The sequence below is a fragment of the Labrus mixtus genome, chromosome 4 (genome assembly GCF_963584025.1).
Source record: "Labrus mixtus chromosome 4, fLabMix1.1, whole genome shotgun sequence".
NCBI lineage: Eukaryota > Metazoa > Chordata > Actinopteri > Labriformes > Labridae > Labrus > Labrus mixtus.
Genome location: NC_083615.1, coordinates 21295760 through 21438514, shown reverse-complemented (window position 1 = coordinate 21438514; position 142755 = coordinate 21295760). Strand labels below are relative to the sequence as shown.

The window sequence follows — 142755 nt, the reverse complement described above, 5'->3', positions numbered from 1 at the left end:
CACCTGTTGAACAAACTCTGATTTGTTTTCATTGTCAAACATGCAAGACAATGGTGTCATTGTGGGAGTCTTACACCAAAAGAAGTCATGAAACAAACATCGGTATCAGCTATCGGCTAACTTGTTATTTCAAACATCGGCATCGACAACGTCCCTGATTTTCCCATTCGGTGCAACAGACATTTGTTGTATTCATAATAGTTACTAAATGAAACATACGTTTGATTTTAAAACCTAATCTGGCACATTTCTTTAGTGTGCAGAGGTGTCTGTGTGTTGATTTTAAATGTTACCACAGTGAAACAAACAGAAAGTAACCTCTCATTTCTCTGAATCACCCCACTCTCTCTATTCACTCTCTAGCCCTCTTAGTCACCGTGCTCTTTCCCTGTCTCCCTTTGCATCTACAGGCTAAAATTCAGACATACATAAAACCATTCTCATAGTTAGGGTTAGGTCAAATTTGTGTTTATGAAAAAAGTCAAATAATGTAGCTTTAAAACATGTGGCAATGCAAGTGGTGGTTTAACATAGACCATTCATCCTTGTATGTACTGTGCCGTCTGTGCTGGTGTGTGCGGTAGTGTGTGTGTGTATGCGGTCGTGGTGATGTGAGGGAATGTGTGACTATATGCTGGTTCCCAACTGTGACTGAAAACCACAGACCTATAACATGCTTTTCATTAACACTCACTTTCTCCTTTACACACACAAACACAGCACCTTCTTATATGTACAACACTCACACCGGAGGCATGACAGGCGTAAACATGGTGCATATTTACACACATATATATGTCCTGCTATCTAAAGTAAAGCAAACAGGTAATCTCTCACTGACTCACACTCTCTCTCTTTCTCTTATCTTGTGCGCACACACATACAACCACACAACCACACACACACACACACACACACAGACACACACACACAGACACACAGACACACAGACACACACACACACACACACACTGCTTTTTTGTGGCTATGAATGGGCGTCTTGTGAGCAGACCCGATGGACATACAGAAAAATAAACAGTGGTCTTGAGGAGAAACCATTGTGTCATAGCCTGCTCCCCGAGTTCATCACCCCCTCCTTCCTAATGGCAAAGGTCTAATTACTGGTTTTGCACGCGTGCGTGCGTGCGTGCGTGCGTGTAGGTACATGTGAGTGTGCAAGTAGATGTGTCAAATACCATCTGCATTTAGTGACCATCTTGAGTAAAAATAAAGACCTTAGATCTTCAATTTACAATCATGTAAAACAAATAGCAGCTAAATAAATGTTAGCAGAGGGTGAAGACAAGAAAAACCTTGACCTTGTTTGCTGTGAAAATGAACACAATTGTTTTGTTGGGAGTTTGTTGGGAGAATATTTCAGTTAAAAAAGGAACTCAAGTGTTAATAAATCTAAACATGTTAACACATGCTACAGGTTATAAGATAAAATACCATTCCTTTAATTTTTGACCATCAAATCTAATCTTTTTCGTCCTAAACTCAAAGTGGACATTTGTACCACCAACCCTACAGAAGTGGCTCAAGGGTTTATTACACAGTCTTGCCTGAGAAAAACTCCCTATGACAATTGAGGGAAATACTCTAAGTTTAAGAAAATGAGTGTTCTTTTATTGCATTTCTAATAGGGGAACAGTGTGTATGCCTGTTTGCCTTGATTAGTTGATATCATTTATATACTGTTGTCCTTAAGGAATTAACTTGTATATCATATTTGTTTGATGAATTGCCCTTTCAAAGCCTGGTATAGGACCTTGTTGTGAATGTTCTTATGTGCACCTTTATTGTTGGTTTGTCTGGATATCTGTGTATTTTTGTTATCCTGAAAGTGTAATATTGAAAATCTCAATAAACACTTGTTTTACTTTTCTTTTTTTTTTTTCTTTTTTCCTAACTTTAAAGATAATTCCTCAAGGAGAAATATTTTGGTCACATGAATGGGACAGACAGGCAGATGAATGGATGACCTGAAAGCACAGTGCTTCCAGCCACGGCTTTTAGAGGAATAAAACAAAACAAGTAATCCTACAAAAACACTCTCTTTACGGTCACAGCATAACGATTCTGTGGACCATACAGCATGGTAATGTAAAGACTCTTGCTTGATGTGTCCTGGATGATGAGGGTTAGTCAGAGTGTGTGTGATGTGGTGCGGATGGGAACCCGTGTATTTGAGAGGCATCCACCTCAACAAAGTGTGCCAATATTCCCAGTTTAAATCTTTCTGCTCTGGCTTCTTTTTTCTCCACAGCTTTCAATACAAGGGTTTGTCTATGAAGCTCACTAATGTGTGTGTCTGTGTTTGTAAATGTGTGTGTGTGTGTGGGAGTGAGTGTGTGAATGTGCATGTGTCAGAAAGTCTGCCAGGGGAAATGAGTAAAACCTCCAAACTAACAGAGGTGCCTTCAGAGCGAGAACACAGAGCGCCTTAACACCAGCAGAAAGCAGCACACTTCCACCTTTATACACTTTATATATTCAGGCAACCTACATATGCTTACACACACACACACACGCACACGCACACACACACACACACACACACACACACACACACACACACACACACACACACACACACACACACACACACACACACACACACGCACACACACGCACACACACACACACACACACACACTGCAGAAAGTAAAACACATGTACTACCATGCATACTCACAAGCTACAAAACACAAGCGTGCATTTACACTTATGAGGCCTGAAAACACACATACAAACTAAAGTGCCTCTCTATGAATCCCAGGTTTGAGGGCACACTTCATCCTTCTGTTCACCAGCCACTCCTCCCCCCAAAAAACACACATATACACACACATATGACCTCTGTCATCCCTGCCCTTGTAAACCAGGAGAGGAAACCCCCCCTCCTCCGCCACCATGCACACAGCTCTGGATCACAGGAGGCGATTGTACTGCTGAGCTGCAAGCAATGAGGCTCAATTACACAATTCTCAGAAACAAATTAGACAAAAGCACTCCTGATGTCAGTGATTATATATGTTTGGTTGTGTGTATGTTTGTGCGTGAGTGTGAGTGTGTGTGTGTGTGTATGTGTGTAAGTTTGCCCAGAGTTGAAAGAGAACCAAAAACCCAGCTATACAAAGACAACTAGGGGGGAGCACTTTATTCATTTAATGTTAACCTTTGACCTGCACACACGCTACCATTACAGACCCTGTTTTGTTTAACTGCATTGTGAGGATCTAAATTCATTCCTCCATGTCCAAAATGATTGATACCATTGGCTGGAACCAGCAGCGTTTTGTTATTCATTTTGTTGTTCAAAATGAATAACAATACTGGTCGGGCTCTGTCCAAAGCAGAATGTGTGTAAGTGGATGAGCCACACTGACTTTATGCATTGGTTAAAGTTAACTACAGATAAGCTCACCTTAAAGCATAGTCTACTTCAATTGTCAATTTCAGTAATTTAGGCCATCATTTACCAAATGAACAACATGCTGTATTGTAGATTACTTTAGCAATTAAGACCACAAACTCATTAGGCAATCGATCAGAGGTTATAAATAATGTTAGAGCGAGGGTCATTTTTAGTTACGGTAATTTTACATGCAATACAATTCTAATGAATACACATTTCTGAAAATGTGTCGGCTCATTTGTATTCTACACAGAAGGTCGCTGCAGCTTGCCTAGAAAAAGAAAACTAAGTAAAATCTTTGGCTTTGGAGGCCCCTTTAAAAAAAGCATTCACAGGCCACACCCATCAATGACATTAATGGTCAACAAGATGAAACTACAACAGATGAGGGCTGGGGGATACTGACCAAAACTCACATCTTGATATTGTTTAGCGATACTCCATATATATCAATACGTCTTAACAGATATCAGAGATAAGTCTTTTAAACCTGTTTTTCTTAATTGAGGCACAAACCACTCACACACACAATCCAGTATATCCTGGATTTATTGGATAAAAAAGTTGCACATTCTGCCTTTAATGTTCATGATCTGAACTATTGTAGCAAAAGCCGATGCAGTTGCCCTTAAACCTCTGCAAACACAAAACAGCTTCAGCCCCTGTAGTAACACCAACTGGACAACTTATCTGTTCATTTGGTTGCGTTTTTGTTGCTTTTGGGCTTTAAGAAGTGTAAAATCAATTACTCTTTCTGCGCACATAATTAGCTCCATGTTCCGATTAAAGTATGTGGGCGAAACCAAAGTTCAGGAAGGTTGTGTTAAGGGCGACAAATGCCAACAACTTAAGAGGCTTGATGGCCTGTTAATCCAGTGCTTAAAAGTCTTGGCGTCTGTCTCTGACTGGTTGCCTTTATGAGTGAGGACATGACCCTCCCCTCTTAATAGAATCTTCTCTTTTTGCTGTTCTTGTGTGCAAAACAACAGAATGCACATAAACAAAAAAACACCTACAACACACCTTCTCTTAACTCCTTGAAAAATCTGGACAGTCACAAAGAGACACATTTATACAGGCCGTGCTGTGGCAGGTCCTGGCAATTTACTGCTGGCCCTGTGTTCATTCAGCCAAAGACACTGTGGACTCTGTGCGGTGCTCCATGAAAAGCCTTTTTTGTGAGCGTGTGTGTTTGTGAGTGTGACACAGAGAGGAGACGGATGCATGAACGTGGCTATGGTTTTAAGAGCAGCATATAACTGTGTTTGTTAAAAGACAGCGTATTCCAAACTTTAAATGTAATGAGAATGAGGTAAAATGTTAGTGCCGTGCCTGGAAGCTGGAATATTGTTGACCAAGAGTCAATAAAGCTGTGGAGGGTTTGAAATCCCTCCTCTGAGGGCTCTGAAATGATTTTATATTGGTTTGGGACCAGTAACACACGCACATGGACATAAAGTGTTCTTTTATGTCAGTGTTAAAGTTCAGTGAATACATGTCGATGGAGGCTGATGTGGTGTAGCCTAAGTGCGGCTGTACATTCTGCTCTGGTATTAAGTTACCGTACATTAAATGTAACAATATTTTTTACATGTTATTCTTGGCAGAGCAGAAATATTCTGATGTCCATTCAAACATGTCCAAACTTTTCACTGAAAACCAGACTTTGCTAAATTAAATACACATACGGGCTAACCCTTACTCACTTTTGAAAAACTTGGTTCTATTGTTATCGTGTTTGACAGAACCTGCCGAGGCAGATGTCCATCCACCCAGTAGTCCTGTTAAACAATAGCTTTCTCTTTCCACTGTCACCAAGTGCTTTCTGAGTGATGTCTTTTTTTGCCTCTGTAATACTGTAAATAAATGAGAATAAATGAAAGTGGATAAAACACCATAGTGTAGGGGTTAAAATAGTTAATTGAGAGTCATCAGACAGTAATGGCAGCAGAAACAAAGATGCCACATCCACACTTTTTTCAACAGACTTTTTTATATTTTGAAATGCATTATCTGTTGCTACATTTTAACCTCGAGTCCACACTACTCTGCATTTTTTAAGACCAGTAAAAACTCTACAGACCCTGTTGGGTTTGATAACTGAGGATTGTTTTTAACTGTGAATGGGCAGAAAGTGAGACAAGTGGAAGTGATGACAAAGACAGCCACACTCACTTGTTAAATTGGTCTCATAAATCACAACATGTCTCTCTCTGTTTTCACAAGTAAACCCTTTTCTGTAAGAAAACAAACATGAGCTTGGTCTTAAAGCGATGGACTCAACATTAACACAGGTCCTGCTGACCTTGTTGTCTGTGCTTACAGCTGTTGTGCAAAGACATTCTGCATTTGATGATAATGCTGTGAGTTTGATATTGCTACTCCTTCCTACATGCACAGAGGGAAAGCTATTGTTCAAAAGTCACTCCCGTGTCATGCTTGTTATAAGCCATGGAGTATGCTTTGCTGTTTTGGATGAGAGAAAACCGATGCACATGCATGCTCATTATTTGTGAAAGGTCATGTGAGATTTATTTTGTGGCATGGCAGTATTGACAGAGATTAGTTCTGAAGCAAAGTTAGGAAAGCTTATTTTAATATGCTATTCTGACATTAATATAGCAGTGTGTGGACATGGACTAAGGGCATGAATCATCTCAGTGTTCTGTAGCCCACATATTGCATCGAAAACCAATCCAGATTTGTATTCCTTACTTTTGGCCAGCTCTGATGGTTATCTTAGTATTTCTACTTCACTCAGTTCTAGTTGGTAGACGGAGCACTTAGGGAATGCTACTTTCAAAATCATGCTAGTTGAAAATGACCTCCACTGCCTTTAATCACTGAAGGGGTTGCACAATTCATTTTGAACAAGGGGCATTGTTAAAAATGACTACGACTGTACAGTCATGCATACATGTTTGTGTCCAGTTAAGTTCGATTTGACTGAAATACAAACAGTTCAGATTGTGAGGTGCATGCAGCCTTTTACAGGGTTTTACTTTTACCACAGTGTTGGTCAGTCTGTGGGCTTGACTCTCATTGTGTAGAGAAAAAAACTAAAATGAGAGGAATAGACTGAGAATTGTTTTTTATTTGACAAAACAGTTCTTGATTTCGTTTCATTTTGTGCACATATGTAGTTAAAATCTTTAATTTGCAATATACTGTATTGAAATTCTCAGCATGTCAAAAAATATCGAATCGTGACTCAAGTATGGGGATAATATCGTATCGTGGGGCCTCTGGTGATTCCCACCTCTAAAATATTAATTTTTAAATAAAACATAACCATACTCCAACAGTAACCATCATTTTGTATACCATGAGAACTATTTTATACGCAACTGAAAAACAACGGCACAAATCCCTCACCTCACAATTACAAACAAACAAACACTGTTTACTGTAAACTATGTGGGTGAGAAGTGGCTTTGAATTGTCGCCACGCACACAACATAAAACTCCAGCTTTTTTCCAAATGGGGGAAAGCGCACTTACTGGAGTTGTGCGACAGACAAGCATCCTACTGTACAAACAGATGCAAGCACATGTGTGTATATGCGGTTGTTGGCAATGTTAACAAACATTTTAAAGACGGAAAAGGAAAGAATGAGAAAAAGGAGAACTGGTTTGAATATTGTGGTGGATGATGTACTAATAAGCTGTCTGGATTTCTGTGGGAAAACTGTATGTGCATGTTCACTTTAATATTTCCCCGTGTGAAAGTGAAACAAAACTTACGTTTCCCTCAACTTGAACAAACTGAGAAACTATGGTTTTATGTCCATGTGCTTACTTAAAAAATCGATTACATTTTTTGTATGTTTATTATGTATAACAGTTACTCTGATACAAGTTAGTTAATATTGTTTTTATATGATAAAATTACACTCAAGTCAAATGATTGGGATTGTTTTGGGCTGCCCCCTAAAAGCCAACCAACCCCAGTTTAATAGAAATTGTAATTTATTGACCACTGATGTTTGACACCCCCATTTGAAGTATTTTTGTTTTATGTTATTTTCTGCAGTGTCTTTTTCCAAAATTCCCCCCACGGATGATTGACCCTTTTATTACTTCATTAAGGGGGAGGGTCTTTCCTCCATTAAACATCTATAAATGGCCTAAAGAGTAAATGCCCCTCGTGCTTCATTGTAAATTTCCCTGTTACTACCTCCACCTCTGTGTGTATGTGTGTGTGTGTGTGTGTGTGTGTGTGTGTGTGTGTGTGTGTGTGTGTGTGTGTGTGTGTGTGTGTGTGTGTGTGTGTGTGTGTGTGTGTGTGTGTGTGGTAAGGTGGGACTCACTGTCTGCTGCTGTGCTGCCATTGGGCAGCGTGCCCAGATCAACAACCATGCCGTCCAAACAGACGTTGAGCTCTCCTCCCGCTACAACCGAGCCTTTGTTCTCCGTCTGCAGCACCAGACTCAACTGGACGTTCTCCACTAGAGAGGGAGGAGGGACGACACAGAGGATGAGTGGTTGAGGTAGACGAGGAAAGGTGGTGGGGGAGTGGGGAGAAAGTTTGAGTCACAGTAAGGAAATCAGACATCCTCAGTTAGAGCTCCACTATGAGAAAAAAGTGTCAAAACACAGCGTTTTATCTTCCACAGTGACATCATTACAGAGCCACCCAGCTGGGACATTTATCACAAGAGGAGGAACAGAACAAGTCAAATCATATCTTAGATTTATTAATAACGCTGTTGTGGTTTACTTACGTCAGTGTTTTCAGAAACACACGTCAAAGTTGTCATAGTTCATCTGATGGATAATGATTTTTCTAAGAACTCAGATTTCTTAAGAGATAAAATCAATCAGTTCAGATTTGATTCACATCATTAGAGTTAGTTATAGTATTTAGAGTATTCACTCATGTTTTATTTTCTTCTCCATTCCTTCAACTCAATGTATATACACTTTCAATGATGATGGCTCCTGGCAGATTCAAGTAGAGGAATCTGCCAGGTGCTGCGAGATGACACTGAATGTTTTTGGTAGATTGAATTGATTTTATGATCAAACATCACAAGATTTAAATATTGTATCTGCATTTTATTTTAGTAGCAAATAGTTTTAAACTGTCATTTTCAGGGCATCGATAGTGTAGTGGTTAGCGTGCGCACCTCATATACAGAGGCTACAGACCTAAAAGCGGGCGGCCCAGGTTCGAATCCGGCCTGTGGCTTCTTTTGTTTCCGCATGTCAATCCCTTCTCTCTCTCCATGATTTCCGACTCTATCCACTGTCCTATCTCTCCAATAAAGGCCAAAAATTAATCTTAAAAAAAGAAAAAATGAATTTTCCCTAATGGTCATCTTTTACAGTGCATGGACTATGATGGAAAAATACATTTTGGCAGGTTTAAGCAGTAGCCCTCTTTGGACATTGCTTCATATTGCTCAATCTCCTCCAAAACAGGATTAGACAAGCTTCCAATAAGGCACTGACACTAATTCCAGCACTAGTTTTCACTTCTTTAGAAGAACCAATAAGGCGTATTCGAGAGTGAAGGGAGTTTGCACTGAGAATTTCTGACAGCTTTACGACAACTCGTCCAATTGATTTTTATATATTTATGCCACAACAAAAATACAAACTTAAATGAGCTGGGTCAATGGGCCGACACAATATTCCACCCAAAAATATCATCAGGTCTTTCATTACTCCAAAGGGTGGGGGGCCAAGATATGCTTACCATGATACGCTTATATAATAAAGTGGGCCGTCACTTTCATGTTATCAGAGCTAAAGGCTTTTCTGAAAGGGAGTCAGGTGTTTACTTCACTGTTGTGATATGGATATCTAACACATTTATGACAGCTGTCCAGCATGAGTTCCTGTGAAAACTTCACAACTTTTACTTTAAACTTAAGCATTTTGTGGACACCTTGGTGATACATTTATATATACATATGATTTTCTTTTATCATATTAACACATCCTTAGTTTTCCGTCTCTGTCAGACTCATATAGTGACAGATCTTGTGTGATCTACAGACCAACAGAAGCCCGACAGGACACGTTTGTTTTTCCCTCTGTCATGTTTCCTTCCACATCGATATGCTTTTCATATTCTGGACAATTTTAATCAAATAAGATGTCAAGTAAATTCATACCTGACTATGATCCTGGTCTCATTTTTATTATACTGTTAATATCTAAAAAAAAAAAATATATATATATACACGTATGTGCGTCTGTGTCCTTACTCTTGCCGTCATGTGTGCGCAGTGTGTCCAGCAGGTCTATGGTGGCGCAGCCCAGAAGCTCCTTCCTCAGGGTGTGGCAGCTCCACAGCTTCAGATCCAGACGACTCTGAGGCGTCACATTTCTGGCAAACACAAGGTGCCATAAGCTCACACACATTTTCAACTAATGTTTGATAACAATGTAACACTAGGTCACTATTTTCTCAGTTGACTAAACGGACCATTTTTCAATCTCACTGATGAATCCCTCAGTGCTTGTGAAACAGAAAAAAAGAGAAATATCATGCAACAGTTTTTAAAGGTCTTGTTTTGTCCGGTAAAAACAAACTATTTGCTTTATAAGAAAAATAATAAATAAAACAGAAATTCACACACATGAAATGTTTAAAGAGATTTCATTAAATGCTGTCATGAAAAGTGTTTTTCCTAAAATTATTATTTCTCAAAAATGTTTCTGTTCATCATCTAAGTAATTTGTTGACAATTTCTAGCAGCTTTAACAAACAATCATTAATGATAAAAAAAAAACCACATTTAAATTTACTGTTTCAAACCTATTTCAAAACACTCAAATTCAGGACTGTGAAGAAGAGACAATGTGTGTGTGTTTGTGGGCTCTTACAGGGTGAGGTCTTCATTCCACTGCAGCTCGAGGTGCCCGCTGCGTTTGCCTGTTTTTTTGGTTTCACTGGTCAGGCCGTCGGCCGTCACCTCCACAAAGGAGTTGAGCCGAGAGTGACGGTTAGGCAGCTTGGGAGACTGAGGCTTCGCTGACACCACTGAGCACACAGACACACAAACAGAATAATGAAGAGAGTTCAAACTGAATACAAAAATTAATTATTTATGTCTTTTAAAAGACAAAACACATGTTAAATGAGGGTCAGGTCAACACAGTTCAACAACAACGGTGATTTCCCCCCCCCCCCAATTTTATTATTAAATACAGATTCTGTTTTCAAATGTTCATGTTGTCTGTGAAGCATTCCTGTTTGACTAAAACCAATCCAGTCAAATCTCTTCAGTTGTCATGCGGCAGACAGACAATGGACCTAAAATGCAATCCATGTTTGTGTCTCTGACTCTGAGTGTGTGTGTGATTTTCACAGCTGTTGTGTGTGCAGGCTTCTTCTTTTTTTACCTTTGGCTTGGTTTATATCATTAGGCACATTACATTTTAATTTAAATTACAGTTAATAAGATACGCTGAAGTTAATGCCCCATGTACAGTAAAAAATGTATCTTGGGTGTCTTAAATATATATATATAAAAATAATTAACAGGGAATGGCTATTATAGCAACCCTATTACATACAATTCTTCTCAAGGCATAATATAATTTTCCAATAATCACATCAAAAATATCTCCTGAACATACTAAAGATAAAAAGTTTAGTGTCACTAAAGCCGAGTCAACCTACAGTATAAGGTTTAAAACCTGCAAAGTATTTTTATCACGGCATTATGTTTTTTTTGTAATAAGCTACATTTATTGATTATTTGTTTATTTATGTTTTGTTTAATAGGGACAGATACAATATGCAAAGACAACTTAAAACAGCCATTTTAGACAGATGCTAATTTACAACTCCTGCTTTTGTTTAAATAAAAGATTAAAACAGTTCAAAAGGAAAAAGAGAGTAAACTGAGGACAATACACATTTACTGGTAGCTGTGATAAAGCAACATCACAGTTGTTTTTGTATTCTCTGGTGTTTCAATGTCTAAAGACTATCAAGTATGGACTTTAAAATGTAACTGCCTGTTAAACGTAACAGAGACAACAATATTTCTCCAAATGTATTTTTTCAATTCTTATAAATGATTGCCAACATTAGTATGTTTTCTGACTGCTTTAAGAGTACCTCATTCAGACACTTATCAAGTATTAACCCTAACTGGTTCCACCAAAACCAGCAGGTGTTAACTGGCTTTGTGACACAATCAGTGTGATGGTTGATGGAGAAGTAAACAGACCAATATAAACACTTCCCTCTAGTGGAAGAAAAAAACAAAACATGTGCAGTAGAAGCTTCATTCATTTTCTTGGGACTGGCCACTAGGAAAATCCTTAAATGGTCACAATGAGGCCACAGGATTTAAAAAAAAGATCAGCTGAGAAGCTGGAGTGGGGGCACACTGGAGGGAAGTGTTCACACTGAAGAAACCTTTCAAGACTTTTCAATGACTTTCAATACATCAGATCACTTCTGCAGCCTTAATATTACTTTGTTGTCTGTTTGTTTCTGCGATCAAGTCTCCCTCCCAGCTGGACTTCAACGATCTAGTTTAATAAGTGCATGAAATGACTGCTGTGTTATAACTGTGTACAATGAACATTTTCCTTTTCCCCAAATGAACTACTCCTGGATTTGTTGCAAAGAAGTTATGAAACTGTGGATATTCTGCTCTACATCTCACAGTATTTGACTGAAACTCTGTGACTGTGGTTAAAGTCTACAGCTTAGACAGACTTAGTGGCTTTGAATTCTTGCGAGCCTGCTGAGAATCTTGTTTCAGCATGTGTCAGTCATATGAGAGCTGATTCGTTCGTCCTCGATCACTTTTGGATTGCAAACTGCAGAGAACTCTACGGTGGCCCCAAGAGCTCAATACACAGCAGTTAAAGAAAACCATTGCAAATCTAGCCCTCATTAGAAGGTCTATGTTTAACTGTAAATGCATGGATCGAGGTGTGACCTGTACTGTTTAATATAAATCTCCTTATAAGTGGAGTCGATGTCATTATGTACTACCTGGGCTAAAGTTTGTTTTCATATGATATGTTACGAACAACTTGTCTCCACATGGTTCACCTGCTGTTGTAGAAAGTGAACCGACTAATGTGTGAGTGTTTCGGTGCGTGCATGTGTAAAAAAGCAGGAAGGTTAGCAGATAAAGGTAATTATAAAAACTGTATTGAAGCAGTTTAAAAGTGCAATCAAAGTGGTGAAATAGGAAAAATAATCAACTACATATAGGGATGAGATTTATGCACGGCAACAAAAATGTGTGCCAGAATAGAGAGGAAACAAAAATGACGTATTTATATATAGCTGGCGACAGATCATCTCTACTTCTGTGTTTTACGCCGTCTGATTAATGTGCTGCTCCTTTTAGAGGAATCCTCCAGTAACGCGCGTTGTACATAGGCGAGTATGTGAGCATTCACGTTCATGACGCAGCAGGTTGTCTAAGCATACGCGTATTTCAAAAGCAAATATAATATTGGCAGATACGATCATATCAGGTGACTATCGGTATCGGCTAATTTTATCGCAGATATACACCGATATTACTAGATTTATTCACCATTCACCAATATAGTTTCACTGTATTACACTAGTGAAGTTCTCTTTCACAAGAGTGTGCTATATGGATTACAGCAAGCATCATCACTCTCCAGAGTGTCAAGTGGTGAGGCACGTACATGTGTAGTTACTTTTCAGTTGAGTTACCATCTTGTCTTTGATATATATCTTTTCCACAAGTTGTTTGTTTGACAACTGGGATCAACGTAACAGATGTGTATATCTATAACTATATTGGATATAGATCTAAGATATCGGTGGATATATTGGTATATGATTTTTTTCTCTCCCCAATATCTATATCGGCCCCAAAAATCCCATATCAGTGTTGTGTATATGAGGTAAGTACTTCAAAGGCTGTGCATTTGTTGTCATACACATTTTGTTTTTTTGCTTGCTTGTGTTTTGTGTAACTGGAAGTGTTTTTCTAAGGCAGCAGTATGTTGTGCTCTTAGGGCCACTCAGCCACACTCAGCCTGTCAGTGTTTCTCTGGGTGAATCTGATCCAGACGTTTGATAAATTAATAATGACTGGGGGGGAGGGGGGGAGACTTCTGTCGGCCTACTATCACAGACGAGACATTAGCAAATCTGCGCTGCTGCGTCTGAGTCAGGATGACAATCTCTGAACTCATGAACATCTGATAAGAAAGTCTGACTCATCTGCAGCTCTCTGGAAAGATGGAGCGAGTGCCATAGAGGGGTGAAAGAGTCAACAGAAATATGATGAGTTTCTACGAAGTGAGAGAGGGCAGGCATGATGAAAAAATAAAAGAGGTCAGCAGAAGATCAATGATGAGGTGAACAAAGAGGTGGGTTAGATGAGTGACACTAAAGGTCAATAAATGAATTATGAGTGAAAAAAGAATATTTAAGGTGATTTAGAAAAAAGGAAAGAGGAACATAAAGGCCTGTTTAGATAAGCTAATGTTTGGGGAAGATAAAACAAAAATCCTGAGTGCACCTCTAGTTCTTAATGCTAAGACTCCATTACAAATAACAGTACAAGAGAGGATCATTTGGTTTCTCTTTGATTTGCCATAATTTATATTCAGGGGTAGTTATCTGGAATTATTAGTCCAAATTTGAGCAAAATCAACATTTAATTTCAGTCAATGTAACAAACAAACAAGTTGTAGAAAAAACCCCTCAAAGACCGCACAGCATCGCCTTACATTTGATTTACCGGTAACCAAGTGCTTCATTTTGGAAACACCATGGTTACTGCCCGGCCAGTCATGGTGAAGAAACAACATGAAGAATCTATGTTGAGGTAATATTTCTCCTTCCTGAATTATGCAAACAATGAATATCTGGTTAAAAATATATAACTTTTTTTTAAATAAGTTGGCTTTTTGCGGATTACAAAACTCAAGATGTTGTTAAGTATCACTCTGACATTTTATGGCTTTTAATTTTTGTTTTTGTGAAACTTAAAATTGTACATGTATCAATATTTGTTTTTATAAATGAAACCATGCGGCCCTGGTTTGCTAAATATACTTGAGGGTATATTATATTTGGTACCATGATCTTTCTTTTTTAAGAATTCCTCTTAGCCATAAATGACCGTTGATCTTAACAAATCAAAACCTGTTGGTCAAACTACAGCTTAGCTTTCAGTGTAAAAGAAATGTTTAAATGCAATATATAAATTAACACTGTTTGCTTGAAAATATAAAGTCAACTAAAATAATGAATTTAGAGATTTGTTGTTAACACTTAATTTTTCTAGCCATTATAACATTGTACTCTACTGAAACCATTGGGTACAAACTTTATGAACTACAGGAAACAGTTGATTTCTCTTCGTAGTTGAAGGTAACTGTGACATGAAATAAAGCTCTGGGTTCTTCACTGCTTGCATCTCCTTTCTACTACAAGTGGTCTTTTGAACTATTACTAATTTAAAATACTGACTATTGTTAAATGGACTGTAATTAAACAGCGCTTTTCTACTCTTCTGAACACTCAAACTCCTTCTCACTACGTCACATTCACCTATTCACACACACATTCATAACCGAGGGCAGAAAGAGCTTTGTAAGGTTCCCAGTCTTAACTAATCCCCTTTAAACCAATCACTCCCAGCTACGCCACCAAGAGCAATATAGGGTTTAGTGTGTAGCCCAAGGACACGTCAACATGCAGACCGTGAGAGCCGGGATCAAACCGCCAATCTCCCGATTAAGAGAGGACAAACTCAACCACTGACCCACAGCCACCACAATTGCTGCAATAATTATAATCTGCAGGAGGTTTATTTACAACCGTTCTGATCAACTGGCTCATTGGGTCTGTTTTTTTTCCAGCAATCAACTTGATGAAATCAAACAACAATAACAAAATCAACTGTGAGAAACCCCAACGATCACATCCAAGTAAAAGATGTTCACTGTTGACCTTATTGAGACAACCCATTGGTTAGTTGCACCAGTGACTCGAAAGTTCACAGTATGTCACAATGCAAAACTACACTGTGAACGGTCTAATAAAAATATCCATTACTCATCGTGCAGAAAAACTATCATTAGCCAACACAGGATGTGGTGAGGTGTTCGTATGAAACACAAAAGGAGCAAGTAGCACACCAGCAGAGGTGATTTTCACACTCCCTACATACAGTCAAAGTCGGGTTTAGTGGATCTTTCTTCTCCACCAACGGTAATGACTCAGAACTGTTTTGAGACACGAACACAAAAAAGGTCACACAGAATGTGTTCGAGCTTTCCTTGGATTATTTGTGTGTTGTCCTAAAACTGATTTGTGCTGATGAAATATTCAGTAATCATGTGAATTTTACATTAATCCAATGCCACATTATTTATGCCTTTGTACGAGCAACTGCTGGGGTGGAGCTGGTTCAGCTGCTGGACAGAAAGAAGTAGACTGCATACAAATGTGAAATGTTTTTTTCTATGCATGAAAAAATAGAGTTGATGTAAAAGTCACAGCCACGGATATTTATTAGACAGCATCAGACCAAGCTAGACTGTGAGTGACCTGAGCTGCAAATGGAATGAGTCACTGTGAATGACAGCTGGGCAATAATACACTGATTTAAGCAATTTATTCAAATGTGTTTAAGAACAATGTTCAAGAATAAATTTTAAAAAACTGTAAATAATGTTGGAATAATGTTAAAATGATACAGATAGATTACTGCTCTGCAGAACGTCTGTGGTTCAGACACAGTTTCATTGTCATTTGATAAAGACACTACAATTTGTTCCAATCTGTTCAGTTGTCTGGATGTGGTTTGCTTTTTTAAGGTCTGACCTCAAGCAAGCTGAAAGTAAAGGCAGCCTCACAATTAGCGGTGAATAACTAGAGCATCTCAGACAGAAACATGCAGACAAGTGGGATGAGTGTGAGTTACTGTCAGTTCCAAAAAAGGCTTGTGTTTTTTTATCTTGGCACAATCAGCTAGCCCTCCTCTTAACTCATCGAGCATCCTGATTAGGTATCTCTGTAAGGGTTCCTTTGGATGAAAATGGTGACTTGTTTGGGCTGGTATTGGTTGAGTGAAGCCCTACAATCAGTTTATGTGATCAATTATTTACGTGTGTTTGGTACCAACCAAGCTATTTTTTAGGAATATAGTCTATGAGGTGTCTTGGTGAGTCAGTGTTTTAAACAGGACGAAGGTGAAATCAAGAACTTGAGGCTATGTCTAAGTGGAAGAGCAGGGAATCTATCAACCAGTATGGATAGTACTTTGCATAGCAACCTATGTCATCAGTGGGAATGTTTGTGTGAAAGAGTTAAAGACATGTAGTGTTAGAGCGCTTTGAGAAGTCTGAATAATAGAACATCCAAACACTTCTCCACTTATTTTTAGTTTGGAAGTCATGCCATTTTTGAGATGATAAAAAAAAAAGATAAATTACCTTTTAAGATCAGCTGAGACTTTTCAGTGGTCTGGGAACTGCCAGGTCTGCTCACACTGGCAGCTGCCATGACCTCACAGCTCTGAAACACAACGACACACACAGACAAACACGTATTACAGTAAACAGCTTGTCCTCACAACCTTAGAGCGGCCCTAAAACAAAACATATATTACATATTAAGCTGGTCAAATGCAACTTCATTATGAAAAAGGTATTGTCGCAACCATGAGCAGGATTTGTATCTGACCCAATCACCATCACCTTGAGCAAAGTCAGAGATGTAGGTGTGCTGCATTGAATGCAGGGAAATGCATATGCCAGTGCAGTAATACACAGTGAAACTGAGCACTAGTCTTCTAAACAGTTAATGTAAGAAACTATCCTAAAGTTTGTTTGTGCAGTGGATGTTCATCCTGCCATCATTGAAACGTCACTTTAAAAACAGCATCAAGGTGACTGCTGCTGGGATCTGAGCCTGGGACCAGACCCAGGGATGCATTCCCAGATGTGAACTGACCACAACAAAAGCAACCTACTGATAGCAAAACAATCAAAATGAACACCTGACATCTGGCTCCGGACTGCAGAGAAGCCCATCAAAGCAATCAAAACAATAGCTCACAGCATCCTCCGTCAACCTTGTGAAACAGTGTGGCCGGGCAGGCAGTCTGAACTATCACCGTCACTTAGTGGATACTTGTCTAAACTAAACTAGACTAATAAAGATTTAAACCGTACAAATAAACTGGCTTCATTGTCCTCTTGTTTAAATACCCTTGGCTACTGCGCACCAAACACAAACACGGAAGATGATAAAGACATTTCTATGCATCACAGTCAAGCGCCACGAACTTAACATTAACTTCCGGTCATCTTTATTTCCAAAGTAAAACTTTGTCAGCAAACATACATATTTCACAATGTAGTGCAACTAACACAACACACAAAACAATAGACATGCTAAATGACGGGTCGAAGTTTGCCTGACAGAAATTACCAAAATGATTTTGTGCTTGTTTTCCAATCACTTTGTAGTTTTTTCCGCTTTTGTTTATAAAACCAGGTGGTACAACATCCGGTACGTCGCTGCTAACGCTGCCTGCATTGACTCAAAGAAGCTAGCTGTTAGCAACCAAGCTTCGTAAACAGAATTCACAAAAGGACATGTCGATAAAAACTGTTCCCATCACTTGACAGCTCGTAGAGTTGCGTTGTTAGTTCTGTAGCTCATGTCACACCGACATATATGTTGAATAACTAAACAATAACGTTGTAGGGTAATCTTTCCCGTACCTTTTTCAGCTCTGCCGCTGTCGCTAGTGAACTTTCATTTCCGCCTCACTGACAAAAAACCACGTGACCCGGGGCATGTCTTTTCATTGCACAAAGGATTGTGGGTCACAAATAATGGTAAACATAATCACTTGTTTATTTCAAAGTAAAGTTGAATTTTACACGCTGATAAAACAGAGTAAACATTCAGTATGATCAAGCAAATATTAAATCGATTACAGCAAACAAAGTTAAGACAAACATGATAATTATCTATCTATAAATAAATATTGATACGAGCCACTCGCAAATCCAGAGAGACAAATTGTCACTATATATATTATATTTTAGTCTTTAGAGGCTCGTTCATTCTTTAAAAAAGGCAGTATAACGAGCTTAAAGTAGGCCTACACTATCACATTAAAAACGTGTTATTAAGTTATATTAAGCAGCCACATCATTCATGTCTTACAGCTATGTTCAGAAAGGTTGTAAACAGCTTGTCTTCTCATTTGTTTTCAGACGTAAGCTGTTATGTGGACAATTTGTTTATTAAAGGCTGAAAACGTTTGTTCTTTGAGGCAACCTGGTTTCCATTAAACATCGATTTTTTTAAAGCCTTTGAGAGTATTTTATTTTACTGTTTTTTATCCGAGAAAAAAAAGAATAACAGGCCCTGCAAAGATAATAATAATAATAATAATAATAATAATAGTAGTAGTAATAATAACAATAAATTACAGAATAAGTATCCCAGCTCTTTGGACAGTTAGATGTAAATTATCTTTTTAGCAAAGACCCTCTGCCCAAGAAAATGAAGGGAACAATTATTTCACACATCAGATATTGATGAATGAATCATTCAAGTTAATAATCTTTCCTGATGTACATGTTACAAGTTATTAGGAACAAAATGACATAACAATGGTAAATGGAAACCAAAATCAATAAACTATTATTTTCTTTAATTATGTTTTCATTTAACCAGATTGAGATTAAGAAGCTCTTTTCGAGCTAGACCTGGTTTAGACAGTTAGCAGCACACACACAAAGTTACAGACAGAGACACAACACGAGAAAAAGTACAATTTACAAAACACTAAAGTTTGCATTAAAAGAGAACCATCTATTGAAGGCTGTATTCAAAATCACAACGAAAATCAAAGTATACAAATGAAATCACAGGCTGATCCCACTTGCGTTAATTTTGTCACTGCAACTCATTATGTGACTCAAAGTGTGTTTGGTCTCCCAACAACGACTGGACATGCATGGGGGGCCTCATCCCAGAATCCCAGATTCGGTGAGCTCCAGTCTATGGTAGAACTTGGTGGCGGCGGATGTACCGATACATAATGTCCCATAGGTGCTAAATTGGATTTAGGTCAGGGGAACGAGAGGGCCAGTCAAATCCCTTTGTCATCCAGGAACTGCCTACATACTCTGGCCACATGAGGCAGGCATTATCCTGCACCAGGAGGAACTCAGCGCCACAAACTTAACATTAACTTCCGGTCATCTTACACCAGTGTAAGGTCTGACAATCACTTTGTGGATTTCATCCTGATAGCTAAAATCAGTCAGGGTACCATTGGCTTTGACATGAAGGTCTGTGTGACCCTCCAAGGATTTGCCTCCCCAGATCATTACTGACCCACGACCAAACCGTTCATGCTGGATGATTTTACAGGCAGCATGACGTTCACCAGAACACAGCTTTTCCAGACTCTTCACGCCTGTCAAATATGCAAATATGAAGTCGGGCCTTCATGCTACCCTCAGGGAGTCTGTTTCTGACAATTATCCAACTGGCCTCATGTAACTACTCATGTAACTGGTCTCCTGGTATATCTCCTGTGTTCCTGGAGACACAACAAACCTTCTTGTGACTGCTCGTATTGATTCATCATCCTGAAGGAGCTTACCTGTGCAACCTCACTGGTCTACAGGTACTACCTCATTGTTGCTACCATAGTGACTAGGACAGCAGGATACAAAACTAGAGAAGAATCAGTGAGGAAGGATAAGAAGAAAGAAATTGTCTGTGGCCACCACATGCAAAAACATTCCCATTTTGGAGAATGTCTTGCTTTTGCCTCTCCATTACACGTGTTGTCACTTTTGTTTGCACCAGAGCAGCTGAAAATTGATTCTCAACCACTTTCTAAATGAACAGATTGATATCTAATTGATTTGGTGTTAAACTGTGATGATTAAGTTTTCCTTTCATTTCTGAGCAGCGTTTATTCTATTCATCAGGCAGATAATTATCTAAGCTTTTAATAGCAACCTTTACTAAGCACTGTAAGAAAATGACTAAGGGGTGCAGTATTCACATAGACAGTTGTGTTTAACAGGCAGAGGAGAAAAAATACTGTTTCATTTTCACACAGGTGTATTTTGGTGTCCATAAATCTGTAACTTAAAAAAGGGCAATCTCACGATAACAAATTAAAAACAAACCATAAACTTGAAAAGCTCCTGTAAAATGTAGTGTTATAATAAATGACTTAATGTAGATGTTTTAGGTGTGAGGAGCGGTGGCCTCTGGGAGACAAAACCAGACCAGGTGACATCTATTGGTTCTAATGACCCCTGCTGCTGTATGTTCAATTGCCACACATGACATAACGAGAACAGACTACTACCAGAGGCGATGGCGGACTAGCGGTTAGCTTGGCAGAGGCTGTAGTCCTTGAAGTGGGCGGCCCAGGTGGCTCCTTTCCCATATGTCATTCCCCTCTGTCCCTCTACTATTTACAACTCTATCCACCATCTTATCTAAATAAAGGCCAGAGATTAAATCTTTAAAAAATAAAAATCTACTACTACCACTGAATTCTTTCCCGTAGTGTGCGATGATAATCGTTTCAGTCCAGTCTCGCATAGCCAGACCTATCTATGTAATTTGTCTGAGCGCTGTGCACTGGAGAGAGATGTGGCTTGATACGTTGTCATATGGTCTGCTTATATGCATGGTCTACATGAGTCAGACTAGGTGGAACCTTAACCTAAACTTTACGAATTGGTGGCTGTTTCATTAGGTTTAGGCCCCTGAACTGCTTGGTTCAACTGAAAGACAGATCAGGATTTTGGCCTGGATGATATATGAATGTTGACTTCTTGTAGCACACAGGGCAAAAAGACTCGCCGGCAAGGGACCCTGTATTCTTTTAGTGTTATTCAACTTTGAGCAAATAATTTGAATACTGCCGCAAACTATACCTAAACTTCAAGCTCTCGAAAATAAAATAAAATGAACGTGATACCACATAATAAATACTTAGGCTACTTCACAACATCTTCAAGTGACTATGAAAAGTACTGCTGCTGGTCTGATCTCAAAAGTGATAATCTGACCACAACTTCAACAGTCCTTCACAGCCTTAAAAACCAGTTACCTATATTTATGCCATAATATGTTTATTTAAAATGTTTATTTTATTTCTACATGATATGGAAGGAAAAAAAGTGGACGGTTTTGTCTTTCTTTGTGTGAGGGATAAGAGAATGAACCATTCAACATTTTCAAAAGCTACTTTCATAATTTATATCAGTCAATACCTAACTAATATTTAGTTTGGAATTGTATCAGTACATCTACTTTGTACTTTTAGCTGTTGAATCCTTCACTTTCTTTTCCTTTGCCTGCTCGAAACAAGGTTCACAAACTGCATGGGGCATGTTTGATCAGAATGTTCATTGGATCTGAAGTAAATTAATTCAATGATTGTGTTGACATATATACACAAAAGTACTCCAATACTAACAGGGCTTTCTTACGACCCTGAATCATGTGTTTATTTTAAATTTAACTCTGATTATTGTGTTATTAGTTTAGACATCGTTTTAATGATTGGGTGGAAAAAATCTATTTCTGCTGAAGGGGCGGAATTTGTTTGCCATGAAAAAAAACGTTTGAGACCCACTACCTGAAAGTGGCTAATTCAGCCAAGAACCACAAGAACCATCTTTGGTTTAGCATAACTAGAACTGCCGGTTTAGGTTTATGTATTGACCAGTAACTGAGCTAATAGAAGGTGTACAATCAAAGAGAGGTCACGTTTTTGTAATAATGAACAGCACACGTCTTTCAGTGGTAGGCCCATATAAATCTTTATGCTTTGAACTAACAAATAAAAACATGCCGGATGTAATATGAGAATACGCCTGAACATTTCTAACTGTCATTAAAGCTTAAAAAAAAAAGACTTGGCTGGTATATGAGCTTTAAATCATTCCACACTAGGACTCATTTAACCATGAGGTTCAATGGTTCTCTGTTATTTCCCGATTGGACTGTGTTCATGACATTTACGGTAAACTAAGATGAACTTGGGCCCCTTAACCACATGTTGACAGAGCTGTGCATAAGTAGGAACCTTATCTTCTGTGCTGCTGACTCACATCGTTGTAAGAGGAATGATCCGTGGCTGAGATTGCTGTACCCTAGCCATGTTGCAGGGCAATTTGCAGTAACATTAAACGACCTTCAGATGTTAATATGTAAAATAAAGACTACTGAAACAGATGTTTATTGCCTTGAAATGAATGGATGTGGAAGCATAGTAACTTTATTTGCAAGTAAACTTTACTTTAAACATGACTTGATTCCAATACAGAAGTCCAATAACGAGTCTACTCAACAGGGTAGAAGCTGTGGATTATAACTGGATCTCTGGGCCGACATTAGCAGCCTTTACCAAGCTTTGGATCAGAGCCACATATACATCACATCACAAGAAATGTTCTTTCTAACATTTCCGTCTGATCAGTGAGGCTGCAGGAAAACCTTGGTGCGAATATGTTGGTCTAATGTCTGTGGTGAGGATGATGTCTGGTTTTGAGGGGAGCTGATGTAGTGGTCGTGAAAGTAGGTGGTCACTGCCAGTGGAGGGCCCAGCAGCAGGCACAACCACACTAAGCCGTTGCCATAGTTTCCTTCGAAATAGTTTCCGAGGAATACTGCAACCAGAAGCTAGAAGGAGAAGACAGAGTGTTAGCAAAATATATATATATATAAAGATTTTATTAAACCCAGGTTTTCCTCCTCCCCAAAATTCAAGTATGTTTATTTTCCCCCTCTTGTTCCAACATTTGATTGTCGAGACCATAAAAAATGTCCCTAAGGGTAAAAACACATCAATGGCTTCTCATGCTCTTGACAAGTGTAAATCCTACTAATAGACCCAATGCATTAACAGCTTGCACCCATGGCTGCTTCTGTTTAGAATTCAAACTAATACAGATAAGTACAAACATCTGGTTTTCTGAGATCGTGTTGTGTTGTTTGCAAAGGATTCCCCTCTTCTAATAACAAATCAAAGTGGTCAGAGCTGACCGGTGCTACTTTTGTGTTCTAAACAAACTGCATCAGGTTTTATAAAATGAAGCCAATGTGGAATAACAAAAAACTGCAGTTCCTCCAGTATCCACTTGAGGCTGGCTCCAAAATCCATGAAAGTCCTCTAAACACCGGTTTAAATTGTCCATTTTGACAGCAGAAATAAACATGTTTACATCCTGGTGCAAAATACAGTTTAGCCTGAATAGCTCATGTCTTTATCATCACAGACTGTTACTGGGCGGCTGTGGTTCAGTGGTAGAGTTGGAGTTGGGGTTGGATCCCCAGCTCCGGCAACCACATGTCTGATGATTCCTTGGGCCAGACATGTAACTATACGTTGCTCCCGCTGCTTCGGCGGTGGCGTGTGAATGTGTATGAGTGGGATTATGTCATTCTCATGGACTCTTTACATCGCAGCCTCTGCCATAAGTGTGTGAATGGGTGTAAATCCAGGTTATGTCAAATTCCAAGCTCGATCCAAAGGCGACTGGACTGGTAGTCGTGACCTGCGGTGTAAATGTCCTCTGAGTAGTCAGAAGACTATAAAAGCGCTGTGCAAGCTTAAGTCAATTGACCATTTACAGGGGTTTAATTTTTTTTATAACTCATCCATTTCATGAAGGATAAGAGTTATGCATGATTAGGGTTGTGACTGATCTGATAGCAAGCAAGGGCGTTGTTGTTGTTTGCAGGCTTAAGGCTAAAGGCTCGCTTCAGCTCCACCTCCACCTCTCTGTCTGTCAAGGTTGACCTAAAATTAGTCTGAGACAGCATTTCCAACACGGCAACCACCAGCCATGGGCTCAACTGCGCTTCAGACACCAACGAGTGATGTCACTGAGACAATGTTCATGTTTTATACGGTCCATTGTTTTAACACAAAAAAAGGGAATAAAAATCCCAGTAAGGAACAAGTGCACAATATTGGGATTCATATGGATCCATAACATGAATCTTAAATTGTAGTAAGATCTAAGTTCAACACGCTATACAACAATATAAAAAGCATGTGAGCAGGAGCCCTCACAGCCTGTAGCCCCGTTTTTAGTACACAATAACAAGTGTGATATTCTTACCTCAAATACCATCATGAGAAAGATCCACAGACGACAGCTATGCAGGGGTAGAGCAATCATACACTGTGTAGAAGAGACCACAAAAACAGTGAAAAATAATAATAATAATAACTTGGATTTATATAGCGCCTTTCAAGGAACCCAAGGCTGCAAAACAGATCACTTTTGCCTCTTGTTTTTGGCTCCTCTATATTCTTATGATTACAAACACACATTTTACGACGTGTGTGCATATCTTCTAATTTTATTCTAAAATTCCTTTTTATTTGCTTTCATTACAAAACCCAGGGATTTGCACAGAAGCGCTGAGAGGCATGAGATGAAAAAAAGAGGTCTGATCTAAATAGTTTTCTGTCCTGTGTTTGAGAACACGACCTAAACAAGCTGCTCTTAACTTGTAGTTTGTGAACTGATTCTTAATTATGTAATGTTTATTATCATTTGTGCTGCTGCCCTCTTGGCCAGGTCAACACTGTGAAGGAGATCTTAATCTCAATATGTTAATCTGGTTAAAAAAAAAAAGATGTTTATATGCCAGTACTGAAAAGGTTTTCTGTTCATTCTTAAATTGAAATTTTCAAGATGCCTCCTCATGTTTGTTTTTCATTCATTACAGCAGGGAACAGTATTTAAGAATAGTGACTTGACTTGACAAATATTTTTCACCTGTGTACATAGATGATAGAAAAGCAACTTTTTATTCCACATGGCCATTTTTTGTTGTTGCATCCACATATGAAAACAAAATAGAACTAAGAATACTGATGCCGGCAAACTTGATTCATGTGTGCAAAAATGTATGAACCTGCTTTCATGGATTCCACCTAGTAATATTTTTCCCAACTTTTTCCCAGTAATAAAAAAAGCAAAACAGAGAGGAAAAACCTCTTTGTTCCCACTAAAGGGAGAAAACATTTTGGATGAGACTTTAACACAATTTTTTCCACTCGCCTCTCAGGTCTTCCGGGATGGTTTTCAGCCTAAGATCCCAATTTACTCCAGACATCTCATGTTCTCATCTACAAGGTAATTATCTTAATATTCCTCATGCAGTGTCAGTCTATACCTCAAAAAGTGCAGCAGACATCGTGAAGACCAATAACTCCGCTTGTGAAGGGGATGCATTATTTTCCAGCAGCCGTGTGTAAACATGTCTTCATACAAATAGTGACACAGAGAAAAGACAAAGAAAAGATGAAAGGAAAAAGTAGGTGGAATTATGTAGTTACTCTCAATGAATGGAGTCAAACTTATGGCATGTTTCGCCATCGTTAGAGCAAAGTACCTGTGACACCATTTCTGAAAAGGGATATTCCAATTATCCCAGTAAGAGGTCAGAGTTGTGGCATTCCTAAAAAAAGAGAAAAGAGGAACCTCAGTGAGCCAGTGCTGGATGATAAAAAAATGATTGATGTGTAAAAAACTGTATTGTGCAACTGACCACCAGTCTCCATAAAAATGACGATCGCCAAAGCGCAGCAGTTCTGCACAGAAGTTCAGGTAGGAGTGACTCAAGAAGAAGAAGAGGAGCCAGAGGAAGTGGGTTGGTGCCTTGTAGGGAAATATGTTTGCAAAAGCAATCTCTGCTCAACTTTTCTATAACTGTATAAAGTAGGACAGTGCCTGAACTTTTATTCCACCATCACACTTAAACATAGTCCACATTCTTATCATTATCATCACCACCATCTGGGACCACTTTCTTCTAAAACATGACGTCTTGCTGCATGACTGCTCACTGACATCTTTCATTGGCTCAGTGCTTTACAGTTCTTGGAAATCAAAATTACATATCGACAGTCAACAGAATAAAATGTTAAAAAATACCCCCATACTCACCGCCAGCCCCACCAGATGCTCCACTTTCATTGTGATGTCCATACTCTTAAAACAAGAATAAGAATATTTAAAAGTGAAATAAACAGGAGTGGAAGCTGAGTTTGTTCTAACATTCACAATGTAGAGGGGTTGTGTTTCACTCACAGAGAAGGAGTTTTCTGATCTCTGGAAGATGGGCTCAATCCACTGGGAACAAAAAGACTCAGTTCAATGAAAATGAACACTCACAGGCTAAAACATTCAGGTGGAAAAAAAGAGCTAGAGCCTATAGCCATGCTAGCAGCTGTATGATGCTTAACTATGGTACAGTAGCATAGAGCTAAATACTAAATATATCAAGATACTGCCGCCCCAAGTAGCTCAGTGTGTTATTTAGCACAATACTGCATCATCATTAGTAGTCCTGGTTTGTTCTGTATTTTTCTAACATACTGTACAATAGACAAAGAAAACCAGCTGAAGTACCTGCTGCACAATTCCAACCATGATCTGGATGACAATCACCTGAAGGAAGATAATATCAAAATTAAAGCTACTTTGAGGAGAATTTTTTTTTTAATGAATATGAAACAGACCAAACAATTATACTGATGCCTTAATGTGACCTACTCAAGCAAATAAGACCAACATTAACAAGATTGTTTATTTCTACATTGTTTTAACACTGCCTGAAACTGCTGCCACAATATACGTGTCAAATGAAGTGACAAACAGCATGCTGCCAATACAGATTTTCTTTTTTTACATTTTCAATGGCAAATATTCTCTGAATGTAACTACTGACTTTTGGAGAAAGCAGGAGGATCATTTTTGTACAAAAAAACCCCAACACTATTTAAGACAAGCAAAGAGATAAGAGGCATCACTTATCCATGACAACTCGCACAAGGCATTTTTAAGCTGTTTTTTGCAGTGTCAAAGCGTAATATGTCAAACTTATTTTAAGTTTTCTCTCATTATTGTTACTTATATAGACTGTATATACAAACTATGGTTAATGAAGGCATTCAGACACTTGTATTGAAATACAAGTTTATTTTGTCAAGGTGGAAAATCAAGTTCTTTCACTATTTAGTAAACAAAAAAGTCAGAAACTGTCCTTTATGACTCTTGCCTTAAAGTGCCTCAAACCCTTACTGAGAATGGAGCTGCTGTTTCAGCTCACCATCTCCAGCAGCCTGTGCAGCAGCTTATTGATGCGAACTCTAGGAGCATGTGGGAAGTCCTTCTGGTAGCACAGAGTGGGTGCAAGGATGAAATAATACAGATCTGGGGTAATAAAGACAAAATGTATCACCACAGGTGAGTGTGAAACAAACAGTCCAGTTTCATCTATAAAAAAAACAAACAGTCAGTTTCACCTTTAAAAGTAAGATGCTCATTGAGGGCTCCTACTTGTGGTGCAGAAACATTCCCGTCTGTCTCTGAAAGGACACAATAGGTACAAGTTGACCTCCTTTTGCTCTAAATTGACGTCATTACATTTTTGGTGTTGGGGAAACAATACCTGCATCAGTTAAATGAGCCTGTCGATACCAACGATTTGTTTCCTGGTATGAGTAAAGCTTCATTCCAAGAGCAGCGTAGACCCAGAGAGAGAAGAAGGCTCCACCTGGTGGACAAAAAAACAACAGCACCCAAACACATGAGAACAATGATGTGCCAGCATAATAGCTCATTAGGCGTTGGGTTATATTTGAGGTTTTATTAACTTAAAACTAATACTCAATTCATTTTAGGGATTTGAATAAACCTGTTTCTGTTCACTGGAAAGGTTAGTATACAGTTAGTATGAATTTTTACTCATCAGTACATCTCTAAAAAAAGTATTTTTTCAGATAAACACTAGTTTTACACACAACCCTATTCTAAAGTGTATGTTTCTTAGTATAAAAATATGTGAGCCTTAACTTAACCACAAAAATGTGCACACAGCATTTTCCATTAGACAGAATAGTGCAACTGTCATATAGTAAAAAAACAATAAATTGCTGAACTGTTGCACTGATATCCATTAGCTATTGTCATTTGTTAAATGCATAAAGTGTACCTGTTGAAATTGTAGGCTCGTGTATAATGACTGCAGCAGGGAACAACAGGAGCAACACCAGATTGGTGAGATGTAAAAGATGAGCGCTGGTGAGGAGCAGCAGACCCTAACGGGGGGGAAAGGGACTAGATGACAAATTCCTAAAAAGATTCAAGTACAACTTAAATCTTTGCAGATGACTTTTCAAAATTGTTCTGAAAAAGGTGTGAGATTTGACATAATGTGGATTCATAATTGTGGCATGGGGGTTAATACTTATCTAAGTCAGAAGAACCCATCTAACCTTTTCCTGAGACCTCTCGAGGATCAAGGCTGTAACAGCAAACACGTTGGCAGCTAGAAGGAACAATGATATATGATAACAGTCTGAGTGTGCTGTGTTTAAAACCAACACCATCACAGAGCTCACTTTAAAGGAGTGCAAAAGCATTATGAAGCCTTTTGTAGTGCCAGAAAGAGCTTTTGTAAAATCTAATTAAATGGAGCATAGCGTTAGTTCAGGCAGGTCACGACGTCACACTCTACTGTCATGCCAGAGTTTCGGTAACAGCTGATCGCACGTGAGCTGCATCAGCTGATGGCCAGCTGATTCGCTTCAAAGTGTCCTATTGGCTAAATAGCACTTATGCCACCTTATTTAAACTGCTCTAGCCTGCCTGCTTTTGCTGCTTCCTCTGCAAAGCCGCATTTGCATCCCTCCTCCACCCCAGCTCCTCCTTTTATGCTGTCCTGACTTAATCAATGTCATGCTTGTCATTGATGCCTGCTCTGTTTGGATTTGCTGCTTATCTCCCAGAACAGAGCCGTACCGCCAAATATAAATAATTGCAATAAAATATTTTTTTTGACAAAGTGATCCTGACTGAATTGAATTTAAGTTATAACCTTGAGGGTCTAAGTTTTGCTCTCTTTAGCGACGGTCTTGCAGGGACAGTGAAATACAGAACACGTGTCACAGACAAATACGTGAGGATAAGAACAGCTTACCCTTGTAAGTTGGCCATCTACAGCTGATGGATAACGTCTCAAGAATTCTATGGATTTTGGTATTTTTCCTGCAATTATATCCAAAAGAGTTTTTCTCACCCAGAATGAGGTTCACTGACGGCCAGTTGCAGTTGTCTTCAATGAGATGCTCCAAAACCTTCTTCACATCTATTAAAAAGCCATGTCTGATAGGAGAAGGACATAAAGGGCAACGTTGAAAACAAATAACAAACAATTGCCTTCATGTTTTTTTCAAAGAGGACAGCTGAAGAGATACAGGGAATGTTGGATGTCATGCAGCAAAGGGCCTAGGTCGGACTTAAACCCACAGCCGCTACGACAAGAACTATAGCCACAGTACATAACCACCAGGCTATCCGGCACCCCCCTTTTATGAGTTTAAAAAAAATATTAACATAAATTGTTTGACCATATTTCTTAAGTTATCTTGTGTTTATTTTAAACTCAAGAAAAACACTGTCTTTCTAATTTTACTACATGACAAAACATGCTGATTATGTTTGTCCATAATCAACATCTTTAGATAGCACGTCAAAATGCTAACATGTGCGGGTTTGCACGAAACAGAAAGATGACAGTGGAGGCTGATTGGAATGGAAGTTTAGTTAAAAAATTAGGTCATAAAACAAAGAGTTGAACAAACTGAATTTTTGACTTGGTTCTGGATGAACCATCAGGAGGTCATCAGTCATTTGAAAAGCCCATTGACAGTATATTAACTGTCAATAACTGACCAACATTGCCATTTCTACAGTTAGACTGCGACTCAGTTTTCCCCATGTGCACACATTAGTTAGAAAATAAAGTAAAAAAAATAGAATAAGTAGAAAATGCATGGTAGGTCATGTATATGCATGGATACATCTTTATTTATACTCACTGTATGAAATTCTCCAAAAACAAATGAGCGTGAGTCAGTACCTGAGAATGACAATAAATCACAAAGAAACTGTGAAAAAACAGTCAGTGTGAATTGAATAACCAATGAATTCAATAAACACCGAACTGACCAGCAGAATAATGATCCAGTTGAGGATGCCTCTGTATTTAGTGAAGCTGCTGTTGGAGCTCAGCAAAGAGTCCTGGACACGATGACAACTACACAGAGAGAGACTCGATTCAGTACTTATCACTTTACATGATGGATCTCATAAACTCTACAGCAACAATGTAAGAAATGCTCCTGTAAAATACAGACAGTGAATTAATATCAACTAAATAAAATATCATTTAGGGCTTCAGTCAACGATGATCTCAGTATGGATTCATTGGCAAATTACATTCTTTAGACATATTATTGAGTCTTTACAGTTTAAGCAAACACCACCTGATGAATGAAACTTGTAATCACTGATTTAACTAATTTATGTTCATTTCAGTTATATTGTCTGTGTCGCTGTTAAGTCTGATGTTGGTTGTGTCTTTTGTCTGATGTGATCCTTGTTTTTTATGTGCTTCAGAACAGAAACCAGTTTTCTATCATCATTGTCATGTTACTTTAAAACTTTCCTGTATAATAAATGAAATGAAAAGTGAAAGTGCTATCATCATATTTTCCCAGAGTGCACGTCGTTTTGGGAACCTTCACAATTTTCTCATTTTATATCCAGATTAACGTGGGAACTTGAATAGTCGGCTGTTTATTCTCTTTTCTTTGATTGACTGACTATTTTTTGCAGCTCATCTTCTTAACCCTGCTGATGTAATCCTGCTGTTTTAACTATAAGGGTAATCGTGTCACATTTGAATAAACATCTCTTCAGTAAGTAATGGAGAGTTCTTACCAGAGCAGAGATGCATAAGGGTGGTCTTGTTCACCGTCTGGATCAGAGGCAGAAACAGGAGCACTGTCATAGAGACTCCCACTGCTGTCTTCAGGTAATGAAGGGGAGCAAACAGAGAACCTTTTCCTCATCACAGCCATCTGTGAAGTTCAGAGATCGTTAAACTTGCATTGGGAAACAGAAATGGTCTTCTTATTGCTCCGAAACATCACATCTTTATAATACTGTCTTATCATGTTGCAAAGATGAAATATGAAGACAAAATTCCCTTTACCTGTGAGACAACAAAAGTCACAGCATCTTTAAAAAATACTCTACGTCTCCCCATCTTCCTCTGGCTATTTTATTGATCCAAATTTCTTTGAGCTATGGCTGTCAATTTGACAATTGTGCTACAAATACATTTTTGTGAGAGGAAAAACAGCAACGTATCATCTCTTGAATAGCACATATGTGTAACCGGCTTTATCGTTCCTGAAACAGTGGTGTCTAGGACCATGAGCAGAGCAGAAGATCATTTATGTGCAGTCTGCATATTTATAAAGCCAGATGTTGTTGGCTGCTTCCTGTCCTTTCACATTAAGATAGAATTTCAGCCAAATCTGTTTAGTAAATAATCATTTTTTGGCTGTGTCGCTTATCTACAGAGGTACACATCTCATGAGACATTAACTTAGATTGCACTTGTATGATAAACTCCACTGGGTAAATTCGGCGTCCTTGCTATCCAGTAACATGTCATAAATGTAAAAGTATTCCTTTATAGGGTGTATTCCACCACGAAGAATCCTGTAACAAGTAAAAAAAACCTGTTTTCTAATGGCTAATATTTTAAAATGAGACTATGCCGAATGAAATAACTTCTCCGAAATAAGTCTGCAGACAAATTGTAGTATTTTAATATTTCATGTTACATTAAATGCCATGAATGAAAATTTAAATGACCACATATCTGAATGCGGTTCGGACTGACCTTCAGTTTAACGACGCTTACCTTGTCATCCTTCGCACGAGACTGCCTCCTTCCTGTCGACACAGGCAGAAAATCATCATCACAGTTTATTAGTGATGTCTGGACAAACTGAAAAGCGAAAGCTATTTTAACCCCTGATTCCAGATGGGAGTGGGAAAAGCCCTTTGGATTAACATTTCTCTTAGCATTCAAAATAAAAGCCTCGTCAAGAACAATGCAGACCTACATTAAAGACAGCTGAGGTTACATCCGTTTCTCTTTTTTTGTATCGTTTGGACATGCATTTGTATGAAGTTATTATCATCACTGTCGTTATGATAGCCTACCAAAGAAAATGCGCCCTAAAGACTCCTATTATCTTCCTGTAATGAAAGCTTATTAAAAAAAATCTAACAATTTGGTGACAAAAAGACATATGCATCACAGTAGAAGATAATAGCATATTATAAGCTAAATAATAACAATATTCTAATATTCTTAAAATACTCAATAAAAAATAATTTAAAAATCTACTTTCACCTGATTAATTTTTCTTATAACTGGCACTAATTGTTTTAAATGGTGCCTTTGTTACTTACAAAAAATAAAAAAAATCACAATAAAGAACTAGTCAATGAAAGACCACCATGTTTGTCAAACATATTTATTTAAAAAGGGACATTAAACAAACAATAATCGAACAGTCAGCGTTACACTGACAACAACAAATCATCATTCTGAGAGAAACTCCCTTTCAGACACTGACCTGTGCTGGACGCTTTGACACACAGCTTCTGTCACAATCACTGCTGACATTATTACAAGGATGCTTCTCCAAATGAATGACATCATGTTTACCTAGTTTGAAATGATGTGCCTTGAGGTCGCTTAATATCGTGCGGTCCTTTCCAAAACAGGAAATTTAACCAAACTCTTCCTAAGCTGTTGGGACAAAAAAAAAAACAACAACCTCTTTCTGGTTCAAATTTCCCCCAGCCCAAATATCCCTGATTGATCTTTGACCTCAAACACATCTGAGCCTAGTATCAAGGAAGTATTCTTCTTAGTCCGTAAACAATGATTGGACATTTGTAATGTGACCTGAACAGTGATTGAGAATGAGTCCTCGGTTGATAACACAGCTGTGTGAATGCAGGTCCTGCTCTGTAAGGGAGCGGGTCCTCAGTTGATGGTGAGCACGTCGCTCTGGATCTCGTGGCTCAGCTGAGTCTGCAAGTCGCTCAGCTTCTTCTTAAGGACGGCCAGTGCTGACATGACGATGGTCTCTGGTCGCAGGGAGCCACAGGACTCGACATTGTAGAAGAACCTGTGAAGGGAAATGTCATAGGTGAGTCAATAGATGAGTGATACCTGCTATGTCCGGATTGTAAAACCATTCAATGATAAAATACACAAGTTTATCTGCCCAAAAAGCGAATAATTAAAATATTACATTCACGCATCAAAGTGCAATTTTTACAACCAAGTATTACCGTAAGTAAAATGTTCTGAGGATTTCTAAAAGGCCGATATAACTCTAATAATATTAATAACTATGTTGAGTAAGAATCTTATTTCGGCCGCTTGTATCTCATTATTTCGGTCACTACCCACAGCTCAGGAACATAGGTGAGGGTTGGTACTCGTGAACAAGACCTAGAGATACTTGAACTCCTTAACTTTTTTTAAAAGATTTTCTTTTTGGTCTTTATGTGCCTTTAATGGAGAGACAGGACAGTGGATAGAGTCGGAAATCAGGGAGAGAGAGTAGGGAATGACATGCGTGAAAGTAGCCACAGGTTGGATTCGAACCCGGGCCATCCGCTACCTGGGAACGCCTTTGGTTCCCCCGGGAGGAGCTAGAAAACGTTGCTGGGGAGAGGGGCGTCTGGGGCAACTTGATTAGCCTGCTGCAGCCGAGACCCGGCCATGGATACGCGGAAGACAACGGAAGGATGGATGTTGAGTAGTATGATGTTATATAATATGATAGGGGCATTTTACATTGAGAATTTTTACATGAGGATGAAGCACAGAGTTTTATTTTGAAAAACATCACTAATGTCCTTTAAGTTTTGTTGACATGATGTGTATTCCTTTAAAATAATTGTGAAAAAAAAGTTCATTATGTATAATGTGTAGTTTGGAAACCTTCTCTTTGGGGAACACGTTGGGGTAGTATGACAAGTGTTTGTTTTACATACTGAATTTGCCTCATTTCAGTATGCCCAAATTTAGTTTTTTGTCTCAGGAATTCTCCAGACAAGGGTCCATACATGAAAGTGCAGCTAGCAAGCAGTATTGTTCATTTGCTTTCAATGTTTTTCAAGTTATTATACATTTGTGTAAAGCCAGTTAATGAACAGTTTCATGGTTCACAGTTAAGAGTTATAGCTTTTCATGCATAAATGTAACATTTACAGGATGGGGATATCCTTTTTCTCTGACCCTGGGATACTCCATGGGAAGATGCTGAGAACAGCGTCACTGAGAAGGCTTTATTTGTTCACAACAACAGGTTCTGTTGCTTGCTTTTGGAGGAAGAAATCAATGAAAAACTGTTCTGAGAAAGGCATCTTCATCTCAACTCAGAGACCCTCTTCACCCTGACCAACCTAAAAGGTGAACAACAGTCCCCTTCCTCACCTTTCTGGCTTTCCGTTTGGGTCGTAGGGAGCCTCAACCTCGTCCTCCTCGATCTCTGTATACTCACTCTTTGGCCTGTGAACATATCAGAATACAGTAAGGTAAGTCATCAGTCAAAGGTCAGCTATAAACTCTACTTTCATTCCTTGTGGCGAGCCATATTATAATGAGAACATACCACTCCTCTGGGCGTGGGAAGACGGTGTGCCTCAGAGCGTTGTCGGGGTCGTACTCAAAGGAGACGCCTGCGGTTGGGTTCCACTTGGCGTGCTCCTTACCGAAGCCTTTCTTAGCGTACGCCCTGAGCCGCAGTTCCTGACCTTTACGAAGCTTCACCAGTAAAATGTCTGCGTTGCGTCAGTAAATGATGTAAATAGAAGTGGAGAGAGAGAGAGAGAGGAGAGGTAGATGTTTCAACTGTGAAATAAATGATAACAACGGACAGCCAGTATTACAATCCAAGACAGCGTTAAGCTCACCGTCTTGTTCAACATAGTCATTGGGATCGTTGTCTCTACTCCTGGAGGTCACCTGGAAAGCACAATGAAGAAATGTGTGAGCTTCTTCTTCGGCTACCTCTAAAGTCAAAGGAGACACAAAGAAAGAAAACTCACTGGGATGACTCTGGGGTTATTGGACAAAAGGTCACGAGAGGTGACATGACGCGTCTGGTCTTCGGTACATCGAACGTCCATCGTCAACTCAACAGAGCACTCGGGACAAAAGTCATCACAGGTACAGTCCTGCAGGAGGATCAGATACAGAGAGACAGAACATGATGCATTTCCTCCAGGGAGAAAGACTCCGTTGCTGGAACATAAACCCCTCTACCAGAATGAAATATCTTCCTCGTCACAAAATGTCACAGATGACTCACTCACCCTAGAATACTGCAGTTTCTCCACGATGTCATCACTCGTGAGAGGTATGAGGCCTGACGGAGATGGAAACATCAATGTTGATACAGCGGCTTCACAAGCAGCACGCTACTGTGTGTTACTAGAATAAATCACATCGAATCACTGTCATCAAGATGCATTCATGAAGATCTGAGAACATACATACCAACTCTGTGTGCAACAAACTCATCATGCAGTACTGATGAATTGGCATCGATCTGGATCCAGTCAATAGCTGCAAAGAAAGAAAGAAAAAGAAAGAAAAGTGTCAGGAGGAAGTGCTAGAGAAAGTACATTTCCCAATATTGACACTTTGAACTTTTTTTGTCCTTCATTTCTATTCGACCAAAAAAATAACTTTGTATCGCAGGGTGTACGCAGCACACTTTTTACAGAGAAGTTGTATAAATGTATTTATTGCTCTTTAGAATAGCTGTTGCACTGGACTGAGATGACATGATGTTGTGTCGCCCCTTCAGTCGCTGGGGCTTTTAAGGAGAAGATAAGGCACAGTCGGAAAAGCTCACAAAGGTGTATGTAATAAAAAGTTAAAAATGCCTCGATTCTATTAACCTGATTTTGTAAAATTGTCCCCGTATTTTTACAGCAAACATTTTGGTGTCGTATCATAAAAGCATAGATTATTATTATTTATTTTTTTAAATCACCCTGTTCGATTTAATGTTCCACTTCCATGCCAGTGAGCAAATATTCACATCGACCCTCAAACTCACTCAAAACAGAATGGAGATGTTTTAAAAGTTACTATTCCAGCCAAAGCTTGCCTCGTGATGACATGCCAAACTTTTGTGCTCTGGAAAACAGTTGCATGTGCATGCTGGCTCACTGTCACTCTCTCTGAAGACACCGGTCTGGAGTATAGTTTTCTTTCTCATCATTACGTTTTTTGAAAATGTCTGCTCTAAATAAATCCCATCAAAGAATAGTTTGAAGGGTGCAGTGATAGCCTAGCGGTAACATCGCGCGCCATATGTACAGAAGCTATAGGACATGGGTTCAAATCCTACCATGGCCCTTTGCTGCATGTCATCCCCTACTCTTCCCTCTCAACATTTCCTGTCTCTCATCAACTAGCCAATAAAAGCAAAAAGGCCCAAAAAATAAATAATAATAATAGTTCAAAACTTTGTTCAATTCATGGGTTCTCTTACATGAGTTCACGTCTTCCTACATGAAATGGGATTCTATATGTAGCAAAAAAGTTTGTTTGTGTTTTTGCAGGCAATTTCCTCTTCATCTCTGGAACTTTCCCAATCTCTACTTAAATTTTGATGTTGAAATGATGACTTATAGATTTCAATTTGAAAATTGTGTATGTTGATTTTTAGCACGTTTCTTGCACAAATAGTCCAAAAGCAATGTTTCCAGATGCTCAGAAAAGGCCTCTGAATGAAGCATCTCATTAGAAACCTAGAGGCTTTTTAAGTGTTGGGTCCATGTTTGGAGGGCAAGAATCATCATTAACTAAAAATCCGTGCTCAACATAGTGGGGGGAAAGTATTGACTCCCATTTAAAGTGAGGAAAAAAAATCATCCCTCCACAATTCTGTAAGGCAGAGAAAGAGTCCAGCACATCCAATGGTCCTTCACCATGTCACATAATGAAAATGATACAACAAAAAGGTTTGAAATAACTGAGAAAACAAAAGGTTACTTTACCTATGGTCGCAACTTCTGACATGAAGACACGGCGGATAGAGTTTGCAACCCTAAAGAGAAGAAATAGTGATGTTTTTGTAGTTCAGTGAAGACTATAGTGACAGAAAAGACCCTTAATGATGAATTATCACTATTAAATATGAAACACTGTAACACTTCCTACACTAGCTTAATCTATCTCACACATACAAACACATATTAATTACAACATACATGTACTATCATGTCTCAATGTTGCTTATTAAACGTGTCCGGTCCACAGACTGTAGATATTGAGGTCCAGTAACAACAACAGATGTAGTGTCTAAAAGAATAATGGCTGCCCTCTGTTTTACGCACTCTCCCCAAAGGGAAGCTAAAGTACTTACGCCAAATCAGTGTTTTCAATGACAAACTTGACATTTTCGTCCGACAGTTCTGTGATCTTCACCGTGGGTTGGTTAGCATACGGCATTATTTAGGTAAAATAATCCAAAAAGTACTTTGTAATATCGTCCACACACACACTCCTACCGCTGCTTCGGCTTGAAGGACTATTTACCGCCCGGTGATTGGTTAGTAAGTCGTACGGGGGCGGGCACTTGTTCAATATCCGGGTCATTTAGACGCCTTCAAATTCTTTTTCGAAATAAAAGCCCTAACTGATTTTTCGGTGCGCATAAGAAACAGATTTACAAATCAAGTATTTGATTCATCCTGATGGTTCTTAAAGCAATTTACTATAGAAAATGTAAAATAATCTATGTAAAAATGAATACTTCTGATTTTGACTTTAAATACCTTTGGTGTGGAGTTTTCTTTGACATCAACCTTTATTATAAAAAAACAAATATGTTTCATTTACATCAGATAAAGAAAAACAAGTAAAAATGTTTAATAGACAAGAATAACTATTTTATTTAAGTTTTGACAACAAATTCACAGATCTTCGTGCACTGTTGAAGGGAAGTAGGAGCGTTCGATCTTAGACAGTGAAACAGAACAGGACACATCCACTGGTCCCGAAGGTGAGAAAAAACAGAGACCTTTGGCCTGGGATGAATAATAATTGCTTTGCTGATGAATAACAGCTATTATAAGCATTACTTTATCAGCGTTCCCTTACAGTAAATAAGAAATAAGAGCAAAAATAAAATTGATCTTCAGCTCATGACACAAGCCAGACGGTTAGGATCAATCCGAGGGAGAAGTTTCATGTATCATCGTTTCTGGTTCAGTCCTGTTAGATTTTTCAGCTGTAAAACACAAGACAAATATAATCAACATGAATATCAACGCATCCAATTGTTTCCACATATGATTTAAAAACCAGTGGTTCTTTACTGGTCCAGCCTCAGAAGCCACCATCAACTCCTAATGAGAAAATTGCGACCCAAATTACAGATATTTTTCAACCAGTGAGAGTTATTTCATGAGAAACTGACCGAAGATGATGCAAAACATGTGACAGAACAAAGAGATGGAATCTAAACAAGTATGTTTACAAAGTGTTTCATGACACTTTTTTTTTTTTTGGCCATGGACACATTCACAACCGATTGGAAACGGCTCTGCGTTCCACTATTGGGTCTCGACCCACCAGTTGAGACCACTGATTTAAACAATCTAAAAAGCTGTTACCCCAGAAGTGTTGCTGCTTTGAAGAAACTAATGAAAAAGAGTTCTATATAACTTTAGCAAGTGTAAAGCTTTTAAAAGGCTAACAATCTGTATGTATGATGAACATGAGTCAATGACTTACTGTGAAAGCAGCTCCCATGAGCCCCTGAACCACTGCTTCACCAGTCGACTGCACCTTTAAAGTGAAACCCACAATTTACAACATGATCGAAGAATACGGTACAATAAAACGTTAATAGCAGTCCATCATCTGATTTAGTATTGAACCAGTCGTATATAATCCAGAGCATGTATATCTTTCAGTTTGAAGTTTGCATCCAGGCACGCACGCACGCACGCACGCACACACGCACTTCACTTCACTCTACCTGTTTGGCAGTGCCCGCCATGTTGACCACATCCTGGATGCGGTTGTCAAGAAAGTTCCAGGTGTCCTGGAAATCTGGAGAGGAATCCTGAACCATGACCAGCTCTGTGGTGTTATAGATGCCCGTCAGCGCAGCCCGCTTTGTGTACCAGTTCATCTTCAAAGAGAGGGGGGGGGTTAATGTTGTAGAGATTTTTAAACAGGACAATGAAATATCATTTTAAAACTCAATAAACCTTTCATTTAAACTTAGAAAACAACAAGTATGAGTGACGTTTTTATGTCGCTTGTTCCTCATGAAAACATGGCAGAAGCAAAACACTGCCCCCGCACAAGCCATTTAAATATGACGCACAAATATTACTTCATTCCAGAACAGAAGTCACACCTGTTGTCCGACAACCATTTCCTTTTTCAAGTTATATTTCTTGGGCGATTTTTGCCTTTATGGATAGGACAGCGAAAAGAGAGACAGGAAAATGATGGGAAGAGAGAGAGCGGGGGACGACATGCAGCCAAGGGCCAAGGCCGGACTCGAACCCACGGCCGCCGTGATGAGGACCACAGCCTCCGTACATGGGGCGCGCGTCATAACCACATTAAAGGGATGCTCTTTAATGAAGTGTCTCAACAAAATATAATAAATTATGAGGCTGAGGTAAATGCATTAATTCTGAATTCATCTCATTTCATTTTGAATTCATCACTATATTTGCAATGGTTTCTTGCAGTCGGTTATAGGCGGCTTATGGGTTTATTTTTTGACTGTAGGTATAATAGAATAAATATATTTTAAAAGCCTCAGTCAGCTTATAAGTATAAAAGTCTTTTTCAGGGTAGGGATCGGTAAAGTGACAGGCCTGGATAAAGTGGAAGTGTTGGATTTGAATGAGAAGAAGAAGACAAAGAAGAACAAGAAGAAGGGGATAGAGTTTAACCGGATCCACTCACATCTGTTGATCGGTCTCCTGCATAAAACCAGATATCGTCCACCAGCGTGCTGAGGTGCTTCAGACTGTTTGGGATGTTGTGAGGGAGAAGAAGGATGCTCATTGCCTGAGCAAGCGTACACAAAGTCAATGATCAGGAATACAAATGTAATTTGGCCCTGTCTGTAATGTTTGTAAAAAGAACAACAATTGAAAGACGACACAAGAACTCATCGCTATGCACAACATACCTGTGGCCATGATTCAATGTAGGGGATGTGCATCCTCAGTCTGGTCTCTACAGCATCTCTTAGAAAGTCAGCGGTCCTTTTTTGCCTGAAACAAAGTTGTCAAAGCTATTGGCGGAAATCTTCAAGTGAAGAAGGAGAATGCTTTCTTTTTTCAAATTGCCAGAGGTTAATGTGTGTTAAAAGGGACGAAACTGTGTGTGATAGTGTGTGTGTGTGTGAGTGAGTGCGTGTGTGTGCTCATACTCGGCCTGGCCCAGCTGGACCTGCTTGTGTTGCTCGGCCAGGATCTCGGTCAGCTGTGAGTTGCAGTGGGAGACGAAGTGCAGCACCAGGTCTCCAGCTCCGTTGTAGAACATGCCAGTAGAAGCAGAGGACAGGTCCAGTGTCTGGTGCAAAACACAACAATAACAACAAAGACTTACAAAAGAACATCAACCTCAGCCTTATAATAGCACTCATTTAGAGATTCTATTCTTAGGGGATTCTTTTATTTCTCTCAGAGGTGCGACAGCAGAAAGCTACGAGATGTGAGTGAAAAGACGGGGAAGGAGTAGCATCAAAGATTCTCCCCTGGACTTGAACCTGGGATAAAATGTGGCACCTCAGTTGCCTTTTTTTGTGTTGATGGACAAATAACTTACTTAAGACATATTACTTATTCAATTTGACAAATCACTACGCTGAGTTATTAATATGTTAAATTTAAAGATGTTAAATATCAGGATACAATCTCGATGCCGCAATTTGAAAGACATCATGTGTTTTGCTATTTTTAGATCCAGATTCAGGTCAGATCCTTTCAAACGCCACATTGTCTCTTTTTTGCAATCCTGACATGTGATGCTAGTGACAACATATTCTCACTCTGGCCATAAATAAACCCTCAGAAGTGGAAGAAAAAGGAGAAGCGTTTGAGGCTTGTTATGGCCCAGACAATGGTGTAATAGTAGAAAGCCTTAATGTGCTAAGCGACTCCTATTTCATTCGTAGCAGCAACTCACCTCAGCGCCAGCAGCAATGGCCTCCATGGACCAGCCGTGCAGCGGGACAAACTCCAGGGCAGCGTTCAGGATTCGAACCTGAAGCTGCTCCTCTGTTTCATATTCCTCACCCTGCTCTCCGCTCTGGTCCTGGTAACTTTCGCACAGACACACAAGCAGTCATGTAAGCTTGGGGGGGGGGGGGAGGGTAGTTTAACATCCTGTCTAATGTATTTTATATCAACTGACCTGGTGTTTGGCCTGGAGGCCTCCTCAGCTGCAGGGTCAGATGTTGAAGCATCCTGGGAAGCTGCAGATGTGTCCTGTTCAGCAGAGTGAGCCTGGTAGTGCTCGTGGTGGGTGGTGGATGAGGAGGAAGGAGGTTTGTCAGATTTGGATTCATCCTGAAGCCTCAGTGCTGCACAGTGGATGCCTCGTGTCAGACTGCTGCACCGGGGGTTTGCGGCTGGTGGTGCAGACACGACTGTAGGGAGACGGGGAGAGAAAGGTATTCATCAGCCACACTTGGTAATGTAAACTAACTCCTTTCACTAAATCAAACACTTATGAACGTAATGGCTCTCAGATGAGTAGGACACTGAAAAGTTGAAAGCACAATAGTCTTGACATTTAACCTCTGACACTACAAAGAGATGTACTTTTGATGACTGGTTAGTCTACACTTTTATCAACATACAGTAGGCTGGAAGTTATTATTATTATTTTTTTTTTCTCTGAATTCATATGATACATTTATGTTAGTGTAGATTTTTTTAAGTCTATCTCTTTTTAATATTATTATTATTATTTTCCCCTTTCATGTATAAACATGTATACGTGCAAGAGTGTAAGAGCATGTCAATTTACATATATTTAGGTTTGTTTTAGTTTTTTTTTAAAAATATTTTAAAATTATTATTGTTGTTTTTTTATTATCCATTTGTTTTCTATTTTATTCTCTAATTCTTTCTGTTTAGTCGAATATACTGCCTGGTCACTTGGGGTGGGAGGGTACTGTGTGGGGTATTGTGTGTTATATTATAATCTTCAATAAAGAGTATTAAAAAAAATAAAAAGAGATGTACTTTTCCCATTCAGAAGTGAAGCTATCTCAGACTCCAAAGTCTGCTATGACGGTTGGGCAATATGGCAAAATAGGCAATCAATTTTAAACTTCTATTTGTGGATTGAGCACCAAAATGAAGCTAAAAAAAAAAAAACTACTATGAATGAACATGTTTAATTATCATACAATGATCAATGTCAACCAGTTGTAGTGTGATCGATGACTGCTCGGCTGTGATGCTCTGCTGATGACAGTGCAGAAAGTTTTGCAACCTGTTGAAAAAAAAAAACGACGTGACCACGAAATAACCACGCTCAATTGGCCAATGCATCTGTCCGACTGTTATTTCAGACTTTTCCTCTCACACATGTACCTTACAAATCCCTAACAGTGACTTTTTTGTACAACCTCTCTTGCAGCCGAAGCCTCACATTCTTGAAAACTGGATTACAACAAAGTTAAAATCCTGAAGCACAGCCATTGTTTGTTTATATACAAACTTCCACGCAATTATCTGCCTGAGAATATCAGATAATTGAAGAAATATTTCTGTTTTCCTTATATCTTATCCTAGGCTTTTTTTTTCTTCGACTACAAATGAGATCAACACATTCAAAGGAAAGACATTTTCAGAAGAAGTGCATAAGGGTGTCAACTACTTTATGAAGAGCAATTTGACTTAGCTATGTATTTTACAGGGTGACTACTCTGTTTCAGCACTGAAATTAAAACGTGATTATTGTAATTCAAGAGAAACCTTCTTGTGCTTCAGTGCTAATAACAGCACACATGAGGATAAACATACTTTGACAGATTGCATAACCAGAGACCATCTGAAGGGGACATTATAAATATGCAGTGATTGTTTTAAGGATCTAAACAAGCAACTATCCAAGTCAATCTACAATTCTGCGCATAATGATTACGATGTTACAGCCACAGTCAACATAATGTTGCCAAATTCTGCCCTTCATGTTCACCTTCTGTCACAAGTGACTTTGTAGCAAACGTCAACACAGGCTTTTTCACTGCATGCAACAACTAGCTGCAAGAACGGACAATGCATGGTAATTATTCAAGCTGCCAATTAAAAGGACGACGACACAACACTTATGTTGCTCGGTTTTTACCGCTGCACAGCCCCCGGAGTGTCCTTCCAGCTCGCAGACCTCTCAGTAGCGCCGCCATATCCAGCAGCACTGAGGAGTTATTTTAGAAACTGCTGCGTCATTTTAGCGCGACTGAGTTGTTGTGAACTATTCATCAATCAAGCCAACAGGAATGAAGCTCATGGGTTTTTCAATTTAAAACCAAAGTGGAATATTTAAAAGTGACGTAAATAACCATAAAACATTTGGAAATTACGTTGCTTGCCTAGATTACTCAACATTATTCCGAGAATACATAAACTACCCAAATGTGATCATTTCAATTACTATTGATTGATTAAATTTATTTCAGACATATCAAATAAAATCAAACATATCAAAAATACAAAACAAAATGAAAAGCACGAAAATACAATAAACAAAAAACAATTTTCAAATTATTTCACAAAAAAAGAAAAAGAAAAAGAAAATTACATATATTCAATTGATATGCCTGAAAAGGAGTAGGAAGAAGTATAAAACTTATTTAATCCTACCCCTTTTCCACAGCTCAATAATTAATATTTATTATATTAACTTCCTGTGTTCCTTATAATCTCTCTATATATACAATCTAGCTATATACAATTTGCTATACTATATTTATGATACTATATTTGATATTTACATTCCAATGATTTTCCATACATATATACAACTTGATCTACTATGATTTTTTTGAATTTATATATTTATACAATCCATATATCTATATATACATATACATATATATTTGTACAATTTGATGTACTATATTTAGATATTTATACAATCCATATATATATATATATACATATCTATTTGTACAATTTGATGTACTATATTTACATTTTATATATTTATACAATCCTTATATCTATACAGTTTGGTACAGTATGTTTACAACTATACATTTGATACAATCTATGAATCACCAAATTCTACAAAAGATTCGAAATCATTTTATTTTGAAAATCCGTAACGGAAAAGGTTTGTCTTACTTCTGATACTTGACACTGAAACATCTCAGTAGTAGTTATCTAGATAACGACTGGCCCCCTGGTGAAACGGTATTACATTGATATTTTCCTCCATTTAACCGCCGAGCCTGTTAAAACAACGACATAAAAACGTGAGTATATGTTGTTCGTACTTCTTCTTGTACTATCCAGGATAGTCTATCCTGTTTTTATAAACAACGTGAACGTGATTACCACCCGGTGTCTTCTGCGTCACACTGGTTTTACGTGAAGCAATCCTGTGAAATTCACCTGTGTCAACAATACACGCTAACTATTAAACTACGGAAAGCTAAATATATATAATATATATATCTAAAGCTGATATATTTAAAGATATTTCGTTTACAATGTTTTAGTGTCTTGAAGGAACAACTTAGACAGTGTGTCAGACTGGAGACGTTTCCAGAGCATTCAAGATGTTTAGCTGCTAATGGTGCGTTTTGTAACCATGACGAGATAATGTTATATTAATGGACATCATTCACCAGCTATGAAGCTTCACTTTCTAAAAAAAACAACCAAATGTCAAGGTCATATGTAGATATCCTACATAGGACTAGTTTCTTTTTAAATATTTTTATTTTTTGGGCTTTTTGTGCCTTTTAATGGAGAGATAGGACAGTGGATAGAGGTGGAAATCAGAGAGAGAGAGAGAGAGAGAGAGAGAGAGAGATAGTGGGGAATGACATGCAGGAAAGAGGCCACAGGCGGGATGTGAACCCGGGCCGACAGTAGTAACCACTGCGCCACCAGCGTTTCTTTACAGTCTTATGACGTAGTTTTAATAGACTCATGATAATTGATATAACTTGTGTTCTGGGTCTTTCTGTTCATCTGTTTCTGTTGGTCTGGGTTGATCATGTATTACATCAAGTATTACAACATCAATACATCATTTTTTTTTATTCAAGGAAATCATGGCAACCCTTGGCATCAAGGCAGGGGACCAGGTGCTGTTAGTGTGGTCTCAGCCCTCATCACCAGCAGCCCTGAAAGAGTTTGCAGAGGAAATCGGCGCCGCTGTTGGTGCAGAAGGCAAAGTATCACTGGAGAACATGGAGTGGTTACTGATGTGTGAGTGATACTTCAACTCATGTCGTGTGTGTTCTTTATTAGCCTGAAGTAGAGTGTTTTATCACCACTAAATCAAGTAAGAGTAAAATGATCCTCTCTCCTCTTCAGCTTCCCATTCAGCATCTACCTTTGAGTGGGTGCTCTCTCACCTTCTGGCTGACAGCTCCTGCCCGCACAGCTCTGACACTTTTGTAGAAATGGCCAGAGTGCTCAAACCTGGTGGTAAGCTAGTCCTGGATGAAGCAGTCACAGGTGAGGGAAGGAGTTGCTCCTTTAGATGACTAAAGACTAAAACTATTTTATGTTGAAGTACATAGTTTGGATTTTAATGTCATACATTTGTGTGTGAAACTATGTTTGTCCTTTACATTTTGATAGTGCTGATAAGCTTTGCTCTCTATTGTAAGCTGCTCTAATAACCATATTTCTCCCATTGGGGGATCAATGAAGTTAATCCTATCTTGTCTTATAAATTGTCATAAATGTTTATGTACTTAATGTAACTACACATTAGAATAAAGCTTGAAATGCCACACCACAACATGTCTAACACAGATTGCATTCCCTATAGTAAACAGGAAATTTAAAGAAATTCAGAAATATAAAAAAAAAAATGTTTTTTATGTGACAGGTCACTTAACCTTCAGGGTCTCTGAGCTCTAATTGTGTTTGTCTTTGTTTCTTTCTCTGCTCCAGGAGCTGAGACCCAGAGTGTAAGGACAGCAGAGAAGCTGATGTCAGCTCTGAAGTTGTCGGGCTTTATGTCCGTCACAGAGGTGAGGGTTCTTGTTGACATACAATGATTGTGAATGTTAAAACATGATCGTCTGTGTGTGAATAGAGCTCTTCTGAGGGAACTTTCCCTCGTGACTAGCAACCTTTAGAGGACCAGGGTCATAATTAAGTTCTGGTGAATTTATTTGACCTCTTACAAAAGTCCTTACTTTAGGAGTAGTCATTTAAAAAAAGGAAACTAGAACTTTAGGGGTGGGGCTTTCAGAGCTGAACATGTCTGATTGGTTTCATACTTGCAGCATTTATTTTAGCTACCTTTAAAAAAATAAAAATTAAAAAAAAATCCTTAAAATGGAACCAGAAGGTTTCTTATTTTAATTATGCCTTGATACATCAATGTTGAGTACTAAGTACACAATCTACTATACTTTAATGCTTATGATGCATCCAAGGACTAATGAGGTGTAGCTCTGTATGATGTTGTTGAATCTGTGTTCAAAGATGAGGTGTATAAACAGCTCCCCAGCTCCTGTTGAACTCCATGCTTTGTCCTCATTCAGGTCAGTAAAGCAGAACTGACTCCTGAGGCATTAAGTTCCCTCAGGACAGCCACCGGTTACCAAGGAAATACCCTGTCCAGAGTCCGCGTTTCTGCCTCCAAGCCCAGCTTTGAGGTGGGATCGTCCAGCCAGATCAAACTTTCATTTGGTAAAAAGACACCAAAGCCAGGTTGGTACATGAAGCCAGATTTCTTAGTATTTTCCAGGCAGTTTTTATGTCTACCTCTGATGTTTTTTTTTTTTTTTAGGGGGATCACGGTGGATAAGTTGAGAAGTTTTTTCCTTCATCTGTCCCCAGTGATCCCTTTGAAATGTCAAAGTTCACAGATCTGCATTTTCATATTTACTGATGTGTAGATAATACTTGCACATATCTGTGGTCCCAGCAGAGAAACCAGCTCTGGATTCCAACACGGTCAAAATGTGGACGTTGTCAGCTAATGACATCGGTGATGATGATGTGGTGAGTTACAGATGAGCTATCTTTCTGTGTTTGAGTCCCGGAGATAGAAATGAAGCCTGCTCTGTAGAAAGCTGCACATACTCTTTAAGATAATGTGGACTAATTTGCATGTTTTCTTTTCTGGACAGTGAGTTAACTGTGTGTTCTGAATCTTTCTCCGTAGGACCTGGTGGACTCTGATGCTTTGCTGGATGAAGAGGACTTGAAGAAGCCAGACCCGGGCTCTCTGAAGGCCCCAGACTGTGGAGTGGGAGCCAACAAGAAGAAGAAAGCCTGCAAGGACTGGTGAGGTCGCCCACAAATGTATAGAAGCCATAGACATAGTCATATAAACTCTAATTTATGCTCCAAAAGGCAGTTACACGATATGATATGTTGTGTCTTGTGTTATGTTTGGTAGCTCATGTGGTCTTGCTGAGGAGTTGGACAATAAAGGAAAACAGCCGTCGGAAAAGCCAAAGTCTGCCTGTGGAAGCGTAAGTTTATTCTGTTGTGTTTTTTCAAATTCCTACATTTCCTTTTCTATAATACTAACCTTGTTTACTCATTGTTTTTTCTTTATGGCAGTGTTACCTGGGTGATGCGTTTCGATGTGCCAGCTGTCCATATACAGGAATGCCTGCATTTAAACCAGGAGAGAAGATCAAGCTGGACAAGAAGACGCTGACAGACGCTTGAGAAAACTGAATATACACATCCAACAGCCCGATTCAAAACCTACATTCCTTTTTTTTTTTTCTTCTTCTCACGATCACCCAGTGACATGTCTGAAGACACAAGTCCCCCCCCTGCAGAAAGCTGCGTCTTCTACTTTTAAGGCTTCAGTGTTTGAAATTGACACAGTATCTTGTTTCTGATGTCCTGCTTGTGGCAAGCGTATAAATGAAGAAATGTCCAAATTTGATTGAAATGAAAGTTATATTCTGCTGTGGTGTGAGAAGAAACCTGGAGAGGTTGCTTAGGAAGAACTTAAAAGCACTGAAATGTGTGTTTTTGTTCTTTTCATTTGAAGTTATCTTTACGTCTGATCACTGACATCATTTCAGTATAAAATAGGAACTGTAATTCACCAATAATCACTAATCACACAGAGGTCCAAAAATAACCCGGCATGATGTCCAATTCAAGCTTGTTGATGTAAAATAAAGGCAACATGTTTGGAAAGATTTGTGGTTCTTTTGGTGTGGTTTAACTAATACGTTGAAAGTGGTGACAATTTACAGGAAACAGTTTAAAAAAAAAAAAAACCTGAATTGGTGATGGTGACCCAATTACAAGACATTTTCTAGCTTCTTCTAGCTCTCATTTCAAAGAAATCATTAATTTGATACTAAGTATTTGGTAATGACTCTTCTGCTAAGAGCCTGTTAGAGGTCACAGGTTTTACTTCATCAGTTAACTCTGAATCTTCGAATAGTAGCCAGCTTAGCTCTTATAATGCACAATATACTGAACATTTGGTTTGATGGTTAAGTGAGAAAGATAGGGACGTTGACTCCCCATGACCAGTAAAGCCTGCTGACATTCAGAAGCCATCACCATTTTTTTTTTTTTTTTTAAATCACAGCCACAGCCCGTACATGATCCATTAAAGTGTTGACTTCTTGTTTCTTGACTTCTTGAATTATTTCTCTATTCTGGTCTCTTGGTCCTTAAACATCTTTTTCATGTACAGTGTTCTTATCCTTTACCCTAAAGTATCAACAGAGCCCAATACATCTATGAAGGGACTGACTTGAAATTCACAAACATTGTATATTATATAAACTGCAACCTGAGGACGTAATTAACCAATCAGAATCGTGTAGTCATCACAGCTGTGTAATTACAAACAAAAAAAAACTACAACCAGACTTGCAGTATGTCTATAGGCAGCGCATTTACTTGAGTCAGTATGGATGACGGCTTTATTAACAGCAGATAGTACACTCTCTTATAAAAGCACATTCCTTCATTACTGTTCAGATAAGAGCACTACAAACATGGAGGTGTAATTTCAGAGAACAATCCAACATTATCAGTCCTTGAAAGAATATTAGAAATTAAGAGCTCAGGTTAAATGTTACTGTCTGTTTTTAAAAAGTAAACTTCCCCATAGGAAACTCCACAATGACACAAAATGTTAGACAACAAATATTAAACTTTATAAAACATTTCTAGAACAAATCGTTTGGCTTTGCTAGATGGTTGACCGGTTACAACACCTCTCTGGTACACGAACTTCAGCTCTTCAGATTTGTTTTTGCTGAAATGCCTGTAACAGGTTACTATCACAAAAAAGGGCAACTGGAACCTGGAAGGGCAAATTTCTGTTCAGTTAGTAGAATAACTACACTGGCTGAATCACAGATGTTAAATGTGCACCAAGAAAGAAGACGATCCAGACAGCAGTGAGAGGTGAAAGCTCAGCATTAATAGTCCGTTCTTCAGTCACTAGGACTGGATGCTGAAGTCCATCTTAATGTCTCCTAAAGTGGGCTCAAAGGTGTAGTTGTAAGACACTGCTGCTCGGCCATCACCTGAACTGTCCCACGGTGAGCTGAGAAAATACACTCCCTGTTTCCTGTGTCGACTCCACTCACACTCGCCCTGAAAGGAAGGCAAAGCAAATCTGTGAGAAGATCCCTCCCTTACAGTCCTGCTGAACAGGAAGAGATGAGCTCAAAGGACAATGAAAGAACAAGACAAGCCGGGGGTATAAAGATGACAGCCAGGGTGTGATGTGATACCTGCTCACTGATTGGTCCTATCAGACCTGCACTGACAATGATGTCATCGGTTAGATGATATTCCATCCACAACGCAATACCATGGCAACGACCAACCCTGAAACACAAATTAAAACAATCTAATCATACAGTGTAGTTTACTATTAGAGCCTCACAGATACATTCTAAATCATTACTTTTAAGTAGCTTTACACTCACATGGCAGTAAGTACAATGTAAAATAACTTTATCATTTACTGTATGATTTAAAAAAGAACACACAGTTACAGAAGAATTCTCAGCACCTTATGAGAGGGAGTGAGCCCTGGCTGCTGATTGGCTGTTTAGGGACACACTCCGTAAAGTCAAAGGTCATGACGGCTGAGGACTGGGTCAGAGCACGACACGGGTACTCCCAGAGAGGGTGGGGCTCGGCCTCACGGGACTCACGGAAATCCAGAGATCTCTGAAGGTCACAAATACATGATTTTAGAAAACAGATGAGGAAGTCCATAAAAACTTAAGACCGGAAAATAAACTAGGTGTCCAACTTGTGTTCAATTTATTTTATTGATGATTAATGATTTAAGCAATCCCCTACAGTAACCAGAGTTACATGTGGATCACACTGGAGGTTAAATCTGACGGCTATGAAAATAAAGCATGCTTCAAACTAACCTGGACCATTTCATCCATGGGTGTTACGTCAAAGCCTTCACATGTTCCACACGGTGCTCGTATCCTCCACAAATCCTTCAAACATGTGAAAGTTCATGTATGACACAGTGCACTGTATATATAATATGTGTAAAAACGTTTTAAAATGTGTCCTCGGTTTGAGGCATTAAATGAGCGTCTGTGTCGGTAAAAAGGAAAAGGCCAAACATCTCTTATACTACTGAAGTCACTATTTTTAAATTCACAAATGACAGTTTCATATTAAATTGTACAAAAGGAGTAGTAGGGCCACATGAGGGCAAAAACATCAGAGATTTAAGTCATAAATCCAAAAGAATATACTTGGGAATTTGTGAGAAGAAAATCGTAAGAGAAGAAAGTCATACATTTCAAGAGGATTAAAGTCGTAAATGTACAAGATTAAAGTCGTAAATGTACAAGATTAAAGTCGTAAATGTACGAGATTAAAGTCGTAAATTTACAAGAATAAAGTCGTCTTTATTTTAATCTAGAGTTTTTCAGGAGAACAGCAGCCGCTGTTCCAAAATGGAGAAACATGGAGCATCTACTGGAGTTATAACTTAGTAAAGGTTTCACAAATAAAGAAATACTTCATCTATTGGCACACGTGAGTCATGTCATGAGTATCAGGACCCTGAAACTGAGGCTTTTCCTCAGAAAGAACCACACTGACTTGGAGGAAATTGTCTCTTTGGTGGGAGAGGAAATGTATTTGCAACCTTTCAGAATAATAGTTTTAATCATAGTCTGATTAAATTCGATTTATTAATATTTTTTTTTTTTAAATGTACGACTTTATCCTTGATAATTTACAACTTTAATCTTGATTTTTTTTATTCTATTTTATTTTTTAACATGGCCCTAATACTACACCATAAAAGTGTAATCAACCATATACGACTCTGTATTTAGGATCTTGAACACTTCCATTACCATTCATAGAGGATTTCTCCTCAAATCTCCCTACAGGGCAAAGAGCTCTTAAACAAACGTACAAACAGTACGATCTGTTACAGGCCTACACAAAACAGTTAACCTACGGAAATATTCAGAAGATTATCATGGATATGACTTTGCCCTTTCTTTCAATCACACATGTTTCTGTCTCACCTGGAACTCTACAGCCATCATGTGCAGTGTGGCAGAGCGGGGCAGTATGGTGGCGTCGGGCCGGAGGAGGCCTGCCAGGGCCGTCCGACAGTACCAGAAGAAGAGAGAGTGCCAGGGTAAGAGGCTGGTGCTGAAGTACGGCTCACCCATCAGGACTGAGATCTGTGGGAGAGATGATGTACGCTCAATCCAACGAAATAAACACTTCTGAGCTTTGGTGCGATATACCATATAGAACCACAGACACATGGGGGAGGATTTGGGAAATTCAACAAAATGGAATTTTAATCAAACAGATTAGAATCCCTTATGGACATTTGGGGGCAGTAGAACAAATCATAAACACAAGTTTGACATGCTAACAAAAAAAATTGGCAGCTATTTAAACGTCTAGCAATGAAGAGCAAAATACGCTCTACACGGGCCATTTTCATATTGGCATATTTTTCCGATAAAATAGGCATACAGTTGCGCTGGTACTTTAAAACACTTTTTTCCTTTAGTTTACAAGCTCAAAGATGCTAAAAATGTCTTTAGAGGTGAAATAGAGGTCAAATCCACGTTACTTAATAGCTAGTTATTTGCTACTCTGCACATCCTTGATGGTAATAACATCAGAGCCACTATGTTGGACCGCAGCCCACCCCACCAAAGGCTTTGTTCCAAAGGTACCTGTTCCCCTCCTACATCACTGCTGGTCAGCTGCTCAGGCCTGATCTCAAGCAGCTCCACACCTCCTTTCTTCAAGTTGGCTTCCAACACCTGCATGGACAAAATGTTACACTTCATCCTCTGCCTCTGGAGTCTGCTGCTTTAGTGTTGATAGAAAACAAAACGTGAAATTATAAATAAAGTCTGTCATTGTGTGCATTATAATTCTCTTTTACCTGTTCAATAACCTGTTTGGACATTCTGGAGTTTTCCAAACTGTAGACCTAGACATGGAAGAGGAGAATAAAGAGATGTGAGAGAAACAGATCTGAATTTGTCCCACGGTTTGTAAAGGTTCAGTATCTGCTCATAGGGTCTAAGCAGCGTACCTTTTTGGCTCCGAGTATGTGCGCAAACACAGGAAGCAGACTGCCATCACTCACACTAAGACACACACTGTCCTCCTTCAGGACCTGGAGTAAACACAGCAGTTTATCAAAAAAAAAAGAAAAGAAGAATGACTTGTATTCTTCTCTTCTCTGACACTTCTGACTGAGGCCGGCCCTCACTTACACTGCGTAGAGCGCTGACGTAGCTCTCTGTGCGCCGTCTGTCGTTGTGTTCTCCAAAACGTGGACGATTCCACACCAGGTGAGCCTGACAGGTACAACACGGCCGAGAGGGAGGAGCCTCGGTCGGTGAGTTCTGTTGGCTGAACACACGAACGCATCGATCACATGCCTGATAACACAACTACCCACAAGGAATTCACTGAACTTCTTCTTTTATAGTTGATGTTCAATACTCCACATGTTTAGTGACTTGTGCTCTGCTGCATTTTTAAATAGATGGATCATTTATTGATCCCAATATCCATTTTTTTTGTTGGTATTTTTGGGCTTTTTATGCCTTTATTAAGAGATAGGACAGTAGATAAAGTCAGAACTATGGGAGAGAGAGTGGGGAATGACATGCGGGGAAGTCCGATTCAAACCCGGGCAGCCTCCGCATACGTGCACGCACTTACCACTACACTACCAGCGGCCCCATATCAACTATTTTGATCGACTACATCTAAATATCTAAGTCAGCCAAGACAATGTACCCCCGTTTAAACATACACCACACTTTTGGGAAGCCATTTTTGCTGTTGGAAAGATGGCTAACAAAGGCACAAGTCTAGAAATCCAAACTGAAATAGGTTTTAGTTCTTCTGGGCCACCAACTGTATCACTGTAAACAAAGTTGGTGCTAAAATAGCAACATATAATTTATATTTTCAAACTATTATCACTAACTCGGACTGACAGAGGTGAGGTTGAAAACAGCAAACATTTTTGTTTAGGAGCCAAAGACAGATCCTCTACTTGTCGTTTTACACTCGTCAGTAATTTGACAAATGGTTTAACACAATGGCTGCCTGGCTCAAGGGGTTTAAAAAAACACGGTAATCGTTTGCTCTGCTGAGAAGACTGAGTTATACCCCTAAGTACCCCTAGAAAAGCTACTACTAGATAGTAGCCTCTGCCTCGGAGTAACGGTGCATGTTTGAGAAAATAAGTGATGCTGTTTCTGTCGTGTGATTCTCTACTGCAGGAGAATAAGATCCTAACAGTATTTTTAGCGTACGTCGTGAAATGTATCGTCTGTGATGTGCTACCTGTGAGGCCGCAGACTGTACCACAGACTGTAGTCATCATGGCACACAGTCAGACTCAGCTCCTCTCCTTTGGTCACTGTGCTCTCCACAGGCAGGAAGTACACACTCTGCATCCAGTGGTCCCTCCACTAAAACACAACACAGTGATCAGTAAAGGGTTGATGAGAGGACAACACAGAACGTTCTTTAACTCACTGGAGCGCTCTTCGGCTGTGGGTACGCCCAGCTGGGAGCCATGCTGCAGACAATGCTTCCACTGGGATCCATGTCCAGGTCCCACCAGGACAGCACCACGTGGGCCCGACCGTCCGACTGAGACGCAAACTGGGAGGAGTGGGCCTGAAGCGCGCTGCTGACTGGTTTACTGAAATCCACACTGGAGTGTACAGAGATGGAAAACAAAGTGTGAGACACTGGAGCGCACGGAAACAATCCAGGAGATCCTGTTTGTCTCTTTCAGACCTGAACATGGTGCAGAGGGGACCCAGCGGGTTGAAGCTGTTCGGAGACACCTGGCTCAGCTGGATGTCACACACCGAATGAGCTCCAGCACAGTGGCCCACTGCAGGCGGTGGGACCACACGGGCCCCCTCCACCTCCACCGGCTGCATCTGAGCCCAGCTCCACAGAAGCTCAGACTCCACCAGCTGAGCGTAGACGGTGGCCCGATGAGGAACCGCCTCACAACCCTCCTATGTGGGCATGAAGAGATAAACCTGAATACCATTTACAGGGTAACGTCATCAATTCAATCAAGTATTGACATTTAAAAACTAATTCTAATAGTCCATCAGCAGGGTGAAACTTCAGATCAACACTTACATTTAATTGCATACACACAAACTCTCACACGTACCAGGACTAGATTTCTGTGAGCATGTTCATAGCTCGGCAGGGCTCCTTCACCTATCAGCTCTGTGTCAAACAGCTCAGTGATCAGAACATTGGCCTTCGTTTGCATGTCTCCATCTGTATTCAATTACAAACACAACACACATATACTTAAAACATCACCCTCACTGTTTTGTATTTCCCTTATATGTGATGCTCTTCAGTGTTACTCTCTGTTGTGCTGTAATGATGGAGCAGCCTGGCACAAGAATTTCCTTTAGAATGAATTAAGTTCTATCTCATCTCTAATAGACATTCATATTTATTTTAGAAAGTCACAGATGCATGCAGCACAAGGTACATATAGTGTGAAAGTGTGTGTGTGTGTGTGCGTCTGTGTCTTACCTGGCCCAACAGTGACATCTGTTGAGTGTTTATTAATAATCTTGATCTTGTCAGAGAAGCCGTTCTTCGTCACAATGCACTGTGCTGCTTCAGCCATGGGCTTAAAAACCTGAACCAGACAAGAAAACATTTTGTTACAGCATGACAATAAGAATCCCTCCTGAGATTAACCTCTCTCTCTTTCAAACCAGAAACAGCTGATAACGTCCCTCTCTTTGGACCACCAGATGGCATAAACAAAAACAGTGATTTAATCATTTTGCTGAACAATGGGAAATGTATTTTTCTACCACTTCTTTCCTTAGTTTTTTTTGTTACTGTGTGTTTGCCAAATATTGTGTTAGATCCAAATCTTCAGTTAAAAACACTCATGTCACTCAATAACAAAAACAAACAAACCAATCCAGGCTGCAAGGTAAGATTAATATTTTGTTTCCATCGATTGATGTGGCTTAACAAAACAGTGCAACACTGTATTTTTTTTTATCTATAAGAAAGGGCTTTCTTTTATATGATATGATATATGATGATCTTTTCTATGATATAGTCTGAGATGCCATCCTCTGCATTGCGAGTTTCAAATCCTTCCGTCTGGACGAAGACTTTCAGTTCCAAAGTGCAGAACGAAACACTGTAGGAACAGCTTTGTCCCAGCAGCCTTTATAGAGCGGAACAAGTCATAGTGTGTGTGTGTGTGTGTGTGTGTGTGTGTGTATCGTGCTTTTCCTCTTTGCTGCTTGATGTGGTCGTTGTAATTTCATGAAGGTCTGGGAAGCTGTTATCATTCTTCTTCGTGGGTCCTTACCCTTGTATTATTTATTTTGGTGTTCTCAGCTCTGTAGCTTTTACAGATCAACTTGTTTTATTAATTGAATGACTGGAACCTGCGCACTTCACGCTCCTCAGCACTTTTACCCATGTACTGAGCATTTGCACTTTGTATGTTTTATGTATTGTCTGTGTTGTATTAAGTGACTCTCCCTTACTTGACATGTACATTTTACCCCTCTTACACTGTACAGTCCAAATGCAGTAGACTACACATGTTTACCTCGACAGCATAGCAGAAGTCGGCTCCAGCGGTGACAGCCATCATGGACAGCAGGCCTGTTCCTGTCCCGATGTCTAACACGATGACCTTCTCACCCCGCTCCTTTACTCTGGCCACAGCTGCCCGGATGCCCTGGTAGTACTTCTCGTTCTGGAGGAACAAAATGAATCAGCTACTTCGCACTGAATAGGAGAGATCTGTCTGCAGAGGGACTCCAGTGAATAAGCTTGATCACAATCAGTATTCTTTTCTCCTTTAATTAAAGCCAACTTTCCTTTGAATAGACATTTGTGAATTCACAATGTGTAAATGATGACTCCATCATGTCAAAGTTCTACAGCCTTTTATTTTGTCTTAGAAAGATTCTGATTTGATGCCTCAAGACAAGGAAACTACTTTTTAAGTCTGTACGAACACAACACTGTATTCTGCAATACAAACATAAAGAGACATGCCAAATAGAAAGTACACCTCATTGAAAAGTTGGTATTTATTTTTTTCCCCACATGTGATGAAAAGACAGAGGTGATATATTTAAACTTATCTTACATAACATCTCATGAAGTAGTCCTTATCCGTAAAAAGTAAGCAAACCTCTTGCAACGTTAAGTTATTTCTGCCAAAGAGGAAGACGCCCGCTTCTGAGACCAGGGTTGTACTTCATTTCTATTTTCTATTGAAGAATGTGACACATGTTCATTTGTATCGTTATGTAAAAAGTTGGAAAGGCAAATCAGAACAATGCTAAAACAGAAACAGTCTCTATGATGACATTACGCATCACTCACCCTGTCACGGTCGTGGAGCATGTCCGCGTAGCAGGACCTGAAAAATAAACAGAACAACAGATGGGGTTGGACCACTGTTAGCGTCTGAATATTTGATCATTTATGATCATGTCAATACCAACCAGGAACAAATATGTGTTAAAAGTGAGGATCATTCCATACCTTGATTTTTAATAAATGGTAATTAAAAATGTAACTTCTTCGAGTACATGCATTTCTTTTTTCTATTTAGAAGCAAATAAACATTGCTGCATATTATTGTTGTTCTAATGGGAATTCATAGGTGTGAAATGGGGCTGCTGTTTCCATTATAATAAAACAATTATTTGGAACAGGCAGAGAAATCAGCAATGCAATATGTCAGCTCGCTTACATTATCACAATATATTGCAATATTTTGAATTGACACTGTATTGATGTGTATCACATCACTAGATCTTTTTCCAGTTTGAAAATATGGCACTATATAAATATATATATATATTTGTTATTATTATTTCTTGTTTATTTTTTAAATCAGTAATACTGAGTATGTTATAATGTTAAAAAGAAAACATTGACTGATTACTATCAGATTGTTTAAACTTTAAGTTCCTCCAGACTAGAGTGCTACATTATCAGAAAGAAAAGTTGAAATAATTACGTTTATCTGAAAACATGTACTTGGTAAAGCCAGAATCTCTACCTGCCTGATAATAAAACACTTTTTGTGTTTCTGAGCTCCTTTCCTCTTTTCATCATACAACACAAGACAAATATTCTCATCGCCTGGTTCTGTGTCTTTGTCAAGTTTTCAGATGACTCAGGATTCATTAAAATGTGATAACAAATTTACACCAACCACACAACAACACTGACATGTGTTGTTGTGCGCAGCTTCTCTACATGATGTGATGCTAAGCTACCTGGCTATCTCCTGGTGGTAGTCGTACTCCTCGCTCTCCTCCACCCAGTCTAAAGCTCCAGTGGTCGGGTTGGCTCTTCCACAGAAGGTCTTCATCTCCGCAACAACAATTAAAACACTCGATTAAGATGTGTGGCTAATTAAAAGCTTTAATAACAAACTCAATTAAACAAAGTTGTAGTTGTCTGGACTAAAGAAGCAGCGTTGCTCCAAAGGAAGCGGCCATCTTTCCAAGTGACGTCATACATTTAGTCACGTGACTGGCATTCATGACATTTATCCTCCTTTTTTAATAGCAAAACACGTTTGACTGAAAAATATGATAGTATAAGGATTCTCAAATTATTAAAGAAGGTCGAAAGTTAGACTTTTTATTTCGATTGTGAAAATAAAAATGCCTCGCCTTTCTCTTCCTCTGTAAATGAACAATCAGTGAAAGCTGTGCGTTTTTACAAAGCATTTATTTAGTCATTTATGCTCACAGTATACAATGTGCCTTATTGGAACAGATGTTGTAATATATTCTCAGACTAAAGAACAGAAAAAACACAAGAAAAGGAATATAAATACAATAAATATACATAAAGATTCAAAATATAATACTCAATATCAACAACAAAGGGAGATGAGACATACAAAGACAAGTTAATAAAAAATAAAAAAACGTGATTTTATAAATAAGCTGCCCAAGTTCTTCAGGTAGATAGATCCCAGTCCAGGAGCCTTGGCAGTAAATGATCATTTTAATGTCCAGATGTGACAGAACATAAATTATTCTTTCACTACTCTCATGTTGTAACTGAAACAGTGTATCTCTGTTAATTTCTTACATCCTGCAAAAACAACCATTCAGATAAGTTTCTCATATGGTGACCATTTTTTAAATTTAATTTGTAGAATATATCCAAATAAGCCTTTATTTTGACTTACTTTCAAATCCTTGATTCCTTGGAATGAAATGAACATGGTATAGTTTGCACAAATTCATTTGCTAGTGTAAACTACAAATGTTTGTTTTCAGCAGGAAATATAAGAGGTGTTGCAGTTCAATACATTAAGTTGAGTAGACCTTGAATATTTGGATACTGTTTATTTTGTGAGTGGAGTTTTTCTGTCTGCCTCCAAAATACAATGATGGTAAAATGAATTTTATTGGAGGTGTTCGAGCTTTTGTTCAGTAGAAAATACTATCAATTAAATCTGTAACCTGTAAACAGCAAATAAATCCTATAGAGTTACATCGTTTATTTGTTATCATTATGCAATGACCAAGTGGGTCCTCTTAGAGCACTGAGTGCAGTTTACTGACGCCATGTTACAGGATGTCTGATTGTTAAAGACACATCAGATACTACAGTTAGACCTGGACCAGAAAGTCACCATCCAGACCCCCAGGTAAACTGTAAGGAAAAAAAACTAAAATGTCAGACTTTCCTACTCACACAACAGACATCTACGGAGCCCCTGAAGTCCCAAAAAGTAAAAAAAAAACTTGTGCACAGATGATATTATTTAAAAAAAAAATGTTTGGGGACTTCAGGGGCTCCGTAGATATCATCAAAGAAAAATGCCACGGTTTTTAAATGGGGCCCTATTTTTTAAAATCAAATAAGGGATCTAAACGACTAACAAGAACAAAAATTTTTTTTTAATTGATCCATGAGATTGCTTCAGCTGGCAGCTGCAAAACAGGCTACAATTTGATCCCTGATGTCCAAAGTGGCGATCACATGACATGCACTTTTCACAACTGACAGGCTGAGACAGTTTGTTTAGTGTCTGAAACACAAGAGAATTAATTCATAATGACAGACCTTGGTGTTAAAGAGCAAGGTACTTCTATTTACCAGAAAATCATATTTCATCATACTCTTCAAAGCCACCAGACTCCATTGTCAAAAACAGTCATTTATCCTCACAGAAAACTTTGTTGAACACTCCACATTTCCCCCAAAGAATAAGGATGCAGCCAAGTCAAAGCTTGAAGAGACTTCTGTGGGAAACACAAGAACACAGTGATGGTGGCACAAGGCAGATCTCAGTGTGTAACAAATGATGGTCCATTGATGAACAACATGCATGTGAACATGATCACACAAAGGTTCCTTTAAACAAAGCTTGAAACTCCTCATCGTGTTTCTTACTGGTCCTTCAGATCGTTGAGTTATGATGTGCTGCAAGCTCTCGGCTTGATTATCTTTCAGACCAGATTTTAAAGTCCAATTCAGGTTTCACAGTTTCATGCACACTTGGCAGTGGGCAGGCAGAAGACCAGGGACGAGGGGCGCACCAGGATGTCAGTGAAGATGGGCCGGTACCCTGCAGGGAGAGGGGGGGCACTCTGCTCCAACAAGTCCAGCACAGACCCTCTGATGTCCCTGGAAACGTCACTTCGAATGTCCATCAGCACAGAAACATGCTCTTCACTAAGGGAGCAGGAAAACAGTAAGTTAAGTTATCACTGGCCTGGTCGGGAAAAAGACAGAATCAAAAGTTTAAAATCTATATGTCAACAATGTAAGTGGCACATTTAAAATACACTTTTACTTAACAATCTCCTAATTGTTAAATAACCTTGTTATGAGGGTCTACCTTGATATTAACGGATACCATATGGTTATTAACATGACTTTTAGCAGGGAGGGTTAGAAAAGCAGGTGAGGTCAGATTACCCGATGTCAGGGTATTTGGCTACAAGTCCGGTAACTTCCAGGGTTAGCATTCCGGGGTCTTTCAGTCGGATGAAATCAGCCAGGATGGGGAGTAAGGCCAGAGGATTCACTTCAGGCACTGACCCTTCACCATCCTGAAGACAGGTAAGCAACTCAGTCTGAGTGACATGAATGCTGATATAGATATCAGTAACTCTGACAAACCTGTTGTGGCTTAAGTTTCTGAATATCTACAACATTTGGATGCTAATGACGATAAGACGCCCCAGAATAGTATAAATGAAAAGCCATTTATTATGAACTTTTTATGAAAACTAAAAAGATTTTGTCTAAAGCAAGACATTCAGAGTCAGTTCCTCCTCACCAGGCCGTGAAACATCTCTCTGAACAGCTGCTCGTCTTGAACCATCTGCTGAGCGAGCTGCTTCCTCTCGTCTGCGCCCCGACACACCAGCCTCTTCTGCATCAGAGCCCGGACATACTCCACCACCATCAGCCACTGGGCCTCCTCCTGCAGACGCTGTATACACACACACACACACACACACACACACACACACACACACACACACACACACACACACACACACACACACACACACACACACACACACACACACACAAACACACACATAGGATTCAGCAGGTTTGCTGAATACAGACTAAAATGAGCAGAGTACTGAATGGAAATGTTTTCTACAAATGTATGGTTCTATACATCTGCCTAGATTTACTGTTTGCAGATAGTTTATTGTTCAGTTTTTAAGGGACCATGTTCAACATACAGTAATCTCAATGAATTAGAGGAGATGCATTGCACCAGATTTAGCTGATTAGCTAGATTCCATGTGTAGTCCCTGGGCAGGTTGACACACAAACGATACAGAATATAATATGCAATTAATCAATACGAAATATGATGACAAGTATTTAGATGCTTCACCTATTCTTTTTCCTATTCTTATACAACTTAAATATGAAATTATACATTCCCTTCCATCCACAATCCTTAGAGGATAGCTATGAATGCAGGAACATGCCAAACTTAAACCATAAAGTTGTTTTCAATGAATAAATACAATCTGTGTAAGATGTCTGTGTAACTAGACTTCCATCTTCACGGGAGATTGAGACAGAAACAGAGCAGAGCTGTGACCTCTCTGCAGGGAGGTCGAACACGGCTGTACAGCTCCAGGTGACGCTCCAGGACGTGGCAGAGTTTGGGGACGGGTTCTCCCTGGACCAGCCAGGGTCGGGTCAGCAGGCCTGGGAGGAGAGGCTGAAGGTCCAGCAGGAGCTGATCCATCACCAGGCGACACGCTCGTCTCACCGCCCGGTCAAGCGCTGCCAGAGGGTTTGGAGGAGTCCGAGAGAACTGGCTCACTATGCGGGACGACTGCTGCTGCCGCAGGCTCTCTGTGGACTGTCTGCATCAAACACAAGGGACACAGAATACTAGCTATATCAGTCAGCTGATGTGGGCCTAACATAGAATAACTGAGACAGATTGATGTTATCAGATGTGCTGATTAGAAACCTTCTTTTCAGAATGTGTAATACAGACAGACATGCTCAGGTTTGTTTTTCAAAATGTTGTCATCACATACTTTTCCCAGAATAGTAAATTACACTTAAGAGCTTTTGGCACACTGTGGTGCACTGAAGGACAGAGGAAATATATTATCCCTTAAAATTATATCTGTAAGGATGCATCGTCATATTGCCGAAAAGTCTGTGCACGCTGACGACAACATTTATTTAAGTGTCCAATTTCAGTCCAAATCCTTGTGCTCGAAGGCTTTAAAGCTTTGTCAGTGGGGTCATCAACTGTCTGCCATTATCTCACTTGAGGATGATGCAGTTGCTGATGGAGGCCAGCAGGTAGTGGAGGTAGAACTTGTTTTTTCTGTTGCTTGGATCCCTGCGATGCTCCTTCCCAAATTCCACCAGTGCTTCTCGAAACCTTTGGAGGGCAGGAATAACGGTGAATGAAAAGGTGAGAGTGAAGACTTAAACTCAGCTGGTGTTCCTAAGTGAAATGGAAATGCCTTGGCAACATGGTCGCACACCTGTTAAGAAGGTTCTCCATCTCATACAGTCCCATCTGTATGATCTGATCCCGCAAGGACTCGCCAATCATCAGAGCCACCCGAGCGTTCTCCTCCAACATCTAACACGGCCATACGCACAAATCACACATTATCACATGACTCATCACTTTGCGTCGAAACACATGTGCATACGCTGGAAAAGTGGAACACCGGAAATAAATCAAAGTGCTCCAAGCAGGTTAAAAAGACAGTCATGTCTGTTAATTCAGTTTAAAAGAGTAGGAAGCACTTGATCTAATTAAAAACAACATGTTCACACAGTGGTTACATCTTGCCTATATCAATATCACCACCAAGAAGCAGAGATAACAAGAAAAATAATACAATGCTAATACAGCATGCACAAATTATTTAAAGGTGAAATCTTGTAGTTTAAACTTGGCACTATGTTTTATGTATTTTGTAGGCTATACTAATATAAATACAACGTATTTGAATTGCTCCAGTGGATTTCTTCTGCAAAACAGTCTGTAATAGCTTCAACACATTCAGAGCTGCATTCTAGATGTTTTCTTAAAGTCAGTTCAAGACATTTGAAAGGATTCCCACATTGATGGACCTTTTAGTTACAGAGTAAGATGTTTTTTTTGGAAACCAAAAACAGTTGTGGCATCACTTTCTTCAGGGCCACAAGATTCGATAGACAAACATTGTAATTCTACCTTCCAGAACACCAAAGTATCCAGTGGACCAATCAGTTCGTCATTGCGTTTAAAACAGACTAATATATGAAGGCAGTGGCAGATTGTGAGATCCTGTGTGCCGCAATGTCAATGTTCTGTTTTCTCCATGCAGTCTTTAGACTTTAGTAAAGAGGTGATGTACACGTTTTATTTTTTGGCTAAAATAGGAACTAAGGCTTTTAAAAAAGTCTACCACAGTAATTTTGTCAGACGCTTAAATTAACAATATGTGAGGCTCATTGGTTTCTGGTTAGGTAGAGCCTGCGCCATTCATGCCCTGTGAATTGTGGCTGAAGTCATTGTTTGTGTTGATGGGTCAGAAGTTAATGAAAGGTTCTTTATAATGTCGCTTATTGCTAACTTTCTGTCTGCAGACATTATGTGTTAGAATGGGGTTGTACTGATTTTGTATTTGTATGGCATTCATACCTGTGTGATGATAGTGGGCAGGCTGGTGTGGTAGAAACCTTCATGGTCTGTATCGGGCTCCTGGTCTCTCTGCCAGTCCTGGAGCTCCACCTGAAGCGCTTTGTGCATCCACTCTGATACGCTCTTCTGCAACAGCAACAACATAGACACACACGTTGATTGTCCATCATGTTTCTCCACACGTCTGTATTTGACACTCAGCCCATTATTAAAAAGAAAAAGGATCTCTGTTTTTTTAAGGTTCTGTCTTTAGCGGTGTATGTATCTTTAGTGGTGGACTCACTCGAACACTCTGCACATATTTGTTCTGCAGCTGCTCCAGCCCTTCAGGAGCGATCAGAGGTCCCAGTTCTTCTTTCTCCATCACACCCGCCAGCTCGGGATGACCCATCATGTCAGGACTGCCAAATCAGCATGGTTAAACAGGTACTATGTGTCTTTTTGTTTTGTTATGTCAGAAGTTATATGTTTGTGACCTACATGGGCGATCAAAGGTTGGTCTCATTTTAAATCTTATTTTGTTTAAGGATGTTTCTCAAAAAGGGAAAGGTCCCGGCAGTATAAGTGGCAGCATTCATAAGAGCAAAGGAGCATCACTTCTTCATGTCTTAATCTACTTGAGTATTGAAAACACTGAAACCAACCTTTATGATAAGAAAGGAGATATAACAAAGTTCCTGTATTCCTTGCGGCAGAAGCAACACCATATCAGCTTTGGAACAACACAGTCTTGTTTTATTGCTGTTATTCAATTATTTCTGTTAGTATATTTGCATTTTTTTCATGCTTTCCCCCCATCTGGTTTCCTTAACTGTCCTCATATCTCCTTTCTAATCTCCCTTTTTTGTTTTTGCATTTTTGTCTTCTTGCTTCAACTCTTTCTTAGCTTAACTTTTTTGACTTGCTTTGTTTGGCCTCGTTGATTAGGTTTCTGCAGTTATGTTGTGTTGTAACTAAGCAGACACACAGGCAGAACAACCAAGAATAACATGAAAAATGTGTGCAGGTGTTGTAGCTCACCTGGTGAAGATGTGGAGCACCCAGTTAAGCACAGCAAAGATTTCTCCACTCTCCAGGTCCCAGCTGCTAACCTAGGCCACAAGAATCCCTTAGATGTATACAGTGAGCTGCTCGTTGGATTTAAACAGTTGTTAGAAGGCATACTAAATCTGCAGTTGCTGGTGTTGGCTTTAAAGTATAAATACAACATTGAACAGCTTATTAAAATGATCATGTTACGTTGTACTAATGCTAGATAGACATGGTGCAGCAGTTTTTTCCCACATGACTGACCTGTGCCAGGTGAGCGTGTAAACAGCGGTGGCTGGCCCTCAGGTAGGCTCCCGTCAGCTGATAGTGTGAGGGGACGCAGTGCTCCAGCAGGTGGCGTACGGTGGTAAGGTCAGCCATGATACCGTGCTGGAGGGCAGAAAGGTGGCCTGCCAGACCTGGACCTCGAGTGTGCAGGTAGGAAACACTGCGAAAGCGGGCAGAAACCGCCTCCTCAAGTACCTGGAAGAAGCATGCTCTCCAGCAGCGAGGTCTCCCACGGGGCAGGGGACGTGCGTTGCCTCTGTTTCCCCCTCGCTCCTCCAGCAAAGCTCGGTCCAGGGTCTCCTCCCGCTCCACTATCCTCACAGCTGAAACAAATGGAGTGGGGTTTTGTCGAGCCAGAGCCAGACTACTGCTCACCACCGCCCACAGCTCCTTACCTGCAGCAAGAGGGTGGATGACGTGCACATCATTATACCATCATCTGCTTTGTAAATGAATCCAAAACATCTTACAACCTATAGATCACAGACACATCACTACCCTTGTGTCGACTGGCCCTCCTTACCCAAAGCGTCCACCAGCTGTCCGACACCAGAGAAATACTTGTCCACCAGCTCCTGGTCTTCTGTGCTGAGCCCATTTCCTGTGGCTCCATGGAGCTGCCAGAGGATGTCATCCTGCCAGCGCTCCAGATCCATCAGCCGGGCGTGGGCTTCCAGGAGTCGCCGGGACTCCACCAGACGCTCTGTCTCCAACACCATGCTACGCACTGCAAAGGGAGGGGAGAGTTTTGAGTCCTGTCATCCTTTAACTATGTAATGCATTGAATCTTTTCTGAGTCCCGGGGCTGTAGCAGACTGAAGATGCATATTTGAACTTCCAGCAAAAATGTTCTTCATTTGACCATAAAAGTGGTAAAAGTGGAACTTTTGGAATTAGGTTTGTAATATACAAATATAACCCCTTTAATCACTTGTATTCTCAAAATCAGAGAAGAACACACTGTTTTCAACAGTACAGTATGAAAGTGTATCGAAAGACATAACTGCATTTCATGACCAGTTTAGTTTCTATTTTAATCATCCCATGTCTAGCATGGCTTGTAGAGGGATGCTCTTTGCTAAAGATAAATCAAGGTTTAAGAGAAGAGCAAAACAATGCCAAATGGAGGCAAGTGTAGCCATAGGCAGGATTGCTCGCATTTTTACTTATTTCTGGTAATGGAATGATTTGCCTTCAGGCCTGTCTGCTCACAAAGCATCATCTCACCAGAGTAAAGTCGTGGCAGGTTGCTGACGGCAGAGAGGAGCTGACTGTGATTGACGGACACTTCTCTCAGCCTCTCCAGAGACTTCACCCCCTCTGTGTTTCCATTGGACTCCAGTCCAGCTTTCTTCAAAGTGTGTGACACCTCCTTAAGCTCCGTCCTGGCCTCCCTGAGCTGCTCCAGACCCCAACCTACCCCCTCCAGGTACGACTGGACCATGGACTGGAAGGTTAGAGACAGAGTGATTACTCTTTTGTACCATCGTAGACTTATAGCAACAATTTCATGAACGAATATCTGGGTTTGTGTGTGTCTTTGATGTCACCTTTAGTCTGGTGTGTATGGAGGTTGTCCTCTGACTCTCTCTCTTCCTGTACTGGCTCAGGCGCTCCAGATGCTCAGGTCGGCAGAAAACCCCTGAAGCCCACTTCAAGGCAGCACCTCGGGCCAAGCACTCCGCCCTTGCCACTTCTGGCCATATCTCAACCACTGACACCCTGTCTGGAAGAAAAAAGAGAAACCATGAAGGAACTTGAGGCAATCATGAGGTGTCATTTTACTGAAAGTGGCTTGTTTTATTGTTTCTTTGTTGTGAATGTCAAACTACATAAAAAATACAGTATGAGCCATGCAATTAAAAATGGATAGCAATCACATCACATACCGGTATGTACAGGTTTAATAGTTAGCATTCACATTGCAGCCAAAAGGGGCCACTTTCATTATGTTGATCCCCACAGAAGTTTGATACATGTCACATTTAAAAGGAAAACAATAAATCAGAACTGAGCATGAAGGCTTGCAGTTCGAATTCAGCATAAGTCTCACGCTGGTTTGCCATTGGTTCTTAGTATTGGTCTGTATGTATTCAGGTGTTGAAATTGGTATGGGAAAGGAGATAAATGCATCAGAGCATCTCCACACAAATTCAACAACTAATACGGACCAAAACAAAAGAAAACAAACAAACAAACAAATTCTTAAAAAACATCCAATTACCGACAACACAACTAAAACTCATAGACCAATACAGACAAAGCAACTAGATTCCACAAACAAATACCTGTAAACATCCAGTAACAGAAAACCAGCAAAAATATGATCATACATCAAAACAATGAAACATAAATAACAACACAACCAAATACCAACACCAGAAACAACCACATTCTGCAATTCTACAGTTCACTTAGTGGACGCTTTAATCCAAAGCGACGTACATCAGAGAGTAAGTACAACCCAAGCAAGAATCTGGAGAGGAGGAAACAACATCAGTAGTGCAAACAAACAGCTTTAAGTCTGATTGGAGACAGGTTCTGACTGGCAATGCACAACATCAACAGCTGCTCTTGAGAGTTCTGATCAGCATCAAAACCATCCTAAATATTATCATCAAATCATTATCGTCATCATCAATATTATTAATTGGTAAGTGTTCATGAAAGAGCTGGGTCTTTAGCTTTTCTTAAAGGTGCTTTTTCTTAAAGGGACTCTGCAGATCGAATGGAGTTTGGTAGTTCATTCCACCACCGGGGGGGGGCACAGAGGACAAGAGTGGTTAGAGACTTAGGGCCCTGTTGTGAGGGTTGGATTAGACGCCTTTCATAGGCAGAGCGTAATGGGTGGGAGGAATGTCCTGAATGACCTGGATGAGAGAGTTTAGGTGAGGAGGAGCAGCAAGTCACATGTTGACAACACAGTGAAATACCAACAACGCAACCAAATACAGACAAAACAACAAAACAGCAACAACACAACAAAAAAACATACAATTCATCCAAATAGTACAACACAACCAAACTAAGAGAGCACGACCAAATACAGACAACACAAATAAATGACGACAATGATGCCAAAGACCAGCAACATCACCAAATACAGACAACTGTTAAATATGGACCTTGCCAAGTTTAAACAACACAAGTAAATACCGTCAACACAACCAAAGGACGACAACACAAGAGTAAATGGACAACAAAACTGAATATTTTTTGAAAGTCAGCTATTTTTTTTAAACTATGCATGTAGACCTAGAGGATGTACTGCAAAGACAAGCAATGCATGAATGAATATGTTTTTACATTGCATCATGCTGAGCTCTCACGGCCACCTTACCTCCTCTTCTATATTTTCCATTTCACTGTTTAGTTACCCGCACCGTCTTAGCCATAAAGAAACACCATATTGAGCATGCTGAGCAGCAGCATTATTGATGTTTAAGGAATAGGATATGCTGTGCACTCTGACTCAGACATTTCTCTGCAACTTAATGGAAAGGTTATTTTTATAGCAGGGAGAACTGAGTCTCTGGTGTCGGACAGATGTGCAGGTTATCTCTCATATTTTGTGTGAGTCAGATAGACAGGCAGCCATCACGTGACAATACTTCCATTTGAGTTAACTTAATTGGGTTTAAGTGAATAATGAAGTGGTTAGTGACTCAGGCAGAGAGCTATGTGCTGTGTTAGGTCACCAACAGAAAGCAGCCTTTCTGTTTTTTTAAGCATAGATGATTCTAGTCATTAGATCACATATCAGGTATGTGCCACTAAAAGTTCAGGTTTTTTCATGAAGAGGCTCAAGTGAGTTAGTTATTTACAACTCTGCATTTGTGTGTGTGTGTGAGTGTAGATGTTTGTCTGCGTTACACAAACAAGGCTTTATCTCTCTCTCAGAGGAGGTCATGGGACACTCTGCTATCGCCTACCAAGCCTAAACCTGAAGCCCTAAAACGTCATCATCAGCAACTCTGCAAAACAATAAAAGCATAGAGCTCGCACTCAGGAAAGTGATGAGTGTTATGTAAGCTGCTGCTGCAACAGCACGGTGATAAACACAACTCCACAGAGGACAATAAAGCAGCTACTAACTGTTTAGACCATTATAATGCTGCTGTGATGGCATGACGGTAGATGAAATCCAGAGGACCCTGTGGCCATGAAGACATGTCGTAGATAATAACAGACTTATCTCTATATATTATGAAGAATCATATTAGTTTATAACTTACAGTTGCTTAACAATGACGCTAACACAGCAATATCAAAAACTGCAGTTCCTCTGGTGGCCACTTGAGGCTTGTCCAAAAAGCGAGTAATCTCTCATTAGGCCCCATGTTAAAGTGCTCATCTTGACAGCAGAATTAAAGAAGTTTGCAATGATAAGGAGTTTGCTCTTTATAGGTTATTTCTTTATTTGTGTATGAAATTCTATTTAACTCTATATAAATTTGGTTCAGGCTTAATGTTTTGACAATGGTATTCAATTCAAGTTGACTTCTTATGTATTTATTTATTTCCTATTTTTAATGTACAGCTAATCTGTTTTAATTATTCTGTTTCTGGTTTGAAATCTTTGCTATTGATTTATTCTTAAGTTTCATTTTATGCAGTATCTTTGTTTATGGACGCTCTTGGTCTTTTATAAGGATTTTATTTCAATTTTATATTGTTTATCTTGGTTGTATAATACTTTGGTCAACGTGAGATATGTTAAATGTGCTTATCAAATATAATCTTATACTTGACTTTTACATTTAAGGGATGTGGTGCTGCTTGCTGTATGTACGGTGTCAGCTAACCTAGCTCTTTCACTGGACTTCACTTTGAACTGTGTTGCTGCTGTTGGTACCTTCTGGATTTTTTTCAAATGCAAATATCAGACAAATAACGTCTTGTTGTGTCATTTATTGTACCCAACAGGCAGTAAAAGCAGTCTGTGCTCCAGCTTTAGCATATTAGCGTAAACCTGCTGGCACTAACAAATAGCATAAACTGAAGTGCAATTTATTGTTCTTACTTGCCATGCAAATAACCTGGGATCCAGTTTTAGCATGTTAGCTTACTCTTGTTGAAACTGACAAATGGGTATGTAATGGGCAGCTGTGGCTCAGTTGGTACAGTCGGTAGTCTCTCAACATGAAGGTTGGGGGTTCAATCCCCAGCTGCAGCTACATGTCCAATGTGTCCCATTTGTTCTTGGGCAAGACACTGAACCCCAATTTCCTCCCGCTGCTTTGTCGGCAATGTATGAATGTATATGAATGAGATGAGTTACTTCTGATGGTCACTTTACTCAGCAGCCTCTACCATCAGTGTGTGAATGTGTAGGTGTGACCTGTGGTGTAAAAACGCTTTGAGTAGTCAGAAGGCTAGAAAAGCGCTATACAAGCTCAAGTCCATTTACCATTGAAGATGTCTGCTCTCTCTGTATGTTGCTTTCAAGTACTTTTAGCATTTGTTGTATATTAATTTATTCCTGGCAGCTCTTGCATCACAGGCAGGCGTGTTGCTGGCTTTTCCATGCAGAGAAGACAGCTATAGGAACACTACAAAATGTAAGTGACTGGGGTTTGTGTTGTTCATCTACTGAATGCTCTCCAACCAGAGATTGGGTGAGTGAGCTCTCTGATTGTTAAATGTAGTCTAATGCTGAGAATGAAAGGGCTTTCATCAGTGGACAATATACTTAATCAAAAATGATGTTGACAAATTCAGAAAAGGACTTTTCAGACACTCACCAAACTGAAAATCTTTGAGATTCTTACTTTAAGTGTCATGTTAGCATCAACAGTTGAGAAATTCTTTACACATGGTTAATTTAGTGGTTGTTATTTTTGCCCACTTTGTATGAAACTCAAGCTATAGATTTTTGTCTTTGCACTACATCCTCAAGGTCTACATCAAAAAAGTGTGCAAAATGTAAAGGGACCTCTGGGATAAACAGCTTTCACAACTTTCTGAAACTGCCATCTAAACTTAAAATTCAAGCAACCTGATGAACAGTGACTGCTGTTATTTCTTGAAAAACAAATGTGTTTTCTGTTTTTTGCAGGATTACAGCTGAATGTATTCAGGGAGGAGTCCTCATCACACTGAGGATGTTTGACACGGACTGGCAGATGTTCAATAAGTAATCAAAGGCCAGTGCTGACACCCAAAACCAATCCATCAATCTCACCTTAATACTGTGAAGACTAGTTTTCAAGAGTTCAATCATTTAAAGTAGCAACACTGTAGCCATGAAGCACTTTGTTTTGTCTCTTCCTTCTAATAGGTTTTTAGAAATGTGGGTGTGGGCATGCAGCATTGTTGTCAACAGCCAAACAGTGTGTGTCCGTGCATGTGTGTTCAGTATGTGTGTCCTGTTACCTTCTGGTTTGTCCCCAAAACTCTTCTGATCCCCCGCTGACATTGAAGGTCAGTTTTCAGCTGCAGAGTCTCCTTGTCCCCGAGGGCTGGCACTGAGGGTACCCAGGGTGCAACACTGCCACAGAGCGGTAAAGACAGACACAGATGACACAGTGGAGGAGGAGGAGGAGAAGAAGAAGAAGAAGAAGGAGAAGAAAGGGTGGAGGAGACAGGGCACATATCCATTCTACTGACGGCTTTCCTCTTTCACCCTCACACACACTCTCTCTCCCAGACACATCCTCTGCTGAGAGGCCGGCAGGAAAGGGAGGGAGCTGGGCAGGGGGGGGGGGGGTTGGTTGGAGGAGGAAGATAATAATGCTGGAGAGAGGAGGGGGGGGGGAGGGGCAGGGATAGGGAGGGTATAAGGAAGCAGGCTGCATTCAAGGGCTTGTTGAGAAAATAGAAAAAGAGAATAATATTCAATCCAGCTTTCTGTTTCCGAACCCTTTAGCAACACCGTCTTCACCAGCAGATCCATCTCCATGACAACTGTGCTAACTCCACCTACTCTTTGAGTCCATGTGATGCAAGTGGAAGCTACAAGTGGACCATGTTTTCTTTCAATTCTATTTACAACATCAAAAATGAACTGCTTTATCTACTTAAATCTTTGAGGTTTATAGAGCCATAATGCAACATTTTGGGAAGTGATGTCAATAGCTTTGTTGGCTTCGAGTTAGATGAGAATATTGATAGCAGTGTGCCACAAATTAAGGCAGGGAACAACTACTCTGGTTCTGTCCAAGGATGAAAAAAACTCCTAAACGTGTATAACATGAACATGAGTCAGGGTGGTGACTAAAGCTAGACTCCAAAGAACTCAAACAGACTAAATTGAACACATTTTCATCTTCAGGTATAGTTATACAAAAATATATTAAAGAAATAAGCAGAAAGAGTGAACCAGAGCAAGTGATGGCGAGAAGGAACCGGAAAAAAAGTATCCCTAATGACAGAGGGGTGAGGGTGAAGGACAGCAGGGGTTTAGAGGACCTGGTTTTCAGCAAAAACTGAAACTCTTGGGAGTCTGAGAGTCTCCTTGACTGGTAAATGGAAACCATTTAAACTCACATGTACAGGAAGAAATGATGTATAATGCATAAGTCATCAGCCAGAAATACGTTGGAACAAAGGCACTAATGGAGTCCATGACTGTTGTTCAGTCAGTGGAAGGATCTTTACAGGTGAAAGATTTCAGCCAGACAGTAGTCTTTATGCTTCATTAGTCACTCACCAACCTTTTAATAGCCGGTAGGTAAACCTTGTGGCTCTATTGTTTTTGCAGAACAATACGTGTTGGGTTTTTCCAGTGAAACAAAAACAGACCGTGTTATTGACCCTCCACTGATCCTCTGCAGCTGTTTGACCAGCTACTAGCACACAGGAAGTTTGTTTATTTGCAGTCAGTCAAGTCCGCTGACCCGCCACCCTGTTTACGCCTCCAAGCTTCCCGGACCTCTTGAATACATCAAGGAGTGTGCCAAAAAGGCATGCAGACTAGAGCCTGCACAAACATGATATCCCAAAGGGATACTCATCTCTTAATCCTGCCCTTTGCCATGCAATTTCATTTCTTTTTTGTTAGGGAGCACTGACTTTAAGAAATCTTGAGAATGGGTTGTTTGGGGGATGCAGGGGGCTGAGCTTGAATTATTTTTGTCAGATTGAAACATCAGGTTTAAAAAAAAAAACTCTGCCACTATTGTTGTCACATTCAAGTCCTTCTGATTTCCCTTTGTAAGTAAAGAAAAGTCTGCACATTACAGCCCCCTGCTGGTCAGGAGAGTTATGTCCTCTCAGACAGGTGAGTGCAGCTTTTTCTTTGGTCCAGACACAGACAACATTTATTTTACAATTTGAAATTTCTGAAAGAAGTGTGAAGTATCTGTCCAAAATGTCGCCTCTTTTAGCTCTGTTTTGTTCTGCCTGAGAAAAATATTCATGTCTTACGCTGCAAAAATGCTCCACTATGTTCCTCAATGAACTTCTAACTTAGCGTAGAGGCTTTTCATAGAAAACAGAACTTTACCCTAATCCTGCCAAAAAAAAGGGGATGACATGCAAAACATCAATCATATCAACCTATTTAATGTGCTAATGCTTTTGATAATATATTGAATCAAAACAACAAAAAAGATTTTCCAGTTTTTAAACTGATATAAGTTCTTGTTTTTCAAAAACATTGTACCCATTTGAATTTGATGCCAGTTTATTTTCATTTATATTTTAGTTTGTTCTTGCAGGTGCTGAAACAACACTAAGAGCAGAGAAAAATCCATCCTGCAGACGGGGTGATGAATATCTGTTTTGTGTTCGACAGATTTTAAACTAGTTATTTACCACGTTTATTTTTTTTATTATTAAAAACAGCTTTAACCAAACGGGGACACTCAGGGTTTAATCCAACTCCGTAAGAAAGGCTCAAATAAAATCTGTTAAATAAATAAAGCTCCTCTCTCACTCTCTGATCTTTTATACTTCCTTACTCTTTTCAAGTGACAAGATGAGGGTTTTTTTTTCAAAAGTTACCTAGAAACAAACGAGAATATCCAGACTGGTACTGTTTCTGTGTCAAAGCAGTTGCCATTGTTAGCCACACTGACAAGGCCACCCTCCTCAGTGTCATATCTTGTATGTTGGCCACACAGGAGAAATGTTCCCCCAGGACCTTATAAGGAATAGAAAAGATGTTGACACATGAGGATGTTGTGCAAAATGTATTCCTGCAGGGTGGGACGACATCACTGTGGGGAACAAGGCCACTAACCTGCTGTTCTCTTGTCTTCACACACTGACAGCGAGACCCTCTGCAGTCAAGCTTCTTCCTGTATGTGTTTCTGGCTGCTCAGTCTCTCCCTCTGCTGTGCATCCAACCACCTGATCTTCACTGCACAGCTGTCCTGCAGGAGGAAATCAGAGTAAGAGATGAAGCAGAAACATTCACATTAATGACTCTGTTCAGTATTTCATCCATAGCAAGATATTTGACCAACTACTGCTCTCTGTCATATGAAATATAGATGATGGTGACCTGCTGAAGGGCTGTATGGCCACCAATGAGATGATCATGTTTACTGCAGTGCAGGGTTATACGCAGATATAAAGAGTACGCCCACTTATTTTGGAGTCTCCATTACCCACTTCCTAATCCTCTGATTCACAATAGTCAGTAATATACTGCAAATCCCCCCCCCCCCCCATGTGATGGTGCTGGAATGCCCCGCCCTACTCTGTCTCTAATTGGCTAGTACACATAGCTCCTCTTCTGATGCTATTGTTAATTACGTAACATTCCCTACTGCCTTAAGTCAAGCAGCAAAAGTTGAGTTTCAATGTGTAAACACAAAAGGCCCATTTTTAAAAAAGGTGAACTGTCTATTCAAGAGTAGTCTTTACAAGTCACTGTTTATAACAAATTATCCATAAGAGACTAGAGAAATACCTTGATGTGATGAGTTTAAGCGGAGGGATCTGCATAATCTTAATATTGACTATATAAGCACAAGTTTCTATTCGGTCTAATCTTAATAAAAATGACTGCCATTAAAACTCATGTTTCTGTACCAACCCAAGCACCCAGAGGTTAAGAGAATATGGCAACATCTGGCGTTAGCTGATTGAACACAGCTGTATTTGTGTCCTGAAGGCAGAATCAAGTGCTGTCCCCTCCCCTCATATTTGTCATCACCTTAAGCGCCACAACAAACGCGGCGGCGCCTCCACCCAGAGGAGCTATGGGACGAACAGGAAGTCTAATTCGAGACCACTTCCTGGATGACATTCCTAACCTGAGCCGCCTTCCTGCCAGGCTTTCTCAGGCAGATCTACGGTACCCCTGGTGAATGTAAAGGTCTAAATATGAGATGTAGGAAAAGCAAGTTGGAAGTGTTTCAACCCTCTCAATGGGTTTTTTCTTGGACATCTGTTCATCAAACGAAAAACATGCACATGTATTAAACTTGTTTTACAAAACATATAACACACTAGAGGTGGGGAAAAAATAAATTTATGTAAAAATCAAGATTCTTACCTTCTGAGATTTTAAATAGATTCATAAGTTTTTTTGGCTTATCAGTCACTCCATGCTAAGTGCTAAGGCTAGCTCTTTAACTCAGTAGAATGCCAAATGGAGCAACAAGAAATCCAGCCAGTATCAGATGACTGGAGTAGATCCTGAAGTATGTACAAATTCAAAAATAGACTTTGAATCATGAATCGTTTTGAATCAAAAATACGTTCTGAATCGAATCGTGAGACGCCCAAAGATTCCCAGCCCATAACACGCCATAAGAAATGCTTGGGGTTAGTGAGAAATGATATCGTACTGTAGTTTGTCCAGCAGTCTTAGCATTATCAGCACATGGAGCTGAGCATCACAGCTAAGCAGACGACGTTCAATGTTACACAAAAGTATTCATTTAACGACAGCACCATGTCCGTTTGTACCAGCATGTACATGTTAAACCAGTAGCTGTATAAGTCAATTAATGAAAACTTGAAACATGTGTAGCCATTTCAATCTATTTATTTATTTGTTACCTTCATTTAGGTGCATAGAATGAGAGTTTACATGAACAACAGAGTGACAGACTGAAAGATGGAAACACATAGAAAAAGAACAGGACATCAGACAGTATTGACATTAGGCTTTATAGCAGCACCACTTCATTCCCCTCTTTTACCCAAACCAGTTTTCTCATCCATCATCCATCATAAAACATAAAATAATTATCACAATATGTTAGCAGATGCTTTGGTTTAAGTGCAGGATCAAGAATTCAGTACTGAAGAAAAGCACTTCAAGCTACTAAGAAGGCATCAGCCCCTCAAGGCACGACATGTTGTGAAGTCAAGAAGCACAGATTCAGATGTTGCCTGAATGTTTCTAAAGTACAGATGTTGTTCAAGCACATTGAAGACATTTCAGCCAAAGATCAAACAGGTATCGTCTCATTACAGAAGCAGATAAGGTGTAAAACAAAAGCTCCCATTCCAACACTAGCTATGAATCCTTCTCTATTGTGATTTTAGATTGTAGTGTGTTCCTGCCATTAATACATTCTCACTCCAGACTATTTTATTAGTTAGAGATTTCCTTCACATTCAATATTCATTAGTGGATCTATACAAATTAGATTATCCTTCCAGTTTAAATGATAGAACAAATAAAATATGACCCTACATCTGTGTACATTTCACAAATATATAACTAAAAGAGTTTTTCACCTCAGCAACTGAAAGTGAGCAAATTATATTGCAAACGAAAGCTGAGCAGCTGAATGCCCGGGAAAATAAGTCCAAATAAAAACCTGATTTCCACATAATCATGATAAGAAAAATAACTAAAAATATTCAAAGATAAACTGCAAATTATAGTAAAAACCAACTGTTATACTGGATTGGATTCAGATTAAAAGAAATAAACTGTATATCAAATAGATACCTCCAAAATATAAATCAACCAAAGACACACTATGTGTTTTCTCTCCATTTGCCAAAATCAGTTTTAACCCTTTAAAGAAGTTTATCACCAGCAGCTCTGAGATCCATTGTGTCATCTCTAATATCAGCCCGTTTCTGTGCCATAGACCGGCTGCTGTTGTTTTCAAAGTGTTGGTTCGGGGTGTAGTTACAGTATGCTCTCCCTCAGGATCCCACTGATGGATGTGTTTAACTCCTGACTTTGTGTTTGGCATGCTGGTGTTCGATTCCAAGTGTGAAAGTCCAGCAGAACCTGGTTAAGTTTCTCCATCCAGTCCAATCTCTCCTGTTTCGTGTCGGCAGAAAACCAGCACCTGAAGAAAAACAACAACACGTTCAATCAGGTTGTTACTGTGGTCATTAGAAGTGTTAGAAAGGCTCTGCAGATTGTTACCTTTGTTTAGCCTGTTATAATAACTATTATGTTAAAGAGGACATATGAAACCCCTTTTCCACCTTTTCAAACAGTCCCCTGTGGTCTGATTGAAACATCTGTGCTGTGCTTTAATGTCGTCAGAAACGTAGACTGACAATCAGAGACGTCAGTGGTAAAAATTAGACGACGTAATCCCAAAATGTTTGGAACCCTTTAGTCACCTACTGAATGCCAAAATACGAGAAATCCTGCAAACCGTTTAACTTGCAACAAACATTTATTGTACTGGCAACGTTTCAGTAGTAGACCTTCATCAAATTTTTGGTGGGAAATCTTTGTATTTCTAAGTCTGCAAAAGGAGCCTCCCATGACGCAAAAATTGTCATTTTGGGTCATCGTCGGCTTTTGTGGTTAGCGGGGTGAAACTACAACGCTAGTTCCTCATATTTTCGACTACTGAAGCTACTACTACACATATGACCCAATGTCAATACAGATTCATGTTTCAACGGGTGAAGTATCCCTTTAAGTGTTTGATGGACACATTTCTCTTCTTCACACCTGTCCAATGAAATGGATGTGCAAAGGTTTTTTCTACTTCAGGATCAAATCCAATTAAAGACAGTTATTTTGAAATAGTAATTTGTCAGATTCAAAATAACTTTTAAGTAACGACCTCTATCTCTAATGTCACAAAATAAGTTTTCCATCAACTGTCAGAAGTAAAACACCGTCTCTGACATCACTAACTGGCTGCATATAGAGCATGCTCACTGTAAACAAAAGTTGTAACTATATTAGAATACATTTCATGATAAAAAGCCATCAAACTGTGTATGCCTTAACAGAGAGAAGTCTGTGATAATCACATGAACAGAATGTTTATAAAGAAGATAAAAACAGAGACTACCCAAGATGAGATTTTTCTTGATATTTAAGTGTATTCAATCTTACTTGGCCAATGCTTCCTGGCTGTTGTCCTGTGTCTGCTGTGGCACGTTGCTCACCAGCTCAAAGGTGAAAGGTCGAGCACACGAGTCCCTCTTGACAGGCCTGAGGCAGTGATTGTTGAAGTTTGACAGAGAGATGTTTCCCTCTGCTCCCTGAGATGAAAAAAAAAGAAAAAGATATCAGACAAAATCTCCCATAAAGTGACTTGATGTTTTTGTTTGCAGATCCGTGTGTTGGTCGACCCGTACCTTTGTTTCTCTGTCATTGGGGTGGTTCCAGTAGGACATATCACATCCCTTAAGAACAAAGTATCTGCGATGCCACACTCCATATCCACTAATCAACTCAAACATCGTCTGAGGACAAGAATCACAAAATAAGAGAAGCGTGAAATGCAGCTTAATGAAGAAAAATCTGTTTTCAGGATTTAAAACTAAAGTCTCCTCAGATGGAGTAAAGAAAGGAGCAACATACAGTATATCAGTAATAACACGTTATTGTTATTTTAGGCAGGACAGCTACAGAGAAAGACCTTCTAGTCAAAACAGAAACAGCCGTTATCACTCCTTTCAAAGTCACCAGACTCCTTTTACCCAATGGAAATTTTACCTCACAGCCCTGATTGGTTCTTTAGTATTTGTTAATGTGGTGTTTTTATTTTTTATTTTTTTTTGTCTCATATACCACACAAGACATCAGTGCAGGGACTAACTGAATTAATTACTCCACGAACATAGTTTGGATCAGTCAGAATCATTGTGTACACACAATAATAATAAAAAAATCTAACTCGTCAAGGTGGCTGTAGACAGGAAGTCTAGTGTTTGAGTTCAAATTCATGTTTCTGCTGATGTACTTCAGTGGCTCTTTCTCCAAGAAAAGCCTCCAACCCTTTTAAAAAAAAGGTAAAAAAGGTCTCTCTTTTCCTTACTCTTCTCACACACTTGGAATTCCACCCCCCTCCCGATAAGATATTCAGAATCCCAAAAAAAGAAAACCTGGGCTGAGGCTTAAAACTACTGGAGTTCCCCTTTTCTGATGTAAGCCAGTGTGGCACAAAACGACTTGTCAAGACTGAAATATTTGCAGGGTCATTCAAAATATGCCATCCCTCATTACTGACCAGGAAGTCTTGGTGCTGCACACTAGAGTGACTTTCGCTGTCCAGCCGCAGGTAGATGTTGCCCTCTAGAGGAGAGAGAAAGGGCACCTGCAGTTCAGAGGGAGGAAGGAGGGGGATACACTGTTAATGTTATGGAGTCAAAAAACCTAAATTAAAGATTTTTGTATTATGTTTCTGCGATCAGGCAGGGAAGAGTTTGAATTCATTCGCCCCAAACATACAGCATCATACTGAGGCGGAGGTTAACTTGTATGACTGTTGAAGGATTGGTTAGTTCTAGCAGAGAGAACACAGAGAGGTGAAAGGATGAAAGTGTTGTGTCAACAGTGAAACCTTTTCCTGAAATTCATCTCCCAGCAGCCTCCTGATTTTGCCTTCAAGTTTCATCTGAGTGAAAGAAGCAAGAGAGACAGGGGAGGGGGAGAAGTTTCATCACCAGAGAGCCCAACCACGTGTACAAACTCCTAACAGAACAATGAGGGTGTACAGTGACACCTGTCACACTGTGCTGTAGGTCAGAAATGATTTGCAGAGAAGTGCAACACCTGGTGACAGATGATGTGTATATGCATCCATTTATTTATGTCTTTAACATTAAAAAAAATCTCCATAAAAATATCTAAACTTGTAAAAACATCTACTTAACTTCTACGTTATTCTTGCGGGATCCAATCCTTAATGCAATAGATCAAATTCTCCAGTCTACAGTAAGACAGCCCTGACCTGAAGTGTTCCTAAATCTTTAATTCCAGGGGTGCTGTCCTCATATATATCACTATAGATGCTTTACCTTATCAAGAGGGAACTTGCTGTGTCCCAGTGAGGCCAAGGTGACCTTATGAGAGCCAACCAGACAAAAGTTACTGGAGCGACGAGTGTTGAGAGCAGGAAGAGCAGCAGCTGAAACACAAAGAAGCACAAAAAGGAACTCACTGCAAACATGAGTCAGGAATATTCATGACCATTGAGAAGTGAATGTGCAGTGATTGATTACAGAACAGAACAGCAAACATGACATGATTAAACTTTTTGTAGACCAAAAGATTATAATTTATGTATCCTTTTAATGATCAACCTTACTTGTCAGGCTGTTACCAGATCTCTGTGGGGGGGAAGAGAAGATAATGTCAAGGCTTGTTTCAGTGATGAGAGAAAACGTTTGGGCTATAAAATACAAACATGTGACTCACTGTGATTGTATTCAGAATCTTTCTTGGTGTGACCTGAAGATGTAAAGAGATTAGATAGATTATTTGTGCTGTTGTTGATAAGTACGTGACAGCCTTATTGATTCACTCACTGCACTTACCCGTGACTTGGTGGTGGTCCGGTCCACGGTGCAGTTATTACCTGAAGTGTGGGACTACATGGCACAAAAGAGGCAAATGAATAATCCCAAAATTACACCAGATCTAACATTTGAATACTTTTTACAGCTCGACATGATGGCATGGTATAGCCACCTTTTAAAAATGCTCTATAGTACAGCTGTCAACATTTCATGCTTGTTACTTTATCAACTGATATCATGGACAAATACTCGACTCACATCGTTCTCCAGTCTAGATACCCTTTGAGGCTTCCTTGCAGCTGCTGCACTTGCAACTGTGGCTGCTGAGTTGGATCAGGTCATCCACTAACTGAACAATCAGCCATTTAATCCTTGGCCCTTTTATTCTCATTTTATTTAACCTTTATTTAACCAAGTCGGTCCCATTGAGATTAAGAACCTCTTTTTCAAGAGACGTATGACCAAGACAGTCAGCAGCAAAAACACAAAGTTACAGACAGAGACACTAATTTACAAACACACTTTTGCCAGTTGAGTTGTCCTTGAGAAATAACTGTACCACCATTTCTGCTGAAGACAGAGAAATATGTTGTGTGTAAGTGTGTGTGTGAGAGAGAGACTAACAGGAACGAGCATGGACAAGTGAAGAGGTAACAGCTGGAGAGATTCTTGGAGACTAAACAACATGTTATATATATATATATATATATTTGTATCACACAGATGTGTTATTTTACCAGCTGCCACTGCTAACAATGTTTGAGTATTTGTGTGAGAAATAAGATGGCCTGCTGGGGCTCCCATAGTGAACTGATCACTGTATGTTCTAGTTAAGGGGTATAATGGTAATGAACTTCAATGACATAATCTTGTAAGGTGTTCCTTCTATTAAGCAGCAAAAAGGTTGTAAAAAGATGTGCTTGTGTTAAATTGCATTATGGGATGTTGTGCATCCTTAAATGTGACTTGAAATATGCTCATCCAAATGATGTCCACACTCAAACAGCACAACACCAGCTCCAGCCTGGTGTGTAAGCTGTGATGAGTGATGGAAAGCTAAAGGTGCCTTTTAAAATGCAAACTCTCTGACAGTTCAGTACTTCATGCATGAATCCTTCACCTATTTTACCCCAAAAAAATGTCATCAATTTGTCATCATTTATGTAAGTTGGACACACTTTCAATGATTCATGTTTTGTTATGTTGGACCCTACAACACCAAAAAGGCTCATGACAGCTCAACACTTTGCTGAGGGTTAAATGCATGTAGATGTTATAATGAGTTTCATGCTAGCTTAGAACCCGCTAACAGGATGTAAAGCTAACTCTCATACTGGGGTACTAAATTTGTTGAAGTTGAAGCCCAATACAATAGGATTTTTATTTACAAACTATTACAATAAACATGATTTTGATTAACAAGAAAAAAAAGAACTGCATTTAAATATCGTTGTCTCACCAGGCTGTAGACTTCAACATCAATCTCAAAGGAAGAGCGAATGTCCTTTCTGAAACAACGAGAGACAAAGAATACAGTTTAAAAATCTTCATATTTTTAGACCTCAACATGAATTGTTGCAAAAGGATCCAAAGTCACAAAACAGTGAGATCATTTGGATTAAGTTTTATGAACGTGACCATGAATCAGTAGTGAACCACACACCAACATGATCACAGTAACACAACAGATGTAACAACAAATGGAAGCAGCAATGTCTGTGAAGGTGACACATTTCAGCTCCTCAGATAAACCCTTTTCACACATACTGAAATCTCCTGAAAAACTCTGGAGATTAGGCTACCCGGAGGGACTTTAGGGTATATGTGAACGCAAACAGTTGAATTTTTCTGCCGGACCCCTAGTATTTTATCTGCAGAAAGTCTGAGTGAGCTGATGTGAGAACGCAACAGCATCTTCTCCGGAGCATTCACCTCGAGCCAATGGGACACCAGTGACGTTTATATAAAGTGACTGCCGCACGGTGCATAAAGTGTCTGCACGCGACCACTAAGATCTCCGTGCATGTAATTAAACGGCTGCATTATGTTTTCTGTTCGTCAGTATGTTGTTCTCCACTCTTTTGTGGATGTTGTCATTCCATTGGATTACACATAGCATTGATATAAAGACAAATATTCTCATTATAGCGCCGTGTAGTGCACTCTGTTGCTTCGGCCGCTACTTCCGCTTGTTTTTTAATGTCACGTCTTACCTCAGGAAATCCCCCGACCCCCCTCCCCTCCGACAGGGAAAGTCTCCCACTGTGAGGAGCATATGTGAACGGCTAGATCGGGAGAATCTCCGGAGAAGTCCTACTGTAATTATCTAGATATTATCCGGAGTGCATATGTGACAATGGCTATAGAGAGACAAAACAGAAGCAAACCAAAGACTTATCACATGAAGTCCCAAACCAGCAGATGAAGTGCAGCTTACAGAGTGACAGAAGTAGGGAAGGAGATGGTGTCCCCGTTCTTAGCATCAGCAGCTGTGGCCAGTGGGGTGGCGACGATGTTGCAGGGCCCATAGCGGATCAGGATGAAGAAATAGTGACTTGGTCGACCTAAATGAGTACACAAACAAATCAATTCAAGTGGATATCAGCCACTACATTTGTGTTAATAAATCCCAGAATTCCATAGCTGTAACGTCTTTAATTGAAGTCACAAGATATATAATGAGTTAGATTAGGCTAGTGTTGTAGTACTCGAAATTGGTCTTGGTCTCGAGACCACTTTTTGAGGGTCTTGGTCTCGTCTGGTAATCAAAAGCATCAGCAAGTCTTGTCTCACTCTCAGACCGGAGGGACTCTGGATTTTGAATCAAGTCCTCCACTGATATTAGCTATGTTTCCAAGTCATTACTGTGATTAGAAGGAAAACCCTTACTAAAAGAACAAATAATTTCAATTCATTCATAATTTGATTTTTATCCCCCGGTTATGGCAGCAACCTTTCTGGTAATACGGTCTAAGTGAGTGACAGACTCGCTGCACACAATACGATGATTTTTTAGTGATATTTATGGCTTGGTCTTGTCTCGGTCTGGATCCCTAAATGTCTTGGTCTTGTCTCGGTCTCTGAGCACTCTGGTCTCGGGTATGTCCTGGTCTTGGTTAGTGCGGTCTTCACTACAACACTAGACGAGGCAATAAAAAACATAAAGGCTCATAATAACAGTAAAATTGTTTACTAGCAGGGCTACCCGTGTGGTTGAGTGAAGAGCAGACAAATTCCACCTTGAGAGGCAGCTGGATGTTTGAGATGCTCACAGTCCCTCTGCAGGGCTGCTGGGAATTGTATTCCTTGTCCTTTCCTGCTGCCTCTCCTGACCCCAGGTTCCTCTCCTCTCTCAGTCTGGCCATTTCTACCAGTAAAGCAGAGCGCTTCTCACCTGAAACACACAGGTACATTTAGAGTGAGTACAGAGGGAAAAAAGGCAGAGAGACTTTTGATTTATCCCGCTTAATCTGAAAAGAAAGATATTTACATGTCAACAACATCAAAGACAAAATGAGCTGGATTTGTCAATTGCAGATATTAAAAGCACTTCAACTTGGGCCATTGATCTGGCAACTGGTTGCTAGGTTTTTGTAAGCCCCTTTTACACACAAATTTATAATACAACATAGTGACTTTAATCCGCCTTACTGATGTGTTTAGAAGAAACAAAGTTGGTAAAGGGAGACTGTGTTGATCCGCCTATAACCTGGCAGCAGAGGTAGTATATTCTTATTAAGTATAAGTATATTTCGGCGTACATGTGGGAGCTGGCAGGACAGGAGAGGGGGTTGAGATTTTGAGGACAGCTTTGAGCGGCTAACACAAAGTAGTTACGAGACAACACACTGTTGCCAAAGAATCTTGAGAAAACCATGTCCAGGAGCTCATCACCATCGAGCAGAGGATAAGATCAGCCACCATACAGAGCTGCATGAGGGACGGTTAAGGACCATTATTCTAGTTTATATAGCAATGTCCCTGCCCAACACAATGTTTAATTCACTCTTTAAATGTATTTATAAAGAGTTAAATCACCTGCAGAGGTATTCTCCTCTCTAAAAGAAACCTACACTTGTTCATTAAAATCACTTAGAGATTTTCAACATGAAGCTGTTTTATGTTCTGACTATTTGTTTGGGATCGGGTGCTGAAAACTCACCTGCTAAATGTCGCTACTAGCAGACTAAAACCATTCATTTCTGTATAGTTGAAGAAAAAAACGTAACTTGAAACACTGAAAAATGTTGTTGGCATTGTTTCAACAAACAAACAGTAAGTCTAACTTTACAAATGGAGACACGTGTGGGCTCTAATCAGTGTTTATTGTAAAAGAAAAAAGTCTGAGAAATTAGCAGCCAAATCAGACAAACATGAGAGTTTGCCAAACCTTTTCTTATACTTTGCTGTAGTTTGATCAACTTAATGTTGAATGCAAAAGATATAAACTAAATAAATACAATAAAGCTTGAACAGTGTGAATACTCTTGGCTACAAAGAGAATAAACTATTCAACCAAAAATCTAGAAATGCACATACAGGAGACCAAAAGTAGTTTCTCAGCTTCAGCCTCCTCCAGTGAGCCCCGTCCATGCTCCTCGTCAGTACAGCAGCTCAGAGCCTGGAGAGTCTGGCTGATCACCGTCTGAAGCTTTCCTGCTTCTTCATTTAGAGCCTGGACAAAGACAAAGGTAGTTAACACTAACACACACACATTTAATTAAACCGAGAAGAGGATATTTTCAGCAGTGGCAGTACAGTTGATAGTACACTAGGGTGATGGATTTTGCAGGAGGGGATACATTATTAGATTAATTATTAAATTATAAGATTTCAACCTGAATACTGACCATAGAATCTCTAAAAGTTCCACTCACCTTGATTTTCTCCTTGTTGCTGACAGAGGGCTGAGGTCGGGACTTCTCTGGAGCTCGTCCCTGAACCCCTGGAGTGACACTCTGAATGGTGGAGGGCTTGCTCTGTCTTTGTGTGCGGTAGGCATCAATACTGTCAAAAACCAAACCATCATCATGTTACAGACACATGACAGACTAAACAGGGAGATTATGGTCTGAAATATAACCACAACAATCACCATTTGGTTGACCAACAGAGACTATTAATTGCATGAATACATTTGAATGCATTTAAAATAAAAACTACTACAGCCAGAACCTTCATTATTTTTGCTATGAAGAGATTCCTTTTCAGGGGAATGACGTATATATATATTTCCCATTAAATAAAATCACAAGAAACAATTATACCAATGTGAAAACTGATACATGAACAAGTATAATTATTTAGTTTAAAGATTGTGTTAAGGTTTCTGTATTCAGCATAGATATACATATATATATATATTGTTTTAGGTATAGCAAAACTGATAAAAAAATGTCAGATTTTTATATTTTTTCATCTTGAAATCCATGACAACCTTTATGGAGTTTAATGGTTTATTGACTAATCACTTTTTCTCTCCAAAAATGTAAATACTCTTGGTATATAAAGCATTTGGAAATACTCATAACATCCCACATTCTAGTTGGATATTTCAATGGTAAAAATGTTTTTACATACAACATTGAGACTCTTAAATATTTTGTTGGTAAAATAACACAGACTGACAGTTTTCATACGTTGCTGCTGTGATTACCTGTACAGAGGAGCAGATTCAGCAGGAGGGGTGGAGGCCTCTTCTGGAGTCAGGAGAAGAGATGGAGGGTTGGACTCCTCGCTCACTGTCAGTCGCTGTTGGTGAAAAATTCAAAACAATCAAAAGGACAAAATACTTTGCAGGGTTTTGAACATGCATGCACGAGCATGAACTAGCTTTCCTACCAGGACTAAATTCACATAAATAAACTAAAGGAACTTGTGCATCAACAGCAAAGAGTTCAGACTGATTCTTACCAGAGGGGTGACCACTGCCTCTACCGACTTGCTGAGAGGAGAAAGGATGCAGCTGGGAGGGAAAGTCAGCATGTCGTCTCCCTCTTTTTCAAGCATCTTGCTGTCATCCAACTCGTCTTCTTCTTTGGCCTCCCCCTCTTCTTCACTTTTATCCTTCTTGGACTCTGTGTCCATCTTAATGTTCTCTACAGAGCAAGCTCCGATACCACTGTCATGACCCTCGGTGTCCTCGTGATGCACTCGCTCTTCTTCTATCCTTTCAGCATATTCCAGCACTTCCTCAAACATCTGGTCGATTATTTCAGCCGTGTTGGTCTCATCGTGAGAGCTCAGTTCAGCATCTGTTAAAACAAACATTCACAGACATTCACTTCCTGAAAAAAATGAGGGAAACTATTTCAAAACGAGATGTAGATTGATGATGAGGTCTCACACAACTGAGGATGAAAAAAGCAACTAACACATTATCAAGTGCACCTGTGCAATACTAGATAACCATGTGCTTTATGCTCCATATGTAAATAAATAAAACACAGTGGGTCACCACAAGTGATTTTTCTTTAAGAAAAACATAAACTTCACCCAGGTGTTCCATGACTCCAAAAGGTGCCCTCAACTAAATAGTCTTACTTTTCTTACCTGACAGACTCGTCTCTACCCTGGACTCTGCATTGGTCTCACACCAGGTTGAGTCATTTATAAGCTCAGGCTCCAGGATAAAGGAGACTTTCTTTGGAGCTTCTTCTACATCACTCTGCCTGTCATCGACTACAGCTTGTTCTAGTTCCTCCGTCTCCAAGAGGATTTCTGACGCCTCGGCCTCGGTCAAACTGCGAGCTCCATCACTTCCATCCGTGTCAGATGATTCAACCTTAGTCTCTAGCTCTAATTTTGAAACATATTTAGTATTTCTTTTTCTCACTGTAACTGCCTGACATTTATCTGCCAGAGTGTGTTTCACTTTGCGACCCAGGTCCGTCCTGTCTGCCTCCAGATCCATGTCCTCTTCCTTTACGGCAATTGTCTGGATCTCCTTTGACTGTTGACTTACATCTTCTTTACGAGTACTCACTTCTGTGTCGCTCTTGTCTATTGTAAAAATATCTTCTTGGCCTGCTCCATCATAAAAGCCATTACAGGACTCTACATTCTCTTTAGACTGGTCATCTGAACAGCTCTCTGACCACAGTATGTCTCCCTCAACGTTCTCAATTTCAGTCATTTCAGATGAATCAGCGACCTCAGCAGAAACTTTACTCGAATCACATTCACCATGCTCTGTGTCAGAGTGCTCACTGCGATCTGGAGCACTGCCACCTTTATCTTTCTGCACTCTGGATGATTTCAAGTCCCCCTCCTGTTCAGCTAAGATGGACTCTTCTTCTTTGCCGTCTAGAGGATATCGCCAAGAACTAAACTCCTCTTCCATTGAAATCTCCATCACCTCATCATTGTGTGAAGAACAATCAAAGGAGTTTGCCTCGGACCTGCCCGTTTCATTTTCTCTGGATATGTCACCTGTTTCCTTCATGTTTGATTCCTCTGAGTAAGAACATTCTCGAAAGCTCTGATCATCCCTTGTAGGCAACTCTGACACATTCTGCTCCTCAGAGAGAGGCGTGTTGGAGAGACCCTGATCCTCGCTAAAAGACAGCTTCAACACGGTCTGTGACGTTGGAGGCCTTAACTTCTCTTCACCTCCAACTGAAGCTTTGTCTATCTCCTCCTCAACTTCTTCCCCCTCATGATTACTTTGGTCTTTTTGTTGAATTTTAAGCAGTTGGTTAGAGTTTTCAGGCTCTCCAGATGCTGCTAGGGCTTCAGAGTCCCAGCATGGCCTTTCACCTGTTGAAAAAGTTTCCTCACATCTTAACAGTAGGCTACCTGAACTTCAAACCATGTATCTTTATTTAATAGAATTCTTAAATGTTCATTATTGACTTTTTTAGACCAGTCAAGAATAACTCAAGTTCACATGCCCGACCCGTAGTAGCTAAAACAAATCTAACCAGATCATTGCATCACTGTTTTAGAACAACAAAGGGTTTGTTGTTATATCCAGAACACCATTAAAGGGATACTTCACCCGTTGAAACATGAATCTGTATTGACATTGGGTCATATATGTAGTAGAAATGTGAAATAAAATTTGAAGTTGGTGCTTTCTTGACCGAGAAAAGGCAGAAAGTGTCTTTTTGGCTCATGTTGATGAAAGACACCTAATCCCAGAATGCACAGCATTGTAGGCCACTCCCACTAAGGGCCTCAATTTCAGAATCAGAAATACTTTATTAATCCCAGAGGGAAATTCAATCGTTACAGTTTATCCAAAATATACAATATAGCAGTAGAAATATAGTAATAAAAACATTTACAGACATATTTACTTCAACACATAAGGCCATTTCCTCAACTGAGTCAGAGATTTCTTCCAGAAGGAATTGGTATCTCGGAAATTCCTGGCAGAAAACAGACTCTATGTCTGTGTCCACAAGCAAACAGTGAGAGCACAGACACTACCAGTCCGCCCCAGCTCGAGCCGCCCCCGGGCTCCTTGTCCTCACTGCCGCCGACAGGCAGGTCTTATGCTTCGGCTGCAGAAGCAGAAGACCTGCCTGTCAGCAGCACTCAGCATTGTCAGCACCATTGTCAGCTTTCTTCATAGAGCCTGTTAGCATAGTTTCCAAGCAATATGGCGGACGTTAAGTTTCGTTTCTGGGAGTGAGGTCCCACCCACTGATCTGTGATTGGTCTGTAGCTTCAGTGGTAAAAAATATAAGGAACTAGCGTTGTAGTTTCACCCGGCTAACCACAGCAGCCGCCGATGATGCAAAATGCCGATTTTTGTGTCATGGGAGGCTCCTTTTGAAGAAATACAAAAATGTCCAGTCTCAGGGCAAAATGAGGGCGGGATGCACAACCATTCAAAAATACTACCAGGTTTCTAATGATACAAAGCTTAATGCAAATGGGTGAAGTATCCCTTTAAATATAGAGATTGAGGAATGGGGAAAATATCTATTAAGACACATAACAAGTCTTGCAGAGTATTTTAGGACACACCTACTTTTATTGCTTCAGTCAGTGTGCAGAGTTTTAGTGAGTTTTGACCTAACCCGTTAAATGACAAAATAAAATGAATAACATGATGATTTACCTGTTCCAACTGAAGACTGCTTGTTGCCACTTAATGTTGTAGTTTCAGTGAAGCTGCCATCTTCATTCTCAGCGTCACCAGAAGCCTGCTGGAGGCCACAGTGTCAACAATAGGAAACATAATTAAGACGTTATAGTGCACAGCAGAGCTTTGTTTTAGCTGCAAGTGAATAAAAAAAAACTTAAAGGAAATTATTCATGAGCAGGATTAAGACCATATACTGTGCAACCAATCCAGAGACATTTGGGAGGAGAACTTTCTTTTTTTTGTGTGCTCAAAGTGTGGAGTGAAGGATTAATTTAATTCAAACTGTCCATAGCCCCAAAGCAAACAAAAAAAGAATAGGTGCAGTGTGTAAGAACGTATCTTATTTTCTAAACTAGAGCCACATGAATGGGTGATTCTACGTCAGAAAAAAACAGAACAAGGATATAGTTAGAAACATACGACTGTTTAATTTGTGTCATTGACAGTTTCAAATATGCCCATTCATTTGGCTCAATGTACCAACCCATGTGTCAAAACAAGAAAATCAAGAGTTATGTGGTCACAGACTCACATCCCAGGGTTTCATGGGAGGCCAGCGAACTCCCCTTACAGACCCAGGAACCCAGCAGGAGGTATATGTGGGTGTAGTAGGGGTCCTCCCCTGATAATGTTTACACAGGCTGGGGTGTAAATTCTCAAACAAATAATCCATACAAATAATTACAGCCACTAAAGACAATTTAAAGTATGATTCTGTCATAGATGTGTAAATGGTGGTTCGTTGGATTAAAAAAATTATAAAAATAAAACACCAGCATGGTTATTGGAGTTGTTCTACGGTTTATTTGAGCTTCAGGACTTTGTAATGTTTTTTTTTTGTATTTTCATGCTCATCCATGAATTAGAAGACTAATCAAAACAACAGAAAATTAAATATGACAAGACACTAATGAGTGCTGTGTGACTGTTTGATAAGCATTACATCGTGATGACAAACCCACCTGAGTTAAAGTAGGATCGGAGCTGCTCCTTTTCAACCAGGCATTCTCACTGATTGGTTGAAAATGCAACTGGTTCAACTCAAGCTCTCGTTCCTGTTCAGAGAAACGGTGTCAGAGGTCAAACCTAAACTCTTCAATTGTTCAGATACAATTCAGCAGCATACATGCATAATAGTGCGTTCCATTTTATCTCAGAAGTCAGAAATTCCCAGTGTCTGGTCTAAAACGTCATCAGGAACGCCCCCCACGAAGTTGCAATTCTGACTTGGAAACTCAGAGAACCTTGATAAGCCCAAGTTTAAATCCACCATGGCTGCTACGTGCATCAATGATAGTTCAAGCTGTACAATATTGTGTTTATTAGCAACTTGATCCTCTTTTTGTTTAATTAAATGAATCACACTGAGTATTGTGCAAGTTCTATCTGTGGACATGTCATGCTATTTTCGCGCTCAAACTATCACATTTTTTATGCTAGGTATTAGCTAACTAAACAAAGGTACTCCTGGAGGTGTTCATGTTGCCTGTCAGACTGGTTGCCAAATCACAACTGGAATGCAGTTACTTCGGGTATGACGTCATTCCCAGATCTGAGATCCGAAGTAAATGGAACGCACCACAATTAGTTTAACTCACTTCTAAAATGTATCAAATTTACAGATAATACAGCAGCTAGTAGCCTATGTTTAGAAAGATCATTATGATAGAAAATATCAGACAAACAAAGACATCATTGAGGCTATATCATAAAGATCTGTGTGCAAATGATTATTTATTTATATCACTTGGCTTTTGGGTTCAAACCACAGCATTTAAACCAACCTGGCGCATGCGGACAGCTTGTTTGGAGCTGGGAGTTGTGGTTCCCTGGAGTTTCTGCTGAATGTCGGATACAAAGTTGGAGCAGCTCTTTGGGCAGGGGTTGGCAGAGCTCGGTGTGGGGGCAGGGCTGGCCTGGAAGAGTGGTGCTTTAAAACGCTCCTTTCGCTGAGTAAATTCTCCTTCATCTGAGGAGAAAACATTTATAAAGAGGAATTTCTAAAAATGACTAGAAAATAACAGAAAACATGAGAGAAAAGAGTTCATGGCCTCGTGGCAGGGTTAGTTTGTAAAGTTTGTGTATGTTGCACAATGCTGATGATAATTGGCCATGGCGGAAAATATGTGTCTATTGAAATCTTAATGATGTTTACTTTTGGTAAATACTTTGTATGCTTCAAACTGAGAAATAAAAAACATGTTTATATCAACTCTAAGCATCATAAACTAAAATGTGGTTCTCTCATTCTCTTTTATTGTAACTAAACTGCTTGTTTTTTCCATCATCATTTCTGTCTCTTAATACTTTGCACAGCATTGATATATCAGAAAATATAAATTCAAATGTTATCTTTAATTTTCAGTCTTAAAATTATTATTATTATTAGTTATTAAAAATGAAGATTGATTTTTTTCAGACCATCAACATCACATATTTGACCTTAGGTTCTGTGATGAGGACTTTGCTACCAAATCGACAACTCTTTTAACTGACTGAGTTGGAATCCAACATTTTATCCTGAGGCTTGGCCCTCGGGCCACCTGTAGGCTTGAGCTGAAGTCCAAAGACCAGTTTAGTCTATGTTTTAGGACCATTGATATTTAATTGTGTTGCCTTCTATCTACTATAGTTTTTTTTAAGGTTTGGAATAAGGAAAGTACCGCTGTCTTCAACAGTGACAAGTCATTTGTCAAGAGCTTTTTGAATTTGTGTTCATGTGCACCCTCACCGAGGAGATGCTCTCTGAAGGCCTTTTCCTGGATCATGACTGACGGGCTGAAAGCGCCAGGATCAGACAGGCAGCGCTGGGCCAGAGGAGCTACCCCTAGAAAATAAAATAAACAAACTCTCGCTGTTAAGAACTAGAATATTCAACGGACAAAAACACGACACGTATCGCTCAACCTTTGTAAATGCAGACAAACCAGACTGACTGTTGACTTTGTCTAGTATGCATGTCACCATCATGAGAAGAACCATATCCCCTGAAAAAGTAACTCAGTAACCAGTTCCAAGTCTACTTAGGTTAAAGAAATACGATCTAAATCAACTGACTGATGTGGTACAGACAGTTATATGAACAAAGTTTTACAGCGACTTTGGAGGCTGTAGGGTGAAACAGTAACCTTTTGAATTCTCATTGTTTTGCTGATATAATATTCAAACTGCCTTCACTGATAAAATTGGGAGGGCAAGATATCTGAGGTTAGAAAAGCTCAGATTACCATCTTGTCTCTGTGTAAGTAGATGGACCCGGGAACGGACTGAAGGAACCATTGGTGTGTCCGGCTTCGTCTCCAGCTCCAGCAGACGTCCAGAGGAGGAATGTTTCGGACTACGGTTCTCCTGACCAGCTGCCTCCAGACGCCGCCGCTTCTGGCCATCACTCTCCTCTGAGATATTGGAAAGGGAGATGCACTGTGAAAACTGTGCTGTGTTCATGCTGAGGAGGTGTATTTATAAAGATGTTCCTTAAAAACAGACAGAAACCAACCTGATGATATGAAGACATTGTCTTCTGAATCTGACAGAGGTGTTCTTTGTCGCTTCATGTTGGTTTTGCCACTGTTCTCCTTGGCAGCTTCCATAATGAGCTGGAAACACAAACATTTACACCCTGGATGTATATTTTACTAACAAGAACATGTTCCTCAACACAGCTGTTCAATAAACCAGAGTCAATCCACTGCACTCTACAAAGTCTACTTGTCCTAGTTAAGTCTTACTGGACTTTATAATATCGTTAAATGGGGCTTGGTTAATATAGTTAAGTTATATTTGGCTAAAATGTATAAAGATAGCTCGCTGCTTAACACTTGGTTTGGTTAAAACACTTCAGATTTGTCCTGAATAAATGACCTCTGGGCGTTGTCACAATCATTTTCTAAAAGCTCGTCCACAACATGCATCGCATTAGATTACTTACACGGTCAACACAGTTATAGCAATGATAGTTGAATCAAGATAACTATTCGCCGAGCATTGACAACTACAGGAGCTACAGTAGTTCGGTTACATTGCACTTTGATTAGCTACCTTCATGCTAACTTATCGACCAGGATAACGTTAAGGTAGCTTACGCAACCTAACTTTCGTCGGACAAACATTTAGCATTAGCCAGCAATATTATATAAGTTAAGCGGGTCGTTTGTTGCCTTACCTGAAACGATGTCTGCAGGAAACCAAAGTCTATTTGAAACTGACAGAAAACAAGAACCTCCTTGTTGTTTTATGTTTTCAGTCTCCTCCTCCAACTTTAAATTTCAGCGGGTCTTCTGACGTCAGTCCTGTAGTTTCCCGCTGGTCTGGAGTCAGAGCAAATACAGCAGCTCGTTTTCATTCCAGCAGGCGGAGGAACTCCAAATCTGATCCCAGGTCTGTTTACTGTGCGGCTCAGAGAGAGGCCGTTTACCGTACTACACAAAGTCAACACGCAAATCAAATTCCATTACATCACGCCATTAGTATTCTTGAATATAATTTGACCAAGTTTAACTTTATTTAGATTATCCATGAACGATTTGTCCATTAAAGTATCTGTCAGTGGAGAAGGAAGTATTTAAAGACTCAGACTAACACCATACTGTGATAAAAAAAAAAACCTACATAAAAAAACTCCTAACCAAGGTTTTCGTCAACATAGTCTAAAAATGAGGTGTGCTCATTTATATAGCCGTTGACGCTTTTTATTTTTACTCATACTACTGAATGTATGTGTAAAAGTAAATTAATTCTACAAATATGTTATGTTAGCATTATTAAATAAGCAGGCAGTGTTTATCATACAATTTTAATTTATGTTAGCCTGTTCATGGGAGTCAGGATTATTAAGTTTTACTCAGAGACGATGGTAGGCTGTAGTTCAAGAAGACCATGTTTTTACATAGCTCACTTCAGCTCATTTTTTAGTAAATAGCCAATTTACAAAAAAAGCTTTAGCCATGGATGGAAGGTATATCTTAAGTGTTTAACTTTGTCAATACCTTACACCTCTCCAGATCTACCGAATTAGATTACCGAAACAGTAGTCACTAAACTAATATGAATGACATCACTATGGCTACATCCTCTTCGTATATATAATCTCTGGTTAAAAAGAGTTCTCACACACACTGGGAGTTATAGCATAACCTTGTCAACTTTAATATTAACCATGTACAGTTAGAGATAGAACATGTAATAAAACAAAGAAAAGAAGCAGAAAACAGTGTACATATAAAAAGAAACTATTACAAAAAAAATCACCCAAACTGCTGTCTATGTGTGTGTTATTCAAGGGTGAATGGTTCACAATAGTTTAAAAGAAAAAAAAAATCAGTCACTGCTTTTTTTATTTATTGTAGGACCAATGCTTCCCTTTGGACCCAAAGATTAAATATCGCACAACTGAACGGTCCTGAGAAGTTGTACTCATTGGCATAGATGTAGGGTTTTATATGTGTGTGTGTGTATCAATCAGTGGAAATGTATCCGTAGATTCTTAAGACATGTTTTACAAAACAGGTTCTCTTTTTCCTGGCATATAATCGGAGCAAAAAGAGAAAAAACAAAATGAGAAAAAAAGGCCACCAAGTAGCCTCCAGTATGTACACAATATATGCATTTCCATACAGGTAATATTTGATGTGCTGACAGTACAGGTGTGTCCCTTTAAGATTTTGCTTCAAATGCAGGCCACCTAAAAAGCTATACCAAAATAACAGATTAATCTAGGAGTTCTTTAGGAAAACTACAAGTGATATAAGGAGTCGTTCTTAAACCATACACAAAGTAGTGTTTATATCATTATAATCATATGAAAATAAAACATACAACTCTGGGAAATGTATAGTAAAGGTTAGAACATGTCACAGCTCTCTGACTCTGGACTTCACATATTCTGAGATGAGCAGAGGGGTGTTATGTTGTTCTGTGTGGAAGCATTTATGTCTAAAGTGAAGTCCGAGTCAAAGCTATGGCTGAATTGGCAAACTTTTCCCAACAGTTGTCCTTCTGGCGGGAACAGAGGGTTAAAGGAGCATTTCAGCTTTTTGATAATGAATCCCCTCTGGTGGGGATATTCTCACAGGAAGCTGGACATCAAGGTTCAGATCGATGACAACATCCATCACTTACATCACAATAAAAAAAAAAAACATCTCTGTAAATCACTGATACCTGCAAGTTGTACACACCAAAGAGACTTTTGCATATCGTCATATATTCAAATAGGGAACACACTGCAGTGGTTAAATTCTGGCTGCTGTGACAACACTTAAGAGTTCTATCTTTCCATAATCCTGTCTGTTTCTGATCACACAATATCTTCACCTCAAACACAGCATGTATAAAACAACACCTGCTCTTACATTTACAACCCACACCTGCCACTGCACTGGGGCACTATCTTATCTAAAGCCCGGTCACACCATCACTTCAAATGGCAGATTTTATTACACATTTTTTTTATTCTTGCAGGAGCCTTTTATTTTATTTATGTTTAGCTTTGAAGCACACAATTCTGCGTAAGAGCAAGCCATCTTAAGGACACTGGCCATTCAGGGAACACAAGTCAAAATCAGAGGAAGCTTTTGTTTAACTAGTCTGCTTTGTTCTCCTCTGTTGTAGTGTCAGAACTCTTTAGGAGTTATGACACCCAACTTTTAATCGTATTTAAGGTGTTTGCCAGGTAGAAATATTGTTCCATTAGCAAACTTATTACTGACCAAATATCAAGTATATGTTTGCAATCCAGAGAAAGAAGTGCAATTAGAAAAGCTACTCTGACTTTACATAGCTCGCATGATCCCGTCTGGCTAGCATGTCGGCAGTTAGCTGGCTGCACATCACAAAGCATTTATTTGTAAGATTAATTCAATGTGCCATTTGTTAAAAGTGAGTGAGTGGGGGGGGGGGGCTTTGTTTCTGAATTCTGCCTCCTCAACTGTTACACGATTCAATTCTCTTTACTCACATACGCTCACCATTCTCTGCTTGCACTCTCAGTAACGTCTGAATGACCGAGTGTTTAATGTGTGTACACTTGTGTTACATTTCTGTAAAACAGTTAAAGAAAGAAAAAAAAAAGAGCGTCGAGGAGAGGGATAGTACGTCTAACTGCAGATCTACTGACTATGTAGAGAACATACAATTACTACTACATGTGTACAAATGGCTTTTCACGGTCCCTGCCATACTGTCGCTCAGAGGAACTCGAGCTTCTCCTCTTTGTCAGGAAATATAGGAAAATAGAATTTCACAAAAACATGCATTCCCCATGGAAAGAAAAGGTTTCAACAGATGTAGAGAGATGAGCATGTGGGCCTTCGCATGTTTGTAGCTGTGTGTTTGTAATGATGTCCATGTCATACGTGGTGCGTGTTAAATGTATCTCAGAGTTATATGTGCTGATGCGGGTGTATGTTAGGAGGGCCACAGTACATGTGAACTTCAGAGGGGATGAAGAAAAATCGAGCTGATGTAAAACGTCTTCTGTTCCTCTTCAAAAGATTTTTCCTTTCTTCTTGTTCTTCTCCATCGTCCTGTGTGAGAGACAGTAAGAGGGAAACCATTACTTAAATATCTTTGTACAACCAAAATGCAAACAAAGGCACTCAGGAGTATACTCCAAAATCCCAATGTCCTCAGTTCTTACACTGATAATTCCGTTTCTTGTGTTTCTGAGATTTCTGCCAAGACCCTCGACAACTATACACCTTAAACACCTTCATTTTGTACACCCAAGGGTGCTGTTGTTGCCTTGTCTGGTGTAGTCAGTAGCTTATGATGGTATATATTGACTTTATTTTAAACTTTTGATACATAAAGCTCTGGATCTGGCTTTATTCAGCTTAGTTACTGCACTGACTTTGAGGGTTCTATCAAATAGTGTCATTGTATTACCCATATTTGGATGTTAAGCAGGAACTGGATGCAGGGTTAAACATGAGGTCCCTTTCATTTCTCTTCAAAGCATAGACTGTAAATATTAATAGATGAAGCCTGAGTGATGTCAGCCGTCTCTTACTGGAAATCCTGTCTCAGCCTAACTTTCAGTCAACCTAACGATGCTGAGAGCCAAAGCTGAGGACGGTTTAAAACCCAACGACAAACCGTTGAATAACGTTCACCTGTCAATCATGTCAGCTACGCGCCTAACAATGGATAACACGTATCGTTCAAAATCAAAACGGAGCCGTTTAAAAAAATTCACCCCCGTACACTGTTTGCCCATGATGACAATAACTAATCAGACCTATTTCTTTTAAAACATGTTAATTTCTGCTGTGAGAACGGCTTTTTTGCCAGTCATGTGTATGTGACTTCCAGTGTTCCTGGATCCAGCCTCAAGCGGACACTCGACAAACTGCAGGACTTTGAACTTCTGCATTGGCTTCATTTTTCAAGACTGGAGGTTGTCGCTTGGTTCAAAGCTGCTCAGTGGCATTTGAAGTCAATGGGGTTGGATGAAGTTGTCTGGTTATAGGCCTTGATTACACTAATATCTCCTTTAAAACTATCTGCTTTTCAAACTTTGGCTTAGAAAAAAAAAAACGAGAAAAAAGGCCACCAAGTAGCCTCCAGTATGTACACAATATATGCACTTCCATACAGGTAGTATTTGATGTGCTGACAGTACAGGTGTGTCCCTTTAAGATTTTGCTTCAAATGCAGGCCACCTGAAAAGCTATACATTAGGAAAACGATACAGATGCACCATGCCGAGGACAATAACTCTGGAGTCAGCTCTTTTTTGTACAACATTAAGACATTTTGTCGCAAAATATGTCAGATTATACTTTTGGAAGTGGGATGCTGATGTACCATTTAATAAAGTATCCACAGATAAACAGACATCTCTTTCAATGCAAATAGAGAGGAAAGGTCTTTTAAGGCTAATGTGCATCATGTGATGAACCAGATGTAGTAAGGTGCTATTTTAGAATATACTATTTTCCTGTAACTGCATCACTCCGCCTGTAATTAACAGACTGCAGACTAAACTAATCAGCAAAAGATCAGTTAAACAGTCAGCTGTTTGAAGTGGTACTGACTTGGAGGCATCGAGTTTCTGCTGCTCGAGGATTCTCTGCTGAGCCTCCCAGTTGGCCTTCTCGTCCTCGTAAACTCGCCTCTTCTCCTCTAGCTCTTTGTACTGTGCCTCCAGGTTTCTTTTCATCATTTCGTGGCGTCTTTCCAGCTGAGGGTCACAAATACATAGGTTAATACTCAATCAAACAAAGACAGGCAACTTGTATGAGCACACATTCCCCCCTCTTATCTTAAATGATCCTTTTTGTATCTCACACTGCTGAAATTAGAGTTTTTTAAAAAGTCCAGACTTGCTTTATTTTCCTCCCTCTGTCACAAAATAACAAAAACAACAGCTCTTCATTCACCTTCATGGTATATTTGTGATCTTAATAGCATCTCTATTTTGTGCCCAGTCATAATCTAATTGTATTTATGACACAAAGACAATTCTCTCTTTCTGGCCAACAGAAGACACACACAAACACACAGATCAATGAACCCACCTCAGCCTCCGAGTCCTTCAGTTTCTGCTTCTTCTCCTTCACCTTCATTTCAAAGACTTGCTCCATTTCAGCCTCCATCTTCTTCATCTTTGTGACATGATCCCCACGCTCCTCCTCCATCTGTGCCAGGGGACTCCTGTTGACCACAGCAAAGGATCAGGATAATTGTAACTGTCATTTATAATGTTACCTTTAAGAATTCAATGGAAATACAAACCGGATGTGCTGTAAGAATATCATTAACTTTTCATTCAAGCTTAAGGTTGCCAGGTATAAAAAAAAAAATGTTATGGCAGCAAGCTGCAAGACACAACATAACTCCATGGTCTTTTTATTTTAGATGTTAAGTCTTACTTTGTGAGCTGTCCCTTGGTCTTTGTTGTGTCCACTCCGTTACAGGTGACGGCAGCCAGTTTTTTACTGCGATAGTTCTCGTAGTGTACATTATTGGTGACGTCTTTTAGGTCCTGCATATGAGTCCTATGGGAGGTGAGAAAAAGATAAACAAATAAAGTAAGCTAGAAAGAAGAAGAATGCAGTAACATCGAGAGAAGCAGAAACATACATTCAGCCTATTATTTGAGCTATTGAACTTTAGGGACTTGGGTTGGGAACCGGTTCAAGTCCCGGTGCGGACCAAATATGGAAGTTGGTCTGGTAGCTGGAGAGGTGACAGGTCACTTTCTGAGAACTGCTGAGATGCCATTGAGCAAGGCACTGAACCCCCAACAGCTGTGGCGCGCTCCCTGCATAGCAGTGTGTAGCATCCTCTGACATCTCTTCACTAATGCAAGTCCACAGGTCCTGTTTGTGCATGTGTGTATTTGGGGCCTGTGTGTGTGAGAAGCATGCTTTTAAAATAACAGTGTAAACCAGAATCTCCCCTAAAGGATGAATAAAGTATGTAAAATTAAAAATAAAAATGCCATGCGTCCCATGTACAGTACAGAGGCAATAGTGCTCATTGCAGCGACCATGGGTTTGAATCTGACCTCCGCCCTTTGCTGCATGTCGTACCCTTCTCTCTCCTCCCAACATTTCCTGTCTCTCTTCAGCTGTCCTATCCAATAAAAGGCATAAAAAGCCCCAAAAGAATATCAAAAAAAAAAAAGTACTTTGGATAAAGCAAGAATATACAAATAAGAGGGGGGGGGGGGGGGGGGGGGGGGGGGATTTTTGTGTGTGTGTGTGTGTGTGTGTGTGTGTGTGTGTGTGTGTGTGGGGGGGGGGGGGGGGATTTGTGTGTGTGTGTGTGTGTGTGTGTGTGTGTGTGTGTGTGTGTGGTAGCATTAGTTTATAAGCTGTACAGAAGTTACAGGGTTCTATCTTTGAATTAATTTGTCTTTTTGTCGTCTCAGAGTGTATGTTATTCGTTCCATGTGGTACATTTCCCACACTTTCTCAATCCACATACAGTACTAGGTGTCAGAGGGTGTTAGCCATTTTACTTCAGTTGAATGTAGATTTGGACGTGTGGATCCCTGGATGGGAAGTTGTTACCTCTGTAATGGCTTATGGGATCCAAACAAAAAGGTAAAAAAATATATGTATAAATTTGATGGATGTCAGCTATCACTACAAATGAACTTATATGTATGAAACTTGCTCCATTAGCATCTCATGAAATGCAGCCTAAGGGACCATAAGATGTTTATCGTGGCCTCTCTCTATAAGGTTGGGAAAGAATACCTAAAACTGTTTCATTTTCACAAAGAATACGTATGAAGATGCATCATGAGATCATGTGTAGAGAATGAATGTTGACTAAACTGTCGTGTCTCACCTGATCAGCATGTTGCGCAGCACAGTGAAATCGCAGTGTTCCCCATTCTCCACTGACACACACAGGAAGAGAGAGAGAGGGACAGAGAGGGAGGGAGAGGGACACACAGATCAAAGTTAACACAACCGACACTTCTCACAGGAGTGATCACAGTTATCATATATGATTTTAAAGGGAAACTGAGCTACACTTTCATTACAAGCACTATTATCATTTTGTAAATACAGTCCTTTAGTTGCCAATCAAGTGAAATAGAATCAGATTTAACGGGTCAATAACTGTCCCTGCCTGCAGGGGTTTGTTTCTGGCTATTTGGTTACATTAAGAGACAGTCAATATGTTATTGTGTTTCATGTGAGTAAGGTCAGCAAAATATGTTGGTTATTTACATGATAAACAAATACAATGTAATGATGTAGAAAAAGTGCAAGTAAAACAACAGCAGATTCAAATGAACGTCATTAATAACACATATTACAGTATGTCAAGTTCAAGCATTCATCAGTTCAAACAGAAGGAGTACACTGACAAACAGACAGTGTGAATGTTTTAAGTGCTATGATATAATATCAGTAGTAGTAGTAGTAGCACATGGACAGAAAACAAAAAGACAGAGAAACATCAGGTCATGATCACACGGGGTTGTTCTAACACAACAATATGGCTTTCATTGTGATTTTCATCACGTTGGCTTTCCTACCAAAAAACTAGGTTTTGGAGCATTTCTCCATCTTTAATCCCAAACTGTGGCAAGTCAGAAGTCTACTGTGCAGCGAAACGCTTCCTTTGCACACCATTGAATACGAAACAGCTGAGGTGGAACAAAACTAAATGCCAGGTGAGCACAAACTTGTAAATAAATGAATAAAGTAACGTGTATTTAAAATATGACTTTCCTATATCACCTGATTAAAGTGGTGTCAATAGAGTCTGACATTTTCCCAACTCAAATCCCTGGTTAGGTTTTGGATTTTCAATCAACTTCACTTACAAAGCTGGGAATAGTTTAGCTGACAGGTTCGGTTGCATTAACTTTGTTTGTGCACACTCAAAAGTCTGCTTCCCGTTTGGTCTTAAAACACTATCAGATCAGACCCCGAGCGCACGAGTGTACAATATTAAAAGCTCCTATCTGAGTACAGCCTTTCTCTGTTGGCCCTCACAGACACCATATTGTTCAAACAAACAACAGTTCTTGGTCAGACAACAGAACACATTTTATAACATGGGACAGTTAGATGATTACAGTTATTTATGTCAACAAAAAAAGACAGGGGTTAAATATTTAGAGGGGATTCTGGAAAAGGACTGCAGATAAACTGCTGCTCAGGATGTTTGTGATGGATCTCCAGCCTCGTCCTCTTCTTCAAACACGCCGCTCCTTATTGGTTAACCTCCACCCCACTGGCAGTCAAACATCATCATCAGGGGAGCGAATGAGGAGGACACCTTACCATTGATGAAACTTAAGCAGCCCCGTCCCTGTGCCTCCAAAACCAGCCATTGACCTCCTGGCTCTTCTAGAGGAGGGAGCTCTGACGGAGGGGAGGGGTACGGTTTTTCAGTTACTGTCTGCGCCCAGCGAGGGGGAGGGGCCTAAATCTGGGTCTGGAGCAGCTGGGTTTATTATGCCTTAGACTTGGCCCGGTTTCGAGCCTAGAATCGGCCTATGTTTGGCCCAGATTCAGCCCAGATTTGGCCCGGATCAACACCATAACCTGCATGTGTCCAAGCTGACTGGCTTGTTGAGGGAGTGTGGTGGTTGGGGGGGGGGAGGGGGTGTTTTATGGGGGTCTATGCATGACCAGCCAGGGGGACAAGTCTTCATGAGGGAATAAGTGGAGGAGCTATGTTGGGTAAAGGGTCATAGGTGTAAAAAGAGAAGAAGCTTTTAGCCAATAGATTCTTATTTGTTGATAATTGGCAGAAAACACCTGATTTAAACTCCAGGTTACTTTCCAATCGAATCATTTTAGTTTCTTCATTCCTCAATCACAGACCTTTATGAATCAATGTTTCATTGTCCATCAGGTGTTTTGAGCCTGAGCACTTGATCTATTAGCAGAGTGTATTAAGGCCATGATAATGAACTACATTGGTATAATGAATTGAAAGCACATAGCTGTTTATTTGAAACATGCAGAAGTGTGTGTGTGTGTGTGTGTGTGTGTGTGTGTGTGTGTGTGTGTGTGTGTGTGTGTGTGTGTGTGTGTGTGTGTGCGCGCGCAGGATGTTTTGCAAACAGCGTATTTCAGTGTTAAAAGTTTTAAAGTTCAAGTAAGCTAATGAGTGAGAAATCATGATACCAAGCCACACGCTTCCTTGATGACTTGAATTAAGCGGCTACATGCTTATCTGCCATTAACTGCTAATGAACCTATATTGGACCTATAAGCAATGCATTAGGATGGTGGATCCCAGTCCTTGGTCCAGTGATAGAACAAGGCCTGCACACCGTTTACATCCTGCACCACACGATCGACTCAACTCAAAGTGTGAGGCGCTCAATCATGTCATGCAGCAGGGCAGTTTTCAAAGAGTATTTCTGCATGTGATACCATTGGAGCAAAGAAGGGAACCACAGTGTTAGAGTGATGTGTTTTATTTAGCAGAATGTAGCTTCAGCACCAAACAGCCTCTAGTTTTCTCCATGACTATTCACAGAATCAGACCTGGGACTAAAAAAGTACAGAACTTTAGAGTGCAAGGGTGTAAATTTGTAACTTTGAGATATGTTGTCGATTAAATTGCAGTTTTTTTTGCCGTTTATAACAACTCTGGTCTTATTACAGTTCTTTGGACTAATTCTGTTGAGTCAATCCTAATTTAGCTTTTCAAGGTATCGTGAAATATCAATGAAAACATGAACAGACAACAATCTACATCATATGACCAAATAATAGTCGAAGGTAACAAAATAAGACCCAAGTTGTAATAAATGTTTGTTACTCTTCAAAACATTTAGTAAGGTTTTGAGCAGTTGTCCTGACGACTGCTACATTTAGGCATAAGAACAACAGAATATGACATATTCATGTTCAACCTTGCAGATAAAAGGCCTTGACCCCACATTGTAACAGTAGCATACATCATGATGTCTGACAACGAAAGTGTGAAGAAAAAAATGTGCAGCTTCAAATCTGAGTATTTTAATTTCACCTTAATGGTGGTAGAGTTTGACAGATTCATTTGAAAAGTCAAACGATTTACAATTATAAAATATCTTTTCGAGATTGTGACTTAACAGTCTTGACTCCTTGCATTTTGGGACATACAATCCCAACCCATGGGCAGTTAAGCAATGTCTAAAAAATGCATGGAAATTGCTGATCTGCCCAGAGGTCAGGATTGTGGTCATCCCCTTGACGCTGTGAGGAGCCAGAAGTGACCAGGGTGGACATGCAAAGTTATGTCGACAGGTCTCTCTGTAGGGTTGCTTCTTGCTGTTAATATTAGTAATAACTCATAGATTAATACTTTTGGTTGACCTCTCCAATTTGCAACTCGTGGAGTTTTCCCCTGCTGGCCATTAGAAAGAATGCAGGTTTAAAGCAATTTCAAATTTGGTCAACATTTGAAACAAATAGCAAATCAACTTCATACCATTCAGTCCATTCTATCATCTACTGGTCATTTTACTCCTCAAAGACTTCTAAAAAACCTTAACTAATGTACTTTGGTGGCCAAAGACTTGTCTGTTTTTAAGTTGTCATCTAAATAAATACTATTTAATTTGTACCTGTGATAAAGAAATCAACAACAAAAACATGGAGAGTCTCATTCGTCATGATGTATGCTAGGTGTTAACGAGGAGCACTGGGGCCAACAATCTACTGAGAACACAATTTCAATGAACTCCTCACGTTTCAATAAGTCCATTTGGTTATTTCTTTTCAAATGTTTTCGAATGTATTTAGCTTTCATCCCAAGTCTGATTAGAGCATTGGTTTGACCATCAGCCTAATGATGAGACAGAACAGCAACAGAAAAGTGGAGGGAAAGGAGAGCTGGAGAGTTTTGGGGAACACTTTGAGGGAGGAGGAGCAGAAGGGGTCGGGGAGATGAGCTTGAAATAAAGTGAAAGATGGTTTTGTTTACCAAAAATGCCCTCTGTCAGTCATGGAAAAGAATAGACAAAGAAAAAAAAAAGAAAAAAGAGAAAGAGAAAAAGAAAGAATGAAAAGTGAAAGACTGATAAACGGTCAACCACAGAACAACAAAAGGTATATTATTTTATATATAAAGATAAATACAGTATTTCATCTTTCATCTGGGTTTAAAACACAGGAACACTAAGACACAAGGAGAAGCAACAACAGTGCATTGTGGCTTATGGTGAAGCTTGGTGGTGATGTCTGTTTGGTCTGACTGTACTGGCTGAGATACTGGTCTAAAGTGCATGGTGTAGATGCCTTTAGAGCATATCCAACTGTGCTGGTTAAACGATGCAGAATCATGGTGCATGGTGTGTAAGCCTCTCTCTATTATTCACAGGGTTGTTTTGAGGCCCTTAAAAAATCCAACAAACCTACAGTTCCTAATACAAACTAATGGCATTGCTGTTGATATTGCAGATTTGGCAAGCTGGAGAAGTTTTTTTTCCCGCTATGGCAGTGGATCTGCTCCTTTGTGAACTGAAAGCCTGCAAGAAGACGATCCAAGGCAGCAGCAGAAATCCACCAAGATTCCTCGAGGTGAAGCAGGTAAGGGAGAAGATAGCGATGATCGCGGCCTCATATTCTTGCAGCAGTAAAAGTGTCAAAAGTGATAGAAAGACATCCAAAGATCCTATGTATGTAAACTAATTGAGAGCGTACCTTCAAATAGCATGAAAACTTTGTGACACTGACTTTGGAACAGGTTTTAGTCAGTCAAGAGTGCAATCCCTTTCTGATGCCTCAAGATAGTGATGCACCTGACCACACCTCACTTTAAAACCATAACCATGGGTGCACTGATAGGTGTATGTGTTTCTCACCCTACACCCTTACACCCTTCCACCCTTTTCCAGAATCCCTATCAGGGTCAAGACGAACACTACAAAAAGGACTCTGTGCATGTAAGCATGTTTATGTGGAGGAGAAGATGGAAAGGTGTGTATGTAAGAACTGCCAGATAATTCATACTTATCAGATATAATCAAATAATCAAATGCAGAGATTCTTTCTGTATCTTTAAAACACAGATCTGATTAAAGTATCTAAATGCGAACATCCTCCAGTGTCACAAGTCGTTTTGCAATTCCACAATTCCACAAGACCGCAATTTGAATAATGCTTACGTATGGATTGGTCCTTGGCAAGACACCACACCATAAATTGCCTAAAATGCATCATTGTGTGAATGTGTGTGAATGAACTACATTAGATACTGATCGGCATGCTTGAACCTTGTTACGTTGTACTTTTCTTTTTATCCACCATAATTAGAGGAATATATTCCAGCTAGGGTATAGAGAGGAAGGATTGCAGTGTATGGAAGCAGAGGATGCAGCTGCATGTGTGCGCTGCATCCTGGAACATGTACTGTAGGCACTGCTGGCACAGCTCTGTGAGCAGTAAACCTTAGCTTTCTTGTAAAACAAGGAATTACTTGATCTTCTGCATTTACCAACACACCTCTTGCGTTTACCATCAACATCGATTGGACATTCACATAACATATTATGACAGTGAAGCTAACAAGACAAAGATGGCTTTCTCGGCAGAGTTGAACTGTGTGTCAATACAGAAGGCGCCAAGCTTTCTTAAATTACTAAAACTGTTGCAATAAGCCGGGATCTGAATTTCCATGGAAGCCCTTTAACTGTGATTCATGAACAAAAACCACTTCAAACAGACTTTTGTTGAAATTTAAATCCATATTTCCTGATTAACTTCTTGGATCAAACGTGTCTAATGACCAAAAAATGATAGCTCATAGAAAACTGAAATACTCATTTTGACACGTCATTGTATTATCTGGAAGTTAGTACTGTACATGGATACAGAGGGTCATCATGGAAAACATGCATTATGTTTCACACACTTCAGAAAAATCCAGTTTCATTCATCATGGTAGAGATAAAAGTGACAGGACATTCTCAAACACATAGACTTTCAAAGGGACAACTTTCATGAGCCTCTCTCTTATCTGTTATTCTCTGACCTTTTTGAAAAGACCTACAAAGACCTACTGTGGACCTTGAACAAAAATAAACATGTTGTTTGATATTTAATAGTATGCACATTTCAAATCTGGGGTCCTGTCTTTCAATTTGGCCACAAAATAGAAGCCCTTCCCTTCCTGTCTGGAAGTGAACTTGAGTGAACCTACCTTCTGCCACGCCCCACGGGTACTGGCGACCTCGGACCTTCTTGCCGTTTACCTCGATTACCACGTTGCTGCCGACCACTGCCAGAGGCATCTTCTCCTTGAGTGGAAAGGCAAAAAAACTTGATTGTCAATGACCTGCTTCCAAAAGCGATAGAACAAAAATGTGTCCATGCACGTTTCAACTATAACTAGTGCTACAAGTTTGGGTATTACTTGCAGGGCTAATTGTCAATCAGCCAACTAGATATGTTGGTTGGTTGCTACTAAGAAACATGACACTGTATAAAAATGCTGCTGTGACCTTGCCTTTAACAAAAAGCTTGTCTATAAAGCCCATGATCGGTTATGTAATCAGACTACCAGGCAAGGGGTGAGGCAGCTGCAGGGGTGTCTGCTTCTCTTTATGTATCTGTCTTTGCTGTCCTTAAACTGAGTTTAACATAACTCATGAGACTGTGTGGTCTGTTACCTTGATCTTTCGGATGAGCTTGTTGTCTTCGTCGTCCTCTGTGTCTGGGAACTCATAAATCTTTATTTTGTGTTCTTGAATCTCTTTCATTATCTGAGGAAGGGAGAAAAGATTCAGAATAAAGGTAGTACGTTTACTGCTTGAGACCATAGTTGTTAAAAAACCCTTTTTCTCTCTTAGGTTTCCATCAAAGTACACTTTATAAAGGGTTTTTATACATAAGATTAATAGAAGCATGCTGACAAAGCAAGCACTTGCTGATAGCTTAAAACTTAATAACTCCTCTCATTCAGATATGATTTCTTATGACTTAAACACCAGGGTAGTTTATGGCAAAAAGACAAACTTGAGGCTTCAAAAGTCAAGTCAACAAACCCATGGGGATGTCAGGGTAGCTATGTACATCATGTATAATATATTCTGTTTGCAGTAGGGAATGTAATATACAAGTTTCATTATTGAATTGTTTATTAGTTTGTCCTCCTGTGAAGTTGAACACACATAAGTACATACCTGTTTTTTAAAAAGCTGACACTCCTCTGGGGTCAGAGTGTCGGCTTTGGCAATAAGGGGGATGACATTGACTTTGTCATGGAGTCTCTTCATAAACTCGATGTCCAGCGGCTTCAATCTGGAGGACAGACAAACAGAAACATGTAAAAAACTAAAAGCAACTGCATTTTTTAAAATGAAATAAAATGAAACAAATAGTTAAAACAAATCCAGCTGATGGGGTGGCTTTTACTCAAAGGGTTGATTCTTTTTTAGAGCCACACTGCTCAACTTAACCCAGTCAATTAACAAGTTATTAAAGCTAGTTCAGAAAACTGATGAAAAATCCTAAACAGGCTTTTTAGATGAATGACTTCATTTCATTTGGGTGATCAGCGGTGCTGAGCATGGGGACACTTCCTGTCAGGGAAGAATTCATTTACAAGAATACGTCCAAGGAAAATGCCTCAGTGCAAGGCTTTTCAAAGTAAAAGTAGTTGAGCGGGTCACCAGCAGAGGGCCAACTAAAACCACAGTCTTTGACTTGTAGCCCACAGCAGGGACACAAGGAAGCCAGCGTGTGTGACTGAGTTTTTTGTCTTATGTGTTGCTTTCTTTGGGTGACAACTGATGGTTTTGTCTTGCTGGGCCGATGAGGGATTGTCTTTGTAATCCTCCTGTAGTCTCTCTGTCTCTGCCTGAATGACCAGATACACTCACATTGTGTTGTGTGGCCTGAAACAGAGCGCTCTGGTTGGAGGCAGTCCGTGGATGTGGGCAGTGTATGTGGAAAGTGAGTATGTAGTGCATAATGAGAGGACATTATGTAAAAACACCACAGTACATTACTAAATCCAGTTTCCCCATATGTTTTCTTTTCTCTTTCTTTTGGTACATTGAAATCATGCATGAAATGTGTTGACAGGCTGTGTGATGAGTGTCAGTAAAGGGGATGTTCAGGTACTCAACCCAGGAATGCAGAATGACAAAGAGGGTCAACTAAACAGCTGTAAAATGACTCACTAGTTCACAGAGGGAAATAGAGACTGAGTGTTTGTGTGACAGGGTCATGTTGATGTGTGACACACCATCAGTCCTGAAGTGGACGTGGTCCCAGATAAAGCACGAGTCAGAATGTCTGCCGTAGGCTAGGGGAGACTTGACGGTGATCTTCTGTGATCACAAAATGTTTGTCCTCATTGTTGGATTTTTTTTATTATTATAAAACGTTAAGGACTAGGCTGGAAACATGAGCATGCAGTATTTTTTCTTAAAATGTACAGTTTATTGGATTTCACATTTTACAGCCACATGCCAGGAAGTTTAGGAAGCAGCTGTCTGTTTAGTTAAAGTAGCATGCCTGCAGGAATCTTGACAACTTTAGCAACTAATTCAAACTGAAAACGTCAGATAACCTTAATGTTTCCTCCCCTGCCAGTATAATTGACTATTTGAGCCGCAGCCAGTTTAAACAGAGAGATGGTCGGTTAATCTTGATCTTCTGCTTTAACCCAATGAGCCTACTCAAATGATGTAAATCTAGTAAACAAAACAACGCATTAATGCCTCTTTTAATCCAGTTATGGAGTTTTTTTTGCTAGTGATAAATTATCTTGTTATACTGAGAAATCTGCCTTTTGTCTTTGAGATATTGAGATAATTTAGCCAGCGTTTATGAGAAAATGAGCTTTGTTATCTCCAATAATCACATTATAAAATAGTCAGAGGTTCAGCTGATTACAGTACTGACAGAAAGATCAGCATAACCATCAAATTCAAAAAGCTTTCATTAGTAACTACATAAAAGATTATCAAGTCATTTTCTGTCTCAAGGTGTGTTACTATTCTGCTTGCTGAATAATACGGATTAAAGGGCTTTCACACTTGCAGAAATCTCCTGAGAAGCTTCTGATACTTCCAGGAGGAGTCGTATGTGTGAACAACAAACAGCCACATTCTTTACTCAGACATACCATGAAGTTTCTCCTGCCAGACACCTAGCATCTTTTTTCCACAACAAGTCTGAGTGAGCTAATGTGATAACGCAGCAGGATATTATCCGGAGAATTCCCCTCGAGCCAACGGTAGGAGGTGGTGACTTTTATATCTTATAAAGATATATAAAGGCAGATGTTCTTATTATAGCTTTGAACAGCAGACTCTGTTGTTTCGTCTGCTACTTCCACATTGTTTTTTTTTTTTTTATTATGTCTGGCTTCAGGAGACCCCTTCCACCCCTCCCCAATGACAGGTATAGTCTGTAGATGCATATGTGAACAGCTAGGTCAGGAGTTTATCCGGAGCAGTCCTCCTGAAATTATCTGGATATTTTCAGGAGTGCATACTGTATGTAAAAACAGCTTATGATACAGAAAGCTACAGTGGAGTTTTTTTATAGAAAAAAAATGTTTCAGCTATTAACATCATTATGGGTATGTATTACCTTTCACTGTCTTACAAAGGGGAATAAAAATTAATATTACAAGAGGAGACTGATGAAGACAATCTCAGAGTCCAACTGTCACATTTACAAAAAGCAACATGATGACACACTTAGTGGCTGGTGCAGTAAAAGGGTTGCAATTTGATTTAATTATAGACTACTAGCTTGGAATAACCCAAGCATATTTAAAAACAATCTAAATATGATTTGGCTCCATGTCTTTTCAAATGTAGCCTTCACAAATCTGGAGTGGATGGAGTTTTAGCTCAGGCTGGTGCTGCATCTCTATACTGAGAAACAGGGAAAGTGGTCCAGAGATGCCAACTGAACACACATGCATCATCTGAGAGACTGCAGGATGAGAGAAGACAGAGTGTGTTTGTCTGAGATGAGAGGCCTGCCTCTATGCGCTGCTCAGCCTCCACTCTGATTGGCTGATTCAATGATGAGGAACAGAACTCTACTGAGCATGAGCAGAAGTGGGTTATATAAGCTTTGTGGGTCACAAAAACTGGCTGCCACACACACACACACACACACACACACACACACACACACACACACACACACACACACACACACACACACACACACACACACACACACACACACACACACACACACACACACACACACACACACACACACACACACACACACACACACACACACACACACTTCCTTTTGCTTTAGCTTCAATGTGGATAGGAAGCTGGATGGAAAGGTAGATTTCCCGTCCAAGTAGGGTCCTCTGAGCCCAGGAGAGGTAATGAATGTTGTACACTGCACTTCAGCTATTCATTGCATCGTTTAGCTAAGCACCCCCATTTGGACCAGTGCAGACCAGCAGTGGTAATTGTCTTATAAAAACACCTTTGCATATAAATAGACTTGCAAAAGAAGCATCTTGACCATACGATAGCTTGAGGCCTTGGTAACCATTTAAAGTTGTTATAATCCATGTCTTATTTAAACAATTGATTAAATTATTATTATAATATGGAATGGGTTTCTTGTAGTGAGAGAGAGAGACTTTTTCTAGTGATTTGACTGTCCTTAATGACATCAGCCCGGCATCTAGCACCACTGTTAGGAATCTAGGAGTTCTATTTGATCAAGATATGTCTTTTAGCTCTCACATCAGACAAATTTCAAGAACAGCCTATTTTCACCTTCGTAATATATCCAAGATCAGGAATATCCTGTCGCAAAGTGATGCAGAAAAACTAGTTCATGCATTTGTTACCTACAGATTGGATTATTGTAACTCTCTTTTGTCAGGGTGCTCTGGCAAATCTCTAAAGACTCTTCAACTAGTCCAGAAAGCTGCAGCTCGTGTACTGACTAGAACTAGGAAAAGGGACCACATTACTCCTGTGTTGGCTTCTCTGCACTGGCTCCCTATACAGTCTAGAATAGAATTCAAGATCCTTCTTCTCACTTACAAAGCTCTAAATGGCCAGGCACCATCTTATCTTAAGGAGCTACTAGTGCCGTACTGCCCCTCGAGAACATTACGGTCCCAGAATGCAGGCCTACTAGTGGTACCTACAGTCTCTAAGTGTACTATGGGAGGTAAAGCCTTCAGTTATCGGGCTCCTCTCCTCTGGAATCGTCTTCCAGCCGGGGTCCGGGAGGCAGACACAGTCTGTATTATAGAATAGACTTAAAACTTTCCTTTTTGATAAATCTTATAGTTAAGGCTGGTGCAGACCAGCTCTTAGTTATGCTGCTGTAGGCTTAGACTACCGGGGGAACTGGCACCTTGAGCTCCTCTCTCTCTCTCTCTCTCTCTCTCTCTCTCTCTCTATACAGTACATCATATTACTGCATGTATCTATCTGTAAATCTCAGTCACTAACCACCTACTTTCCTGGGAGCTCTTGAGCTCTCTTAGGCTCCTCAAGATCGTTGGTTGACGGCCTGCCAGAACATTTCAATCAATTGATTGATTGATAGTGGACAACCAACAGAGAATTACCACACAACCAGACCTCAGCTTTTTAGCACTTTTCACGTTTAGTTTTTTATCCTTTCCAGTTTAAACCCTTCTCTCAGCAGCATCAGATGTTCCTAATAAAGAAGATCAGTTTGTTCACCTGTTAGCCATCATTGGTTCAAGTATTTCTCAGATTGACATCAACAGAAGGCATATAGTTTCAGCTGAACAGCACTCATCCATATATTTAAATCTGAATTCATGTTCTTTAAGGACTGTCTGTAGCCAGGACAAGCAAACAGCTTAAAATGTATAAAAGGCCATTTCTGATTCAGGTGAATCTAAACGCATCAAATGAAAATGAAATGAAAACAAACAAAATACAAAATAGAGTTCGTGGTTCCGTGAGAATACTGACACATCCACATCCTGACTTTCTCATGCAGACCTACCCGTGTCCAGATGGTGCAATGAAATAAAGACAGCAGTGGACTCTGTTGTCTGGCATTGATCGGCGGTTCACCCTGGACTCAGCATTAAGAAAGTCCTCGCACTTACTGTCGATGTAATTGATGACAGGCTGCCAACTACAAAGACGGAGAGAAGACAGAAAATGATTTACTTACAGAAAAAATATAATTTCTTTTCATTTCATTTCAAGATTTTCATCTGAGTATATTGATATGGGAAACATCCTGAGTGTGTCAGCACTCCTCACCAGTTGCTGTTATCCACTGCATCTCCAAACCCTGGTGTGTCGACAATAGTGAGTGTCAGCTGGACCCCTCCTTCCTTAATCAGAACTTTGGACTGCTCCACCTGAAACACAACAATGCGCATATCAATTAGAACACCTCAAAACATGTACCTTCATCTGAATCGTAATTGTTTCGGTGGCCTAATCACCTTCTTAAGCTTGAGCAGATTCAACACTGTATGTATAAATACGATACTGAATACAGTTTGGCAACACAAATGTTCCCACACACATTGGCCTACACGTTTAACTGTGTGACACTTTCTTCTCCCACACAGGGCACTGATGATGCACCACTATGCTGCAAGAGCTTCCACACAGACGCACCAGTGTCTGCTCGTTGTACGTGTGGAATCTCATTGAGAAGCAGTGCTTGACACAGTTTGCATCTAGATACAAGCTTATCATGTGTTGTTGAGTGAGTCTGATTTATGCATGAGATGACATATTGAAACTATCATTGGTTAGGATTGTTGCATCCTTGTAGTGGTTCAATGTTTCTTTGCAGAGGAATAAGAAGACTTATAAGAAGTCTTTTGCGGTTCAATTTTTTTTTTATTAAGCATGCTCTTGCAGTTAGTGCAGGGGTGTGGTTATTTGTCTGGTGTTCAAATCATTTTTAGATTCTGTGGGAGGGGAGTGTTTTAGCTGAAATTGGATGTTGGTTTCCCGAAGTTGGGCAGCTGTGGATCAGTATTAGAGTCGGCCGTTTTTTAACCAGAATGTCGCGGGTACGATCCCCAGCTCCTGCAGCTAAATTTCTGTTGTGTCCAATGGCAAGACACTTAACCCAGTGCTTTGTTTGGCTGCATTTGTGTGTGTATGAATTCATTAAGATTAGATCATATTGATGGACACTTTACAACCTCTGCCATTATTGTGTGAATAGGTAGGTGTGACCTGCAGTGTAAAAGAGCTTTGAGTAGTCAGAAGACTACTAGTCTTCCTAGACTAGGAAGGTGCTATACAAGCTTCAAGTCCATTTACCATTACCAAGACTCAATCAGCTGACATCCCCAAAACGTTGGGGCGATGTGTAGCCCCATTTAATTAAGTGCACGGAGATTGTAGCGGCCTCATGCATACAGTCTATGCACCTTGCACCTGTCACAGGATAGAAATGTCATCTCCACCTCCCAATCCCTTATGTTTTGTTTTCTGCCTCATCTCTAAAAAAGTTTTAAACGGCACATAAAAAAAGATGTTCATATCAAGGACTATTTTAAGAACTGGTGGTGAGCATTCAAGGAAGGAACATGCATGTTGTGGAAAATGGCCAAAAGAGAGCCAATAGTTCTGTAATTAAAATTCCCCCAGTACTTAGTACTGTGCCTGTATTATGGCACACAGTGGAGTCTGACAGACTGATGTAATGTTGTGAGATTGATATGGCTGTCAGAGGGGGGAAGTTAAAAGATTACTTAAATAAATCTTTTTTTTTTAAAAGAATATGCAACATCAGCCAGTTCTTGTGCAGATCAGCACCTGCTCTTCTGTGATGCTAAAAGTGCTGCAGACAGCGCCGAGAGTGTTATGGATTTGAGTTGTTTTTTTCTGCATTATATCATCTGTATGAAAGTCTGAAATGGCACATAACAAATACGTGCCACTCCTGATATATAAAAAGTAGGCACATCAGTTAGTTATAATAGCCAACCTAAAAATCTGTTGGGATTCAGAAAAGGTGCTGAAGTCATTCAAGAATATTTTTTGATAAGCAAATAACTGCCTTTATTATTTCTGCTTTTTGCTAAAGTGAAAAACCAGACCGGCAAAACCAAGCAACCACACATACACATACATTCAAATTCAGTCCCACAGATCCATCATTTCCTGCATCTCGTCTGCAGCTCCCTCGCTCTGCTGCATACTTTCACAAGGCCATCTAGTTATTTTAGTATCCCCCTTTAACTCAAACTACAGCTCTCTCGCTCTAACACAAACATTCCTAAGCTTCCAGAAAAAACCTTCAGATGATGTGTGTGTGTCTACAGCTGAGCATATATATCACCCACCACACTCATCTGACATATATGACACTTTATTGTGCATCCAGCATGTGTGTTAAAATGTCTCAGTCCTGTAAGTGTCTGTGCATGACTTGTCAACCGTCTGAAAACCAAATCTGCTATTTTCACCATTTCCACGAAGAAAAACAGATTGAGAGAAAACCTCAAAAATGCTGTCAGTCCAAACACCATCATTTAAAAGAAATCCGAGCTGGGAGAATGTGAGTGAGCGACAGAAAACGAGGGATTGTTCTGGAATATATATACTCTGACCCTGTCTCTCTTCCTCAGCCTCAGACCACAGCACCCAGGGCGAAACACTCTTATACACACTAACTGCTACTTGCAAATGAGCATGTATGCCCAACATTGCACTCATGGGGTTCACATGAGGTTTGCTCCGAGCGACAAAAAGGGAAGAAGAGGTTCTTAATGTTTTCAGTCCCGTCAAAACAGAATAAATTTAGCGTTGTGCTGGTGCACAGAGCGGAATATACAGAGCTGCTGTCAGTGGGAGACGCAAAAGCAACAGCAATGTCAAAACATTAGTTTCTATAATGAGGCAGGAAGAGGGCAACAATTCTGTATCTAAAAATACAAACTGTAGGTGGGACAGATATTTTCACTGCCTAGGAACACCAAATCACTGAACTGGTAGAGGAGGATTTAATTTTTTACTTTGAATTTGTGTCTATTTCATTTTACACCAGAAGACAAATTCTGTGAAGGAAGCAAATATTTAAGACATCCAAATAAAAGGTTCCCTCACCCAGAACTCTACTAGATACGTGTGCATTGCGTGTCAGCTCCACTACGTTATGACCCCGTGCTCCCTTGTCCGTCAACACCCAAAAGCCACTTTCTCAGGACAGCGGTCCCAAGACCAAGGAGTTCCAGCGGTGCACAGATTACAGATTCACTCGCGACAATGCAAGAAAATATGATGTACTGGTATGTGATATAAAACTGTATAAGAAGAACCCTTATAAATATATCAACAAAAACACATAAGGTAACTGTGTGAACCGTCAAAACAAAGTGTTTTATTCAGAAAACAAACCGGATGTTTTAATGTTGTTTCGTTGTCTGACTTCCTGTCACCCTCGATCTGCTCTGTGGTAAATTGATGTACTGTTCTCCGGCATTCAGCAAAAAGAGAAGCCTTGTGTATTTCTGCTGCAAAGGGCTGCAGATTGTCGAAGTTGGGACAGACCTGAGACTCAGCGCAGTGGAGCCAGTCGAAACACACTGATGAAATAAAGTTAAAAACTATCAGCTCCGCCGCCGTGGCGGTAAGGAGACGGACCAAAAATGCATCTGGCGGAATTTAGCAGTCAGTTAAAAGAGCATTTAGTGCCTGATGTACACTTCTGGAATTCGGTTCTCTCATCACTTTTTGGATTAACAAGCAAAAATATGACCTAAAAAGTCATTAACTGACCCAACGTTTGCCTTAACTTCAAAGCTAAACCTGTAGGAGACCTCACACCTAGATACAACTGAGACAGAGATACACACTGGTCTGCATGGGGTTTGATCTATTGGTTTTAATCAGCACAGAAGGGTGGAAAGAGAAGAAAAAACACTTAACAGAAGTAGTTAATCCCACCTTTTGTTCTGGTCACAAATCTCAAGTGTCCTTACATTTTCCCTGCACTTACTGTTAACCCCTGTAATGGTGTAAAATGTAACAACTCTTCCAGTAAAGATTACCTGGAGAAGGATAAGGAGTTTAAAGTTAATAAAAATGTTGAATTTAAACTGTTGACTACTGTTCAAAATCTTCTCTCTCTACAAACCATTCCCCTTTTGTGGAGCAAATTATTAAACAATTAGCATATCCTGTAGCTTATGAGTCAATATTGCTTCCTCTTTTTTATGCTAACTATAGCTTTCTGTCTTCCCAAAAGTGGACACTTCAAAATAGCTTCCTAGATTTCAAAATAAAAATGTGTGCATCAGTTCATATTCAACAACATTAAATTTGAAGGTGACCTCGCAAAAAAATCTACTGACGTCTAACCATGTTGACACTGTGTTTTTAAGATGGTCTTGGTTTTAGATCTCTGCCTTCACCTCAATACACTGGAGGTGAATGGAATTTAAGTTGAAGCACTCGGAGCAATGAGGAATTTCACTTCACAAAATTCAGCAGTAACATCTCTTTACAAAAACAGTGTCCTAGATACTTAAGTAGTTCAGATGAAAACTGCTGAGAGCAATACAGCACAGCTCCATGGAAGAGGCATTGCTGTTCACTTAGACTTTGTTATTGTGCAGGAAGACAGTCAGGAAGTAGGCATCTAAAAAACAGGACACATTAAACCTTAATCTAAAACAGAGATGTTGTTACAACAACCTTTTAAAATATCGTGAGCCCATTCACGTGTAAGAATCTCATCATGTGCCTATTCATTTTCAGAGGAAATTTCTAACAAAAGGCAGGTGTGGATGTGTGGGTGAAGCTTATTTATAATTTTGCATGCAAAGAAGACAGTGTTAAAGGTCACATATGATCCTCCTTTTCAACCAGTTTAAAGAAGTCTCAGAGCTCCCCAAAACATGTCTGTTAAGTTTCTTGTTCTAAATCCACTCTGATCCTGTATTTGACCATGCCTATAACCCCTCTATTTCAGCCCTGCTCAGAACAGGCTGTTTCTGTGTAGCTTTAAATTCAAATGAGCTGTGTCTGATCACGCCCCCCCTCTGGAAGGGCTTGGGTGGCTTGGGCCTTCTCTCGCTGCATGTCCTATACTTAAGGCGAGAAGGCAGACTCAGAGGGCAGAACAAACACATAGCTGTGGGAGTGTCACCCACCTGGGGGAGGGGTTACTGCCCTTTGTGATGTCATGAAAGGGAAATCTCCAAACGGCTTGTTTGAGCACACATTTTCTGAAAAGTGGAGCAGGCAAAAGACAGAGAGGATGGACTTTTCTCATAAATGGGGGGTTTGTAGACAGACTAGGGACACATATTTGTGTTAGAAAAATATGGTGTAAGTGTATTTTGCATAATATGTGACATTTAAGTGAGTAGGAGTCAAATCCTACTGCAGCCATTTGTCATAATAGTAGTAAAGATATGATGATGTTTTTAAAGCTGTTTAGCACATTGTGTGTGTAGAGTGTATGTGCGTGGGTGTTGCATTTCATGGGAACATTCCTGACCTGCCACTGACCCTACTAGGCCGTAGGGGACATACAGGGACTCTCACCCAAGTCTCTATTTTCTTTGTCTCTCCCCTGTCCCCTCTTTCTCAGTTAGTTTTCTTTTTTGCTCATTCTTTCTCCTCCTGCTACCTGCTTCCTTTCATTCCCCTGCAGGCTTTAACGCTTCTGTCCACAACCCTTTCCCCTCCACATTCTAGAAGCTGCACTCCCCATCCTCATCTTTCCTTCCTCGTTCCTAACCCTTCTCCCTTTTTCCTCCCTTCCTCCTACTTCTGTCCTCTGCACCCCGTTGCTGCTCCAGATGCAGCCTCCCTCCTCCTCCTAATCCTCAGTTTGTCATGACCATAAAAGGATAAAACCAGGCCCTGTGGCCGTGGCCTTGCCCTTTCCCACTTAGTTCTTCTGCCCTTCTGTCTTGCGCTCCTTCACCACAACATCCTTCTCTCTTCCTCATCTCAAAAATACCCTATCTCCTGCTCACACTCTCCTTTCTCCTCCATGTTTGAGCCTCATACCCTCTGCATCACAACCAGGACTGGTTGAATAAATGTGGCTTGGAAGTTTGATAATATATTTTTTAATGAAAAATATTTATACTTCATGTTTTTTTTTTTTTAAGTCAGCTCCTTCCCAACATATACAAGTATTTTGGTTGACGTCTCTCTTGGTTAACATACCCTACACATCTAAGTAGCAGTCCACCACCGTTGTTTCTCAATGCAAGCACAAAGCCGTACACAAGCTCTGGGTATCACAAACCATCATCACAACACAAGCGTGAGATTAGGTTTCAGTTATGGAGTTTTGTCTCATCGATACATTGATACATTCACATACGTTGTTCTATAACATCCTAATATAAAGAGCTTCTAGGTGCAGCAGGATTGTTGACGTGTTATGAAGAAGGTAAGAGATATCTTCTCTTTTACTTCTTCAACCCTCCACCCTGACCTTTTGTTATCTGTACTCTCCACAGACAAAGTTTCAGACAAAGGTGGCATCTGATGACTCAGACACATCCTTGGTTTCGCGTACTCAGTACAGATATTTAATATGTAGGAATGCTTGGCAGTCAAATGTTGTGAATATATCTTATAAGTCATTTTTAGAGCTGTTGTTTCTTCGGTCAGTTTGGCTTAGTGGGCTGTGCATTTGATGATCCCAATTTGCTTAACGTATTAGCTGTCATCTAGACAGCAAAACTACTCCAGGTAACCAACAAAGTCAACAAGAGAGCGGAGAACAACATACATGCATACACTCTATGCAACAGTCACAGTATTTAAACGTCACCACCCCCTCCAATTGGCTTGAGGTGAATCATCTGGAGTATATCCTGCTACGTTCTCACATCAGCACACTCAGACTTGCTGATAAAAAAACTAGGGCTCAGGCAGGAGAAAACTCTGGGTCGAGTGTGAGCGAAAAATGAGGTTTGCGTTCACACATCAGCTCTTCCTGTAAATATCAGGAGTTTTTCAGGAATTTTCTGCAAGTGTGGAAGCCCTATATAAGTTCACAGGCTGCAAAGTTTAGAGAATAAACTGTTCAAATGTGAATATACTCAAGTCTTCTTGAATGATGACAGACAGAAGCTTTTTTTTTGTTTGTTTTGTTTTTTTCACAACAATCAAAGAAATATAGTCGTTCAGAATAAGAATTATGACTATTTAAGAGAAGTCAACACATTACAACTTGCTCAGCTGTAAATGACAACCATCTGTGCAAGGTCACTGCTGCATATTTGACTTCCTAGCTACTCAACCTGCATGTGCTGCTGTCTTTCTCCCTAATTGGGGTGTCACAGACCACCAGATGTAGGATTGGATTTTTGTAAGCTTTGTTGTGAAAGTGTTTGATGTTTTTCTCTCTTCTCTAACTCTTGCAGTGACAATGCAGCCATTAAACGTGCAGCTTCAGAAAACCAGAAAGACAAACTGTGTTGCTTTGAGGTGATTTTGTTTTGGGTTAGATGTTTTATTCAGTTGTCACCCGTTCTTCCTAACATTTCAGTGGGTGCTTGGGAATATATTTGGAGGAGCTAGAGGAGATGAAAGTCCTGATTTATCTTGTGTGATAGATGAAGATTTGACCTACTTACAGCCTACCATTTATTTTTGTAATACATGAACTAATCTTGAAAATCCAGTGCAATGCAGAACATATCTGATAAATAAGCTCACCTGCACAGTCTTCTTGATGCGCTGGGAGGGCCCAGGGTAGTCCTTGGAGTACAAATCGGTCAGGAACAAAGAATTTATCAGTGTCGATTTCCCAAGACCGGATTCACCTGTGGACACACACGTAAAAATTTTATGTCTAAATAGTTTTGAACAGAATGCTGTCTGGTATTGAGGAAAAAGCAATAAAAAGGCAGCATTTAATATATTATATAACATGAACAGGCAAAGACAGCCTGCTGGCAACATGTTATCTTCATGCAAAGATACTCTCCACTACAAGCAGACATGCTTGAATCAACACAATAGTGTGTACTTGCATTGCATACATGCTTACACACACAATGGGCCTGGAGGGACGGTGTCAGAGCACAATAAATAAAGTCGATTTATTGTCTGTGGGGGGAAAAGGTCAGGAGCTCTTCTGCCAACGAGATAAGCGTTCAGATGTAGGGGAATAAAACATTTCCTCTCCAACTCCTGCTCACAATACACACACTTCCATTCTTGCTCGTCCCTTTCACTAAACGCTGCCCTTGCATATACATCTTCCTCTTACTCTTATTGGGCCAACTTTCCATTCCCTGCTCCTGATGTCAGGGGCAGCAGTCACACAAACACATAGTTAACATTTACTCAACAAGGAGCCCATCCAGTCCAAACATACAGATTGCATACGCTCTCTCACACACACAATGCTGTGATTAATGGCTGAGCATCTGGCTCGTGTCTTTTGAAAAGACATGGAGGAGTGTTTGATTGGAGGAAAAGAAGGCTGCTTGTCCTAGCAGGACTTCTGACTGACTCCCACTAGCACATCACACTGTTTCTCAGAGAGGGGGTTATTTATTATTCTATATGATAAATGTTAAGTAACGTGACACATAATAGGGTGGAAATCCTATTTCAAACATCATTAGATCTATCATAAAGAGTCATCTGAGTTGGAGGTGTTTTGGTTTTCCAAAAAGTTGCAGAAAGACAGTTGACAAAGTGGGAGGGGAAAAAAGTATTCTACTAAAGTGATTTCTTGAAGTGGAGGGAAAAACATTACCAGCAATGCTATCAATCATACTTATATTTAACAGGGCTTAAGCAATGCTGTAATGTTCCAGCAATCATCCACTACAGTCACTCTGATGGTCTATTGATTGATCACTGAGCCACAGAGAGATATGTTGTTATATGGTCCCTTCACCATTTAAAGTGGTTTTGGGTCCCTCGATAAGTGCTATATTAGATCTATACATGTATTAGATCTAGTTTTTTTGTTCCATTGGACCTTTATATTGATCTAGTTTTTTATAAGTTGCATATAGGGGTTTAAAACTAGGGAAAAACACGGATCAGAAATCACCCCAACCCCAGAACTTTTTTCAAAGTCCAATAATTGTACTGATTCATACTGTATTAAGATTTTGTCTATGGAGTGACAAAAGCCGTATCACATATGCACTCCTGGAAATATCTAGCACGATGATCGTAGTGGTCGGGTGAATACACTCTACATACACTCGCCCTATGAGTGACATATGCAAAACACCTCAGACAAATCTCTCCTTTTTGAGCTAAAAATGCCCCATTTGAGTTGTTCATGTTGTGGCAATTTTTGTTTGTTTACTAGAACCCAATGAGAATCACATTGTTGGATATTCACACAATGGACAAAGTGAAATTCAAAGTTTTTTTTTAAAATAACAAAATGTTTGTTTCACTTCCACATCTTACCTTGAAAATAAGTATATTTTAATTAAATGTAGACCTGTAGAGATATGAGAAATCAAGTTTCTGCACATCGAAGACAAACGTTGCCAAGTTGATGTGCTCTTATCCAGCACGTTTGCAGCCTCAAAACAGAAGACTGGAGGTTTTCCACTTAAAAAAACATGATCAGATGTTGCTCCAGAAATTCAAGATTTCTGATTTAAGTTTTACAGAGATCCAACAGCTGACAATGTTCGGTGTGCTGCTTTCAAAGGCCCTTTAAAGTGTCTTAAAAAAATGTGATGTTGTTCTACTGTGAGGCATGAAATAAAATGCCAACTGGAAGAAAAATACTTGGTACAAGGCATATACGGCAAAACAAATTGATGAAACCCTATATAACTACCTGAATACTGGGACTATAAAGAATGCTTGGTCAGCAAATATTTCACTGATAGCTCTAATCGTTTTTTCTGATAAGCGAGGTATACCCTGATCCTTCTCTGACTCGTCAGTCTTGTAACTAGATATACAAGAATGGAGCTTGAGTCTTGAATGGACATGTTGGACTGGTTTGTTATCTGCACTATATTCTGTTACCTGTGTGCAGGAATTAATAAAAGACACATTTTTCAGCAGATGGCAATTATAGGTTCTAGATTTTATGTCAGCCATGCATGCCCTCCAGACTCTTTTGATGACCACAAATTCTGTTTCCTGCAACCAAATCCCACCTAATTAAGACAAATCAAATCCAATTAGGCCGCATTCACACTAGGCTAAGTTGTCCCGTACTGTGCTTAAGCATGATTGTCCAGTGTGAGTGCGCTCTTAGACTGAACCATAAAACCGGAACAATACCAAAAATGTTCTCTTTTGGAAATCTCTACAGATGCATTATTTAAACGTTTTTTTCACTCTACGAATGAGTACAGACTTTTTTTTCTCTCTTCAAAACTGGACACCTGCCGCTGGCAAACATCCACAGGGAGAGCTCTTTCATTCATACTCTTCAACAGGACATCTGTGTTTTCCATCAGTGTGTGCCGACATGGTGTGAAGACTCGTTGGATTCCAGTCTTTACCCCTCCTTAACCCCTCGCTCTGCCCCCTGTGTGTGTTTGTTCAGTTATGGATGATATTCTGTCCCTGTGTGAGTTATGAACACACACTGGCTGCAGCAGGAGACACTGAGACAGACGATGGCTGTCACCATTTGATGGACTGTTTAGAGTAGGAGGTCAAGCACACACACACACACACACACACACACACACACACACACACACACACACACACACACACACACACACACACACACACACACACACACACACACACACACACACACACACACACACACACACACACACACACACACACACACACACACACACACACACACACACACACACACACACACACACACACACACACACACACACACACACACACACACACACACACACACACACACACACACACACACACACACACACACACACACACACACACACACACACAAAGGCCGTTTCATGACGAGATAGCACAGATGTATGAAACCCTCCTCCTCCTCTGCTAGGGGTAAATTGCTCCCAGCCCCACAAACGAGGGAACGATATCTAAAGATAAGGAGTTAGGGACTAAGAGTGTGTTTTTGGGTGTGTGTGTGTGTCCAGCTTAATTTGCTGTTTGTAGGTTAGTGTCACCACTGATGCAAACTTAAAACAATAAAAAAAAGTCTTAGCCAACCATGGTTGATTAGCTAAATTAATAATAATAATAATAATAATAATAATAATAATAATAATAATAATAATAATAATCTATAATGTGAGATGCTTTCATTACATCAACTTGAACAACTCCACAATTAAACTGTGGACATTCTGAATATCTGCAGTTATTTGGGGGGGTCAGGGTTTCGGTTCTCAGTCCAAAATCAAGAATTTGAGCAATTGGGAATTGGTCAATTGTCTTATTTTTATTTTCTCTCCATCCGCTGTCACTTGCTCTTGCTGGAGACAAAAATAGAACGCAATATCAATGAAAACAGAGCATGGCTAACTGCTAACTCAGGTTTTACTTTTAGAGATGATACGGTCACCCCACTGCTGGAGTCAGAAATGTGTGTTGACAGGAGAACAGCTAACAACTAAAAAACAACAATGCAACGTTATCTCTGCTGTGATGTATCTCTGCTCCTGGTGGGCGAGGACATGAAAATGGGAGAGCAGCCTGCAGAGGTCATAGTACTGTGCACAAATGCTACCTGTTGCTAAATGGCTGAAATAGTGCTGTAAAGATTGCTCCAAGCTAAACTATTTGCAATCAATTGATTTTTTTCACTGCATATAGAGGAGCTATGTGACTTGAGGGGTGTGTTTTCTGAATTCGTCAAAAAGTATATTGGATTTGAATTGCACGGTTTTTAAGATACCGACACCACTTTACATAGGTTAGCTGTGATTGCAGGAGGCCTCTGTATAAGTTAGTATTTTGTCACACCACCTGTTTTTAGGCAGATTGTCCTACATGATGTTAGTGTGGATTTTCATTCTCATGTCTCTTCTGTGTGAACCTCTCCACATTACTTAACCTGTGTGAAGCAGTGTCCCCCGCATTTCAGCACAGAAAGTCATGGGTCAAAGGTTTAAGTTTCTGTTCCTGACAGGCTCCACCTGCTCAGCCTGGCTTGTCCTGTCTTGTCTGTGAAGCAGATGTGTCTTCCCAAAAGTCAAGACAGAGGTCTATAAAAATCCAAAAACCCTCAGTAACAGGTCTTGGGTATTCCCACTGACCAAACCTTTTCAGTGAATTGTTAGCTAACAATATGTTGGCTGTAACTGAACATTACAGTGAGGAGGCCAATATTTTTTTTTTTACCAAGGGGACTAAACCGCATTTTTTATTCCAATTTGAGGAATAACTGTTCAACTCATCCAAAATGTTAACCTTTTAACAAATAATTGGGAATGGATTCTACTTGATAGCTGTGTGGCTGACTTCAATCAAAAAAATAAAAGGTTTGTTTCTGTGAGAGCCCCACAGTGTGATGATGCTTCACCGTGTCACTGCAGTATAGTCTGAACCCTCCCTGAGGGCAGGTTTGTCCCAATTAGCCTCTAGTTCAGCTTTAATTAAATATTGGTTCCACTCGACATGTGGAAGCACAGTCTCTAAATAGACTAATGACCTGAACGTCGATGATGGATGACTGACCCTTCCAGCTCATCCCTGCTGTGTCTCTTCCTCTGTCACAGCGAGCCATCTCTCCATATTTCCAAAAGCTCAGTGTGATCGTCACTCAGCCTCAAACCACATTTCAGATTGCCCCATTTCTCTGCTCTGTCCCTGCTGTCACGTCTGTACTTCATCTATTTTGCTTTTAGTTTGGCGATCATCATCCCCAACATTATCAGTCTGGGGTTGTCCTTACAGTCTTCTATGAATAAACTCACGGCTGTGTCTTTTCCTTTATTGTCATAATATACCTATCAGGTGACTCTACTGCATATTCAAATACCACAACTGCATGTGTTTAAAATAGCTATCATTTGAGGGATTTCTTTATCCAGTAGATTAATCAACCCCACAAAGAACACAGCTGTTTTTTTTGTTCATATCTGAACATACATGTCCAGTCTAGTGAATAGCACTAAAGTCTTGAGTTAAAATCTTCATATATCTGATATCTGTTTTAGAGGATCTGAAAAATGGACATATACAGATACTCATTTCATTAGGGCATTCTTAAAGATATTTGTACATTTCATGCCTGTATCTTACATACTAGTAGTCATTGATTTAATACATGTGGCTCTGTGTTATGTAATGTGTTCATATCTGTCTCACATAAATGAAAAAGACATCTGGAGTAGATAACTAGTGTAACAATTTGGTTACAAGTTGCTCTCCTGCAGACGTGAACCTAACAGAGAGTACAACTGATGCATCAGGAATCCCTGGTTTACTGATGCTCACTCAGTGATGTTAGGTAGCAGACTGCAAGTTAAATGTACAGATTAAACACATGCTCATTTAATATACGAATATAACAAGAGCTATATTGAGCCTGACTGTGAGACAGAAAAACAAACATTCAAATGGTCCCAGTGGTCTTCCCATGGGATTCCTGACATTCCTCACTCTCTTTCTCCCATTCTGTCTCCCCTCTCTCTCTCTCTCTCTCTCAGCCCTGAGGCAGCAGCTGGCCCCCTCACATCCTGACAGGCCTACTAACAAGCACCCAACACAAACACACACACATATATAGTATACACACATCACAGGCATGTGTGAGGCCTGGACCAGAGAGTGTGAAATGAGACATCTGGGGAACATACAGGCTTGAAAGGGGAGAACAGCAGAGAGTGAGTGACAGACACACAGGCGCTGGATGTGAGAGAAGTTGTGTTTGAATGTTGGAAAAGATCATTCTTTATTGTTGAGGCTAAATGGCTGAGGCTGGGGGGGGGGGCAAAGGTCAGTGTTAGGACAAAGATAAGGATCTGCATGTCCAGCAAAGTCTACAGACGAGTCAGAAGCCAACCTAAACTGTGTCAGCGCTATGTCTAAAAGCCGAGGTCATAATGGGCCAGCTACAGGAGCCTCGGAGGGACACAACCTACTTTCCTCAGCTTTTTATTTCTTCCAAATTAGAGAGTGAGTGTTCTGCGGGGATCCGCCGAGCCCGAGACTAAATCTGACAGAATCGGCACGTGCTGGGCCACAGCAGACATGTGCATCTCAAAAATAGAGATGTAGAGAAGTCGAGCAGAGCAAAGAGAATGAGTAAAGAGAGGGAGAGACTCGCCTGCAGTGGTTTGACTGAGCATGCATGAACATGCACATGTGCACGATCCATCCATACATGCACGTGCACACTGACAAGAGTGGCCTCTGCTGAGTGTGGTGCCCCGAGGCAATGGGGACTCTTTGTGGAGCAGATTTGTAAACAGGCTTCTGTCCTGCAATAATGAAGAGGCATGGATGGTTCAATGCATACCACACATGTAGGACAGAGTACAAACTGGAAGATGCTGAGCGAGACATTTTCACATCTTTCTCTAACTTTCTTCTGGCCTGTTCGGGGCCCAAGAAAGAACGTTTTTTTTTTTTTTTCATATGCTGATGTACTTTTTAGCCCTTTGACTTTTCTTTAAACATGTTTTTGTGTTCAGTATGTACACGATAATATCCAAGAGTTTTGTAGTAATTGAAAGTGCTATCTGGTGATTTACCCCCCTTTTAACTGGATATATTGGTGCAATGGATGTTGGGCTTAAGCATACGTTTCACTGACTCCAAATGATGGAGTGAAATGATGGCTTAAAGCTTTAGGCGAGTATGTCAATAAACAGCCAAATTGTTTTTTTTTCAGGATGGTTAGATGCAGTGGTGTGTAACTCATATTGTTTCTTTCAGAGTATGGACACAACAACAGAGTGCACATGTACAATTTAAAATAGCTACAATGTAACACAACACAGTAATTGTTGGATTATCCAGCCATTTGTTTTCTAAGGTGGCTAAGCAAAGTATCCCATATGTTGTTCCCTGTAACCACTTACTCCAGCTCCTCTGGGGAGATCCAGGGACGTTCACAGGCCGGATGGCACTTATAATCCTTTTAGCATGCCCTTGGTTGCCAAAGGTTCATCTACACAATGGACTTGCCAGATAATGCTCCCAGTATCGGCCAACTCAAACCACAAGGTCTTTTTCACAGCAGACACACTGATTTGTCATGTCATAAAAAAGCACAGGTGGAACTAATAACTTTAACGATGGCTCCGTTACATTGACCTATCCCAGTAAACTGTGTCGAATGAGCCACATCCACAGCACTGCAACTGACAACCAATGCCAAGTCAAAATGATCCTCTGAATCAGACAAAGAGCCACTTTGGACTTAGTAGATGTACTTTGATCTCACACATTTTTCTATTGGAATTCCTCACAGCCATTACAGCCTGTTTCATGGCTGCCTGTAAAGTTATCTAATGGATCAATTAAAAAAAACTTTTTCTACTTATTCAGTCATCTAGACCCCATTTTATTAAAGACAAAAAAGCTCCCGTGAAAACATAGTTCCCTTCGAGATTTTGCAGGCTGCAACTTCAGTGTTTCCGGAGTAATAAGTGTGACAATGATGTTCTGCTGTTTACTTTGAAAGATTTTTCTCCAATTATTTCAATAAGCAGGCTTTAATCATCATCAGACAGTTTGTCAAGCATGCCATGTTCAGCAATAAAACTCAAACTAAACATGCGTGTAGTTGGTTTGAGGGAACAGAGATTTTAAATGTGGCATTACAGTTAGACACCTAATAGCACATGTCAGTGTTTTGAGACTGTGGTCATGTTTGACGATTCATCAGCGTCTTTGTCACATTAACACAGTTTGTCAATTCCCTGTCTATGGTCCTGCGAATGGGGAAACTGTAACTTGCTGTAGCAATCTTCATTCAGAGCCTAAATGACAAAGTGAAAGTTGGGGACAAGACTTGGTAAGTAGATAGGAAAAGGAACTAGGAATGAGCACGACTAGCTGACAAAACAACATTGTAACCCTTACTAGTCGGCACCAGAATTACCAGTTGGTAAAACAACCTATTAAGAGAATTATTGATTATTTGGCCTAGAGTGAGGAGAGAAGAAGAAAATGGAGATAAAGATGTAGGCTGACTCAGGTTAAAGTTAAATAATGACCAGTGCAATAAGTAACCCCATTTAGCACAGGGATGCTGTTGTAAAGGTTTGCAGAGCTAACAGTCGTCATACTCAGCAAAGCACAACCACAAATGCTGTGATTCCATGTTTAGCTATGTTAAATGATTTGTGCTCAACTTTGACTTTTTTCCAGAGTGTTTTCTTAACTGTAGACAAGCCGGCTAGTCTTCACATTAGTCATACACATTGGCCAATACACTGAAATAGTGAGTGTGTGTGAGCGTGAGTGAATGTGTGGACTTGGTGTGTATAAACGCATCTGGTTAAGCCAGCAGATTAACTGGACCAAAGCCTTCCTTCACTCACTCCCTTCTGCAAGGTCAGTAGGCAAGGCGGTCAATCGTAAGCCCGTCAAACCGTCTTATCTGAACACACACACACGCACGCACACGCACACGCACGCAAACACACACAAAGCTCACATGCTTAGGGAAGTACAACAACAACCGAATAGACAGCAGGACGAACAGTCAAACAGTCTTCGGTTATACCAGATCTGTGAGGCAGATGAACCGATGCTGACTCGTAGTAAAATTCTACTTGATGCTAATTGAGATTCTATCTCATCCAGCATTACTGCTTGTTTGTTCACAATGCTTGGCCTGTGGACAAAGGCCCTGATGTGCTCTATTTTAAACTAGACTCTGGATTTAAATAAATGTATAACACCCAACAGATAAAATCATCATCATTTTTGTACTGTGGTGACATGACAAGTCAGGAATACAATGAAAGGTGGTTTATGTTAATGAAATGTGATGTGCCAAGGGCTTGGATAAGGGATATAAACTCAAAAGTTCTTCAATTTTTCTAAACACAAGATGGCAAATAGATCTTTTGTAAGATAAATTAAGTCTAAATTGGTAATATTGAGATAAAACTCTTAATATAGAGATGTCCTTTCTCAAATATTAGTGTCCGTGTCGGCCTACGACACTGCCTCAAATGTATTATTGGCCAATTGTCATGCACATATCCAATATAATAACCAATTAACCCCAAGACTCAATTGGTTTCAGGTAAAAATAAGAAAGTATAATGTTGGCCAATGCCAGGAAAATGCACCAATCAGCCTACTCCTAACAACATTATGTTTTTTTATTTTTTTAATTGCATAAGTATCAGAGGGGTACTCAGCCAATACTAAAGTCTATGTTACTGAAAGGAATGTTGGGAAGGTAAAAATGGTATCACAACATTTATTAAATCAAATGTCACATGTAGTGCTTGTGATTGTTCAATGCTGTGGACTCACTTTGCTAACAAAGTTCTCACTTTTGTATGTTGGGTAAGATATACTTTCTTAATCCGGCAAGGGGAAATTAAATTTTACATGCACCAACATGCATTGATGGAGGGATGTTGGAGTGGGGGGGTTGCCACGGCGGGCGCCGGGGGGAGGGGGAGGGGGGATGGGTGCCTGGCTCAAGGACACCTCTGCAGTGCTCGGGAAGTGAACTGGCACCTCTTCAGCTACCAGACAAATTTCCAGATTTGAGCCGCACTGGGACTTGAACTGGCGACCCTCCGGTTCCCAACCTAAGTCCCTACAGACTGAGCTACTGCCGCCCCAATAACAGGCCGTAACAGGCACTTGTAAGTAGTAGTCTAACTGAAATCCAATAGTCAAATGTCCCTGATAACCTCATCTTGGAGATCACAGAATGAATCATCACACTAAGTCAGTGCAACCCAGTAAGAATTTTCATTAGTTCAACATACAGCAAAATTCCCCCAGCGCACAGCTCTGCTTGTGAGGTCACATTTAAATCCTCTGATGTGCTCTCCTCCAGAGTTGCTTTAGGAGAGAGAAGCAGTGGGGCAGTCAAGTACTGGCCTTGTTTCACATCAGAAGCAGCATGTAGCCCGCATCACTTCCCCTCTTCTCCCAGCTCCCTTCAATGTTGATCTGACTCAGCTCTGTTCAGCTCTCTGCACTGGTGCTGGATCTTGCTGATCTGTCCAGGAGTTTCTATTCAGTCTGCCAGTTGGACAAAGGAGGCAGGAAGCAGCCTTTTCCCCCAAGAGAGAGATGGATAGACGAGTTGGACAGAAGAGAGTGAAGCATAAAGAGAAATCCGCCAGAAGAGCAGTCAAATGCAGCAACAAGTCTTTTGGCAACGCTCATCACTTATCGAGAACACAGTTCTAAGAATCTCAAAAACTGGGATGAAATGATCATCACCCTCCATTAAAGACTGTACGATATCATTTCAATGGAAGCTGAGCCCCAATAAGGCAGCCCTCTGCAAGTAATCTACTAAGTTCTCAGTGATCTTTAGTCACATCAACTGGCAGATAATAACTTATATGCTTAAATATGCTTACAGAAGCACTTGCAAAATTTCTATAACAAGGTGGTGTTTTCAAAGTTAGCATCATGGTACCAGATTCAGATAATGAGACTTCTTCCACCATTATTCACCTAAACTTAAGTGTTGCTTTGTTTTAGATTGTAAGTCACAGATTCGGATCAGATTCGGCAATGAAATTGACCCTATAAAGTCGATGAATTTTCTTGCACATACGCATAGAAACTAGAGCCTGACTGATTAATCGGGCAGCCGATAATATTGGCCGATATTAGCATTTAAAGAATCGGTATCAGATTATTTTATCTCAGATATTTGCCAAAATTACTAGATTTATTCACCAGTCAAGTCTTTCATTTGAGTTTCATGTATTACACTAGCAGTTATATTTCACCAGCAGAGTGTGCTGTATGGATTACAACAAGCATTATCACTCTCCAGAGTGTCAAGCAGTGATGCACGTACATGCACAGTAACTTCCAGTTAAATTACCATCTTCTATTTGATATCGTTTCCACAAGTGTTTGATAACTGCATCGAGGGATCAAAGTATTAATGTGTATATTTATATCTATCTGTCTATTTCTAAAAATCGAAGAGAGATCTAAGAAAGATAGCAGCTGATAAATCGGTATCAGATTTTTATCTCCCGGATATCAATCCAGCCCCAAAAACCCATAACGCCTTTCAGTGTTACTCAGCCTTCCTTAGTACTTCCTTCAATACATGAAAATACATTAACAGAATGAAAAAAAGTTCCTCATATGGACCACCAAATGGTCAATATTTCTCCCATAATCTATTAGTGTAATCCTTTTTTTCATCACATCAGGTTAAAGTGTAAACTTATTAACTAGTGCACTTGAAGAGATGGATTTTCAGCTTCAGTTTATTTAGCTGCAATAGTGAAATTCTTGCAGTTTGGGGGACACTTGTAAACCTAAATTTAATAATTGGTTATTTATTCTGGGGATTTTTTTGTGGGACTTTTCCATGGTTAATCAATTACAAACCTTGCTGTTACAGTGATATCAAATTCCATAAAATGTGCAAGATTTTTGGAAACACCGCCCACACCTCCAGCAGAAAAGTAGAAGCACTATCGGCTCATTAACATCGGGCCAATGGGTCACTGGAATACTTTACTTGACAAAGAGGGAGACATTATGTAAGTGAAAATGATGGCACAGAGGAATTTCATCACATTTTAGGAAAATAAAACTGGAACTAGCTGCGTGAGAAGCAGAAAAGGGTTTGATTTATATCTGTATTAAGTCATCCAAAGAAAACCCAATTATTATCATCATATTTCAAAGTTCTGTCGACAGGAAAGACTCGTCTCAGCTGCCACCCCTGTTATGATCTGGTTACCTGCAGGCACCCGATGAGACAGCTCTTACTCCACCATCTGTCTGTTCCAAAATTACAACAGAACAATACTGGGCCTCATAGCCGAGCCGAGCTTTCACACCTCTCAACAATGCCAAGTACAGCAGTGCTGTGGCCAGAAATCAGTCTGTCTCTCATGATGTACGTCCAGCTGGCTGCTTCTCAAATCAAAATATAATCTGCTTTTCAGTCTCTCTCTCCTGCACTGGTATTCCCTGTTTTCCCCCTCAATCCTTTTCCTCCCCCCCCCTATCAACTCTGAATTACATTTGGTTTATGATCACGGTCAGAATTTTTTCTTGGCTAATCCTATAAATTTGATGATGTGAAAAATATATATTTGACAATATGAGATTCCTCAAGACCAGGATAACTGTCCAAACTTCAGCCCTTGTTGCAGAATAAACACTCTGCTGGTTGATTTGTGAAAATAGGCAGCACTCCTTTTACAAAACAAATAAATACATTCAGAAAGTAAGAAAACTCTGGTGATTATACACTGCCTTTATCGCTTCTATTTGAGTAATATGATTCCCACAAAGGTTGAATCAAGGCTTGCCTTATAGGTGATGTTTTGAGGCATGAGTCGAAGCACCAGAACTCCTCAGTAAGCTATTTGATAGCACTAGACACTGCCAAGCTATGTAGCTAATGTTTAAAACGTTTCTTAGAAGAAAGCAATATTTCAAGACTTCTCTCTTCAAGTTTTTTTTTGTCAAAGACTTTTCACAGAGTGTGGGATTAAGACTGATTTTGTAAATGTCTGTTTGGCCTTTAACGATCAATGTTTCATCTATAGCATGTCAGTGAATAACAGCCCTAAATCAAATTATCCAAACATTCAGAGGGAATTCAGTGGGACAAACAACCTCTAACTAAGACCCCTCCCTCTAAACCTCATCTTTAGTGCTGCTAAGCTCCTCACATTTGTTAGAAGTGAAATTTGGATCAGCTGGGGTATGCAGGACTGGGAGCCAAGAAAGCAGGGGAGAGAGACTGAGGGGCCCATATGTGAGAGGGTCTGACACAGGAACTAGTTCATCATGCATTTCTCTCACAAGCCATTGCTCTGCTGTCTTTGTCTGCCTCTTGCTCTTCTCTCACAGTGGCAGTTTACTGAAGAGGATGCTTAAATCCCAGGCTGAAACAAAGACGGCTGGACGCCATTATGTTTAAATGTCTTCATCCTTTTATCGATCATGTCACGAATACTACAAGATGCAACAAGTTAGAATCTTATTTTAAGTATTTAAATGGAAGCTGGAGTTACATTTTAAGACCAAAATAAAAAGCCTTAAATAACAGGAACCATAGAAAAATCCAGAATGTTTCCAAAGTAGCAGAAATAAAAGAAGGCAGAAAGAAACCATGAAAACATTTCTGTGTGGTTAGGTTACCCAGTCATGTTGTGAATTATTGAGTTTTGTCCAGCACTTTGTGACTTATTTAGTTGGGTCACTATGCGTATTTGTTCTCTATGCAAGAGTGACATAAAAACATTTATATCATTGTCCTGCATGAAAGGTGCCGGAGGCCATCTCAGGAATCTCAATTATCTGTATTATTTGCAGTGTCCCAATTTAATGGCTTGATATGCGATTTTTCACACTTAAATGTAATAGAAATTATGTATATCCTCTGAAAATAACTCTGTGTCATGACTGTCTACAATGGGTGTGACACCTGAGTCCCACTGTCTGTGATGCTTTCCGAGCTTTCCTAGCCAAATACTGCCTGAAAAATAAAACAGACAGTAACACGTTCCTGTTATACCGGTGTTTTGTCAGTAATTATTTTAAAAACGTCGCGCTAATAACGTATCATAAGCGCTCGTGCGCGCATGTGTGTCACAGTTGAAAGGCAGCCGACGTCTTCACTGCTGTCCCTCCCGCGAGCTCACTCGCACACAGATTTTAGCGCAGGTTTTCTCTGATAAAAAACAAGTTTGGTAAAACGGTTTTAAAACCATCAGATCACGACAAAAGCCGAGCTTAACTCAGCTTTCAAAGGAAAAAAATCACTGGAAGAGTCGAGAGTGACAGCTGGGCATGACGAAACCAGAACAGAGAAAAGTTTCAGCCACAGTGACAGACAGCTGGAGCTGAAACACGCTGCAGCTAAATTTCCCCTTAAAGTTAAAGACTAGATCCTGGTAAAGATAAAAGTTATTCACAAAGCATCTTAGCCCTTAAGAGAGCTCCTAAAGTAAAGATCTAAGGATGAAGAGTTTCTCACAGAGAAGAAAGAAGGAGAGAAAGGTGATTATAATAATTCCAGCTCTATCACAGCCTCATATTAATATCAAATCAGATTAAGTAGACTCTTACAGTTACCAGCATCGTGAATAAACATAGAGCACATAGATATAAGAAACATACACAATATTTGTATAATTAGTTCTCAATTAATTAAATAAAAGTTGTAATTTACTTTTGCACCAGAATGGTTCAAGAGTAAATTTGTGTTATTTTTCAAATCAAAAGTAACGTTCCTGGGCCAGTGGTTACGATGTTCGGGCCAGTGATCTTTGAAAACCCTCCGGGCCACTGGCAAATTTCACTTAATGTCAACTCCTGCATTAGCATGCTAACACAACAATGCAGCGCGAGTTGTTTTGGTTTCATGCTGGTGCTCAAGGGCGACATCTGCTGGATCAAAAAATCACATATTAAGCCTTTAACATCAAACTTTGCAATGATACAGCGTCACACTTTATACACAATCCATAGTGTGGACTGAAAGTGCGAAGATCAATTTGGGTATACATGACAGCTTAACAGCAGGACCTCCACAGTAAATCCATCTTTTCATTAATACACTAGAGGCCCATTCACACAGTGTACAGTTCAATATGTCGATAAGGAGTCCATGTGAGACCAGAACTTCAGAGTTCTGATCCAAAAGACAGAAATCTCAGTGACAGTTGTAATCACACAAATAACCCAAAATTCTAGCCTGGGAATAGTTTTTTTTTAACAGCCTGTTGTGTTGCTTGGTTAAATTGGTAAGACAAAGTGTATTAAAAATAATGTTTTTAGTGGAATCAACAAACAGCGTTTCCCAAAAGCCCTTAACCTTAACCTTTTGTCCTTGGGAATGAAGAGTAAACCCTGGGAAGACAATTCAACTACTACAGAAAATCGAGGTTAATGAGAGAATTGCAATGTTGCAAAAGGCTGATTCAAAGAAGATGACCTGCCATGACCTCAGCTTCCTATAAAAGACAACAATTGGGTGTCATCATGCATAGTCAGACCCAATGCTTCCTTAACCCCTCTGTCCCCTTCTATCCCTCTGTAATGCTGTTAACCACTCTCTGTACGCAGCATTCATTCATACTTGAGCCAACATCCTACTCACTTTCCAAATCGAATTATCTGAAATACACAGATATGTTATTGTGCGCCCTGGGGCAACAGAGACAACTCCCCAGAGGGACACTGTGGGAATCTGTCTCTCGCAAGAAATAGTTCCACATGCGCACATTCTTCACATCTGAAGAACACGTTAGAACAGCAAGGGCACAACTTCTGCTTTTTTCAACTGTCAAAATCGTCACCCTGAGCAGCTGAGTGCGCTGGATGCCCCATGTGCTTCACTCCTTTTAACCTGTGCTAATGACCCACAATCACACAACAACGAAAACACACTCAGGTGAGTGACAAAATAGATGGGCAGGTGTGCTCACATAATCACACACACATACTCTGACATGAACAGGAGCAAACACATGCATGCATATCGTCACTCATGGGGTCCAATGTAGAGGTTGCGAACTTACCCACAACCATTAACGTGAACTCAAAGCCTCTTTTGACGGACTTCCGGTACACCTGGTTAGGAAGATTGGCGAAGCCGACATAGCCCTCCAGATTCCGCTGCTGAGGAAAAACACACACACACACAGACACACTTTTTATCACTTCATGAACTATACACAGCATGAAAACCACAAGCTGTCAAACTGAATCTTAATCTAATCAAAGTAAAGGCCTGTAATAGCATATACAGAGCATAAGCCCTTATTAACTCATAGATGTATGCAACACACACACAGACCCTGTAACTATGGTATTTTACGCGTGTAAACAAACACACAGCGCTAAGATTTTTTGGCTTCAGGCAGACACACACAGTTGTGAGCCTTCAATTAGTATTTTTGTGTCCCTTTGATGTGAAGTGTGCAGCTGAGATAAATACAAGAGAGAACAAAAAGGTGTTAAAGATGGGGAAAGAGGTGAGGGGGAGGCAGTCTTTAAAATAACAGGGACCAAAGAGGAAGGGATGACAACTGTGCCACTCAGTCCATCAAACAAGCAAACTGAAACAGAAAAGTGATTTAAGCCTATAAATGAAGCTCCTAAAGCAGAAATAAGATGAAAATAACACGACACTAACAGACTAAATCTCCCTACGTGTTGAGTCATGGTGAGGAGGGTAGCTCTCAAACAGGCTGCCAGGCCCCCACGCTCCTCTCCTTTTTTACCACTGAGGTTTTCTCTGAATCAATCCCTTTCTCCCTTCTCCATCTCCCTCTGCCTCCCTAACTCCCAGCATGTTGTCAGAACCACCAGCACCCTCCAATCACCATGCATGGTCCTGCACGCTACATGAGGCAAACACAATCGATTGCCGGCCCGGTCTGCCTCGCTGTGAGCGCGGCCTCTCAGGCTCTGTCATGCATGGAACAGATGGAGAAGTGTGGCTCTGTGTTCATGGGTCTCCTGAAACAGCAGGACCTGCAGCTGACCCTCTGACCTAATCAAACTACCACATAAAGTCACAGATTAGACACATCCCCTCCAATGAAAGCATTAAATAACATGGCATTCTATAACAACCTTCATCTACGGGGGAATTTAATTTATTACTAATTAACATCTACCCCCGTTTCGGTAGAGCTTTGGAGAAGTTCATTCCTAAAAGTGTAGCCTCCAACTCTGAACAGTAGGTGATCTGAATTTCAGGGCCATACTTAAGCCCCGTTTCCACCAAGCGGTCCGGTTCAGTTTGGTTCGGTAGGGTACAAATTTATTGGCATTTCCACTGGCAAAAGCTGGGAATGGTATCAAAATAAGGGATCCGGTACCGTCCTACTTTTTTGGTACCCTTTTGTTGGGGTGCCAAGGGTACCGATCAGACCATAAAGGGTCCCATTCTTCTTCTTCTTCGTTGAACTTAATTAATAGCTGGCTACACTGTGTTGGGCTGCTATGATGTCACACTATTACATAGCTGACGCGGCTATCTCCATGTACTCCGCTTACCAAATAAGGGTAGGGTTGGCTGCCGCAAGCAAGTTTAGGGTTTACGGTACCGAACTGTTCTGAACCAAACCGGACTGCTTGGTGGAAGCAGAGCTTTCGCAAGCAATCTTAGAAGACAATGCATGTAAAGAAGACATCTCTAGGGTCGAATTTAGTCATACATGTTCACTGCTTCAATTGCTTTCTTGTCAACTCCCATTATGATGTCTCATCATCTTTGGATAAGCTACCAAACTGTAGCCTAAAGAAGTAGCTTTTTTTGTAGTCTTTTTCTCATTTTCAAGACTGATCCTTTAAGAGAGATCCTGAAGGAGAGCTTATGCCTGACTGCAACTTCAAACAGAGAAGATTCAATATTTGTTTAGCCTTTAGCCTCCTTGCATCTGGTAGTTAACTGTTCAAAAACAATTGGGCAGGAGAGACAACACAGAATCCAACGCAGGAAGTTTTGATTAATGACTGACTACAAAAGAAGATGAATTAGCCTCATCTCCCGCACTGAAACCAATACAGAGAGCCTTCGTGTCAGGCCTACCAGTTACAATGTAGTTTAGTGTTGACTTTGCATTCGTACAAGTACTTATCATATACTCATATTAAATGTCCCTTTGAGGCTGATCTGTACTGTATTACCAATTTTGTAATATTGACTGTGACATGTATTCAACAGTAAACTACCAACCAACATCCCCTGTGATGCAATACACGTACAGAACGCTGTAAAAGAAAAGGAAACGATCTATTTGCCTCATCAATACTCTGATGTATGCCACTCGACAGCAAGCGTAACTGCTCTGAACAAGCCTGAAGCACTTTCCACCGTTTCCTACTTTGATCCACCCACAAACAAGTTTATGTGCATGTGTTACATAAGATGCCGACTGCGATGGTCTGTCCATTCCCCAGTAGCTGTGATGTGGGTGGCACAGGTAATAAAACAGCGGAAATCATTAGTGCAGGCTGCTCTGCTCAAGTGTTCAGCTACTTGAAGCTCTCTGTGTGTGTGAGTGAGTGTGCCTGTGTTCATGTGTGTGAAGAGGGAGGTAAGTATGGACATGCATTAATGGAGAGATGTAGGTAGGGAGGATTCTGTGGATCAAAATGTTGACTACATGAGTACAACTGTGTGTTTGCATGGTTTAAAATGCATCACACATACATGCTCATTTGGGCATGAATATAGAAACCATACTTTGAAAAGGGACCTTGCATCTGCAACACACAAATAGACTTCTGTACAACAATCACTCATTACATTTCCTAACAATATTTGTATCCATTACAGTATCACAAGTATTTACAATGCCGCAAAGACACAAACACACACACATTCACTCAATGAAATGCATTATGGTTAATGTAGTTCTTGAAAGTGGTAAGGGACTTCATCTGGGGACATAATGGGGGATGAGGAAGAGAAAGGCTAGTCATCCCATACTGTTAATGTTAACCCCTCCCCCCACTCCACACAGTGGGTGATAGTAGCTGCCGGATTCACTGACATCATCTGTATTGCCAAGTCCACCCACTTCATGCATACAGCAGCTGATGCTGAGGCCCTCAGCTGTTTTAAACTTGCATTTATGACAGACAGAATATGAATGTTGCCATAAATATTACATCACTTAACACTGAAGGAGAGCAGAAATATGTATATATTATTATTATTATATATATGAGTGCAAGTGCAATTTCTTTCTTTCTCTATTAGTTATTCTTTTTAGCACTGAGGATATTTTGCTATATAACTGTGTGTAGGCAGAAACAAACAGATTCAACGCAAACACATTGTGTGGCATGATGTGTAATCTGCGTGTGATCTGTGTTACTCATAGATAAATGGAAATGTCAGCAAAATAAAAAAAAAAACACTTTACAAAGCAAGCCCGATGTGGTCAACTAATATTCTGAGTGAAGAATTAGACCAAACTTAATTAAAATGCACACAGTTTAATGATGATCTGATAAATATATAAATATTACATTTTAAGAACATGGCTGAATTCTTAAAGTGGCATAGTACTTAAAAAAACTCCCCTTTACGCTATATAGAGGAGGGAGGCGTGATGCATTGTTTTAAACGATAATACGTCCCTTATTACATTTTGTTTGGTATAAAACGTACAGCCGATTTTAACAGAATACAAATATTAACGAGTCAGAAACAGTGAACGATGTTTTATTAAGTTATCTATCCGTGAAGAGAACGATTAATCCTAAAACGCACATACTGTAAGACGAGTTTGGTAGTTCTCCATTAAGCTAGCTATACAACAAGGAGCAACTAAACCGGTTATACAGAATATTAAAATGTGGATTTTAATAACAAGTCTGTTTAAAATATCAGCACTCTTAACAGCTGTATCGGTGTTTATTTCATAAGACATATGGACTTACAGCGATGCTCGGAACCGCAGCCTCTGGTCGTTCAATCATCGTCCTGTCACCACCCAGCCGACACAGTCACCGAGGCATACACCGAAAACAATGTCCAAAAAACGACGGAGCGGAATGGAATGAAGCGCCCTCACAAAGCCTCAAATACGTGAAGACTAAAGAAACAAAGTGCGTCCGAAAATGAATGAATGAGGTTAAATTACATATGGCCGCTAACGGATACTACTACCAGATGTAACACACTGAAGGAAAGTGACCCTACCGATTTTTTTTTCGCGTGAGACAAACAAGCAGGATTAACAAGAAAACATCCGGTCAGCGATTTCAGAATAAAACGGATTTAGTGAAATATTTTTTTTCTTCACGGTAGCCATACAGGAATTGAAGAAAGAACATAGCATGGTTCCGTATTTGGTTTTAATTCCTGAACACGGTGTTTTTCTGTAAAAATGACTCAACCTGCATGGTATCCCCCCAATGTTATAAGGCCTATAGGCCTATCTACAATTTTCAGACCAAAATTATGTTGGCTACCCTGGGTGAAGGCAACGTTACCCGGTCTACTGTCAGTTCAAATGCTTATTATAATTTTGACTTCATAATAAAACATGTTGGACATAAGTCGCATACATACTTACATATATGCACAAACAAATAAAATAACCAAAAGAGATATCAGTATATCGAACACCTTGAGCAAAATAAAAAAAAGAATAATTTAAAAAAAGCTTACTGTATTGTTCAGTTTGTCAAAATTATCATGTGTTAACTATGGAAGTTATTATGGCTAATTGTTTTATAAATGTGTTCATATCTGCGAGACAGTAGTCAATCAATGTCACTTTCAATATTTTTACAGTCTATGCTTTCAATACAATACACTCCAGTAAGACTTAAATACAGATAAGAGCTGGAAAAATGGAAGAACGAGAGTTGGGTTTTAATTTTGAAATTATACCAAATTTTCTGTCTTTTCCTGGCTGTGTGTGGCTAGCTTGATACGCCTGCAGGGGAACAGGATCGATCCTATTGGTCCAAGAAAAACGTGTGTGTGTGTGTGTGTGTGTGTGTGTGTGTGTGTGTGTGTGTGTGTGTGTGTGTGTGTGTGTGTGTGTGTGTGTGTGTGTGTGTGTGTGTGTGTGTGTGTGTGTGTGTGTGCGTGTGTGTGTGTAGTCTTGTGCAAAGGCTAAAATGTGTTGCCTTCAAAGACCAGTTAATAGCGTTACAAAATCAAGATAGCGACGTGGTAGCCTAGATGCAACTTGATATTAATGATTTTACCCAGTGAAACACACGTTCTGTAAAAGCAAATAAAGGAGAAAGAAATTGTAGGGCTTTTTGAAAGTTTCGGGCCGCATGCCTGGTCAAATATTTGGGTACCAGCATTCGCTCTGAGAAGCCACAGAAGGTAACACATGACATTATTCACTACAATGAATTTATTACTCACAATAATGACTAGAAAATATACAGTAATTCTTTAGAACAAATTACACTTTTCTCTAAGTCTGAATCTCTCAGTATTTTTGGCTTGG

General features: G+C 39.9%; 9 protein-coding genes across 24 annotated transcripts in view; 1 reads left to right on the top strand and 8 right to left on the bottom strand.

Moving 5' to 3' along the window:
* Positions 1-18214, bottom strand: part of wwp2 (WW domain containing E3 ubiquitin protein ligase 2) — a 55896-nt gene extending 37682 nt beyond the window's left edge. For 2 of the 3 annotated variants that reach the window (XM_061036339.1, XM_061036341.1), the window contains exons 1-5: positions 18134-18214; positions 16838-16919; positions 10259-10415; positions 9637-9758; positions 7732-7869 (exon numbers count right to left, since the gene is read on the bottom strand). In XM_061036339.1, coding sequence (XP_060892322.1) covers positions 7732-7869; positions 9637-9758; positions 10259-10415; positions 16838-16907 — 487 coding nt within the window. In that variant the 5' untranslated portion in view covers positions 16908-16919; positions 18134-18214. Of the gene's footprint in view, positions 1-7731; positions 7870-9636; positions 9759-10258; positions 10416-16837; positions 16920-17403; positions 17588-18133 lie in introns of those variants that run through there. The other variant, XM_061036340.1, reaches the window with a different exon arrangement.
* Positions 18215-22664: 4450 nt separating this feature from the next.
* LOC132973095 (diacylglycerol O-acyltransferase 1-like) lies at positions 22665-32342 on the bottom strand. The gene is made up of 18 exons (XM_061036338.1): positions 32211-32342; positions 31217-31356; positions 30443-30530; positions 30313-30353; positions 29511-29596; positions 28708-28760; positions 28425-28530; positions 27882-27986; positions 27736-27798; positions 27540-27643; positions 26840-26878; positions 26519-26560; positions 26375-26419; positions 25977-26086; positions 25821-25886; positions 25602-25689; positions 24536-24598; positions 22665-23090 (listed from the first exon to the last, which is right to left on the bottom strand). The coding sequence occupies exons 2-18, from the start codon at positions 31354-31356 to the stop codon at positions 22884-22886; spliced, it is 1446 nt and encodes a 481-aa protein (XP_060892321.1). The 5' UTR covers positions 32211-32342; the 3' UTR covers positions 22665-22883.
* A 474-nt stretch (positions 32343-32816) lies between these two features.
* polr2c (RNA polymerase II subunit C) lies at positions 32817-37941 on the bottom strand. Its single transcript, XM_061036337.1, has 9 exons — positions 37762-37941; positions 37394-37443; positions 35880-35948; positions 35696-35748; positions 35429-35557; positions 35294-35345; positions 34993-35161; positions 34815-34889; positions 32817-33495 (listed from the first exon to the last, which is right to left on the bottom strand). The coding sequence occupies exons 1-9, from the start codon at positions 37845-37847 to the stop codon at positions 33351-33353; spliced, it is 828 nt and encodes a 275-aa protein (XP_060892320.1). The 5' UTR covers positions 37848-37941; the 3' UTR covers positions 32817-33350.
* A 324-nt stretch (positions 37942-38265) lies between these two features.
* Positions 38266-43838, bottom strand: coq9 (coenzyme Q9 homolog (S. cerevisiae)). The gene is made up of 9 exons (XM_061036335.1): positions 43737-43838; positions 41790-42024; positions 41562-41697; positions 40804-40946; positions 40561-40645; positions 40332-40436; positions 39382-39537; positions 39135-39188; positions 38266-38628 (listed from the first exon to the last, which is right to left on the bottom strand). Exons 1-9 carry the CDS (start codon positions 43792-43794, stop codon positions 38593-38595), a joined length of 1008 nt encoding a protein of 335 aa, XP_060892318.1. The 5' UTR covers positions 43795-43838; the 3' UTR covers positions 38266-38592.
* An 860-nt stretch (positions 43839-44698) lies between these two features.
* Positions 44699-48751, top strand: ciapin1 (cytokine induced apoptosis inhibitor 1). Of its 2 annotated transcripts, none has more exons than XM_061036345.1 (9): positions 44699-44865; positions 45667-45829; positions 45938-46081; positions 46526-46605; positions 47125-47293; positions 47514-47587; positions 47751-47872; positions 47988-48063; positions 48155-48751. In XM_061036345.1, exons 2-9 carry the CDS (start codon positions 45673-45675, stop codon positions 48263-48265), a joined length of 933 nt encoding a protein of 310 aa, XP_060892328.1. In that variant the 5' UTR covers positions 44699-44865; positions 45667-45672; the 3' UTR covers positions 48266-48751. The 2 variants fall into 2 exon arrangements, with proteins under 2 accessions (XP_060892328.1, XP_060892327.1); XM_061036344.1 differs by having other exon boundaries at positions 47511-47587.
* Positions 48752-49446: 695 nt separating this feature from the next.
* On the bottom strand, positions 49447-58645 carry prmt7 (protein arginine methyltransferase 7). The gene is made up of 17 exons (XM_061036342.1): positions 58396-58645; positions 57491-57527; positions 56703-56852; positions 55652-55760; positions 55272-55384; positions 54878-55107; positions 54611-54791; positions 54416-54543; positions 53329-53467; positions 53145-53228; positions 52992-53039; positions 52777-52866; positions 52105-52266; positions 50974-51048; positions 50601-50761; positions 50317-50413; positions 49447-50176 (listed from the first exon to the last, which is right to left on the bottom strand). Exons 1-17 carry the CDS (start codon positions 58488-58490, stop codon positions 50021-50023), a joined length of 2055 nt encoding a protein of 684 aa, XP_060892325.1. The 5' UTR covers positions 58491-58645; the 3' UTR covers positions 49447-50020.
* A 194-nt stretch (positions 58646-58839) lies between these two features.
* Positions 58840-72279, bottom strand: exoc3l1 (exocyst complex component 3-like 1). 2 transcript variants are annotated; one of them, XM_061036333.1, is made up of 14 exons: positions 71982-72279; positions 67157-67332; positions 66834-67053; positions 66130-66333; positions 65583-66001; positions 65310-65380; positions 64573-64690; positions 64290-64415; positions 63136-63236; positions 62913-63029; positions 62223-62493; positions 61431-61586; positions 61067-61200; positions 58840-60820 (listed from the first exon to the last, which is right to left on the bottom strand). In XM_061036333.1, the coding sequence occupies exons 1-14, from the start codon at positions 72022-72024 to the stop codon at positions 60634-60636; spliced, it is 2343 nt and encodes a 780-aa protein (XP_060892316.1). In that variant the 5' UTR covers positions 72025-72279; the 3' UTR covers positions 58840-60633. The 2 variants fall into 2 exon arrangements, with proteins under 2 accessions (XP_060892316.1, XP_060892317.1); XM_061036334.1 differs by having other exon boundaries at positions 67157-67328.
* A 4251-nt stretch (positions 72280-76530) lies between these two features.
* On the bottom strand, positions 76531-93984 carry anln2 (anillin, actin binding protein 2). 11 transcript variants are annotated; one of them, XM_061036320.1, is made up of 24 exons: positions 93839-93984; positions 93570-93737; positions 93074-93169; positions 92127-92311; positions 91305-91397; positions 90875-90964; positions 90316-90403; positions 87798-89003; positions 87159-87499; positions 86902-86996; positions 86123-86252; positions 85785-85920; positions 84439-84639; positions 83683-83809; positions 82705-82753; positions 81264-81317; positions 81145-81177; positions 81035-81056; positions 80745-80854; positions 80288-80341; positions 79955-80041; positions 79080-79187; positions 78835-78983; positions 76531-77818 (listed from the first exon to the last, which is right to left on the bottom strand). In XM_061036320.1, exons 1-24 carry the CDS (start codon positions 93930-93932, stop codon positions 77653-77655), a joined length of 3882 nt encoding a protein of 1293 aa, XP_060892303.1. In that variant the 5' UTR covers positions 93933-93984; the 3' UTR covers positions 76531-77652. The 11 variants fall into 11 exon arrangements, with proteins under 11 accessions (XP_060892303.1, XP_060892306.1, XP_060892305.1 ...); XM_061036323.1 differs by having other exon boundaries at positions 84451-84639; XM_061036322.1 differs by having other exon boundaries at positions 90316-90400.
* A 1479-nt stretch (positions 93985-95463) lies between these two features.
* LOC132973089 (septin-7-like) lies at positions 95464-141499 on the bottom strand. Of its 2 annotated transcripts, none has more exons than XM_061036318.1 (13): positions 141221-141499; positions 137338-137437; positions 121421-121527; positions 114020-114120; positions 113754-113888; positions 108941-109058; positions 108428-108520; positions 107959-108055; positions 101644-101695; positions 100215-100340; positions 99861-99996; positions 99378-99523; positions 95464-97865 (listed from the first exon to the last, which is right to left on the bottom strand). In XM_061036318.1, the coding sequence occupies exons 1-13, from the start codon at positions 141257-141259 to the stop codon at positions 97826-97828; spliced, it is 1290 nt and encodes a 429-aa protein (XP_060892301.1). In that variant the 5' UTR covers positions 141260-141499; the 3' UTR covers positions 95464-97825. The 2 variants fall into 2 exon arrangements, with proteins under 2 accessions (XP_060892301.1, XP_060892302.1); XM_061036319.1 differs by having other exon boundaries at positions 137338-137434.
* Positions 141500-142755: the final 1256 nt, after the last annotated feature.

What these genes read in the sequence shown, in the direction of transcription:
- ciapin1 (XM_061036344.1), top strand. Translation starts at nt 45,673, where the DNA reads ATGGCAACCCTTGGCATCAAGGCAGGGGACCAGGTGCTGTTAGTGTGG. An exon ending in GCTTTATGTCCGTCACAGAG is followed by an intron (nt 46,606 to 47,124) that starts GTGAGGGTTCTT and finishes GTCCTCATTCAG; the next exon opens with GTCAGTAAAGCAGAACTGAC. An exon ending in AAGAAAGCCTGCAAGGACTG is followed by an intron (nt 47,873 to 47,987) that starts GTGAGGTCGCCC and finishes TATGTTTGGTAG; the next exon opens with CTCATGTGGTCTTGCTGAGG.
- coq9 (XM_061036335.1), bottom strand. Translation starts at nt 43,794, where the DNA reads ATGGCGGCGCTACTGAGAGGTCTGCGAGCTGGAAGGACACTCCGGGGG. An exon ending in GCCTCCAGGCCAAACACCAG is followed by an intron (nt 41,698 to 41,789) that starts GTCAGTTGATAT and finishes TCTGTGCGAAAG; the next exon opens with TTACCAGGACCAGAGCGGAG. An exon ending in ACATTGAATCATGGCCACAG is followed by an intron (nt 40,437 to 40,560) that starts GTATGTTGTGCA and finishes ACGCTTGCTCAG; the next exon opens with GCAATGAGCATCCTTCTTCT.
- exoc3l1 (XM_061036333.1), bottom strand. Translation starts at nt 72,024, where the DNA reads ATGTCAGCGGGGGATCAGAAGAGTTTTGGGGACAAACCAGAAG. An exon ending in TTTTGGGGACAAACCAGAAG is followed by an intron (nt 67,333 to 71,981) that starts GTAACAGGACAC and finishes TTTTTCTTCCAG; the next exon opens with ACAGGGTGTCAGTGGTTGAG. An exon ending in GAGAGATGTTTCACGGCCTG is followed by an intron (nt 61,201 to 61,430) that starts GTGAGGAGGAAC and finishes ACCTGTCTTCAG; the next exon opens with GATGGTGAAGGGTCAGTGCC.
- LOC132973095 (XM_061036338.1), bottom strand. Translation starts at nt 31,356, where the DNA reads ATGGCTGTGATGAGGAAAAGGTTCTCTGTTTGCTCCCCTTCATTACCT. An exon ending in TGGTTGGAATTGTGCAGCAG is followed by an intron (nt 26,561 to 26,839) that starts GTACTTCAGCTG and finishes TTTTGTTCCCAG; the next exon opens with TGGATTGAGCCCATCTTCCA. An exon ending in GATCAGAAAACTCCTTCTCT is followed by an intron (nt 26,420 to 26,518) that starts GTGAGTGAAACA and finishes TCTTGTTTTAAG; the next exon opens with AGTATGGACATCACAATGAA.
- prmt7 (XM_061036342.1), bottom strand. Translation starts at nt 58,490, where the DNA reads ATGAAGACCTTCTGTGGAAGAGCCAACCCGACCACTGGAGCTTTAGAC. An exon ending in TACCACCAGGAGATAGCCAG is followed by an intron (nt 57,528 to 58,395) that starts GTAGCTTAGCAT and finishes TTTATTTTTCAG; the next exon opens with GTCCTGCTACGCGGACATGC. An exon ending in TAGGACCAATCAGTGAGCAG is followed by an intron (nt 50,177 to 50,316) that starts GTATCACATCAC and finishes CCTTCCTTTCAG; the next exon opens with GGCGAGTGTGAGTGGAGTCG.
- LOC132973089 (XM_061036318.1), bottom strand. Translation starts at nt 141,259, where the DNA reads ATGATTGAACGACCAGAGGCTGCGGTTCCGAGCATCGCT. An exon ending in GCATCAAGAAGACTGTGCAG is followed by an intron (nt 114,121 to 121,420) that starts GTGAGCTTATTT and finishes GTTGTGTTTCAG; the next exon opens with GTGGAGCAGTCCAAAGTTCT. An exon ending in CCCGTGGGGCGTGGCAGAAG is followed by an intron (nt 101,696 to 107,958) that starts GTAGGTTCACTC and finishes TGTGTGTGTCAG; the next exon opens with TGGAGAATGGGGAACACTGC.
- polr2c (XM_061036337.1), bottom strand. Translation starts at nt 37,847, where the DNA reads ATGCCGTATGCTAACCAACCCACGGTGAAGATCACAGAACTGTCGGAC. An exon ending in TGACTATGTTGAACAAGACG is followed by an intron (nt 35,162 to 35,293) that starts GTGAGCTTAACG and finishes GACGCAACGCAG; the next exon opens with ACATTTTACTGGTGAAGCTT. An exon ending in CCAAACGGAAAGCCAGAAAG is followed by an intron (nt 33,496 to 34,814) that starts GTGAGGAAGGGG and finishes TTCCCTTCACAG; the next exon opens with GTTCTTCTACAATGTCGAGT.
- anln2 (XM_061036320.1), bottom strand. Translation starts at nt 93,932, where the DNA reads ATGGAAGCTGCCAAGGAGAACAGTGGCAAAACCAACATGAAGCGACAA. An exon ending in CTTCAGAGAGCATCTCCTCG is followed by an intron (nt 92,312 to 93,073) that starts GTGAGGGTGCAC and finishes TTTTCTCCTCAG; the next exon opens with ATGAAGGAGAATTTACTCAG. An exon ending in GGACCACCACCAAGTCACGG is followed by an intron (nt 81,178 to 81,263) that starts GTAAGTGCAGTG and finishes TTACATCTTCAG; the next exon opens with GTCACACCAAGAAAGATTCT.